This window comes from Lissotriton vulgaris, chromosome 7, assembly GCF_964263255.1.
Source record: "Lissotriton vulgaris chromosome 7, aLisVul1.2, whole genome shotgun sequence".
NCBI classification, from domain to species: domain Eukaryota; kingdom Metazoa; phylum Chordata; class Amphibia; order Caudata; family Salamandridae; genus Lissotriton; species Lissotriton vulgaris.
The window spans coordinates 159,472,571-159,616,749 of record NC_141695.1 but is presented as its reverse complement, the minus strand read 5'-3'; the positions used below and the strand labels follow the sequence as shown (position 1 = coordinate 159,616,749).

Genomic DNA, 144,179 nt, shown 5'->3' with positions numbered 1-144,179 from the left:
TTCTTTTCTCCATATCTTTTGGGTCCCCACGTTAAGATAAGATTTTCTCTTTATTATTTACTATTTTCTTCTTGTATTGCACTTCACTTTTCTGAGTTCTTGTATTTAAGTTTTCTCTTTATGTATTCTCTGGTCTAAAGGAAGTCACATAGTATGAACTATGACAATCTGCTACAGTAATTAGGTTTTTGTGTCACCACTATGGTGAAAGAATACTTGAGACAACAATATTGGCATTAATGAATATTATGTATTTATACATATGATGTATGTCAGCTGAGATGTAAACTGTAAGGCTATTACTTTGCCTCTTTGGGATTATTGTCTTATAACAATTAGGCACTATGCCACGAATAGAAATGACAAAATATCTCACTATGAGGAATCCACTCGATATTTTTACACTAGGACACAAGATTGTCTGTCCACCTCGGCTGATTAAAGTTTGTTGAGGAAAAAAACTTACTCTAAAAAACTTACTCTAAATAACGATTGAACACAAATACAGCTATACAATCATATGATGCATAATATGTAATGCGGTAACTTAGTGTATCGTATTGGGGAAATGCAGTATTGGCTGAATGTATTAGCAAACGCATGTGCGCAAGTACCTATCGCGAGCAAAGATGACTAAACACATACCGTCATATACCGAAAATACAGAGACTCTGTATACAAGCTATGATAAATGCATTTATGTTTGGTGCCAATGAATTTGTTAATACAATGTATTTGTATACACTAGTTAAGCCTATGAAAGCTACATTCCAATATGGCTGCCATTGTAACTAATACTAAACAGACTGTAGCAGGACGTCATCTATTGCAATGAACCTATGTAAAGACTTCCTTTCATGCCGGTATACTTTGTGTGATCAAGTCAGTTTCACTGACAAAACGCGTCACAGCGAATTAAAACTTTGATATTACTCTGAGTGCTTCTTTGAGAAGAATTGGTGGAAACAAAATTCACCAGGGGACCTGCCCGGTTTTACTTGCCACTCGTCTATGGTACACGGGCCCCGGCAACAGGATCGAGTGTGGTGTATATATATAATTGCCACACACTCGTGATCTCCAAGTGAAATTAGATGGCACGCCAAGTCAATGTTCACAACAAAAGATTTTTTGGCAGACCCCCCTGTCCCCTCGACAGACGCGTTTTACCGTTTAGGCTTCGTCAATGTCAACCACAATTACGTGTAAGCCACCATTATATCTCCACCCCTCCCTAAACATAGAGAGAGGACTAACCTCGCCGAAAGTCTCTCGGCAGCCATCTTATAATGTGCAATATTATACTCCATATAAAGACATTAAAACACTCAGTAAGCAGGGGAAATGGTGACAATAAAGTGCTCGTGCAAATTTAAAAACAACATGGTATTACCCAACATTATCTCATTCACATTTCATTGTAGCGCATGTGTGCAATTCATTCATGGGTATAAAAGAGGCAGGAGGAAAGCAATGAAATAAAGTTATTCACATTTTTCCTCTTGCTATTTCCATGTGCATATTGCAAAACCCTGTTTTATGTCACCCGGTGGCACGCCAGTTTGAGACCCACAATAAGAGCAATAGGGATCTATTGTCCTTCTACCATATTGATCAACTGGGTAGGAAAGAACGGGTGGAAATAAGATAAGGGGGGGGGGTCTGCCAATAAATGTTGTGAACATTGACTTGGAGTGCCGTCTAATTTCACTTGGAGATCACAAGTGTGTGGCAATCATTGAACGCGGCTCACCACTGCGAGATAGAGCACCCGGGAAGAAGGAGGAGCGACGGCGGTGGCGGTGCTGTTCGAAAAAAAAAAAATATAGGTGTTGTCAAATTTTATGCACAAAGCCAGAGCGCATGTACGTGTACCCCCGCCGTTCAAGAGGTATGGACTCCTTGGCAAAGCTCCTGTGAGCATTCTCTTCTGTTGCGGTAGCAACACAGTCCATTACCCACCAGGACGCTTGGATTACAACGTGGCAAGTGGATATTGCATCCTCTGTTTGGGTGACCGGTTTCCCGCGCCTACCCCCGCGAAAGAAACCAGGCTGAGCGGTTGCGGCGGAAAAGCAAGGGGGACCCGAGGGGGCACCGGAGTGAACAGTTGTCCCACCTACCATCAGACTTCTAAGGCTGCGCCTGCCACCTGAAGCCAACTTGAATTTCATCATGCCACAGCAGTTTGTTTTCTCCGAGGTACAATCATGGTGCCTTGTGGGAAGTGTAGTTGCACCACACGTGACTACACAGAAACGGCTGCACACTGTGGGGGCGGAGTATGGCTGCTGACATAAGCAACGTGGCAAGCGGAACATTAACAGCGTAAGGAGCAGCTGGAGAGGGGCGCTGAAGAAGGCAAAATGTGCCGAAATGCATCCGCCTGTGACAGCTGAACATTAAAGTGCTCCTTCAAAATCTCCTTTGTGGGTCACGTCTCTTTCGTTTGGAGGAGGTGGTGTTGTCAAATTTTATGCGCAAAGCCAGAGCGCATGTACGTGTACCCCCGCCGTTCAAGAGGTATGGACTCCTTGGCAAAGCTCCTGTGAGCATTCTCTTCTGTTGCGGTAGCAACACAGTCCATTACCCACCAGGACGCTTGGATTACAACGTGGCAAGTGGATATTGCATCCTCTGTTTGGGTGACCGGTTTCCCGCGCCTACCCCCGCGAAAGAAACCAGGCTGAGCGGTTGCGGCGGAAAAGCAAGGGGGACCCGAGGGGGCACCGGAGTGAACAGTTGTCCCACCTACCATCAGACTTCTAAGGCTGCGCCTGCCACCTGAAGCCAACTTGAATTTCATCATGCCACAGCAGTTTGTTTTCTCCGAGGTACAATCATGGTGCCTTGTGGGAAGTGTAGTTGCACCACACGTGACTACACAGAAACGGCTGCACACTGTGGGGGCGGAGTATGGCTGCTGACATAAGCAACGTGGCAAGCGGAACATTAACAGCGTAAGGAGCAGCTGGAGAGGGGCGCTGAAGAAGGCAAAATGTGCCGAAATGCATCCGCCTGTGACAGCTGAACATTAAAGTGCTCCTTCAAAATCTCCTTTGTGGGTCACGTCTCTTTCGTTTGGAGGAGGTGGTGTTGTTATATATATATATATATATATATATATATATATATATATATATATATATAAATATATATATATGAGAGCACAAAGTTCCTCCTCTGTCTGCTCTGCGCTCGTGGTCACAGCCTCCACGCCAACAACAAAAAGGATACGGACCACCAAGTCAGCAAATGTTGTTGTATATTTAGCTACGCAGAACCAAAATCAGCGACGCGTTTCGAGCACAAGTGCCCTTGTTCACGCTGCAACTAAATGAACAATCACAAGCCTTTTATCAATATGCTAACACTCTGTTACCACCCCCTGGTGGTAACCTCCGGTGTCACGTGAGTAACAACAGTGAGAAAAGACTTTTGCTGCAAATGTCAAATATAAACAGCACACATAAAACAACAGTCACAGGTTAAATCCACATGATGAAAGTCATGACATTGTAGCACAGGAAAATGTGTTAATATATAAAAATTGGTAAGTAAAAGTATTTCAAAATTAATATATTTATTTGCATGTGTAAGTGATTATCTGTGCATTTAAAATTTTGTATTGCAATCTTCGTTTAGATTGAGACTTTAGCTATTCTTAATCTTTGCAGATAATACTCAGTGGTACAGTTCATTTTAAAGAGGAAAATTCTTAAGTGCATGGTCTACTGATACTGTGTGGATGGTGTAGTCTAAATTGCTTTTGTTTTATGATGTAATGTTCTTTCAAGTGCTGCGTGGAGCAGCATTAAAGGAATAATGCATAATGTTAGCCTTCGTGTCTTTAATGAAATTCAGATTCTCTTGGCATTTTATTTGGAGAATTGCACTTTATACCCCATAGGAAATAATGTTACATTATTTAAGATAGTTAAAATATAAACAAATAAAATATAATGTTAAAAATACCTAAATATACAACATATTTATTAATGAATTACAAATTATTTTAATTACTAATTGGGAATTAAAAAATTAATGTAACAATAATTGTTTATTGTTAGAAATTGGGTTTCTGGTTGGCGGAAAAATTCTCCCTGTCCAAGCAGGAACCACAGTGCTAGCCAGGGTAGGCCACAAATCAACCTACATTATCCTGTGCTCACCCTGTGGTAGCTTGGCACCCAGCAGTCAGGTTTAACTTAAGAGGCAATGTGTAAAGTATTTGTGCTGGTGACTCAGTATTGTTTTGTCAGGGTGAGATGGCACCGGTTGGGTGTCTTTAGAAAGCCCTCACCCACCAACCTAGTTGGTGGCATGCTTCATCATCGGGCCCACCCAGTGACACCTAGCGTGTCCCGGGTGTGCTACGACGCCTGGCTACAGCGGAGCAGGTATGTCACTGTGTGTGCGGTGAAGGGTGTTAAGTAAGTGAGTTTAAAACGGCTTGGCGGGGGTCCAAATACCCGAAGGGTAAGAATACTTTATTAAATGGGCCTCCGCCAGCGGTTAAAAATAAGGCAGTGGGACGTTGGAGGCGGGTTACGACCTCCTACGTCCTTTAATGTGTCAACATGTTTCAGCCAGTGCCTTATCTGTAATCTGGCTTTCTTCAGGACTGATAAAAATGTGTGTGGTTAAAATAGGGGTTGTGTAGTGCAGGCTATGTGTCTACACGCCCTAAAGTGTATCTAACTGTGAGAGGGGGGATTCCCTTCTCAAGATCACCTGTACAAATAACATAAAGGAACATAGACAAAACATACATGGGAGAAAAAGAGTCACTAGGAGAATTTTGTCATAGGTGCTGACAGCCGGCTAAATAGCGATGGGGTGCAGGCTATTCACGGCTCAAGTGTAATGGTACTGGTGGTGCCATTATGGTGATAGATCGCACTAGAACTTCGGTAGTGAAGTGATTAAAACAACGGAAATGTAAAACATTGGTGAAAACAGTGAAAAAATTAGGCGTAAGGGCTATGGCTTACGCTAGTTTTAGGTAGGTCAGACTTCAAGGTTATTGAAGTGGCATGGGGTTGACCCTATATAGGAGACAAAGTTGGGACCACTGGGGTTAGGAAACCTGTAGGGAGAAAGATAGCGCTTACCCAGTGTAGAGGTGGTAGATCAGGATACTCACAGGATTACTGGTCAGAGCCGGCGTGGGACCTGTTGTGCCTCCTTCGCAGAACCGGTGAATGATGGTTAGATCTGCTGGTTTATATACTGGTGCTGATAGGTTAAGTGAGGGCACCTGGAGGTGGAGGTAATGGTAGAGAGACTCGAGTTTTCGAGTCATGTTCGCGTTGCCTGGGCGCTGATGGGTTAAGTGAGGGCACCTGGAGGTGGAGGTAATGGTAGAAAGACTCGAGTTTTCGAGTCATGGTCGCGTTGCCTGGGCGCTGATAGGCTGAATGAGGCCACCTGGAGGGGGAAAGACTCGAGTATCGAGTCATAAACGCGCTGCAGGTGCGCCGGTTGCTTAGCGCTGTAGCGCGTCGTTGTGGCTCGTTTGCGCATGCGCGCGAGTCAGTGGCTAGTCTTCGCGCATGCGCGAAACGGGAATCAGAAAGGGCGCATGCGCGGTGGAGCAGTATTGCCGCGCATGCGTCTGTGCTGTTCTGGGCGCCCTAGTATTGCTGGTGCTATGGGAGTTTATCGCGATGGGTAGTTATTCATTGGGAAATATATGAGGGGTGCCAATAATGAAGATTTTACAGAGAGTTACAGAGAATGAGCAAGTTAAGCACACAATAAATAAATTGCTAGTCATGGAAGCTGGTGGTTAAAGTGGTGACAAGCAAACAAGACCCATTAGTCAGGGGAAAATGCTACCCAGTGCTGCTGGGGGGTTCTGGGGGTAGCTAAGTGGGTGAGTATTACGTGGTAGACAGAGAGTTCCAGGGAATGGCATCGTTCAGGCCATTAGTGGATGTAGAAAGGCGGTATATCCATCTTTGTTCTTTATTGAGCAGTTTTTTGTCATTTTCGATGGGACTTTCGGGGATTTGCTCAATGACAGTCCAGGAGAAGTCATTGGGTGTGTGGCATTGGGTGATGAAATGGTTTGTCAGTTTACTGATATTCTTTTTACATCGCATCGTACTGCGATGCTCGGTGATCCTGGTTCTAACTTTACGTGTGGTCATGCCCACATATCTGAGGCCACATGTACATGTGATTAAGTAAATCACATTACGGGAATTACAGTTAGTGTGGCTCCTTTGGGTCCAGATTTTGTTAGGTTCCAGGTCTAAAGTTTTAGTGTGGGATGTGAGATGGCATACACTGCAGTCATTGCAGGGGTAATGTCCTGTGACTCTGGGCATACCCCAGGCATTGAGTATGGTGTTCTCCGCCGGTTTTGGGGGTGGTTTTGGGCGGGTGTTGACTAGTTGGTCTCGCAGGTTATGGCACCTCTTGTAGGCGAACCTTGGTAACTCCCAGTTTCTCTGTCCAGAGTTAATGATTTTCCAGTGCTTCTTAATAATCTTCGCCACCTCATTGGAGGCAGTGTTGTAAGTGGTGACACAGGTAGTGGGTTGTTCCTCATCTTCTTTGATGATGTCCTCCAGTAGTGCTTCCCGGTTTTGGTTTCTGGCCCTTTTCTGGGTCTTCTTAATGATGGTCTTAGGGTAACCGCGGTTTTCTAGTTTTGTAGCTAGATCCGTGGATTGTGACTTGTAATCATTCACATTTGTGCAGTTTCTTCTGATCCGAAGGAACTGACCGAACGGTAGGTTTTCTTTGAGCGGCCGGGGGTGGAAGCTGGTGAAATGGAGTAATGAGTTTCTCGCTGTGGGTTTGTAGTAGGTGGTGGTCACCAATGTTCCATTCATGGCAGTTATTTGTAGGTCAAGAAAAGGGAGTTGATAGTTGCTGGCTGTACTTGTGAAGTTTAGGTATGGGTCTCTGCTGTTGAGCCAGGTCAAGAAGTTGTCCAGTTCATGCTGTGAACCTTGCCAGATGACCAGTATATCGTCGATATATCTGTGCCATTTCAGGATATGGTGTTTGAACGGGTTGGTTTCCACTGCGATGTTGGTGCTTTCGAAGTGGTGTACATAGAGTCCAGCCACGCTCGGCGCGAAAACACTGCCCATTGAGGTTCCATTCGTTTGCAGGTAGAAGGTGCCGTCGTACTCAAAGTAGTTTTCCTTCAGGGCGAGGGCTGCACATGCCAGTACAAAGCTCCTCGGAGTGTGGTAAGGCCAGGGTGAGGCTTCCAGGATGTCATGTAGTACCTGCAGGGTAGCATCTTGTGGGAGACTAGTGTACAGGCTTTCCACGTCAAGCCCTACCAGTAATTGTGTGTCAGGGTTGAAGGTGATGTTATTGATTACCTGTAACAGGTGTTTGGTGTCTTTAATGTAGGAGGGGGTCTTTTGTACCAGGGGATTCAAGAAGAAGTCACAATATCTAGAGAGTGGCTCTAGTACAGAATTGATGCCCGACACAATTGGTCTGCCTGGGGGTGGGATGACCCCTTTGTGTACTTTGGGTACTGTGTAGAAGTACGGTACTCTGGTGTGTACTGGGCAAAGGTATTCAGCCTCCTGTTTGGAGATGTGTTCCTCGTCTGCTGCCCTTTTGACAAGGGTATGTACAGTTGTTCGTAGCCGATCAGTTGGATCATGTTCTAGTCTGCGGTAATTCCTGCGGTCGCTGAGTAGTCTGCGGCATTCTGTTTCATAGTCAGTTTTATCAAGGAGTACGATGCCACCTCCTTTGTCCGCTGGTTTTATTATTAGCGCGGGGTTGTTTTGGAGGCGTTGTATAGTCTGTCTGTCCTCCCATGACAGATTGTTGAAGTGTGTGGTTGGGTTGAGGTTCTCAATGTCATGATATACTGCCTGTTCGAATGTGGTAATCTCAGGCGGGATGGTGGAGGGAGGTGGGACGAAGGTGGATTTGACTCTAAGCCCTGTGATGTTAGGGTTGTCATCAGGTAGTGTGGGATCGGGGGTTGTTTTCTCAAAGAAGGATTTCAATTTCAGTTTCCTGAAGAATTGTGCTAATTCAGCATGCAGCTTGAATTTGTCAAGTCTGGTTGTTGGCACGAATGACAATCCCTTTTCCAGGACTGCCTGTTCCTTGATGGACAGTGGGGTGCTGGATAGATTAAACACCAGTGACGGTTGCACAGTGGAGTTCGCTATTTGTACCTGCGTGTTGTTGTGCTGGGTTGTTCTTCGGCGACCTCGTGTTCTGTGGCCCCGTCCTAAAAAAAGGAAAATTTGGACACGAGGTCGCCGAAGAACAACCCAGCACAACAACACGCAGGTACATTGGGCAGAAGAAAGAAACCCAGTGAGCTCCAACACACGCCAGAAGACGAAAGAGGCAACACCAGGAACGAGCAAATAGCGAACTCCACTGTGCAACCGTCACTGGTGTTTAATCTATCCAGCACCCCACTGTCCATCAAGGAACAGGCAGTCCTGGAAAAGGGATTGTCATTCGTGCCAACAACCAGACTTGACAAATTCAAGCTGCATGCTGAATTAGCACAATTCTTCAGGAAACTGAAATTGAAATCCTTCTTTGAGAAAACAACCCCCGATCCCACACTACCTGATGACAACCCTAACATCACAGGGCTTAGAGTCAAATCCACCTTCGTCCCACCTCCCTCCACCATCCCGCCTGAGATTACCACATTCGAACAGGCAGTATATCATGACATTGAGAACCTCAACCCAACCACACACTTCAACAATCTGTCAGGGGAGGACAGACAGACTATACAACGCCTCCAAAACAACCCCGCGCTAATAATAAAACCAGCGGACAAAGGAGGTGGCATCGTACTCCTTGATAAAACTGACTATGAAACAGAATGCCGCAGACTACTCAGCGACCGCAGGAATTACCGCAGACTAGAACATGATCCAACTGATCGGCTACGAACAACTGTACATACCCTTGTCAAAAGGGCAGCAGACGAGGAACACATCTCCAAACAGGAGGCTGAATACCTTTGCCCAGTACACACTAGAGTACTGTACTTCTACACAGTACCCAAAGTACACAAAGGGGTCATCCCACCCCCAGGCAGACCAATTGTGTCGGGCATCAATTCTGTACTAGAGCCACTCTCTAGATATTGTGACTTCTTCTTGAATCCCCTGGTACAAAAGACCCCCTCCTACATTAAAGACACCAAACACCTGTTACAGGTAATCAATAACATCACCTTCAACCCTGACACACAATTACTGGTAGGGCTTGACGTGGAAAGCCTGTACACTAGTCTCCCACAAGATGCTACCCTGCAGGTACTACATGACATCCTGGAAGCCTCACCCTGGCCTTACCACACTCCGAGGAGCTTTGTACTGGCATGTGCAGCCCTCGCCCTGAAGGAAAACTACTTCGAGTACGACGGCACCTTCTACCTGCAAACGAATGGAACCTCAATGGGCAGTGTTTTCGCGCCGAGCGTGGCTGGACTCTATGTACACCACTTCGAAAGCACCAACATCGCAGTGGAAACCAACCCGTTCAAACACCATATCCTGAAATGGCACAGATATATCGACGATATACTGGTCATCTGGCAAGGTTCACAGCATGAACTGGACAACTTCTTGACCTGGCTCAACAGCAGAGACCCATACCTAAACTTCACAAGTACAGCCAGCAACTATCAACTCCCTTTTCTTGACCTACAAATAACTGCCATGAATGGAACATTGGTGACCACCACCTACTACAAACCCACAGCGAGAAACTCATTACTCCATTTCACCAGCTTCCACCCCCGGCCGCTCAAAGAAAACCTACCGTTCGGTCAGTTCCTTCGGATCAGAAGAAACTGCACAAATGTGAATGATTACAAGTCACAATCCACGGATCTAGCTACAAAACTAGAAAACCGCGGTTACCCTAAGACCATCATTAAGAAGACCCAGAAAAGGGCCAGAAACCAAAACCGGGAAGCACTACTGGAGGACATCATCAAAGAAGATGAGGAACAACCCACTACCTGTGTCACCACTTACAACACTGCCTCCAATGAGGTGGCGAAGATTATTAAGAAGCACTGGAAAATCATTAACTCTGGACAGAGAAACTGGGAGTTACCAAGGTTCGCCTACAAGAGGTGCCATAACCTGCGAGACCAACTAGTCAACACCCGCCCAAAACCACCCCCAAAACCGGCGGAGAACACCATACTCAATGCCTGGGGTATGCCCAGAGTCACAGGACATTACCCCTGCAATGACTGCAGTGTATGCCATCTCACATCCCACACTAAAACTTTAGACCTGGAACCTAACAAAATCTGGACCCAAAGGAGCCACACTAACTGTAATTCCCGTAATGTGATTTACTTAATCACATGTACATGTGGCCTCAGATATGTGGGCATGACCACACGTAAAGTTAGAACCAGGATCACCGAGCATCGCAGTACGATGCGATGTAAAAAGAATATCAGTAAACTGACAAACCATTTCATCACCCAATGCCACACACCCAATGACTTCTCCTGGACTGTCATTGAGCAAATCCCCGAAAGTCCCATCGAAAATGACAAAAAACTGCTCAATAAAGAACAAAGATGGATATACCGCCTTTCTACATCCACTAATGGCCTGAACGATGCCATTCCCTGGAACTCTCTGTCTACCACGTAATACTCACCCACTTAGCTACCCCCAGAACCCCCCAGCAGCACTGGGTAGCATTTTCCCCTGACTAATGGGTCTTGTTTGCTTGTCACCACTTTAACCACCAGCTTCCATGACTAGCAATTTATTTATTGTGTGCTTAACTTGCTCATTCTCTGTAACTCTCTGTAAAATCTTCATTATTGGCACCCCTCATATATTTCCCAATGAATAACTACCCATCGCGATAAACTCCCATAGCACCGGCAATACTAGGGCGCCCAGAACAGCACAGACGCATGCGCGGCAATACTGCTCCACCGCGCATGCGCCCTTTCTGATTCCCGTTTCGCGCATGCGCGAAGACTAGCCACTGACTCGCGCGCATGCGCAAACGAGCCACAATGACGCGCTACAGCGCTAAGCAACCGGCGCACCTGCAGCGCGTTTATGACTCGATACTCGAGTCTTTCCCCCTCCAGGTGGCCTCATTCAGCCTATCAGCGCCCAGGCAACGCGACCATTACTCAAAAACTCGAGTCTTTCTACCATTACCTCCACCTCCAGGTGCCCTCACTTAACCCATCAGCGCCCAGGCAACGCGAACATGACTCGGAAACTCGAGTCTCTCTACCATTACCTCCACCTCCAGGTGCCCTCACTTAACCTATCAGCACCAGTATATAAACCAGCAGATCTAACCATCATTCACCGGTTCTGCGAAGGAGGCACAACAGGTCCCACGCCGGCTCTGACCAGTAATCCTGTGAGTATCCTGATCTACCACCTCTACACTGGGTAAGCGCTATCTTTCTCCCTACAGGTTTCCTAACCCCAGTGGTCCCAACTTTGTCTCCTATATAGGGTCAACCCCATGCCACTTCAATAACCTTGAAGTCTGACCTACCTAAAACTAGCGTAAGCCATAGCCCTTACTGTGAGAAGTTGGCCCGATATGCAACGTTCGCTATTCTAGCGACCGCTATGTATCGTTCCAACGACCCTTATGGTGTTTGGTTGTAAGTCAACCTATAGACCAGCTATCCTAGTAGCGTGGATACGAGCAGTCTAAGGCTAAAGACTCAAGAGGGCGCGTTAAGCCAGCTGTTTACCACACATGTACCCCTTGAACACCCAGTGAAAGGACACCACACAAGTGTTATGAAAATAAACAGTATATTTATTAAGAATCACAACAGCCCTGTACTCTTTATGAGGACAGGGTACTAAGCACAAACCAAATCTCTTTAGCAAATACTTCAAGTGCACAATTAAAACAAGTGTCCGAGGACACGGAAAGGTTAAGGTCTCGGGCGGACCCGATAAGGCAAGTCGGAAGCGAGGGACTCGGGACCCTAGAGTAAGGAGGCTATGCAGGCACCGAAATGCCGAGTTACCTAGCCACGAGGGCTGCGGCTGCACAAGTCTTACAGGCGTCGGGGTCTTCGCTGACGAGCCAGGAGCCGGAAGAAAGGAGTGGCTGGCCGGCGACCAGTGCTGAATAGTTCGTAGAGATCCAAGCCTGGATCGGAGATTGATGAAACCTGAAAGCAGAGGGGACCAAGTTCGTACTACTAGCCAGTAGTCAGAGGGTACCAGGAAGGCACCGGTTGGCCGTCACCTCGACCAGGTGAGTGGGCGACGCTAGGATCTGCAGTCTCACGGACCAGGAGGCGTTGTCGGCGACCACGGTGGAGGTGCGAGCTGTCCCACGAAGGATGATGCTGTCGGCGTCGCTGGGCCCAGGATGGGGCAACAAGCCTTGGCAGATCTCAGGGCCACGTGGTGGGCCTAAGATGGCGTCTTGAGTGGACCAGGAGGGTCCGGGGTGCTTCTCGCAAAGATGGAAGCAAGGGCCAGTCTGGAGCAACCAGACCAGCAGTGATGATTCTCGGATGTCGTCACAGAAGGGCACAAGCCAGCGGCGAGTGACCAGACAACGTGCTGAGCAGCGAGCAGAAGGGCCCCACGCAGATCGTGGAGATGCTGGGAGACTGCACTTCGGTGCTAGAGCGGCTCAGGGTCGGGGCTTCTCGGACCCCAGAGCACTCACCAGAGAGTTACCTCGATGGTCGTGCTGGTTTTTAAGAGCGTGCAGGTTCTGATGATGGCCGGTCCCTCGAGGTCTCGTCGCACCCACAGATCACAGCTGAGCTGATGACGTGGGTAGAGGTCAGAGGTGCCAGGGAAGCCGGTTCTCGTCGAGCTGGGCCGTCGGATCCTTGAGGAAGGACTTGCAGCAAACCGCAGAGTTCTTAGATGGTGCCTGCTGATGCAGGGTGACTACTCCTTAGTCACAAGGGAGAAATCTTGAGAAGAGTCTTGAGTGTCCTTTCGTAGAAAGTAGTTCTTGATTCAAAGATGATCTAATTTGGAAGGGTCCCCGCTCCGGCCTTTATCCTAAAGAAAGGGGTGGGTACATGACTAGGTCCTGCCCTAAGGGTGGGACCAGGAAGGGGGGTAGTTACACCCCTCTCCCCTGCCGGACTTTCCCCAGGCCAGGGCTGTCGCCCCTGGAACTGGTTCTAACCGGCAGATGCGTAGTGAGCACCGGGGTGCCACTCCGCAGTCACCTTCTCGCAAAAGCCCTACCTACCCAGAATACACAAACCCTGTCTGGGACGGTGCGAACACCGCCCTCGACAGGAAACCCTTTGTCCAAGCGCTCCTCGCTGGAAGGACTCCCAGCAGCAGGAGGTCAGACTCGTGTCTGTGGTGGCAGCATCCATTTTGTGGAGCTGAGGCTTTCGTTAACGTTAACCGGGGTTCACAGTTACGTACATGTCGTGTCCCTCTAGAAGGGCGGAATGCTAACCTCGTCGCCAGAGTTGGTGAGAGGGCAGCATCCCGATTCGTATGACACCTTACTCGACATGTCTTGATAACGCGACACCGAAGTTACCGATGTGGTACGCGTTATCATGGAACAGCCATTGGGTCTTGATTCCGCAAGCTGCAACCGGGCTCGGCTCGGGCCTGAACCTAGCTCACACGAGCCCACGCACTCTGCCTTCAGGATTGTTAAGGCCTGCCATAGGAGTGACTGATAGGAACTCGGGTGTCCATTATATGGTTAGATATAGAGCTACTATACCTAAAGCGAAGGGTGGTTACACGTCTTCGCCCCAGCTGTCGTGCAGCCAGTTGTGTCAAATTTAGGAGGCCAGCCAGGGGTGGCATAATACATGCTGCAGCCCCTGGCGGCCCTGGGTACACCTATGCCCTGCGTTACGGGGTCTGATAAGGTGGCCCAGTACCAATTGGTAAATGCACCTAGGGTACATATCGTAATTTAGAAAGAGAACAGCCAGGCTGTGGGTCTGATTAGCGGGCCCACAGCCAGAGAAAGTCGTAAACCAGTGAAACAAAAGCAAAAAATCTGGGTGATCATAGGATTGCAGACCCTACTCTCCTACATGACCCCCCCCCAAACGTCGGAACAATAAGCTAACCTTGACCAGGTGAGTCTTCTTGTTCTAAGTGGAAATATCTGGAGAGCCCATCGGCATTGCCATGATCAGTACCAGGTCTATGTTCCACTGTAAAGTCCATCCCCTGTAGGGAAATGGACCACCTAAGCAGTTTGGGGTTTTCACCCTTCATCTGATTTAGCCACAAGAGGGGCTTATGGTCGGTCTGAATCTTGAAGTGAGTGCCAAACAAGTATGGCCTCAGCTTCTTCAGGGCCCAAACCACAGCAAAGGCCTCCCTCTCAATAGCTCACCAATTCTTCTCTCTAGGGGTCAGCCTTCTGCTTATAAAAGCAATGGGCTGGTCTTGACCATCAAAATTCAGTTGAGAAAGAACAGCTCCCACACCTAACTCAGAAGCATCTGTTTGGACAATGAATGGTTTGGAGTAGTCCGGACTCTTGAGGATAGGCGCCGTGCACATGGCCTGCTTTAGGTCATCGAATGCTTTTTGACAGCTCGCTGTCCACTGAACCTTTTTTGGCATTTTCTTACTTGTCAGTTCGTTTAATGGTGTCACAATGGAACCATAGTTCCTGACAAACTTCCGGTAGTATCCAGTCAGGCCCAAGAAAGCTCGAACCTGAGTCTGGGTGGTTGGAGGAGCCCAGTCCCTGATTGACTGTATCTTGCTCTCCAGTGGCTGAACCTGGCCTCCACCTACAAGGTGGCCCAGGTATACAACCTGTGTCTGCCCTATCTGGCACTTGGTGGCCTTGATAGTGAGGCCTGCTGCTTGCAGGGCCTCTAACGCTTTCCGCAGGTGGACCAGGTGATCCTCCCAGGTGGAGCTAAAGACAGCAATATCGTCAAGATACGCCGCACAGAAGTCATCCAGCCCAGTAAGGACTTGATTCACCAACCTTTGGAAGGTGGCAGGTGCATTCTTCAGACCAAAGGGCATCACCACGAACTGATAATGCCCACCAGGGGTTGAAAATGCGGTTTTAGGCTTGGCGTCCTCAGCTAACCTGATTTGCCAATACCCAGCTGTTAGGTCAAACGTACTTAAGTAGTTGGCCGAGGCCAATCTATCGATAAGCTCGTCTGCCCTCGGTATTGGGTGGGCGTCAGTCTTAGTGACTGCATTGAGACCCCTGTAGTCTACGCAAAACCTCATCTCTCTCTTACCACCCTGGGTGTGAGGTTTCGGCACTAGAACTACGGGACTAGCCCAAGGGCTATCCGAGGGTTCAATGACTCCCAGCTCCAACATTTTCTGCACTTCACTCTTGATGCAGTCTCTAACGTGATCAGGCTGCCGGTAGATTTTACTCTTAACGGGCAAGCTGTCACCAGTGTCAACCTCATGGGTGCACCAATCGGTCTGGCTGGGTGTTAGAGAAAACATATGTCTGAACGACTGAAGAACCTGTTTACAGTCGCTCTGTTGATGTTCGGAGAGGCTGCCACAAAAGACAACACCATCTACCGATCCATCGTCAGGATTCTGAGTGAGCAGGTCGGGGAGAGGGTCACTCTCCTCCTCCTGTCCCTCATCTAGGGCCATGAGCAAACTCATGTCCTTCCTGTCGACATATGCTTTTAGCCTGTTGACATGAAGCACCCTGTGGGGGCTCCGGGGAGTTCCCAGGTCGACCAGGTAGGTGACCTCTCCCTTTTTCTCCAGGATGGTGTAGGGCCCGGACCATTTGTCCTTGAGTGCTGCTGGGGCCACTGGCTCCAACACCCACACCTTCTGTCCGGGCTGGTAAACAGTCAAGACAGCCTTTTGGTCATGCCAAGCTTTTTGGAGTTCTTGGCTGGCCTTAAGGTTTTCAGATGCCTTTTCCATGTATTCAGCCATCCGCGAGCGGAGGCCAAGCACATAGTCCACTATGTTGGTTGCAGGCTTTTTGAGAGGTCTCTCCCATCCTTCCTTCACCAAACACAGGGGTCCCCTTACAGGATGCCCGTACAAAAGTTCAAAAGGGCTGTAGCCAACCCCCTTCTGTGGGACTTCTCTGTAGGCGAACAAGAGGCAGGGGATCAGGACGTCCCATCTACGCCGAAGCTTTTCCGGTAGTCCATGAATCATCCCTTTTAGGGTCCTGTTGAATCTCTCAACAAGCCCATTGCATTGTGGGTGATAGGGTGTAGTGAACTTGTAGTTAACACCACATTCCTTCCACATAGCAGTTAAGTAGCTGGACATAAAGTTTGCACCTCTGTCGGAGACGACCTCCTTAGGGAAGCCCACTCTGGAGAATACTCCAACTAGGGCTCTTGCCACAACAGGTGCTGTAGTGGTCCTAAGGGGAATAGCTTCAGGATACCTGGTGGCATGATCCACTACCACCAGTATAAACTTGTGCCCTGATGCTGTAGGTGGTTCCATGGGACCGACGATGTCGATCCCCACCCGTTCAAAGGGTACCCCCACCACAGGCATTGGTATAAGGGGGGCCTTTGTCGTGCCACCTGACTTACCACTGGCTTGGCAAGTGACGCAGGAGCGGCAAAACTCCTTGGTATCTTCGTTCATGTGAGGCCAGTGAAAGTGTGAGACAAGCCTGTCCCACGTTTTCGTCTGGCCTAAGTGACCTGCTAAGGGAATCTCGTGGGCCAAGGTAAGTAGGAAACCACGCTGAGACAAGGGTACGACCAGCCTCCTGGTCATGCCAGGCTTGGGGTCTCTTGACTCAGTGTACAGGAGTCCATCTTCCCAGTATACCTTGTGGGTACCTGTGGCGTTCCCAGCAGCCTCAGCAGCAGCCTGCTGTCTGAGGGGTTCAAGAGAAGGGCAGCCTAACTGGTCCTTCCCCAGGTCTTCCCTTGAGGGTCCCCCCGAACCCAAGAATTCAACTTGATCAAGTTCGAATTCCCTAGGCTCAGTTTCCCTCAATTCCTGTAGGTCAGCCTCCTCTGAGACTTGATCCTCGACCTGGGGCAAGGGGGAAGGCGCAGCCTTAACCCTACTGCTCTTTTTCTTGGGAGGTGTCTGGTCCGTTGTTCCAGGATCCAGCACCTGTTCAGTGGGGCATTTCCTGACCTGTGACCTAGTCACAGCGAACACATGTGCTGGCAAACCTAACATTTCCATGTGAGTCCGGTGCTCCACTTCTGACCATTGTGACGACTCCAAATCATTGCCCAACAAACAATCCACTGGGAGGTCTGGACTAACTACAACCTTCTTTTGGCCAGTTACCCCTCCCCAGGAGAAAGCTACAATTGCCATACTGTGATTGGTAGTGACATTGCTTGCATTGGTCACCAGGAATTCTGTACCTGGCATGATCTGTCCAGGGTCCACAAAGTTAGGCGTCACCATGGTGACGTTGGCACAAGTGTCCCTATAGGCCTGAGCCATCTTTCCATTTATGAAAGGCGTCTGTCGGTATTTGCCCAAAGAATTGGGGCTTACGTCAGGGGACACGTCCACGTCCCCTGTACTGACAAGGACAGCCTGAGTGAGTGTGCCAACTAAGTAGTCACGCCCCTCAGAACCCAGGGTTAACCCTACTAAACCCTTGGGAGGCGCACTACCACTGCTGACTGTACTAGGGGGCACAGGTGCCTTAGGGGCTGCAGTGGCAGGAGTCTGCCCTCCTCCTTTCTTGGTGCACTCACTAAACCAGTGAGATTTACTTTTACAGTACTGGCACCATCTTTTGGATTGGCCTTCTTTCTTCTTTTGGGGAGCCTGACCCCCACCCTCTTTGGGTTGTTGGGGACCTGTCGAAGACTTCTGGTCACTTTGTTCCCCTTTAGAATCTTTACCCTTCTGGTCTGCTTTCTTCTGACCACCTTGATTCTGGCCCTGGTTCTGTTTAACTCTTGTACGAACCCATCTGTCTGCCTTCTTTCCCAATTCTTGGGGAGAGGTCAGATCCGAGTCGACAAGATGCTGATGCAACAACTGGTTCTGACAATTGTTTAAAATTTGTTCTCTCATCATCAAATTATACAATCCTTGATAATCAGTAACCTTACTGCCCAGCAACCAGCCCTCAAAAGCCTTAGTGGCACAATCGACAAAATCAGACCAATCTTGAGACTGCGTTTTCTGGGTATCCCTGAACAGCACCCTGTACTGCTAAGTGGTTAGGCCGAACCCTTCAACGAGTGTATTTTTCAAGATTTGGTAATTGTTAGCATCCTCCACCCTTGTGGTGAGGAGCTTGTCTCTTCCTTTTCCTTCAAAGGAGAGCCACAAGATAGCTGCCCACTGACTCTGGGGAACGCCCTGCACAGTGCAGGCCCTCTCCAAAGCAGTAATCCATTTGTGGATGTCGTCCCCTTGTTTAAAGGGGGGCACTATCTTACCAAGGTGTTTCGTATCGAAACTCTTTTCCCTATTACTAGGTACATTGCTGCCACCAGTGGGGACTACCCCACTTAACTGTTGCTCTCTTGCAAAGGCAAGCCTCTCTTTGGCCAGGGCAAGTTCTTCCCTTTCGATCCTTAGATTAGCTGCCCTTTCCTTAGCTTCGTACACTCTCCTCTGAGGGGACGTCATCCCTCTTTGAGAAGAGTTGTGAGAGCCATTGGTTTGAAGGGATCTGCCAGAGCCTCTTGACAGAGATCTGGCTCGTCCATTCCCAATGTTAAGCTGACCTGATAGTGGCCCCAGGGGTCCCCCAGTACCGCTATCATGTTTGCTTAAGTTGGACCTGCTTAGTCTGACGACTTCTACCTGTCCCTTATCTGCCTCATCCCCAGAGAGATCCTCATCCTCATCCTCCTCCACATCTTCGTTCTCAGTTGCGAGGTGGATGAGGTCAGGATCGTCCCGGGTTCCCTCGAGGGGAGGCATGTCTCCTTCTGGATTAGAAGAGCTACGAAGTTTCTCCGCTCTTCTGGCATCATAAGTCTCCAAGAGACCAATCAGAAAGGACGTTGTGGGGTTAGACCCCTGCTGAATCTTCCTGGAGTGACACAGCCGTCTCAACTCCTTGAAGCTCAGCACAGTATATCCTGAAGGGATGACCTGTGGAGGGTCAACTGACACAAGGGGAGACCCAGAGTTTCCTCCTTTGTCCGACATACTGTTTCTAGTGTGGTGTAAGTGATGCACCTACCTACACTATGTGTTTACCTACTGTTCCCTTGCTAAGAGTTGTAGCCAAGGTGTGCTAAGCCTTGAGGAGCTACAACAGCTGGTTCAGTAGAACTCAGAGTATTCTAAGCTTTTAGTTATATGTACTAACAGTACTTGTGCGATCTTTCAACAAGATATTCTTAGGATACGTGTGGCAAAACAACAGCAAGCTCAAATCCCAACCGCTGCTCACCAATGTGAGAAGTTGGCCCGATATGCAACGTTCGCTATTCTAGCGACCGCTATGTATCGTTCCAACGACCCTTATGGTGTTTGGTTGTAAGTCAACCTATAGACCAGCTATCCTAGTAGCGTGGATACGAGCAGTCTAAGGCTAAAGACTCAAGAGGGCGCGTTAAGCCAGCTGTTTACCACACATGTACCCCTTGAACACCCAGTGAAAGGACACCACACAAGTGTTATGAAAATAAACAGTATATTTATTAAGAATCACAACAGCCCTGTACTCTTTATGAGGACAGGGTACTAAGCACAAACCAAATCTCTTTAGCAAATACTTCAAGTGCACAATTAAAACAAGTGTCCGAGGACACGGAAAGGTTAAGGTCTCGGGCGGACCCGATAAGGCAAGTCGGAAGCGAGGGACTCGGGACCCTAGAGTAAGGAGGCTATGCAGGCACCGAAATGCCGAGTTACCTAGCCACGAGGGCTGCGGCTGCACAAGTCTTACAGGCGTCGGGGTCTTCGCTGACGAGCCAGGAGCCGGAAGAAAGGAGTGGCTGGCCGGCGACCAGTGCTGAATAGTTCGTAGAGATCCAAGCCTGGATCGGAGATTGATGAAACCTGAAAGCAGAGGGGACCAAGTTCGTACTACTAGCCAGTAGTCAGAGGGTACCAGGAAGGCACCGGTTGGCCGTCACCTCGACCAGGTGAGTGGGCGACGCTAGGCTCTGCAGTCTCACGGACCAGGAGGCGTTGTCGGCGACCACGGTGGAGGTGCGAGCTGTCCCACGAAGGATGATGCTGTCGGCGTCGCTGGGCCCAGGATGGGGCAACAAGCCTTGGCAGATCTCAGGGCCACGTGGTGGGCCTAAGATGGCGTCTTGAGTGGACCAGGAGGGTCCGGGGTGCTTCTCGCAAAGATGGAAGCAAGGGCCAGTCTGGAGCAACCAGACCAGCAGTGATGATTCTCGGATGTCGTCACAGAAGGGCACAAGCCAGCGGCGAGTGACCAGACAACGTGCTGAGCAGCGAGCAGAAGGGCCCCACGCAGATCGTGGAGATGCTGGGAGACTGCACTTCGGTGCTAGAGCGGCTCAGGGTCGGGGCTTCTCGGACCCCAGAGCACTCACCAGAGAGTTACCTCGATGGTCGTGCTGGTTTTTAAGAGCGTGCAGGTTCTGATGATGGCCGGTCCCTCGAGGTCTCGTCGCACCCACAGATCACAGCTGAGCTGATGACGTGGGTAGAGGTCAGAGGTGCCAGGGAAGCCGGTTCTCGTCGAGCTGGGCCGTCGGATCCTTGAGGAAGGACTTGCAGCAAACCGCAGAGTTCTTAGATGGTGCCTGCTGATGCAGGGTGACTACTCCTTAGTCACAAGGGAGAAATCTTGAGAAGAGTCTTGAGTGTCCTTTCGTAGAAAGTAGTTCTTGATTCAAAGATGATCTAATTTGGAAGGGTCCCCGCTCCGGCCTTTATCCTAAAGAAAGGGGTGGGTACATGACTAGGTCCTGCCCTAAGGGTGGGACCAGGAAGGGGGGTAGTTACACCCCTCTCCCCTGCCGGACTTTCCCCAGGCCAGGGCTGTCGCCCCTGGAACTGGTTCTAACCGGCAGATGCGTAGTGAGCACCGGGGTGCCACTCCGCAGTCACCTTCTCGCAAAAGCCCTACCTACCCAGAATACACAAACCCTGTCTGGGACGGTGCGAACACCGCCCTCGACAGGAAACCCTTTGTCCAAGCGCTCCTCGCTGGAAGGACTCCCAGCAGCAGGAGGTCAGACTCGTGTCTGTGGTGGCAGCATCCATTTTGTGGAGCTGAGGCTTTCGTTAACGTTAACCGGGGTTCACAGTTACGTACATGTCGTGTCCCTCTAGAAGGGCGGAATGCTAACCTCGTCGCCAGAGTTGGTGAGAGGGCAGCATCCCGATTCGTATGACACCTTACTCGACATGTCTTGATAACGCGACACCGAAGTTACCGATGTGGTACGCGTTATCATGGAACAGCCATTGGGTCTTGATTCCGCAAGCTGCAACCGGGCTCGGCTCGGGCCTGAACCTAGCTCACACGAGCCCACGCACTCTGCCTTCAGGATTGTTAAGGCCTGCCATAGGAGTGACTGATAGGAACTCGGGTGTCCATTATATGGTTAGATATAGAGCTACTATACCTAAAGCGAAGGGTGGTTACACGTCTTCGCCCCAGCTGTCGTGCAGCCAGTTGTGTCAAATTTAGGAGGCCAGCCAGGGGTGGCATAATACATGCTGCAGCCCCTGGCGGCCCTGGGTACACCTATGCCCTGCGTTACGGGGTCTGATAAGGTGGCCCAGTACCAATTGGTAAATGCACCTAGGGTACATATCGTAATTTAGAAAGAGAACAGCCAGGCTGTGGGTCTGATTAGCGGGCCCACAGCCAGAGAAAGTCGTAAACCAGTGAAACAAAAGCAAAAAATCTGGGTGATCATAGGATTGCAGACCCTACTCTCCTACACTTACGCCTAATTTTTTCACTGTTTTCACCAATGTTTTACATTTCCGTTGTTTTAATCACTTCACTACCGAAGTTCTAGTGCGATCTATCACCAGAATGGCACCACCAGTACCATTACACTTGAGCCGTGAATAGCCTGCACCCCATCGCTATTTAGCCGGCTGTCAGCACCTATGACAAAATTCTCCTAGTGACTCTTTTTCTCCCATGTATGTTTTGTCTATGTCCCTTTATGTTATTTGTACAGGTGATCTTGAGAAGGGAATCCCCCCTCTCACAGTTAGATACACTTTAGGGCGTGTAGACACATAGCCTGCACTACACAACCCCTATTTTAACCACACACATTTTTATCAGTCCTGAAGAAAGCCAGATTACAGATAAGGCACTGGCTGAAACATGTTGTCACATTAAAGGACGTAGGAGGTCGTAACCCGCCTCCAACGTCCCACTGCCTTATTTTTAACCGCTGGCGGAGGCCCATTTAATAAAGTATTCTTACCCTTCGGGTATTGGGACCCCCGCCAAGCCGTTTTAAACTCACTTACTTAACACCCTTCACCGCACACACAGTGACATACCTGCTCCGCTGTAGCCAGGCGTCGTAGCACACCCGGGACACGCTAGGTGTCACTGGGTGGGCCCGATGATGAAGCATGCCACCAACTAGGTTGGTGGGTGAGGGCTTTCTAAAGACACCCAACCGGTGCCATCTCCCCCTGACAAAACAATACTGAGTCACCAGTATGATTACAATATAATATCATACCAACCCCATCCCAGCTAGTCCTTTTTTGATTAACTATACATATAAACCGGGGATCTGGACTAGCTATCTGGTCCTCTCTCTCCCTCTTGATACACGCACCTAAAGTATTTGTGCAACACTTCATACAACAACACAGTGAAACATCACAAAAAGACTCCACACCAGGTTAGAAAAATAATTATGATTTTATAAATAAACCAAGACCAAAACAACAAAAATCCAATATGTAGAAGACGCGATATGACTTCTTAAAGATTAAATGCAAAAGTAGCACTTATAAGCAAGTAGCGCCTAAAGAGTTAATTGGCCATGCTGCAATGGAGCGTAAGCAGGCTACAGGACCCTCGCAGCACAAGATGTGATGATGATCCCCACGTGGTTTGGGTGTTGCACCGGAGTTCTCCACGCAACTGTGGCAAGGCATCGTTGAGCGAGGCCCCAGTTTCGAGTGTGGCGGTTTTTCAGGTGCTGCGCCGGGTTAATCCACACTGAAGGAGCGACGCCTTGATCTTCTCTACGTCACAGCAGCGATCCGTTGGTTCCGATGCAGTGGTTCTGGATGCGATGCGTTGGTTTCCATTGCAGTGCACCAGTCTGGTTTCCGCAACAGCAGCGATGCGTCGATTCTGCACTTGCAGCAGAGGATACATCAGTTCTTCTGGAGCCAACTCCTAGGTCCACTTCTATGGGTTCAGGACCGGGGTGACTGAGTTCAAGTGATGTCAGTCTAGTCCAGTCCATCTCACCCAGGCAGGGAATAGCAGGCAGCAGGGCAGCTCAGCCAGGCAGGAGCACAGCAAGGCAGAATGCAGTAAAGCAGCGGTCCAGCAGAGTGGCAGTCCTTTCAGCAGCACAGCAGTTCTTCTTGCTGGCAGAGTAGTCACATGTCCAAAAGTGTACTGATTTGGTAGTGCCAGAGGTCCAATACTTCTACGCTGGTGCCTTTTAAGTGGGGGAGACTTCAAAGAAAGCTTTGAAAGGCACAGAGGCCCTCCCTTCTTACCATAGCTCTAGACACAATACAAGAGGGTAATCAATCCTATATGAGGACAGGACACAGACCTTTCAGGTGTGCCAGTTCCTCACTCACATCCTGCTCAAGATGACATCTGCATGCAGCTGACCACTCCGGCACACATACCCTCCCTTTGTTTGTGTCTGTCTAGAGGGAACGCTGGAAGCCACCTGTCACTCACCACATATGGGTATTCCAGAAACCGGCAAAAGCCTCCAAATGGCTAAAGTATGTAAATGTCTACTCAGTTATCACACTCACACAGCATCTCACTCTTCACATCGGCAACCAAACCTGAAGATCTCTGGCAAAGAGCCCCCCTGAGGATATTGCAGCATCGGCCCAACGATGATGAAGCATGCCACCCTCTGCGGTGTGTGAGTGCTTTTGCTCCTGATGGATCAGATCCCTTGATCCGACTTCTCAAGAGCTACTGATGAGTCTGTCCTTCTTTTCTTTGCCCCTCCCTTCCCATAGGGACTGCACACCATTGTATGCACACATCCCTGTGTGCCATGCCCATAATCCCTGCCAGTGGCATAGGTAAGTTACCCCTTTAGCAGGCCTCACAGCCCTAAAGTAGGGTGCACTATACCACAGGTAAGGGCATAGCTGCATGAGCAATATGTCCCAATAGTGTCCACGTCCATTCTTAGACATTGTAAGTGCAGTGAAGCCATATTCAGTACATAGGCTGAGAGATTGTCATTATGAACTCTGCAGCTCCATGATGACTTTACTGAATGCTGAGAAGTTTGGAAGCAAACTTCTCAGCACAATAAACCCACACTCATGCCAGTGGTGGGTTTACTGCAAGATGCCATCGGAGAGTATCTTAGGTATTTCCCATGAAAAACGACCAAACCCTTGTGTTCAGCTGACTGGTCTGCACTAGCCTGACACACAAAGGACATGTTTCTGAACCCCTGTGGTGGGATCCCTTGTGCTCGGGGTCAGGAGCAAAGCCTGCTGGGGGTTGAGGTGCTCTCACCTACTCCCAACAAGCAACAGCATTCCCGGTGTTGAGCCGCAAAGGCTTCCTGCCTTTTATTATGCTGACCAGGGCCTCTCCAGCTAGTGGACATGTCCACCCCCCCATCCCCAACCCCACTTTTAGCAGCAAGGCCGACTGGAAAATTAGTAATCAGGAGAGGTGTGTTCCCCCCCCCCCTTCTGCCAGGACCAACCCTAAGGTGCCCTGGACCAAGGTGACCCACTCCTTTGAAAATACTCCATCTTGAATGGACGGATTTTAGCCATTCAGGTTAGGGGATCCCCCTCCCCAAAGGGAAGAGACATACTTAGGAGGTAGTCACCCTAAAAAGCAAGTAGCCCATTGACCGCCATCTGCCACTACCTGTAACACCACAAAATGTAATATTTAGGGACATCCTTGAACCTTGATCCTCGGATTCCTGCGACCTAAGAAGAAAAGGACGAAGAAGACGTCATGCACCCGAGACCGAAGACTGCCATTTATTTGGCCCCAGCCCTACTGGCCTGTCTCTGGCTCAGAGACCTTGCGAAAAAGACGTCTGTTGTGTGACCAGTGAGACTCAGAACCCGAGGAATACTGCCCATGCTTCAACAAAGACCAGATCTCCCGAGGACAGCGACCCTGTCCAGAAGAATCCTACTAAAAAGGACTGTAGATCTAGCTGGAACCGCCATCCTTGCCCACTCTACAGCAGACCCCCATGGCCCGAGTCTGAGTGGCTCACCTGTCCAGTGAAGTCTCCCCAGTGATCCTGACCTCGCCTCCAGCATTGACTGACCTATCCTGGACTCCACAAAGACGCCTGCAGCCTCATCTTGAGGAGTCCCCCTGACCGCGACCAGCTCCGGTAGAGAAAATCTGACCCAAAAGTCACCTCAGCCCCCAACCTTCGGGAGCCCAGCCGACAGTGCCCAGCTCTCCTCCGAAATAAAAAAACTTACCTGCCCTGCTGATGGTCACCTTCATCCAGCCTCTTGGTCCGAGCCTGTAGCCTCGTAGTGCGACCAAGTTTCCCCATTGAAAATCATTGGATGCCCGCTGCTGAATTGCACTCTGCACCTGACTGCCCCAATGCTGCTGGTGGTGTAAGGTTAGTGCTTTCTTGTGCCCCCCTGTACTAGCTTTGACCCCAAGGGCCGGTGCCCTGAAACCGCAGGTACGTACCTGCAAACCGCACCTCTTGTGGGTGCCCTAGTCTCAATTGACTAACGTTTGGCCCAGTGACCTCTGCCCCGGGCGAGCCCAGTGCTGTTGGTGGTGTAGTACCTACCTAAATCTGATCCTTGCCCAGTGAAGGTTCACTCTCTCCCCTCCCCCCGAAGAATGGACGTGTAAGTGCTACTGTTTGATTTACATTGCTGAAGTATTTTCATATTATTGTATTTGACTGCCTTTGCAAAACAAAACATATTGCATTTGAAAAGTCCTACCATTCTTAAAATTGTTATTTACCTGCAACCGAGTTCCTCTTAGTTCTAAAATAAAAATAACATAAACAAAACAATTGGTCTTGGATTCAGTTTTTGAGTGTGTGTAATCCTTTCTTGCCTGAGTGTGTACAACAAATGCTTAACACAGCCCTCCGATAAGCTTAACTGCTCGACCACACTATCACAAAAGAGAGTTTTTAGTATTATCTACTTAAGCCTCTCTAAGCCTCTGGGGATCCACTGGACTCTGTGCACACTATACTTTATGTTGGTATAGTATATACAGAGCCAGCTTCCTTCAGACTTCCACCATGTGGGGAAACTGCATTCCTTTCTCCACCTTGTGGTATGTTGAACCAGGAGCTATCCAAAATTGGTCCCCCGGGTCTCCTGCTCTCATCACATTCCTCACATGCACACAATCAGCACAGAAGCGGGATGACAGTTTCACAGGAAGATGGGTCACTCAGGATAGAGATAGATGCCCCTTTACCACTATGTACAATGCACTGGGCATTTCCAACACAGCAGAAGGTAATTAGAATCAGGTGCTGCCAAACAAGCGCACATAATTACTTGATCAACGGAAAGTGCTGGCCCTGCACTTAACATCAGAACCTGTGTCAATGTGGTCAGTAGCATTCATGATTCTGGTAAAATGTCATGCTTGTGTCAAAGAAAATCTCCGAGTGTCTCGGAGAAACAAAATGCTGCTGTTCATCGGTCTGTGAAGGGTTACAAAGCTATTTCCCATCAATAGGAAGTCATTATCCCACCGTGAAAAGGATTGACCCCAAAGGATGTAGCTGTAATACACACCTTTGGTGAAAACCAAAGCCTGCTTTTACCACAAGAACCTGGTACTCATTGACTTGCACGGTGGTTGAAGGGTTATGATTTGGGTCAGTTTTGTAACTTCTGGTCCCACATTCCTCATAAACATTGAGTTGACCATGAATTCCTCTCTATCGGACTGCATTCTAGAGAAACCTTGTGGGGCCATCTTCTCAACAACTAAAGCTCAGCCCAGGGTGGTGGTGCACCTTAACAATGATTCAAAGCACTCCAGTAAATCTACAGCCTAGGTTTCTAAGGAGCAGAAAGTCTTTGCCTATTTCTCGTTGACCGTGCACTCAGAGTGAGTAAGAACACCCCTGAAGGTGGCGCTATTACAGGAAAAGAGTGAGAGAAAGGAAAACAACTGATGGAAATGCTACCCAGAACTTCACACAAACTTGTCAGACCTTTGCAAAGAATACATTGGAAATAAAAATCTAACAAGAGTGCATCACTCCAAAACTCAGAATCAAATAGTGCCCAAAGGAATAAAATAAGGGTAGCTTTGAAACTAGCCACATGGCTACAGCCAGAGAACTGGAAGGTAAGGGAGCTTGGGCAGAGGTTCGGTCATAGAGAGCGCCAAGAATGGAGGAACGCCAAATGGTAAGTCACAAGGAACATAGGGAAGATGCAAAACTGAGACCTGCTTAGCAGAGGAACAACTCCAGAGAGAAGAGAAAACACAAAAAAGTGAGGGGGCGCCGAATGGTTGAAAACTGAGTCGAAAGCGGATAAAGCTGAGCAGTTGCTGCCAAGCACAGTGCTCCTTGCTTGCTGTCCTATTAACTGACACTGCCTCTCATAGGGCCTGATTCACAAAGGAAAACTTACACTTTTCTTTAAGTTTACACTTTCAGTAGTAACTTGACTACTTTTTGCTATCCACAAACTAAGTGTCATTTTAATAGTAGGAAATGTACTAATGGTAAAGTTTCACTCATAGTTAGTGAATACCAATGACGGTTGTAAAGGTCCCTGTGGGACTGATTCACAAAGGTAAGCTTACACTTTTGTGTAAGTTTACACTTGCTGTAGTAACTTTGCTACTGTTTAAGAATTCACAAATTTGTAGTAAAGTTACCACAGCACCTGTAAAATTAAACAAAAGTTTAAGTTTACCATATACCGGAAGTGAAACCAATAGCTGACCCTTCAGGCCTGAGCTTTGCAGCCCTTGCCTTAACGGGCCATCCAGTTTCCATCTACCTGGTCTCCAGAGCTTCAAGGCCTGTGTGTGTTTCTGCCAGTGAAGTAACTTTTTGGGGTTTTTTGAAAACTGTGTCCTTACTGACTGGAAATGTATTTTTGAGTCTTGCACCCTGGAGAAGCTAGAGTCTGAGACGGATTCCTGCCACGGTCTGCCACCGCACCCTACGCACACACTTCCATGACGCTGGGGTCCAAGAGAAGGCCTTCGACTAGTCCACCTCCTTTCTCTCCGGCAGAACTCAGAGCGTCCGCCTCCCCCCTTTCCGCTCTGAAGCCACCAAGATCATCTGCGGCATACCCCAGGGCTCATCCGAAATCTGTTCAACATCTACATGGCACCTCTTGCCCACGTCGCCCGACTGCATGACCTCAACATCATCTCTTAAGCCGACGACACCCAGCTGATCCTCTCCCTCACCAAGGACCGCCAAACCCAACCTCCACGAAGGTATGAAAGCTGTCGCTGAGGGATGAAGAACAGCCTTATGAAGCTAAACTCGGACAAGACAGAAGTCCTTATCCTCGGATCCAACCCCTCGGCCTGGGACGACTCCTGGTGGACGACCGCACTAGGAACAGCTCCAACACCCACCGACCACGCACCCAACCTAGGGTTCATCCTCGACTCTACCCTTTCCATGACAAAACAGGTCAACGCCGTCTCGTCCTCCTGCTTCAAAACCCCCCGTATGCTCCGCAAGATCTACAGGTGGATCCCCACCGAAACAAGAACGGTCTCCCAGGCCCTCGTCAGCAGCAGATTGGACTATGGAAATGCCCTCTATGCAGGAGCCTCGGCCAAACTCCTGAAATGACTTCAACGCATTCATAACGCATCTGCTCAACATCCCTTGCCACAGCCAGATCACACCCCACAAAAGAGACCTGCACTGACTCCCCGTCAACAAGAGAATCACCTTCAAGCTCCTCACCCACGCACACAAGGCACTCCACAACACCAGACCAGAATACCTCAACAGAAGACTCGGCTTCTACACCCCCAACCGACAGCTCCGCTCCACCGACCTCACCCTCGCCAGAGTCCCCCGCATCCGAACAGCGACTTCCGGCGGCAGATCGTTCTCCCACCTCGCTGTCGAGACCTGGAACACCCTCCCCATCCCCCTACGGCAGACCCAGGACCTGCTAACCTTCAGCAGACTCCTGGAGACCTGGCTATTCGAGCAGTAGCAGCTTCCCCCCCACCCCCTTGAGACCATCATGGGTATGGAGTGCGCTTTACAAATGTTCTGATTGATTGATAAGTCAAAGTGCAGCCCTCCGCCCAGTTAAGATGCTTGGGCAGACCATAAAGAGAGCTGTGCATTAACAAATGACGTCAAATACCACCACGTTCAAAAAGATTTGTTACAATAGGGGTAGAGATCCTCCCAAGTGATGTGAAGGACTGATAAAGTCTCACAAGAAACTTTGACTTCCAAGTTTTGCTGCTATAGCGTATACTCGCATTATGGAATGCTCTGCCTCTTACCTTTTCACACAAGGCAGCCGCTGAGTGGGTGGTTTTGTTTGTGTTGTAAATGGCAACATAGTGAAATGTGTTATTTGTCATGTGAGGTTGTTAATATTGAATTTTGAGACTTGGTGAGAAGTAAAACCAGAGATGTTGTAATATGTAAAAACACAGAATCTTAAGAGGATAGGATTTATTTTTCACATCACCTTATATTTTGCTACTGACTCAGAGAAAGGCCATAGCTCATGGGTAGCGATGGAGAGATGGATTCTTACATTAAGAGGCACATTTTCGTTTAATTAACTGACCCAGTAGGCATTCTATAACATAATCTGCAGTTTAGAAGAGGATGAAACATACAGACAAGACACCCGGCTATTAATCAATAAAACGTTTGTGTGGTCCTTCCATGAATGAACCGAACGTATTAGACTTTGAAGGGCAGATTCTGAGCATAGCTAAAAAAAAGGTTTGCTCTGGGCAATCGCAACCCATGAGATAACTCCCTGGGTTCTTCACCTGCTGTTGTTACTGTTGTACACCAACAAGATCACAGACTCAAACCCAGCAAGGAATACTTCGCTTTTCATATTTCCAAGGTCAGTATGATGAATATCTCCAAACTGTGTAAAAAATAATACCAAGGGAGTAATTACGCTGTTGGGTGCACGTGCGTCCGCCCACCCCCTCACGGATAAAGGTCAGTAGTCCCGACCACTTAACTTTTTTTCGACTGCACATGGTGCGATCGCAAGCTCCCGCCTCGGTATGGGAGGTTGTGCTGAGGTCGGAAACCGGCCACAGCACAAGCTCCCATGCAGAAGAGGGAGTTTGTGTTCATCCCTGGCCTGCACCGCCTGGCAGACACCTCAAGGTGCCTGACACACGGTGCAGGGGACACCACAGGTGCCCCTCAACCCCTATCCAGAAGCCACAGGAAGAAGGGGGCCCTGCTGGGGGCCCCCAAACTCGCTTTCTATGCCGGAAACTAAGCATCATAATCTGGATGGCGTAAAACTCCGCCCATATGGATTACGTGCTGGTTCTGACTGGCAGATCGGCTCCGTGAGCCCATCGGAAACCAGACGGAATGTCCGGCCGGTTTCAAAACCGACAGCCTCCATTGTAATGAGGCTGTTGGGATTGAAACCGACGATCTGGGTTGGAAAGCCTCCGACCGAGATCGTAATCGGCCCCTAGTGTTCAAAGGCCTGGGTACTTTCTATATTAATTGATCAGCTCAGATGTTTGACCCTCACTGGTTCAGTACATTTGTTATATTAGTAAAAAGAAATTGATTTGAAACCTCAAAACCAATGTTATGTTATGTATTTATTTGCCAACACGCATCTATAAGAAGCTTGTTCCCAAGCTGGCCCATAAATAACACACAATGAAAACATAACTTGTCCGTAGTGCACATCTTGGTGTATAAATAAATAGTTATTAAATAACTGTGTTGAGTGGAGGAAGGATTATTAAATTAAATTTCTTTGTTGAGGAGCAGGCTGCACATTATGCTACAAACACAGATACTCTATTTTTAACTTGAAACCTTGTGTGTTTTTTTTTTAGTTTGGAAATCCAATACGTTCGCCTGAAAGTGGTATATAACAAAATCCAGGCTCTGTGTAAAGTGCATAGTGGTGCTGCTGCTGCAAAGCCAGATGGGTTGGTGTGTGGAGAGTCACATGTCCAGAATGACTCTCCCACAGCTCCACTAACCTGTCCTGCCTTTTCTGTGTTTCCTTTCCGACAAGTCTACCTTGTGTCTAAAGCTGCCTTCATAACTCTGTGTGCATCCTCGGCTATCTCATCAAGGTTGTTCCTCAGCATATTGTATGTGGTTCCAAATGAAATGGCAGCAGCGGCCAAAGATCCGAAGACGGGGAGGTGTCTGAGGACAGACTCCGCGATCGTTCTTCCTCCACCTGTAGCGTTGGCCAACAGTTTCACCACCAGGTTGGCGGATAGTTCCTGGATCAGCGGGGACTTGATGAGAGCTCTCAGATCCACAACAGATATCCTGGTTTTAGCTGCCAGTTGCTCCAGAGAGGTCCCATCCAGACCGAATGTTTTGCAGTAACCTTCCAGAGACCTTACCAAGATAGCAACGTCACAAACCACTGATAGTCCTGGAATGGGTATGGCAGAGACGGCACAAGAGACAGTGGCAAATTTCCAGATCTGCCTCCTCAGCACTGTTCTTTTCTTCTCCAGAATGGCCATGGAAACATTGGGAAGGGAGAGCAGGAACACATGCCTCTTGTGAGTCGGGAGCTCTTCTTCCAGATCTTCCGCCAGCATCTCAAAGTCATATTTACCCAGGTCAGAGCACGACAGCAGGTAGACATGAGGCTTTTCCAAACCTTCACCCTCTATGTCTGAAACGCTGCTCTCCTGCAGGATGCTGTCCTTGTCGTAAGTTGTCCCTCTAAGACTTTTTTCTTCAAGGTCAACATCTGTTGTGCACACAAGGAATACCTTTTTTCCTGCTGTTTGAAGGTCCTGTACTAGCTGGCTGTGTTGCTCCTCAAAGGCCTGTGGCTTGATGATGATGTAGACATCATACCTGCTGGAGTCGACCTTCTGGTGGTACACTGCAGTGGTTAAGTCTGTGCGGAAGATACTCGGTATCACCCAGAATGTCAGCTTTGGATACTTGGGATGTGGGTACGGCCTTGGTCCATTTGTCGTATCCTCCACTGCAGGCACTTCTTGTTTGTCCTCTTCCTCCCCAAAGCCGAAGAAGGACCTGATGAACACTGACTTCTCACTTTCTGACCCCCCAGCTATAGCAATATCCAAGGAGGAGTTTTCCAGATTTTTCAAGTGCTCAAGAACCTTGGTGGCCACATCTGGGAGCCTCCCCTTCTTCAAGTCAGATGGGAAGCCCTCCAACTCTTCGTCCTCGTTGAACTGTCCATCCGTCTGCGTCTCCGCTGGCCATTTCTCCAAGTCTACGAAGGTCTCTATCTCCATTGCGGATCTGTTAAAACAAAACCCACAATGTTGAGAGCTTCTGGTGAACTGTTTAAGACACACCTAAATAAAACTAAAAGATGGTGAAGAAACACAATACATTTCCTGTGAGTGGTACTGACCTCTGGCCCGTGCCACAGCATTAGCAAGCACTTAACACCCTCGCTGCCAGAATTCTGCGAAACCCCGGGACTGGACTATCTAGTCACGACTGGGCCTGGGAGGCGTGGCAGCCGTTGAACTCTCGCTGTCTAACCACGCGGGAGGTGTTTAGGTCTCATCATAACTTTCTGCACTCACAGAGCCGATAACTTTCTGATAACATCTTTTCCTGGTTCGCCCATGGGCACGATTCTTTCCATTTTTGTCAGTTAGAAAAGTCAATGTTACTAAATCCCAAGGGAATGAAGCGCAAATTAAAATTTAAAGAAAACCCCAGTGTTCTTCAGTGTTTCTTCACTTTTGTGCTGAACGTGCTGCTTTGGAATAATAAGAGGTCTAGAGGCAGGGGCGGCTTTAAGCATGTGCAAGATGTGCACCTGCACAGGGCCGCCAAACCCCAGGGGCCGCCACGCCAATATATATCCTTAATATAATAATCCTCTGAGGATGGATACATATTTGCATGGCGGCCCCTGGCAGGGATTTGGTGGCCTCGGGCTCTGTTCCACTTCCAAACACCCTGACCGCGCCTGCGTTCCTCCGGGGGCGCCCTACCTACGCTCCCTGCCCAGGGCCGCCGTGAGCCTAGAGCCGCCCCTGCTAGAGGGCACCAATGAGTGTAGGTGGGCAAAGGATGCTTAAAGGAAAATATAAACCCAAATGAGGTATTAAAGGACGACGAGGGTGGGGGAGAATGTAATACGTTATCTTCCATTTTTCGAAGTAAGCATTCAGTAGGCCCCACACAGAGTGTTTACTACATTTAGAGCAGCAGGGTATCAACCTGCCTCCACCCCACACACCCCCCCACCCCCACATCCTGCTGGAGCCCCTTTACTCCAGACTGTGTAGCTGCGTGCACCCACCTGCTCTCTCTCGTGTTACCCCAAGATGTCCTTCCTTCCCCTCTATCCGCACCCACCGGGTCCCTCCTTCCATGCAAGCGGATGTACTCATTCCTGCAATCAGTGCTGCTACTTGGTCCAGGACTAGACAAGCTGCTTACAAATTCCTACAAGTCCAGCTAGGGGAGGCCTTCTCTGCTCCTGCCTGTGCCTACCAATGCAGCTCATATGTTGACAACACTTCTAAAGCCGTACAAAAGGAGGTGCTGATGGAGGGAGCATCTGAATCAATCAAACACTCACACCCAGTCTAAAGATCTGGGTTTAATCCATCACCGTTCTTTAGCCCACTCTGCCACCCCAGTTCAGACATAGCTATATGCAAATCAGTCTGACCCTGTGCCTCATGGGAACAGTCCAGCCCGAACTGCCAAGCCATGTCTATCCTGGACCGGAAACAAGCTTCCGAGGACCGGTTTCTGGCATTCCAGCCGTCTTCAGCCCGGCTTGCTTGAATCCAGTGGCAAAGTGAGCAAGGGACTCACGTCTGAGCATACCCTGCCACACTAATGGCGGCCAAAAGCGGTACAAAAGGGGGTGCTGATGGACGGAGCATCTGAATCAATCAAACACTCACACCCAGTCAAAAGATCTGGGTTTAATCTATCACCGTTCTTATGCCCACTCTGCCAACCCAGTTCAGACATGGCTATATGCAAATCAGTCTGACCCTGTGCCTCATGGGAACAATCCAGCCCGAACTGCCAAGCCATGCTTCCCTGGACCGGAAACAAGCTTCCGAGGACCGGTTTCTGGCATTCCAGCCGTCTTCAGCCCGGCTTGCTTGAATCCAGTGGCAAAGTGAGCAAAGGACTCACGTCTGAGCATACCCTGCCACACTAATGGCGGCCAAAAGCGGTACAAAAGGGGGTGTTGATGGACGGAGCATCTGAATCAATAAAAAACTCACACCAAGTCAAAAGACCTAGAAATAAAGTTAAAGGAGGAATCACTCCTGATACCAAAAGCCATATTTCCAGAGAACATTAAAACTAATAAAAGAGGGAAACTAATCTTGAAGAGTCTATCCGGAGTAGATTGTATTATAATTAATGGAAGGCTTTCTTCGGATAGTCCCGCTCACTGTACTCATAAATCAAGGAATGGTGGCTCGATCCTTGATTATATGATAGTAGATAGCTCTTTCTTTAGTTCTCTGATGGATCTGTCTGTACTTATCACTGATCTCAGTGATCATAATGTATTGTCCGTCAAATTAAATGTAACACCATTTCAAAGGGATACATGGAAAATTGGGGATGACTTATTGAACTTCAATAAAAAAGGGAAATGTTATTGGAACCCAAGGACTATTAAAAACTTGGTTAGCATATTGGAACACCCAGTAGAGAACTTACACCTATGGGAAGGGAGTGAACTACTGTGTTTTGCTTCCTTTTTACATACCTTACAATCTAAAGTAAAACAATCTCCCCCTGGGAAGATATCTCCAAAAATCCCCTCTGACCTCCACTACCTAAACATTGAAATCAATAAACAGGTTAGGGATCAGTACCTCCTCTTTATTCCCGAACGTAATTGAAGAATAGCTCTCTTGAGAAGAAGGAGAAATAGGATAAAGGCCAGATTAAAACGGGAGAAAGAAGATGCCCTATGGGTTAAACTCCGTGAGGCATCCAGAAGTGGGCAGGCTAAGACCTTTTGGTCATTAATTGGAGAAGGATGCGGGCTAAGATCTAGACCCTTACCGATATCTATTAATGAGCAGTCTTGGGTCGATTTTATTCTGCATTTATATAGTGACAATGAGGTGATGTTTGACTCCGATAAGTTACAGGAAGATTTATTACCCTATGGTCCCCCATCTGAACTGGAAATTGTTTCCGCCATTAAGGGTTTACGCTCATCTGGTGCAATGGGCCCAGATGAAATCCCTATTTCGGTGCTAAAAACCCATAGTACTTTATGGGGAAAAAATCTATATCCAGTCTTTAAATTTTGGTTTACCAAAGGCAGTGTCCCGCATTCATGGAAAGGGAGTATATTGGTTCCTCTCTTTAAAAAGGGGGCAAGAGATTTACCTCAAAATTACCGACAAATTGCCCTCCTAGATGTCATTGGAAAGGTCTTTGCTAAATGCTTACTTAATCATCTAAATGACTGGGTATCTTCGCTAGAAATATTACTGCTTGAGCAGACCGGCTTTAGGAAACAACATGGTACCCTAGACAATCTTACCGCTCTCCAGGTTTTGACAGAAAAATATGTCATAGTCCGTGGAGGAGGTGTATATGGTGCTTTTATTGACTTCTCTACGGCTTTTGATAAGGTAGATAGATCTTTGTTGTGGAGTAAGTTATTCAATCTAGGGATGCCCACTAGTTTATTAAGGTTAATTATTGCCCTGCATACAGATACTTGGTGTAGAGTATTAATGGGAGGTGAGAGAGGACTATCTAGGGTTATTCCCAGGATTAATGGACTTAAGCAGGGTTGCTTATTGGCTCCTCTGCTGTTCTCTTTATACATAGCTGACCTCCCCCAGGCTTTATTATTATCCAATAATGGTATTGCTCCAGTTTTAGGGGGAACTCCAATAGTGTGCCTAATGTACACGGATGATATTTTAATTTTGGACCTTACTCCAAAAGGTTTGAATGGTCGCCTACATGCCCTGAACACCTATGCTGAGGCCCATTTTCTAAAAATAAATACTTCCAAAAGCAAAATAATGTGTTTCCGGGGAAGGAAAAATCCAAATATGACAATTACTACTGGTCTGTTGGGGGCGAAAGACTAGAAGTGGTCAAGTCTTATCCTTTTCTTGGAAAGATTGTCACGAGTAGTCTAAGTGACACAGCCCATATCGAGAACAATAGTAGGAAAGCTCTTGCGCAAGGGAAGAGCCTCGTTTCTCTTTATAAGGCGACAGGTAGAAGGCACTTCTCTATATTGCTCGAGGTATTCCGAGCAAAAATTCCCGCATCCCTTATGTATGGATTAGAAACAGTAGATATGATAGGTTGGAATTTTTGGGATTCAACTGAAGGAAAAATACTACGTAACCTCATCTCTGTAAGCACTGCAAATTCCACGTCCTCTCTGAGACAGGAATTCGGTTTGCGTAGTTCCTGGGCTCAGGCAGTTGCGAGTGTGGTGCGTTGGGTTTTTAACATAGCTTAAGGAATGCCGGGTACGCTGAGGTATCTCATAAAAAATGAGCTGTTGGGTACTTTTAATGCTTATTCTTTAATTGTAAGGAATTTTCGACAGGCAGTTACACTATTAAAGTTGGATGAATTGGGTCTTTTTTCACTATCTGCGGCCCAACTAAAGTCGGTTTTAAAGTCGGCTTCTTGGGAGTTGGGTTATAGAGTAGATAGAGGGGCATGTAAATTGAAGAGAGGAATGTTCCCTATCAGTAGTTTTTGTCCAATGAAAAAACCTCAGCCATACATATTCTGGAATCTCCCTCATGGAGTTCGGCGATTTACCCTTTTGCTAAGGCATAATTTACTCCCTTTGAACTGTCTTTTCTCTAAATGGGATGGTTGTTCCGATATTTGTGATTTTTGTAATTCCACTCCCCAGGACGTGTATCATGTCATTTTTGTCTGTCCGGCACTTACGGTATTTAGAATTAAATGGTTAAGACCTATGTGTTTCCAAATGGGAATCCTTACAGCCTCCGATTTTATTGAAGCAATGTTTAACCCTCCAAATGAAATGTTTTGTTTTAAATTGTTTCATTATTTTAAATGTTTTCTGCCGTTATATTGATAGACTGATATCATGTATTCTTTTATGGTATTGTCTTTTATTGTTTGTTTGAATTATTATGTGGACCTCAATTGAGTTCCGTTATCATAAATAAATAAACTTGAAACTTGACTGGGTGTGAGTGTTTGATTGATTCAGATGCTCCGTCCATCACCACCCCCTTTTGTACAGCTTTTGGCCGCCATAAGTGTGGCAGGATAGGCTCAGACGTGAGTCCCTTGCTCAGTTTGCCACTGGATTCAAGCAAGCTGGGCTGAAGACGGCTGGAATGCCAGAAACCGGTCCTCAGCAGCTTGTTTCCGGTCCAGGGACGACATTGCTTTATCAGTTCGGGCTGGACTGTTCCCATGAGGCACAGGGTCAGACTGATTTGCATATAGCCATGTCTGAACTGGGGTGGCAGAGTGGGCTAAAGAACGGTGATGGATTAAACCCAGATCTTTTGACTGGGTGTGAGTGTTTGATTGATTCAGATGCTCCGTCCATCACCACCCCCTTTTGTAACACTTCTAAAGTCGGCAAGAAACCCAGGTAAGTGTCTTTTCCCGTGATATAAAATAAAAATAAAATTATCCCGAGTGGATAGCAGATTTGATCTTGAATTGTGAATCTGTTTTCTTTTTAAATGTCAGACATTGTATTGACTTTTTTTTTTTACCTCAAACTTGTTTACCCAATATTTCTTCTCATTATTTTCTTTTTTAGTGGAGTACAAGCTAAAGCTGTGTATAAGAATTGCAGCTCACAAGCCCGCGACCTTTAATAAGTTAAGAGGGCCTTTAACGACCGGAACAGCCTGTGGAAGAAGGGCGTTAATGTTATTAGAACATTTACCCATTGAAAGCAGCAGGTTCAACAGAACCAGAGACCACAAAGACACGCTTTGGGAGGTTGAAGCAGAAGGCCTCTGCAAGCCATTAATGGCCCTTTGCCACTCCCAGGGGGCGCCCAGCACCCCAGTGTTTTTAGCGAGGTCTGAAGCGGTCAAACAGAGGCTGCTTCAAGTTGGTGTGGACGCCATAAACCCAACGACTCCTCAACACACAATATCGTATCTCACAACGGTGTCACCAGGGCTAGTGTGTAGTCGGAACACTAAACTCAATCTAGAAAAGAAGATAATATTAGGGATCGGGGTTCCCACCATTGGAGTCTACCTGAGGTCTACAAAAGGGCACGTGTCTGACTCTGCCCCAGCCCTCCCGGGTTTTGAGGTCTACAAAAGGGCACGTGTCTGACTCTGCCCCAGCCCTCCCGGGTTTTGAGGTCTACAAAAGGGCACGTGTCTGACTCTGCCCCAGCCCTCCAGGTTTCTAGAGACCGCCCCTCCTGACCAGCTGTCTTCCACTGAGGTACAGTGAAGGCTCACGTCCTTACCTGGCAGTCTGTCTGTCCCGGCAGGGTCGGGCTGGGTACCGCAGCAGCAGGAGAGCCGTACCAGCCTGACAGACGTGGCTTGGCGTGGAGTCTGGCCAACAGGTGCCAGGGCAGGAGTACACATCCCAGCCTCATCCCAGCGGCACACCTACCTGTCGTAAGACGCATTCCTTCCCACATTCCGGGAGTCCCGTCCAGCCACCCCTCCCAGGTGGGTGTGGGCTGGCCCCGGCTGTTATTAATAGCAGCCATCCTTGTGCGTGGCTCTCTCACTCTCTTGACGTGGGTTGGTGAAACCGTGTCCTCTGCTGCTTTTAATAGCAGTGGCCCTTGGCTCAGGGCGCGGACCGGGCCCTCATCATGGCCCCGTGCGGTGCCGGCCTGTGCTGCCCGCCCTGGGGCGGTTTCGCCTCTGGATTCCTCCCTTGACTCGGGTGCTCTTTCCTGCTCGACATGTCGGAGACTCAGGGCTCTGGCAGCCGCGGTTACATCACCCGCAGGAGGGAGTGACAGCACCGGCCTCTGCATCATCATCCTCATCAGAAACAGGTTCTCTCATGACGTCATCGCATAGCATACCTAGCCGGGGGCACGGTGGCCCTGAAAATACCAACTACCAGAGGTAGTGAGAGGTGGGACAGAGACAGGGCACTACGGGGCCCAGGGCCCGGACAGTACAGGGCCCCGCTCCAGGGCCAGTGTAGTACGGGGCCCTGCTCCAGGGCCTGTGTAGTACGGGGCCCTGCTCCAGGGCCCGGGCAGTACGGGGCCCCGCGCCAGGGTAGTATCGGGCCCCGCTCCCCCTTCCACCCACAGACACACAGGTTGTCAAGGGAGCAGCACTCGTGATTACACCTGTTATTTTTTCCGCTCCCTCAAGGGTTTGCATTGTGTTGTTTCCAGTGGTTCGCCGCGTACCCCAGCTGCGTCAGGAGCGTAACAAAGCCCCCTGCGGCGCACGGGTTGGTGCAAGCCTCCAGGGCCCACAAACCCTTCGGAATGCCCCCCCTCCCCCCCCCACCCGTCCCCCTCCATTTTGCACACGGCCAATGCATATTTGTGAGATTTGGGAGACTCCGGGCCCCTCTTCACCTTCTGCGGGGGGCCCATCATCTTACCCTATGCACCTCACTGTGCCCTTTACTCTCCAGCGGTAGACGTGGGTGAGCACTCGAGGCTTATCCTAGGAAGGGAGTAGGGCGCAGTTCATCCTACAAACCATAAAAATCATTTTCCACTCAGTGGAATGGTAGATGCTTCTCTATTGACAGAGTTGGAAACGCGAAACAGGTTAAAATAGACTCGTCCGGGCAATCCAGTGACCACTCTCAAACGTGCAGCAAGGTGTCCGCGCCAATGACCAGAGGAGAGTTAAAGTTTCATACAAAGGTTGATCTTCGGCCGCCATGACATCCCATCGATGCCCTGAGCGCGGGGTAAGCCCCCCCCCCCCTCCCCGCCCGCCTCGTATCTCTCCTCGCCCTCCCCTCGGACCCCCCCCCCCCCCAGGTGCCCTTCAGCCGGACTCGAGCACAGACTCTGTGGGCCACAGAGGTATCGCCTCGATGGGGCTGTTCCAGGCTCCTTTAAGGCTGCTGACAAGCCACGGATGTGGAGGGCAGCCCTTCGGCCTGGGGATGGAAGAAGGGGCGGCTGTAATGTCCACTGTGGAGAGGGGCAGACCTAGGGTGACCAGCTGGCATGGGTGCAAATTCAGGACGCCTAGTGTAAAAACTCAGGACAAAGGGTCAAAATTCAGGACAAAAATTCAGGACAAAGGGTCAAAATTCAGGACAAAACTTTGGGACAAAAGGTAAGTTTTACAGACACGCCAGAGGAGGCCTCGCAATAGTATATAAGTAAGTAAATAGACAACCACTTAAGTACAAGTCATATTAGGTTGAAACAATTGTGCACTTCACGGTTTTTCAGTATGGCCGCAGCAGCGTTTCAAAACTCGCATCTCACTCCAGCAGGTATTAGTCACAAGACGATGGTGAGCCACACCTGAATATAAGTAAGCCGCTTTAATTGTTGATTAAAAACTACTGGATATACAAGGATCTTTGCAGTGCCAGCCCCCAGTAACAAAACTGCTCACCCCCCTTTCCAGCCTCCCAGGGAAACACCGGATGCCCGGTCCGGCCAGTCCTGCCTTGCTACCACCCTCCAATGGTGCCCCTCATCTTCACATAGACCATCTCTCATGTGTACTTAATTTCTTTTATAGTGTTACTCATCCCAAGTATGTGGGCAGGGTGTCGGAGTTCGTTACATCATACACACATTATGTAGAGACAATGACTCATAACGTGAAAGTCAATGTATATGAAATGTTATTTAAGATAATGGGTGCTACAAGGTGTAATCATTCTTTTATCTATTATTTAGTCTTTCACCATTCCTTCAGACCTTCCATCTATGTGCCCATCTATATCCAAACATATTCAACCATTTGCAAACCTATCCACCATGTATCCTTCCATCCATCATTTCACCCATCCATCCCTCTATCCACTCTTTCACTCATCCATCCATTATTCATCTACCCACCCTTTTACCCCATCAATCCGTACAGTCGTCCATCCACTCTTCCACCCGTCTATCTATTCACTCATCTATCCAGCCATTTACCCTTTCACTCATGCAGCCGTCCTTTCACTTACTCATCCATCCACCCAGTCACTTACCCTTCCACCCATTAACCCTTTTAGTCATTCAGCCTCCCTTTCTCTCTCCATCCCCCTTTCACTTATCCATCCACCCACCCACCCACCCATCAACTCATCCATTCACGAATCCATCCATTGACCCTATTACTCATCTATCCGTTCTCTTACCTGTCCACCCTTTCACTTCGTCACTCATCTATCCATCCTTTTGTCCATCTACCCCCTTTTACTTACTCATCAATCCTTACATCCAACCTTTCACTTATCCATCCATTCATTCACCCTTTCACTTATCATTTCTTCAATCCATCCATCCTTTCACTCATTCATTCATCCATCCACCCATTCACTCGCCCACCATCTACCCTTTCACTCATCCAACCATCCATCCATCCATCCTTTCACACACCCATCCACCCTTTTACCCATCCATCTACCCTTTCACCCATACATCCATCAATTTACCTTTTCTCTCATCCATACTTCTACTCATTCATTCAATCATCCTTCCTTTCATTATCTTATCCATTCATCCATTCACTAATCCATCAAGCCATTCACACATTTCTTCACATATTTACTCACCCACCATTTCACATTATGAGCTAAGCCTTTGTCTGCAGAGTTGCAGCCAGAAGAGGCCCATCAAGAACTTCACTTTGCTGTTGTTCCTAAAGCATGGGGTGGAGTGGGGGTGGGGAGGGTTCACTATGACCCTGCACATAGGCAATCTGAAAACGTAGAAGGCATGAGTCATGCATGATGCAGAGTGCCATGATGTGAGGTGACTTTGACATGGTGTTGTTTCCAGGGCTGTAAGTGATGTTAAAAAACTGGGGGGTCTCTTAAAAGGGGGTGTTCAAAGTCATTAAGGGTGTGGTTTAAAACACCTAGGCTAAAAATCTGTGCTTAGCATAGTGTTCCGCGCGACTGGTATTATGTTGTTTCTGTGATTGCATCCAGATATATAAAGCAGCAAGTATCATTACACCAAAAACAAGCCAGGACTGTTGGCTTTGTCATTGGTTGGTATTTGCTTAAAATAAAGAAGCAACCATGGCTTTGTTGAATATAATATTGAAAATACTTCAGTTCTAAGATAATGAGAGTGAAATAACGATAACCTGTTCTTTTTAACATGTTTCTCAGGCTTCTTTATATTAACTGTAGTCTCACGTTGCAGCATGGGCGTTTTACCTTTTATCTAACAGAATGTCCTGCTGTGCACTGAGGCAGGAGGAGGCACTGCCACATTCTTTGACACCCCCAGACTGCCACATTGACATTCTGTATGTGGCAATCATCAGCCCCATACAGAATGACAGTGGGCGGGCGGGGGCTGCGCTTGTGCTCCAGGAGGAGTGTGAGGCGGCCCCATCAAGGGACTAAGGCTTCTCACAGGGGAGCAGCTGCTTCCTGTGATGGCCAAAATTACGGACAAAAGGCGTCCGTAAAAGGGATCCTCACGGACAACGGACATGAGGTCCCAATTACGGACGGTCCGTGAAATTTACGGACGGTTGGTCACCCTAGGCAGACCCCGACCAGCAAGACCCCCCAACAAGGCCCAGTGGACCTGCGGTCTGCACGGAGGCCGTCACAGCAAGCCATAAGGACCTTGCATCGCAGATGAACTGAAGCAACCCGACTCTTCATACAACACTGGAGCTGACACAATACAGCCCTGCATGATTCCTGACCTCCATACACCAGCCCTGATGTCCTGGGAGCTTCACCCACCTGTGTCTAGCATGAAGCAGACCTGAGCATGTTCTTGCATACCCTGGGCTCTGGCACACTCTTCTTTCTAGCCATCACAGTGCCAGAATCATCACATGTGATGCTGTCCTTGAAACCAAGCCAGAAGCTGGTAAACCAGAGGGTTCTGTGGTGATCCACCCAACAGAGGCCAAGGTGGGAGGGCGACAACAGTTGCACATTAAGTTAATCATGGAAGCATCTCCCGGCTGCCAGTGAACACTGCATCATGAGTTAGGATGTGAGGGCCCAGAAGGTTCCTGCCGCCACTTTGGATTTTGGTGGCTTATATCTTGAAAATCACATCAGTTTTGGCTCAGAAGGCATTGCTGCAGTCCTAGGTAAAGGGTTATACGTATGAAAAAACTCATGCAGCGCAGGAAGGCATCGTGCAGTGCTGCGTGATAAGGAAAGGACAGGAATGTGCCATAATTAACACAATACAGCAAATTCCTGCCACTTCTCAGTGCTGGTGCACAAAGTGCAGCCGAGCGCCAACGCAGACACGCTTGCACCACAGTGCAAGGCTGCATGCGGTGGAAACAGGATTGTTTTTGTGCAGGAACGGACACCGTTCTTGCACAAAAACAGTTTCCTGAGGCAATCAATCAATCAATCAAGCATTTATAGAGCATGGCAGATCACCCGTGAGGGTCTCAAGGTGCTATATTTTCTTCTTTCTGGGTGTACCGCAGGACTCGGCACACACAGAAAGAGAAAAAACGAGGAGAAATAAACATATTTATCCTCGTGGCACCTCATCAGGGAAGTGTAGCATGTATCGCCTTCCCAGGTTTACCATTGCTGGTGAGTCTGGTAATGCTCCAAAATCCATGGATGGATGCATGAGAACACCCACGCCACCCGTGGAACGCCGCCGCGGGGAGGATATTGCAACGTTGTGTAACTCTGGATTTATCAAGCCATTACGCAGGGCATCATGAAGTAGTCTTGCGTGGCTTGATAATTCCGAGTTAGGTTTTGCGTCACTTTTGCACCCCCTAGGCATGGACGGCTCGCACCTTCATAAATATGACCCTCAGTTTAATGCTTAGACCGACATGCGAAGGAGCACAAGTAAAATATTAAACCACCAGCCATGCGGTTTCAGCACATTATGTTACTGCAGCTGGTTGAGCAAGAAAGCCCTCCTTTGTGCAGATTGCAGAAGAACAACAATAAATAGTCTCCCACTTATTTCCAAGCATTAACAGCGCCAATAGATCTCACCTAAAGGGACCACAGAAAATAACAGATTCCAGAGGATCCGACACAAAGGGAGAGCAACACAGAATGATAGGGGCAATGAAGGGGAACTTAAGAGGGGGAGCAATGGAGAGTGGGCAGGGGCATGAAAAAAGCAGTATGAGGGCGAGCAACATAAGCGGCAGGGGACAGAAGCACACAAAGAACACAATAACCCAAAGCAGGGGTGCATGCCAGGGAGAGAAATACAAAGCAAGTGCACTTTCATGGAGTGTTGAAACAAAAATAAAAAAGTAGCTTCCTAAAAGTGAGCAGTGGCAGGATAGACATCAGCCAATCAGGGAAATGGTAAGGAGGCTGTGTTCCAGGGGAGAAACAATCACAAGATGAACAAGCTGGGATAAAGAAAGCCATCATATTAGAAGCAAGGAAATGAGGGTGACAATAAAGCCAACCAATGGTAAGCAATGAGAGGGCTCTAAGCACCTGTAAATTCTTATAAGCTCACAATTGGACTGATTAGAGGCATACCAAAAACTTACAATGGGCTTAGACCCACCCATTACTCACCACTGGTTGGCTTTATTGACACTCTCTTGTGTTTGCCTCTTATTCAATGGGTTGCCTTTCTCTTATTGTGTGTGTACCTCCCCTGTGTTTGTCCCTCCCATGAAGCATGTCCTCTGGCCCATCCCTTTGATAGGCTGATTTGTATCCTTGCACTGCTCACTTTTAGAGAAATACTTTTTTCCTTATGGTTAAGGACTCCATGAGAGTGCATTTGTTTTCCAGTTCTCTCCCTCGTGTGCCCCTTCCTACTGCCAAATACCCTGCCCCCATGCTCTGTGTTGGTCTCTCCCTTGTGTGCTGCTCTCTCTCTGTCTCTCTTGTGCTTCTCCTCCTATGCTATGTTTCTCCCTTGGATTCTGTTTACCCCACTCCCAGGCACCTACCCCCTCCCACACTCTGTGTTGATTCCCCCTTCTGCCAACTCCCCTTGGCTACCCATTCCTGCCAACTCCCTGTTGCCACCACTTCTCCCACCCACCCCGTTGATATCCTTCTGCCACCCAATTCCTGTCTCGCCCACTACCTCTTTGTAGCTCCCTCCAGCCCACTCCCATTGATAACCCTTCTCCCCTCACTCCCTCTTGCTACCTTTTCCGACCCACTCCCGGTTACTTCCTCACCTTCCACCCACTTCCTGTTGCTTGCTCACCTCCCACCTACTTCCCTCCTCTGGCCCGCTCATTATTGTTTCCCCTCTGTCATCTACTCCCCTTTCGTCCCCTGTTGGAAATGGCCCTATTTGCAGGGTTATCCCCAAACTTTTTACTTTTTCCTCCTATTTTTCCCTGACCTGTTTGTGTTGGTTTTAGGACTCTGGGCACTTTACCACTGTTTTTTTTTTGTTGAAGTCCTTTATTTCATGCATAAGAATATACAAGGTAAGGCCGGCAATCCCCAGGGCCAACCACAGCATTGAAACAGTCAGCATCGGATATAAAGAGGAAACACACGGCCTTTGAGCCGACAACCCAGAGGGCCCGGCGGCGGATGGGAGTATCGTAGTGCATGATAACAAAAATATTAAAACACGATATGACTTAGGTCTAGGAATTTTCTGTTTTTTAAAACAATTAACAAACCCCACAAGTAAAATAAACCCACGGCAATCATGTTCAGTTCCACAAAGGTGACCATTAAGTCCCGGGACTGCAGCTGAGTCAATACTAACATTGTGACCAGAAAACAACCAATTCCGTTGAAGGGAGCCCGACAAGTAGTCAGGCGGGGTCCAACACAGCCAGAGGAGCCATGCACCTTCTTACGTAGGCCCTAGATCAAATCTGAGAATCAGAAAGACATTCATCTGGTTCAATTCGTGGCGGCTCACATATGTCTCCCCTGAACTTGTTCCAGGCGCCCCAGATTTGTTCCCATTTTTCCGGGCACCCCCGGTGGACAAACACCGCCCTCTCGGCCACCATTGCTACATCCATGTCGCTGCACCAGTCTCGCAGTGTAGGCAGCACGCCAGAACCCCACAGCCTAGCAATGTTACGTTTGGCCACCGACATCCCCAGTATGGCCCAATCCTGCTGACGGTGGGTCAAGTCTTCCGCATCCCATATGTTTAACAGGCAGCGACGCGGGTTGGGCAGTAACGAAATTGTTATTGATTGAGAGATGGTCTGCATCACCCCTGCCCAGAACGTGGCCACCCGGCTGCAGTCCCAAATGGTATGAAAGAATGTACCTCTATCTCGGACATCATTCAGGTCTCCCCCTACGATTAGTGTCGCTGTTGGCAAAGACAGGAGAAAGGAAGCAAGGGCTGAGTGTGCTGAGGCGTGCAGGCCGGGAGGTACGTACACAGACACAAAGTTATACAGTCGGCCCTCCACTGAACCGTCGCAGAGGCAAAGCGCCCCTGATCGTCAATTTTGGTCTGTTGACACACCATTGGAACATTTTTCCGTATCAATATCCCTGTCCCTCTGGAACCGGAGGAAAAATCAGAATGTGCAAGTAACTTGTATCCCCATCTATTCATTGCCCTCGAGGTTGAGCCAGTTAAGTGAGTCTCCTGTAACAAAACAATTGCCGGCTTTCGGCGCTTCAAATATTGGAGCACTAGACCTCTCTTCACCCTGTCGCCCAATCCCCTGACGTTCCACGTGAGGGCTGTGAAAGTTGATGTGTGAGAAGGAAGTGGTGTCAGGACCCCAGGTGTATCACTTTCCTGTGCTGCCATCTACAGGTGTATCTGTGATCATGGATGCCGATAAGGGATGGGCCCCGCTGTGTACCTGCCTCCAGAGAAACTTCACCTTCGTGCGATGTGGAACGTGCCGTGTTTCGGTGTGGGTAAAGAAACTTGAACAGTGAAAACAAAACCCCTCCTCCCCCCTCCCTGCCTCCCTGCTGCGCGGGCCTAAAACCGCCCACCACCCCAACTTAGCAGAGCGCGTAGTCCCATCCCAACCCAGTGTACTTGCTTGAAAGGGGTAAGTAGCTCTGCAACCTCACGAGCAGCCCCAAGTGTCCTCCTCCGCCGAGCACGGAGCTACCGCACATGTTACAGTTTCAGTGCGGCAAGGGGTAGACGACCAAGGACCATGATCGGAGGAATCTACTCATCGGTGCGTTCTCCGTCTTCCAGGCCTGACTCAGCAAATAGATCCTGGCTGTGACCCTGAGTTGTCTGATGTTCCGATTGAGTGACCGGCCTTGGGCCACGTTGATGCCGGTCATTTCGCCGTGGGGCCTCCACCTTCCTCCAACCATCCAGCCAGTCTCTTGCCGCCTCTGGGGTGTCAAAGAACCACGCCTTATGATTGTCCACGATTCGCAGTTTTACTGGGAAAAGCATGGAGTAGGGTATCTCCTGTGCCCGCAGGGCTTTTTTGATGTCGGTGAAGGTCTTACGCCGCCGGGCCACTTCTGCCATGTAATCCGGAAAGAACGCAAGAGTGGAGTTCAGAACTTTGATAGGTGCCGAGACCCTGGCTGTTTGGAGTATGGCATCTCTATCTCGGAAGTTAAAGAGTCTAGCCAGCACTGGTCGCGGGTTCGCTCCTTGCTTAGGCTTCCCGCCGGGAACCCTGTGCGCTCTCTCGACAGAGAAGAAATGGGAGAGACCCTTTGGCTGGAGCTTCGTCTTGATTAGGTCCTCCACGTAAAGGTCTTTGGATTGCTTGCCCTCCGACTCTGGAATGCCTAAAATTCGGACGTTGTTTCTTCGGGAGCGTCCTTCCTGATCGTCCAGTCGCTCCTGTAATTTTCTAGTGACCGCCTCCATGCGTTCCGCCGCAAGCTGCAGTTCCGAAGTGTCCTCCACCAACGATTTGGTGACTACCTCCACCTGCGCCACACGCTCCGTCATTTTGTGGAGATCCGCCCTCAGGAGGCCCACGTCCGTCGAGATAGACCCCACCGTCGTCTGGACGCTGGAAAGCATCTTCATCAGATCCTCCAGAGTTACTTTTTTGGCGCCATCTCCCTCTGCGCTCTTGTCCGTGGACGGGCGCCCCTCCGGGTGTTTCATGGCGTTCTTTTCAAAGGCATATTTCTCCAGCTTGGATTGCGCCGAATTTTGCCTGGACCCCCGCCACCCCATAGGGCCGTCGCTGTGGCCCGAGATGATGCTCGAGCTCCAGTCACTGAGAATAGCTGTGGGTAGCCCAGGCTAGATTGCAGGTAACGAAGGGTGTAACGTTAGCAAAATGGCGACGTTGTTCAGGGCCACCGCACCGCCAGGGGGGTCATCAGCACCGGGGATGTGAGAAGTCCGCCTGTTTATGCTCCGTTGGCCTCACCGGTCCGTCCACAGGCTGCAATGCCTTCCAGCAACACCGCCCACCTCGAGACCCTGCGTGGACCCGGGGTCCGATGCCAGTGCGGGGTCCCCTCAGCGCGTGCAGCGCAGTGCCAGGCAGGATAGAGCGGTCTCCAGCGGGGGGTGCCGCGCAGGGAAATCTGTAGAGCCGGGAGTCGGCAGGGCAGGTATTGCCGTCACGGTCCGCTTGTGACGTAGCTTGAGAGACCCCCCAGCCGTCAGGGTCCGGACACTCCTGAAAAGCGGCCCTCCTCACCTCCGGGCAGCCGCTACAGTAGGCGAAGGGTGTCCCCGAACCAAAGCACACTCGGTCCAGCCCCAACAGCCAGCACAGAGGACCGGCACCGGTCAGCGGCCACTTCCGGTGGGGCCTCCCGACCCCGGGGCACTTCCGGTCGGCCTGGGGAAGTGCGGCAGCATGGCGTCCGTCTGGTACCACAGGGCCCGGCAGAGCACTTCAATGTAGCTCCGGTCGGGATGCCCTGACGGCACCCGGAGCAGGATCGGACCAATCCCCTCAATATGGGCACTCCGGCCCGGCGTCCGAAGACAGAATGGGAAGGCTGGATATACGGATTAATGAAATCGGAGCCGCCTCGCCTGCAGAGCTACAGCGCTACGCCGCCATCTCGGTCGGCTCGTAGCCACGCCCCCCCCACTTTACCACTGTTAATCAGTGCTAAAGGGCATATGCTCTCTGTGTAAATGGTGTTATTGATTGGTGTTTCCATGATTGGATATTTGATTTACCTGTTAGCCCCTCGTAAAGTGCACTGCATTTGCCAGGGCCGGTGAATCAAATGCTACCGGGGGCCTGCAGCACTGGTTGTGCCACTCCCGTCAGTAGCCCTGAAAAAGATAACTCAGACCTGCCATTGCAGAGTCTGTGCGCAGTTTGTAACTGCCATGTCGACAAGGCAAGTGCACACACTGGCCAGTCCCTAACCTTCCATTTTCTTACATGTCAGACATCCCTCAGGTAAGCCCAAGGTACCCCTGTGGGCAGGGTGCCATGTATGTGAAAGGTATGACATGCCCTGGTGTGTGTGGCATGTCCTAATAGTGAATTACAGCCAATTTCGTTTTTCACTATTGCAAGGCTACCAGTTCCCCATAGGATAGAATGGGAAGTTTGTTAATTACATCATATAAACAGAACTGGCCCAGGGAATTCTGTAAGAAAATAACTCAGAATCTAAAGATGCATCTTTTAGGGAAGGTGATTTTTACATTCTGCGTTTGAAAATACCACTTTCAGAAAGTGGGTATTTTCTTGCTCAGTTATCCCATGTGTCTCTTCTGGAATGTAGATTGCCTGTCTGGGTTTTGGATGACAGAAGGCTAGGGGGCCGGAGGGGCTCCAGATAGTCTAGGTAGGTCAGGAAATGGCTGAATAGACCTGGGCTACGATAGGGGCAGGAGGAGGAAATTTCCTTGCACCTCATAGGGCCTGGTCTGCCTCTGACAAATGCTGTCTCCACCTCCTACCAGGAATTCACACCAGAGAAGGGCCAACTCGGTCTGGCCGAGCACAGACACCCTCTGCTGGAAGATCAAAGGATTTTTGGACATAAATACTGGGTCCCAAACCCATGAACTTTAGAACTCTTCTGGAACAAGAAGACTGCCAAGTAGGAGAGCTGGAGAAGCTGCGAAAAGGAATGACTGCTTTGCTGGGTGCTTTGCTGGGCTGACCTGCAGTGGCTGCTTCTGTCTTGGGCAGTGAAAGGCCTGGACTGGACTTTCTTCTAACCAATTTGTGAGTCTCTCCAAGGGCTTGAGGTAGAGCTTGCCCCCTGTTCACAAAGTCTCAGGAAAAACAAAGACTTCAAGCTCTTCTGCCCGCAGCACTGGGGACTGTGTGTTTTGTGCTGCAAACAGAGGAAAATCAACTTGATGACGTCTACGATGCCGCTGCTGACTCTGTGTCCTGAAGGCACCGCAGAGGGCAAAACCGCAACACCGCACCGCGACCTTGGTCTCATCGACGATGCCTGTTGACGCCGCCAACGAGCCACTGCTCACATCGTGACCTGTGGGCACCACACTCCGCACCACCTCGATTCACGAGGACGCCTTGGCCTGCCTGACGCCGCCACTTCTTGCCAAAATAGACGCCGCTGCTTGCTCCGTGGTTCGAGGGCACTGCTCGTAAGTCACGCGACGCACCGCCCTCATCCCGCACTGCAGCCTTGACCTACCGACTCCGGCGCCATCGATTCCAGTTCATCAGCCGACTACAGCGCTTCAGCAGCGACCACGCCGCTGCTTGCACCGTGGCCTGCTAGCACTGTGGCGAGCACCGACGTAATCTTGCACTGCAACCCTGGTTTCACCGATGACGCCAACTGACGCCGCCACCGAGCCGCTGCTCGCACAGCGACCTGGGGGCACCACACCGCTGCACTACACACCGCAGCACCTGATGCCTACCGGCGCAAGCGCTACTGATTCCACCAGAGAGGAACTCGACCTGCAACGCAAGTGACTTCAAGGGTCTCAGCGCCATGCATTTCTCACAGGTACTGTTTGCGGGTCTTCCCGACACTGTAGCTGGCCCGCGACCAGCCTGAACTGTTGGATTTGTTGTTCACAACGCAGTGGTAGCCCAGATGGAGCTATCCACACAAGGACCTCTTTTTAATCAGCGGATTTTTGGAACTGTGAACTTTTAAGTATAGTATTGTGAATTTTTATTGTATTTGGTCTTGTCTTAAGTATATAAAAATTGGATATTTTTCTAAACGGGTGTGGTGTCCTTTTTTAGTGCATACCCTGTTGTTCTGTTGGTTAGGTGCAAATGCTTTACACACTGCCTTTAAGATAAGCCTGGCTGCTCGTACCAAGCTACCAAGGGGGTGAGCAGGAGTTATTTTAGAAGTGTAACTCCCTTATTCTGACTAGAGTGGTGGTTTCTGCCTCGCTTTGACGCAAGTCTCAGCTAGCCAGAAATCTCATTTCTAACATCCTCCCTTCCTGCACACTCCCGCACAATCACCTTCCGTCTCCTCACCCACGCACACAAAGCCTTACACGATCAAGGCCCGAGCTACCTCAACAACCGAATCAACTTCTACACTCCGAAACGCCACCTCCGATCAGCCAGCCACGCCCTCGCCGCCGTCCCCCGCATCCGAAGAGCGACAACAGGAGGAAGGTCCTTCTCCTACCTCGCCGCCAAGACCTGGAACTCCCTCCCGACCGACCTGCGCCTGACCCAAGACCACCTCTCCTTCAGGAAGAAGCTGAAGACCTGGCTATTCGAGCAGTAACGGCACCCCCCCCCCCCCCCAAGCGCCTTGAGACCCTACGGGTAAGTAGTGCGCTCTATAAATGTCTTTGATTGATTGATTGATTGATCCCCTTGCTTCCCCCCCCTCCAACACGCCCCCAGTTGCTTCCCTCTCTGGCCCACTCCCCATTGTTTCCCTCATTCCCACCCACTCCCCATTACTCCCCCCTCCCACCTACTCCCTGTTGTTTCCTCCAGTTCCACCCACTCCTCGTTGCTCTCTCCACTCCTGCCCAATCCCTGTTGCCTAACTCCCTGTTGCTCGCCCCGCACACCCATTGTGGCAAGCTTTAAAAAAAAATGGTTAGGTTTGTAGGGAATGGATGCTGCCATTTGCTGGCTAATTGCTTCACAATTAAAGCATTTTTGCATTAATAATTTTTTTTTAACTTATTGATCCATGTGATGCCATCTTGGATCAGTAAAAAAAGGGGAAAATGTCACCTGTTTTACTAAGTTTACTAAGTTTACATGTGCGGTTAGACATAGGCATTCTGCAGCACACAAAGAAAGAGGAAAATTCCTCAGGGGATTGTTTTTGTGCAGGAAGGTGTTTCTTCTTGCACAAAACAATCCTGCTTACAACAAGGGCACCCTTGCACCATGGTGCCTGCACTGGCGCTAGGCAGCCAAATGGGCATCAGCGCAAGGAAAGGACCGGAATGTTTCATATTATGTTAAATACGGCACACTCCTGCCCTTTCCACACAGCGCAGCAAGGAACATTAATATGCCCCCTAGTCACTCTAAAAATTTAATTTACTACAAAAGGGCAGTTTGTGAATACTGAAAGGAGTAAAATTACTCAAAATGTAACCTTACTCAAAAGCGTAATTTACCTTGATGAATCAGGACCACAGTGATTAAAGATGTATTTCTTTTACTTATAAGATTGTTGCTGGGTTGGAAAATACAATATTATGTCTGTATGTTGACTGTTGAGATCTGAACACTTGGCCTCCTACACACTAACTGTCAGGATCCACTTTCATCGCGGTAAAAGACAGCTTAGGTGAAGAAGTCCATGCTGGAGATCCTCTTGCGGCGGGTGCTGTTGGAGTTGCAGCGCTCCACCATGTCGAGGAACCATCAAAATATTCCCACTTCTAGTGGTGGGCAGCAGTATAGTTGTTTTCACCGATATGGAGAGCCGAGCGTTTGTAATGCACGAGCGCGACCTACGTGCTTCCGTCAACCGACGGAATTGACAGGAGCTTCCTGTGAATGCTCGCTGTCGTATTCTTGAGTTTTTGGAAATAAATAAGAGTTTCTGCCTTCATTCTTCTTCCAGAAGGAAAGTATAAGAATAACGTTTGTTAGTAGCGCGAAGAGTAAGTTTTAATGAGGTTTTTTCTCCTCAGCTCTTCCTTCAAGAAGTTCCCGTGGCTGTTCGAGAATGTCATTTGTGTATTGAGGGAACAGGTATTCCAGGAGCGTCTTCAGTCAAGAGAAGATCTCAAAAAATTCAACAAGTAAGCGTGTTTAATTTGTTTAATTGAGTCTCTGGCAATGACTAAGAGACTTCCGGGTTCTCAAACATAATAAGCATTGGAACCATTCTGTAGCCTCGAGCCTTTAAGAGACTTCCTTTCCTTCTTCGTGGAATTTGAGAATTTGTAAAGACTTGTTCACAGTTGCCAACACTTCGAGTTCTCTAGAGACAATTTTCAGAGTCAAGTTCAGAGCACTATAACTGTTATTTCAAAGAAGTGATAAATGCAAAAGACTTGAGAAAAAGTGAATGTTATGTTAAGAACTGCAACTACTAAGGGAAATAGAAAAACTGTATTACGAGGAAAATATTTACTGGCGCATAAAAACCTAAAGGAGAATAACAAGGCACCAGTTGGTTCTTCCTTTTAATCAGATTTACAACACACTACAGACAAAACTAGTTGGAGAGTAGCTAGCTTTTTACAACAACAAAAGAGTGCCTAATGCTGTGGATTCATGAGTGACATTGTACCTAATTAAAGAAACACACAGTGTAAGGACTAAATTATATGTGTGGTCAAAGAACTGGGAGAAAGAGAGAAAAGAAAAAACTATTTTCTAAAAGAACCCTCACTCACCCTAGTGGTGACATGCTTCATCATGGGGTTCACCACAGGAGGGACCGAGTATCCCCCCTGTGTGCTTCGACGCCTGCGATTGCAGCAGAGCAGGTATTTCAAAAGTGTGAAGTGATATATGTGATCAGTGATGAAATGATGGTGTGGTAAAATATCACAGCAGGACCCAATCAACTTTATTAAAGGGCCAGTTGTTCACATTAAAAACAGTGAGATCACTTGGTGGTTTATATTAGAACCCCAGTGACCCGGTGTGTGTGGTCAATATGTTTCTACTGTTTATTGCTTATTTAGCTCCGGGGGTCCACGCTTAATTATTGTTTTGCCTTTCAGAGGAACATCCAGTCCATATCCAGAGGCGGAGCCAGTGTTTGAAGCCAGTCTCTCTTGTTTTGTCTTCCACTTCCCCTTTCCCCCAAAGTTAATTCCAGGGACAGCATATTCTAGGTTGTTCCTGGTTTTGGCTAGTGGGATTTGGGGTAAGGGCTTCTGTTCCTGAGGGGGCCGCACCAGTGTATCCTTTTCTGACACTACCTCCCCGGAGAAACCTGTGACTGCTGGCCCTCGCTACTCAGAGAATGAACTTGGTCCAGTTTGCTGAGCCATGATAGATGTAGACACCAGTGGCAGCCCGTACAGGTAAGCACGGTGGGACAGGATGGGGCGGGAAAAGATGTGTGGGGGTGGAAGTGACAAACTACAGAATAGTAAAAATAAATACATAAAACCACTTACATTGCACTCGCTGCCTCGCTGAGTTGGTGATGCAGCGAGCACAAGGTAAGTTGTGTTATTTATTTATTTTATTTTCACTATTCCGTCGTTTGTCACTTCCACACCCGCCCACAGCACTTACCTGCGCAGTCCGCCACTTGTAGACGCCCAGTGGCAAATGACCTCAACCGCCACGGTTGGGGTCTAGTACCTCCTATAACCTGAACTGGGTCTGAAATACAGTGAGCTGTATTATTTGCAGTGTTTGCAGCCCTTGGTGGAGGGCCCTTGTGAAGTCGCATTAGGAAATAATTCACATGGTGCTTATTTCTGTGAGTGCAATGCTAACAATGAGACATATAATCATACGAGTAGTCGTCAAGATGAATGTATTGGTGAATAGATGCCTCACTCCACATGCTGCCTGCTCGCAGGTCACTTTGAGGAGCTGTGAGGGAAACAAACTTTCAGGTCTCACGCTCCAATATCTACATTTAACAGGGTGCAGTTTCAGCCACTTGTTTTCACATGCTGGAGCTCCTTCGGAGAGTGTTCTTCCATTTCACTTTGTCTGTCCGTAGGACTCTACTCCAAGCTTTAGTGGTCAGGCGACTGGACTACTGCAATGCACTCCTGGCAGCAGCAAATGAGGTGGTGTTAAACAGGTTGCAAGTAGTTCAGAATACGGCAGCACAATTGTCTCTCATTATGCCTCCCAGAACTGCCTCGCTGGCATTATTGTTTTTTTTAAACAAATATTTTTTATTGAAAGATAGATCAGCAATACAGTACAGTGCGGAGGGTTATGCAGGCTACACATGACAGTACTCTTGGGTGGAAGGATACATTAATTTCACCATAGAGAGGAACATCATGGGGTTATAGGGTCATCATGTTCAACACTCCGAGGCGGCAGATGTCCCCTTTATATACATTCTACGGAGTCCAGATACAGGACCATTTCCTAGGGCACCCCCTTGCCAAATATACAGTTTTTTCTATGAACATACACCAATCAAGGCTGTTTCGTTTGGCCAACATGAACCCCAGTGTAACCCATTGTGTCTCAGAAGTGTTTAAATCTGTGGGCTCCCAAATGTTTAAAAGACATCGTCTCGCCTCCGGGCGAAGAGAGATGCGCAGCATCTCACTGATTGTGTCATGGATCTAGAGCCAGTAAGGGCTAATATGTGTGCATTCCCAGATGGTGTACATAAATGTTCCGGTGAGGCCGCAACCCCTCTTGGACTTCCCTGTGTCGGACCATCCCATGTGTACTAGCCGGGGCCCAGTTATGTAGATCCTGTGGAGGATTTTAAGCTGAACCGGTCTCAGACGTGCCAGAATAGCCACCTCTTTAGGGGAGGATACTGCAGTTTTCCAATCCTCATCATCTAGTTCTATCCCATTCTGCGTCCACTTATCCCGCAGTATCTGTAGAGGGTCTGCCATGTGGTTGATTAACTTCTTGTATATCAATGTGATTGTTTTGTCGGGAAGGTGACCATCTAGAAGGGAGGCCTCCGGGGGATCTGAACCCCTAGGAAGCAGTGATTGGAGAGAGTGTGAGACCTGGGCATAACGAAAGCTCATATTTACTCTGAAGCGTACTGAAGGACTTGACTCCCCCTCCTCCCCAGATATCCTTGATAGCAGAGATACCGATTAGGTCCCACCTATCGAAGCCCTTCGTTTTCCACAGATCACCCAATTGTGCTGAGTCCCAGAGAGGAGTGGCCAAAGTCAATGTGTGTCTCCAGCCCAGCGAGTTGGTGGTGTTGTGCCAAATTTGAACAGAATGTTTCATGGGGCCCGTTAAGGAAAATCTTTTAGTTCCGGAGTATAAAGCTCTGCAGTAGGTGCCTCCCGGGAGGAGCCACTTATCCATAGCATAGCCCGGGTCGTCCACACGACCATACATATAGTGATTAATGGCCGCCAGTTGAGAGGCCCAAAAATATTTCTTAACATCTGGGAAGCTAATGCCTCCGTCGTACCAGTTTAGCGTTAGTTTGTGGAGGGCAATTCGGGGTCTACATCCCACAATAAGTCCCTCGGTAGTCCTTTGATTTGCTTAATATAATGAGACGGAATAGGATCGAGGATGTTTTGAAGGGCACAAAGGAATCGCGGCAAGGCCATCATTTCGAATAGGGTGACCCTGCCCAGGAGCGAAATGGGGTGCGTCTTCCAGTTAGCAATATCATTTTTTGGTCTCGGAAGAGGGGGAAGAAGATTCTGGGCATAGCGGGCTGAGGGGTCAAGTGAAATAAAAATTCCCAGTTACTTAAATCCGGCCGTGTTGATTTGTATTGGACAGTTCCGGGGCAGAACAGGTTGGTCCCCGCTCAGTACAAATAGTAGGGACTTTCCCCAATTGATGGAGAGGCCAGATAATCTGCCAAAGATTGCAAGGATATCTAGTACTACTGTCAGAGATTTCTTAGGAGAGGCCAAATAAAGTAATATGTCGTCTGCGTATAAAGATATGCGGTCCTCCCATCCGGGGACCGTCGAAGCCCCCTTATCATCGGATACTAACGGATCCAAGCAGCAAAGGGTTCTAAGGCCAAGGAGAAAAGAAGGGGGGATAAAGGGCAACCCTTACAAGCTCCCGGACTAAGCCAAAAAGTGGCCGAAACTTTGTTGTTTACTACCACTTGAGCTAGCGGGTCGGAGTACAAAAGACGCACCCAGTGAATATAGTTCGGGCCGAACCCAAACTTCGCCAAGACTGCCCATAAATAGGGGCACTCAATTGTATCAAAAGCCATGGTCGCGTCTAGTGACACTACCACAGCTGGTTCCTTCAGAGTGTGGGCTCTAGCCACCACCCTGTGAACTCTGCGCAAGTTGAGGGCAGTATTTCTATGCGGCGTGAAACCAGGCTGATCCGGATGCACTAGGCCACTGATCACCTTCACCAGGCGGTTAGCTAATAGTTTGGTTAATATCTTGGGTTCTGCATTGAGGAGAGGAATGGGCATACACGAGGCACAGTCTGTTTTAGCCTTCCCTTCCTTATGGATTGTGACAATGGTAGATATTCTCTACTCTCGGGGGAGCATTCCAGCTTCTCTAGCTTCTTCAAACATGATTTTCAGATAGGGAGCAAGTTTATCTGGCTTAAGTTTGTAAAGTTCAATAGGGAGTCCGTTCGGGCCCAGAGCCTTCCCGGAATTTAAAAGAGCGGATCGCTTGTGCAATCTCGTCGGTCGTGAGAGGGCTGTCCATGAAGTCCCGATCCTCTGGGGAGAGACCGGGGAGCTTAATATCCCATAACAAGTCTTGAGAGTCTGCTTCTGTGTGGGGGTTAACTTACATGTAGACCGTTTGAAAATGGTCAGCAAACTTATCAACTATTTCCTGGGGCTCCGTGATCGAGATGCCACCCTCTACTATGAGCTCCGGGACCAGCTGGCTCGCCCATTCCCGTTTGTCTAGCCATGCTATGAGCTTTCTGGCCTTATCCCCTAAATCATATAGTCTATCCAGCTGTTCCCTGCTGAGGGCCTTGGCCCTATCCGAGACTAAAGAGCTGTAATCATGCTGCTTCAAGGTCAGCAGGTGAAGCTTTTGCGGTGTCATGCAAGATTCCAAATCGCCCTCTAGTCTGTGAATTTCGGCTTTGAGCTCAAGCACTTCCTTCTGCTTGTCTTTTTTGGAGCCAGATACCAGCGATAGAGCCTGTCCCCGAATCACTGTCTTAAATGCGTCCCATAAGGTCTGGGAAGACGCCACCGACCCCACTCCCTGCCATTATTGAAATCACTTCACTGGCTCCCCATCCATGACAGAATTAAGTTTAAAATATGCTGCTTGGTCCATCAATCTATCATTGATAGGGGGCCCAGATATCTGGCAGAAAAACTCATCTATTCCCATCCCAGCAGATCTCTGCGCTCTGGAGACAAGGCTCTGCTAGTAGTCTCTCAATTTAATAAACTTCGAACTGGGGTCAAATCTTTTGCCTATCAAGCCTCACGTTTGTTGAACTCGCTCCCACTGCCTTACGCGTGTCCCTAAATCTGCTTAAATTCAGGAAACTATTGAACACTGAACTCTTTAATAACTGAGGGGCATATTACCAAGCCATAGCGATAATTATCGCTATTGCTTGGTTAGAGACAAAAATGTACCGCTGAGCGGCGGCGATTTTTATCGCAGATAAACCTTGGTATTACCAAGGTTTATCGCAAATGCGATAAAAATTGGCCGCAATGCATGAATATCGCTTAAAAGTCAGCGATATTCATGAATTACCGAGCTAATGCTCTTAGCCATGTTATCCACCTCCCATTGGATAACATGGCTAAGAACTGCTCAGGGCAGGTTTTAGCTTTTGGAGATATTCGCGCAGGGGTGATTCCAGCACTCTACAAAATCATTCATTCATTTATTCATAGGAGTGTAACCTCTAGCTGCAGATGCTCAAAAAAGGCTTAGATGGCCATCAGAGGTTTAAGGACAGGCTGCTGGGCCTGGAAATGTTTGGATGGCTTGCTGACTGGCAGTGGATTGGCATGACTTCCGCCCATGGGAGGACATTACTGCAGCTATACATATATTGTGCACAAGCATGCTGGAAAACGTCTGCTATATTATGATGTTACCTTAGTGTAATATCACACTCTACCACTGCAAGACTGTGGGGGTTGCCCAGAGTGCCTGGCTCAGGCAGTGGCAGTGTTTAAGGTAAGGCTCTGTGACAGGCAATGGCGCACCCCCGAGAGCAGCAGGGAGAGGCCTTGCTGGTATCCGAGTAACGCAGGAGCTGATAGCAGCAGTTCTCCTATCGGGCTCCCTTCACTCATAGAACTGCCAGGCAGCAGGCATGGCAGCAGCTACGGCAGCACAAAGACAAAGGCTCATATGTACAAAGCTATTTAGCAATTCTTAATGGACCGAATCACTGTTTTGGGTGCTAAGAAATGCTAAATAGCCTTTCCATATGTACAAAGTAAAAAACGAGACCACAAAGTACGATTTCTACTCGGTAGCATTTTACGATTACCAAAATCGGAAACTGCAAATAGAAATTTCTTATTTGCGTTTTCCTTGGTACATAGAATTTCCTAACTGCAAATGGGCTATTAGGAAATGCTTTTACCATTGAATCCAATCCAATGATAACCGTGTGCAAATAAAAAAAAGACACACAAATGCTCTAGGTATGAAAGTTTTGCATTTCCAATTTTGCGATTTCCTATTAGGAAATTGCGAATTTGCGATTTCCTATTAGTGACTGCAGCTCCATAGGAATCTCTGTTAGGAAATTGCAAATTTACTGCATTCCATTTTGCATTTCCTAAATAGCGATTTTTCAGGATTCGCTATTTAGGAAATGCGAAATGGAAGTTTCGTACATATGTGCCTTAGGTATTTATGAAGCCTCTGCTTTGTGTTATTGCATCAAACAAGGTGACACAAAGATAACGCAAATGCTTTGGTAATATTTACTGAGCCACGCAAGGATTGATTTGCATGGCCTTGCTTGTTTTCGTAAAGAAATGTAATGCAAGGCAGCGGCTTGAATTGCATTATGTTATATTTCAATCTGATTGGCGTTCCATGTGTGGAGCATAGGTGTTCCCACTCATCCAGCCATGGATTTTAGCGCATTTCCTGATTTACTAAAGCTAGAAAATCCGGTAATGCCTCAAAATGCTTTGCTTTCCCTAGGGAGGAATAACATCTTTATTTCTCCTTGTTATTTCTTGTTTACACATGTGCTGCATTCTGCAGCGCACATAGAAATACAAAAAAATGCCTCTATTGTTTTGCAGGAAGGTGTTCCTCCCTTCACAAAAACAATCCTGCCTGTAATGTAGGTTCCTTTTGCGCTATGGTGCAATGAAGCGTCTGTTGGTGCTGCGCTGCACACAGTGTTCCAGTGCAACAAGAGAGAAGAAATGTTCAATATCTTTATAAATATGGAGTACTTCTGCCGCATCACGTAATGCAGCGCAGCAACTTTGCTTGTTGCCCTGCGCTGTGTGAACTTTTAGGTATTGTACCCTACTGCAGTTGCTTTGTGAAACACAGGATACAACTCACCAAATGAGCAGGGGAAAAGGGAAAATAGTTCCAGTAAATAGTACCATTTACAGTGGTGTCCGTCACAAGCAGTAGAATCAGGAAGGTGTGACCCTGATGCAGTCCCATGGTACCATCTTGAGAAGCATGGCGAGACTGAGAGGCCTCAGTGCACAGTAGTGGCCAACAAGGCTCTGTACTGCAAGTGCCAGACAGGATCTGTATTGGAGCCGCATAGAGCTCTGAATTCCACAACAGTGCCTGGTGAGAGAAGCAGTACTTTGTTATGTCAGACAGGTTCCACGAATCCGTAAGACCTGAGCATTTGTTGGACAACATAAACTTTGGATAACGTACCTAGACTGATTCAGAGCACTGCCGCAAGATATGTTGGCCTAAAGAGCCACCATGAGCCCCACTAAACTTACCCGGGAGCGAATGGTTTCTGGCAACCACTGAACATGACAACCCTGACCCCTCAGTGATCGTGGTAATGGATCAGGACCTTTCGTTCAGTCACTCGTGCTTACTTGTGCTCAGAAAAATATACAAAGCATACACAGTGGAATGTTTTCAATATATTTATTGAACCAACGTTATTCTTGTATAGAATACATGTACTATGATAATCAATACACAGTAGCAGATGAAAGTGATCACAAGCACCAAAAGAGTAAATAGTAAATAAAGTTCTACCATGGTGCTAAAACAGTGTAAATATGCAGGCATATAAACAAGGTAGTAATCAGGAGTACTCCTACTCTGCCTAATGATACTCTGAGTGAACTTAGAGTGTGTGTGGGTGTGATGCCCATTACCTGGCGTGAGAGAATGTAGATCCTCGTCTTGGTCACAAACTGGACACCCCTCATGGAGATGTCAGACGCTGTGTGGTGAAGTCTTAGCATGCAGGAACCCTCTGTGTCAGCTGAAGTGCCTCCTCTGCAAATCTTTTGGGATGCTCATTATTTATAATAGAAAGCATGCTTGTGATGTACGTATAGATTAGCAATGTTATGGATATGTAGATAACCCTGTCACCTGTTGATGAAGAAAGAACAACATTTGTACATTGTGCGTCAACAGGCCTTGTACATGGTGTTCGAGGCATTATGATAAGGTAATGCAAAGCTAGATGTGTAAACAAAAGTACTTTCAGATAAACTAATTAAACATTGTCACACACACAAATATGTGCAAAAGGTCACAACAGAAATGTTATTGTGCAAATAAGGACACTGTAAGAAAATGTGCAGCTTCATTACTTGGGCCTAAGCCGGGCACATAACAGTTAGACCTGTCATCCTTAGGGTGGTCTTCCCCAAAACGTTTTGCTTTTTGCCTCCACGTTTGGCTGAATCTTTTTGTTGGCCTTAGGACTCTGAGCACTTTACCCCTGCTGACCAGTGCTAAATTGCATGTGCTTTTTCCCTAACCATATGTGCAATTGGGGTGTACCTGATCTACATATTTGATTTACCTGTAAGTCTCTTGTAAAGTCGTATACCATATACCCAGGGCCTGTAAATTAAATTCTACTAGTGGGCTTGCAGCACTGATTGTGCCATCCAGAAAAGTAGCCTTTCAAACCTGTTTCAGGTCTGCCACTTCAGTGCGTGTGTGTGCAGGTTATTGCCACTTCGACTTGGCATTTAAAACTACTTCCAAACCACAAACTCCCCTTTTCTTTCACATAAACTGCCACAAAGGTAGGCACTAGGTAGCCCCCTGGGCAGGGCAGTGTGTACGTAAACGGTTGGACATGTACTTTTATGTTTTGCATGTCCTGGTAGTAACAAGCAGCTAAATTAGGGTTTCCCCACTGTGAGACTCTCTCGTAGGTTAACATTTGGAATTCCATGATACACTTTAAAGCTGAAATTCCTGATCAGAGAGGAGTAGCCAGTTACTGATTTATATATTTGGAATGAAAAATCCTCCTTATTGGTGAAGTTAGATTTAACATTACTGTTTTAGAAATACTACTTTTAGAAAGTGGACATTTCTCTGCACTTACTGCTCTATGTGCCTTGCAGCCTGTCTCCAATACATTTCTGGGGTGGATGACAGCTACACTTTGTGTATTCCCTCTAGACAGCCATACACATAGTAAGGCTAGGTGTGTCTGAGTCCCCATCTACACATATGCACTCTAATGGCCCTGCCTGGGCGGAATGGAAGGGAGGGGCTGACACTTCACTGAATACATTGAGTCCTGTCCCACACAAAGGGTTGATGTCCTCTCCATAGAAAGCCTGGCAGGCAGGGTTGGATTGAAAGGATACTTGTCTACGTAAAAGAACACTCTTTGAAGTCACCCCCACTTCAAAGGCACTTTTGGATATAAGTACTGGGTCTCCGACCCCATGCCTGCTGCCTGCTGCTCTCTGACTTTGCTGAAGGAGAGCTGGACTCTGCCTTTCCTCCAAGTGTACTCCAAGGTCTTGTTGGCTTGCTTCCTGGTGCTCGAAACCCAGGGATCCGGGGATATCAAAGTCTCTACCACTGCTCCTGCGCCTTTGTTCACTGGTTGACCCAAATACTTGCAACACGGACATTGACGCATTTCTTGTCTGTGTGTATCAGAACGGATGCATCGACCCTGTTGCTGGAGCAAAATTGACGCTTCACTCTCTGAACCAATCAGCGCTGCGAGAGCCTGACACATCCGTACCGTACATCACTGTTGCAGCATCTCGGAGAGACCGACGCATCCCTTGACTCCATCGAGAAACCAGGTGCATCACTCTACTGAATCAATGCATCTTGGCCTGTTGTCTCGCCTATGGAATCAACACATCGCTACCCTGCATGGAGAAGAATTGACACACCCCAACCTGCGACATCGATGCCTTTCGCAGTAGCGACACGAAAGGTACTTTGTTCACTGGGGCCTGCGTGGGTCCTGAAGTCAGCTGGCGCTCCATCACTGTCAGACCAAACTTTGACTTTGCCCCCATCCAGTACGACCTCAAGTAACCTCTAACGCACTATTTACTTGAAATTCAATATCTCAACTTCTATACATTGGATTTTTGTCATTGTGGTCTTTTTTTGTTCAGAAAATAATAATCTATTTTTTATTATTTTTTTGTGGTGTATTCATCGTGTTACTGTGTGTGTGTGTGTGTGTTGCACAAATACTTTAGACATTGCCTCTTTAGGTAAACTGTCTGTCCTATTTTGTATTTAAACCTGCATGATTGGCAAGCTAATCTTTTATTGATTAATTATCAACACAGTAAAATAGTAACATAGTAAAAAGAAGGAAAATGCTACTTACCAGTATGTATCTGTTCTTGGCATGTAGAGCTGCAGAGTCGTACACTTAGCAATAGATCGCCACCTGGTGTTGGGCTCTGATGATTGTAGGTTGTTGTCCTCCTGGAAGAAGTCTTTGTAGTCACGAGATAGGTGACTCCTCCCTTGGACAATACTGCGCATGGTCATCGACTCCATCCCCAGATTGTTTTTCGCCATGATGGGAAATGATGGAGTTAGTAGAAGTAAAGAGAAAGGATGTCCATGCGTGTGCATCTAAGTAAGATGAGTACTGGAACGGATACAAGTCCCGGGGAGGCGGGAGGGGGTGTACGACTCTGCAGCTCTACATGCCAAGAACAGATGCATACTGGTAAGTAGCATTTTCCGATCGAGGCATATGAGCTGCAGATCGTACACTTAGCATTGATGGTGCAGCAGTGTCTCCCCTAGCGGTGGTCGCTTGTATCCGTTGCAGCATACTGAAATAGTGTTCTAAGGACAGCTTGGCCTACTGCAGCTTGCTGCTTGGCTTGCACATCAACACAATAGTGTTTAGTGAAGGTGTGTATTGTAGACCATGTTGCTGCCTTGCATATGTCCTCTAGTGGTATATTTCCTAAGAAAGCCATAGAGGCTCCTAGTTTGCGAGTGGAGTGAGCTCTAGGAGGAACCGTTAGTGTACGTTTAACTTTTTGATAGCATATTTGTATACACTTTACAATCCATCTGGCAATTCCTTCTTTAGAGATGGGATTGCCCTTGTGAGGGGGAGAGAAAGATACAAATAGTTGTTTTGTCTTTCTGAAGGACCTATTCCTGTCTGTAGTATAACAGAGCTCTTCTAACATCTAAGGTGTGTAAAGCCCTTTCTGCGACAGAGTCCGGTTTTTGAAAAAACACTGGTAGCTCTACTGATTGGTTAAGGTGAAAAGGAGTAATAACTTTTGGCAGGAATTTCGGATTGGACCTAAGAACCACTTTGTTAGGATGTATCTGAAAAAATGGTTCTTGTATTGTGAATGCTTGTAACTCTTCTGAGAGTGGTGATGGCAAATAGGGAAAGCAGTTTTCCATGTTAGGAATTGCAATTCACACTTGTGTAAAGGCTCGAAAGGGGGTCCCACAAGTCTTGTAAGGACCACATTTAGGTTCCATACTGGAGCAGGCGGTAACCTAGCTGGGATTATTCGTTTTAATACTTCAATAAATGCTTTTATTGCAGGTACTCTAAAGAGAGATAGATGTTGCCTATTCTGTAAATAGGCAGCAATTGCTGCCAGATGCAGGCATATGTAAGAATAAGCCAAATTGGACCTTCGTAGGTGTAGAAGGTAGCAAATAATATTTTGGATGGAAACATCCAGTCGATCAATGTGATTATTGTTACAATATATTGCAAATCTTTTCCACTTAGCGGCATAATATGCTCTGGTAGTGGGTCTCCTAGCTTCTTAAATTATGTTCATACAGTCTGGTGGTAGATTTAAGTAACCAAACTCTAAGACTTCAGGAGCCAGATCGCCAAATTCAGTTGGCTTGGTTCTGGGTGTCTTATTTCTCCATGGTTCTGTGTTAACAGGGATGGCTTGAGCCGTAATTTCTGATGTGGAACCAGTGAGAGATCTAGTAGTGTGGTGAACCACGGCTGACGTGCCCATGTGGGAGCCACTAGTATTAGTTTGAGAGACTGTTGTCTGAGCTTGCATACTACTAGTGGAATGAGTGGGAGAGGCGGAAAAGTGTACGCAAATCTGCCTGACCAGTTCATCCATATCGCATTCCCCTCCGACAGTGGGTGTGGAAACCTAGCGGCGAAGGTTGGGCATTTTGCATTTTCGTGGGTGGCAAACAGATCTATCTGTGGATGCCCCTACATTTGGAAGAATGGTTGAAGAACTTGTGGGTGTATCTCCCATTCGTGAATCTGTTGTGACTGACGACTCAACAGTTCTGCTATCTGATTGTGAATTCCTGGAAGGTGTTCTACTGTCAGGTGTATGTTTTGAGGAATGGCCCATCTCCAAATGTTCTGTGCAAGCTGGAACAGTAGCAGAGAGTGTGTCCCCCCCTGTTTTTGTATATAATACATGGCTGTCATATTGTCCGTCCGGATTAGTACAGCTTTGTTTCGTACTTGTACCTGAAACGTTTTGAGTGCTAGGCACATTGCTAGCAGCTCTAGATGGTTGATATGGAACTGTCTTTGTTGGTTGTTCCATTGGCCTTGTGTGGTATAATGCAAGAGATGGGCTCCCCATCCTGTGAGGGATGCATCTGTCGTGAGCACAATCTGTGGAACAGGGTCTAGGAACGACCGTCCCTTTGTCAAGTTTTTGGTGTTCCACCATTGCAGAGAGCGATATGTACGGCTGTCTACCAACACCAGGTCTGTGAGCTGACCTTGAGCCTGATTCCACTGTTGTGCTAGACATTCTTGTAATGGGCGCTTTTGCAGTCTTGCATGAGTAACTATGAAGATGCAAGACACCTATTAGTCTCATGAACACTCTGGCTTGGAGAGACTGCTGGTGTTGAAAAAGGGAGACTAAGGTCTGAATGCTCTGTATCCTGGCTTGACTGGGATACGCTAGAGCTGTAGATGTGTCTATGGTAGCTCCTAGATATTGATGAACGTGTGAAGGCTCTAGGTGCGACTTGGTGTAGTTTATTGTAAACCCTAAGTCGTGCAATGTCTGAATTGTTTGTTTTGTGTGTTGGACACACTGGTTGAACGATTTTGCTTTTATGAGCCAATCGTCGAGGTAAGGGAAGACATGTATCTGTTGTCTTCTGAGATGTGCTGCTACTACTGCTAAGCACTTTGTAAACACTCGTGGTGCTGTTGTGACCCCAAATGGAAGGACTTTGAACTGATAGTGCTGTCCTTGTATGACAAACCTTAGATGCTTCCTGTACGCAGGTTGTATAGGAACATGAAAATAGGCGTCCTTTAGGTCTAGTGTTGAAAGAAAGTCTCCCTGTTGTAGTAGTGGGAGTACTTGTTGTAAAGTGATCATGTGAAAATGATCTGATTGTATGTAATGGTTGAGGGGCCGAGGTCGAGAATTGGTCTTAATGTCCAGTCCTTCTTGGGAATTAGGAAGTACAGGGAATAAACTCCTGTTCCCCGTTCCTCTAAAGGAACTACTTGAATAGCATCCTTTTGTAGAAGTGTTAGAACTTCCTGTTGAAGCAGAGTCATGTGTTCTGTGGACATTGGACACTGCCTGGTTGGTATGTTTGGGGGGGTTCCTGTGAGTTCTAGGCAGTAGCCATGTTGGATAATCTGGCTTACCCACCTGTCTGTTGTAATGGAATTCCAGACAGGTAGGAACTGTGATAATCTGCCCCCTACAGGAGTGGAATGCTGTAGGGGAGGCAGAGGGAAGCCACTGTTTGGGAGTGGAAGAGGTGTGGTTGTTGTTATTACCTCTACCTCTTCCCTTATTATTGTTGCCTCTGTATCCTCCTCTAAAGTAGCCTTTGTTAGAGGAAGTCTGTGTGTGCGTCTTAAAAGATGATGTTGTATCTGTGCCGGTCTGCTTGGAGCCTCCTCTATAAAAGGAGCGGCGAAAAGAACTTCTAGTCTGTGTGGATAGTAATGCACCCATAGACTAAGCTGTGTCCTTGTCTTTCTTCATCTTTTCTAGTGTGTTGTCTTCTTCCGGTCTGAACAACTGGTTCTAATTGAAGGGCTGGTTCAAGATGGTAGTCTGTACCTCTGGTTTGAAACCTGAAATGCGTAACCACGCATGATTTCTGAGTATAACACTAGTATTGACTGCTCTGGATGCTGTGTCAGCTTCATCTAGTGCACATTTAATTGAGGCATTGGATATTAATTTGCCTTCTTGTAAGAGCTCTGCTGCCTGATCTTTGTATTGATCTGGGAGGTGCTCCATTAATTTTTCTAATTGGTCGTAGTGAGCCATGTCATAGCGTGAGAGTAAGGCTTGTGTGTTTGCTATACGCCATATGTTTGTTGCCTGCGCAGCAATCCGTTTCCTTGACGCATCAATAACTTTAGATTCTTTGTCAGGCGGGGGCGTATCACCAGAGGTCTGGGAATTGGCTCTTTTACGTGCATTAGACACTACCAAAGAGTCTAGTGGCAGATGTCCCTTAATATAAACTGGATCAGATGGTGCTGGCCTATACTTCTTTTCTATTCTCGGATTTAACACCCTACATCGTACTGTGTCTTTAAATATGTCTGGAGCATGTTTAACTCCTTCCATGCTAATGACAAGGTCAACTCGTCATGGGTTTTACCTGCCCTGTGCTTATGACGAGTTGACCTTGTCATGAATAATGGGATTTTGTAAACAGCAGCACCCAGAGGGAAAACCCTTAGCAGCCAAGGTGTTAATGACTCCTTTGATCATGGGTAGTATTTGTGTAGACCTTTGTGACTGCTCAAATGTGTCCAGTAAAAAATCCTCATCAATGGCATCAGAGTGCATTGGAACCCCATGGTAAAGGGCAGCTCTATTTAATAGATGATTAAACCCAATACTATCTTCTGGAGGGGAAGGTTTTGTTGGGTAGTATTGAGGATCAGGAATGTCTGGCACATTGTGTGGTGGAAAACCATATATGTCGTCATCTTTAGGATACTCTGGATTGACATCCTCATCTAAAGGGTATGCATGTGGCTCTGGTACGTCATTCCCCCCACCTAAATCATACTCCTCGTCAGTGTGGTGTGATGATGCAGGAGATTGAACAGGAGAAGTTATAGGTTCAATATAAGGAGAGATAGGAGAGGAAGAAGGTGAAGGTGAAGGAGAGGAAGGGTGCATTGGAGAAGTTGCACAATCCTTCTTTTTGGCAGGAACCACCTGTGGAAGTTGTGTGTCTGCTGGTCTTTTCTTGTAAGGAATTGCTTCCACGTGTCCAGTTTTTGGATTGATATAGACCTTTTTCTATTTAGGATCTGGTCTAAACAGTTCTTCCTCCTCTACAATCTTCTTCGTCGTTGATTTTTTCTGTGCCGATAGGGGCTGTTTAGTGTTCTTTGCTTTAGGAGGAATTATTGAGTCCTGTGGCAAATTTTTCTGTGCCGAAGATGGTTTCGGCTGGGTAGGCTTGTTAGAGGGTTTAGGCGTCTCTGTATCAGGCCTTGAAGTCTTTGATACCGATGTTGGAGATTTCGGTGTGGAGACAGGTTTCGTTGGGCCTGCGGCGCCGGACTCTGGCTTTAAATCTTTATTTTTGGAACCGGAAGGTTTCGGAGTCGAAGCTTTCGGATCCGGTACAGTTTTTGTCTTCGCCACCGATGTGTCTTTTGGTTGGGGTGCCGAAGGGTCTTTGTCTTTGGGCACCGAAGGGCGTTTTGGCTTCGGTGTCGAAGGGTCCTTCGGTGTCGAAGGATGTTTCGGTGCCAATGGAGCAGGTGGAATTGGCACATGTGGTTTTTTCGGTGCCGAGCCCGAAGGCTGGGCGTCTGAGGGTAGATTTTGGTCTCGACTGGGCCCCATGGGCGGAGTGTCGACCGCTGCCTTTGTCTTGGGTAGTGTATGTTGTGCAGGGGCAGAAGTACTCAAGGGCTGCTGAGATGGAATCGAGTCATCTCAGTCCTCTGCCCCCGATATGATCTGGAGATCAGGCGAGTCTTCCTCGGCGACGAGTGGAGCCTCGTCCTCGGAGATTTCTTCGAGTGGATCCTCGTCCCCGGAGACGTCCTCTCTGACGATCTCCTCCTCAAAGATGACCTCCGGTGCTGGCGCTGATCTCCTCATCTCGTGTCGACGGGCCCTCCGATCCCGAATGGTCTTCTTCGATCGGAAGGTGGCACAGGCTGTGCAGGTCGACTCGTTGTGTTCCGGCGATAGACAGAGGTTGCAGACCTCGTGATGGTCGCTATGAGGGAATTTTGCTCGACATACCGGGCATCTCTTGAATGGAGTTCTGTCCATGAAGCGTCGGCCGTACGGCGCCGATAGGCCCAACGGCCCGCGTCGACGCAGCGGAATGTAGCTGGTGATGTTGAAAAGTCTATTCGATGTCGAAAACGTTTATATAAAGTTTCACACTTCGAAGTTGCTGAAAAAGTCTTTTCTAGCCGGAGTGGAAAACTTTCATCCGAACCCAGTGGCAGAAAAAAACAATCTGAGGATGGAGTCGATGACCATGCGCAGGATTGTCCAAGGGAGGATTCATCTATCTCGTGACTACAAAGACTTCTTCCAAGAAGACAACAACCTGCAATCATCCGAGCCCAACACCAGGTGGCGATCTATTGCTAAGTGTACGATCTGCAGCTCATATGCCTCGAACATAATGTACCAAACCTTCTTTTAACTTTACCCTACACTTTAATGGGCTTGATTGTCTAAATAAAGTGTGTTTTGATTTGATTTGATAATCCTGACTTCTCTGTGCCAAGCTACCAAAAGGTTAGCACAGGCTATCTTTTAGTATGTACTTAACTTACCCTGACTCGAGCAGTGTTTCCTGCCTGGCCTGGGTGCATACCTCAGCCAACCGAGAATCCCAGTTATAATATGCTGGTTATAACAATAGGCCAGCTACTGTATTATGTGTTGGTATGGGATAATGTAGAGTACCGGTCCTACCTACTACATTGCAAGAATTGTGGGGAAATATAAACGTACACAAAGTTATGTGGGCTGGTCTGAAAATGTAAAAGGCAACCAGCTAGTGAATGCCTGAAAGAGGGCTGCTAAAACAAGCCAATAACTGAAAGCAAAGGTTCTTTCTGTATATTATGTATTGTGCGTGTTTGGTGGGCGTTGAGTGACAACATTAGGTCTTGCCAAACATGTAAACTGACTGTAGCCAGACCAGAAAATGGTATGTTGCTACCACTGCTAAATGTATATGTCGCAAACATGGATATTCATGCCATGTAGGCTGGAGAGACCTTCCAGACCACAGAGCCAGGCCCTGGATCTCAGGCTCAGTTAAATCCTAGCTTTCAGCACGCATGCAAGATTTTCATATTTGTTGGGTCTAAAATGTTAGGATGCTAAATAACCTACAGAGCAGGGGTGCATTCAGTAGACATTCCCATCCGAAAATCTCTTTTGCTCCTTCATTTTTTACGTCGAGCATTCAAGACCTGTTGTAACTTCTCTCGTTGGCTTAAAGCCATCCCCTTGCTTTCTATTTGTTTGGTTTAGTGTCCTTTAAAAATCCTTGCTTGCTAGTGGTCAGTCCTGCCTCTTGGTCCCACCTTATCCTCTTTCTTCCTCCCCGGCAGTATGGGCTAGGTACTGAATCATTAAGCTTTGATTGTATATATGCTCTTTGGGGGAATCATTTATTCTTGGGTTCCTGCTCAGCACCAGAGCTGCTTGCATTTTATTATCTTGTCAGCGCTCGGAGCTCTGCCTTTCTATAAACAGGCATGGGCAAGCTCCCTGTTCGCACAGCTTTTCCCCCTGTATTTTGATTTTGAGCACGCAGACATTTTATTTACTCAGCAGAGATATGTGAAGGAATTTAACATCACAATTTGACATATCACCAGCAGGAAATTTGACCATTTTTCCTCTACAAGAACAGCCAATCGACGTTTGGAGCTGCCCTGGAATTTGTGGCTGTAACTAGACCGTACCAAACCTATATGTGGAGAAAGATAATAAGCAGCATGCTTTTAGCCACATTCAGCAGCACAGTATGTCTCTCTTTGCTTGTGATGGAGCATCAAATGTTAACAATATAGCAATTAAAAAACAAAGAACTTGTGCCTTTAGTCAAAGGAAAGCAGCATTTTTGAGGAACAATTCCCCCTCCTCCTCCCTGCCTTTGTAGATCCCGGGGCCAGCCCTCTTCAGCTCTGCTCTGGCTCAGAAAGTGGCAGGCAGGGTAGGGCGACTATTTGTGGCTTTCTTTGCCCGGCTCTCGCCTCTCGCTGCCAGATGATTGTTTAACGTCCTACAAGTGGGGCTGAAAGTCCTTCACTGCAGGTTATCTTCATAGGAGGGAAACATGCTGCAACCTTAAAATTTGTTTACATTTTTTTGGGCAAAAAAGTGCTGCTCGCATTATTCATTTGGCAGCTAGTGGATTCAAATATGTCCTGTATGCTTCTTGATTTAACCCAGATAACCTCCCCTCCTTCAGCGCCCCACCCCCCCCAGGATCTGGAATTACTTGTGTGTGAACAGCCGAGCAGGAATGTTACTGTCATTACCTGCCTTGTTGCTCAGAGTGCACACAATTGCATGCCATATTTATTTACTTCTTTCTTTTTGTGTGCCTGTTAGGCATGGAAGCTGAAGTTTGGGAGATCAGGGAAAGGGGTAAATGAGGGGGCGCCGAGAGAGAAGGCCCGATTTCTTTGAAAACACGTTACCTTCAGAAGCACTGCTAGTTTCTAAAGCAGCTTTGTGTTGAAATGTTTTTTTAAAGTGAAAGCATTGGCTCCCTTGTAGTGTTTAGTGTTACCACTCCTGTCGTTTTGTGGATACTTCAATATCCCAGGTAGGTTAAAGGATGCTAAGTGTCTGTGCAATAATGCTTGCCGCGCGTAGTCTTATATCTCCAAAATGAAGCCAGGATATTTCAGATTATTGTTCATGCTGTATAGTACTGAAACAGGCATTCAATTTTGACCAGTAATTTACTTTACGTGCAGCATATAGGTTACTGTCCTGTCATGTTTTTAGACATGTATGTGCTAAGGGCTGGATCCATTACAGTTTTTTTTTTAAACTGACATTTGCATTTAAATTTATTTTATTGAAAGCTCTGATTTTGAAAACGAGAAAGTGGCTTAAATTAGACATGTTTTTTCACTAAAATGTGAAAATACTGTTCCTCAAACATGATACTTTGTTGTATTTCACCTTATTTTAATAATTTGTTTTCACAAACCTCAATGCTAGCCAGAAAATGTATATTTATTTAACTGGGAACTCAGTAATTGATTGCTGCATATCAGAAGATCATTTATGTCTGGATCGAATAGGTTCAAAGGCCATCTGTGCATTAGAAAAGCACAGGATTGGCTCAGAACATGCAGTCTACAATAAAAGTAGGATGCACTTACTTTGCTGCATGTGCTTTGTGAGATGAATTGTGTGTGCTTGCTACATCAGTCTGGACAGGTCATCCCTATTTTCAGCAAGAATTGCAGCCCGGCCCATTTGGAAGCTCCTCCTGCAGGAGCATCATTGATAAAGGGCCTGACTTCACATTGGATTGCTTACTTTCTTGACAACTGTGGGAAAGCAGCAAGCTACAATGGATTTGTAATTAATTAATTAATTAATTGTGGGTTTCTAATGCGCTAGAATCGACTCCCGAAGGAGTATCTCTGCGCTGTATACCGCTGGGGAACCCGTCCTGGCTTTACCTGTGAGATGGTCTCTACTGGGTATCTCCAAGGTGAAACCAGGCATCCCGGCGAATGTGGGGGGCGGTTGTGGAGATGAGGCAAGCTAATGCCCAGAGTTGCCGAGTGTGATCCCTGGTTAGAGTAGGCACCGAGATGAGAATTATCAAGTCCACTGACCCTGGTCCACGACCCTGCCACGTCGGGAATTGAACCCTGGTCTCGGGCCGTCCTCTGGTCTCGGGTCTGCTGCCTCTAACCAGTGAGCCACACCACTCCACTAATAAGGTTGTCCAGGGCCTGTGCTGCAGCTGCATCTCTGGACCCAGTGGTAATTCCTCATTCTCAGTCCTCTAGACCGTGCTGCAGCTGAGTCTCTGTTCATACATCCACTACACTCCAAACCAAAACACATGGGTAAAACACAGAGCCATTTACAACACCATTAGCTCTAATTCTCAAAAATGCTAAATCTATTGCATTGAAAATGCTTGTTTTTTCAAGGCGCAGCGACCGAGTCCCAGTGTCCTGTAATGCCATCCACAACACTTTTCTCCAAATTGAAGGAGCCAATAAGAGAGCTTTGGGTCCATGACCAGGCTTTTGGGGTCATGGACCCAGAATACATTACTGGAAAAAAACTCGCTCATCCTACCAGATTTGTTTATTTTTTTAATTTCGGCCCATGGACTAAAAATCCAAATGTAAATCTGTTTTTACTCCTATCAAGCCCATCCCAAAACGCTCTTCAAACTCTCTTTTCTCGAATAGATTTACACTAAACCAAGCAGCAAAGGAACCTTCTTGAGGAGAGTTTTACTGCCATGCCAAGTTGGATGCAATTCTGTTCATCTGTTCTTTTCTGTATTGAAAAGGAAGATTCCTTAAATGGGCTATTTCACTTATATTTGACCCTGCCCTCCCTCGCCCCTTTTTTTTATCCTTACACTTGATGAATCTGCACTTTCCATTGAAAAGTAATATTTTGATTTGCCTATAATTCTGTCAATGGATTTGCATGAAATTCGGCAAAACACCACCATAGTCAGCTAAGGTTCAGAATGCCAAATTTCATGCACATCCGTACAGTTGAGAAAAAGATATAACAATACTTAACTCATAAAACGTGTTTTTGTTGATTTGGTGTGAATCCACCCATTCGTTTTACATAAATCAGCATTTTAAAAACTTGCTGGGCAGCTGGAAAAGTGTAACACCTCTGTACAGACTCCTGTCAATCACATTTGAGTTTTTTCTCACTGTCACTGGTTTAGTGTCAAGCTAATAAAGACAATGGCATGGTGGTAAGCAGGACATGTTTACCCACTGCTGGTCACCCACACACACTCATGGGCAGAGGTAGGCACCTGACATGCTGACTGTAATTGACTCACCGACACACCATTGGAATTAAGGTCACAGCTACTAAAAATGTAGTTCTGAAGATTAAAGAAATATATATTCTCAAAGAATTATTGTAAATAAAAAAGAGGTTATAAGTGATAGTAGTTTAAATGTATGAAAGGCAGAGTCATAATATATTTAAAAGGTTCATTTAACCTTCAATTCTTTTTAAATAAAAAAAATAGTAAATTCACTTAAAAAACATAGAAACAGAGCCACGGTTCTGGCTCATCGGTTATTTTGCTGCACGAGCGACAACTCAGGTCACCCCTTGCACTGTGTATGACATCACACATGACATAATTCATGACAGCACAAGTGACATTATTTATGATATCATTGATTACATCACTGTGCCTATAAAAAACAAAACATATCAATGCATAGAAAGGAAAATAATAAGAACCTGCACTCAATCTTAGACCAAAATAGCGTTTGCTGCATGCTTGTCTCCCACACAGACTCATGTAAGCATAGAAAGACTTTCAGAACCATATACAAAGACATACATTAGTCATACACCACACACTCACACACATTCACAAAGACAGATGTATATTGACATATTCAGAGCCACACTTAGGAACACCATTTGCAGAGCACTTTAGTCTCAAACCCAGAATCACAAAGACATAGGGTACCCCTTCCTGCACAAAAACAATCTTGCCTGTAACGCAGGCACCCTTGCACCAAGGCGCAAGGGTACCTGCATTGGCACTAGGCTGCCTAAACTGCACCTGTGCTTTGTGAGTGCAAAAGTGCAGCATATATTAGTAGATATGACACATTTCTGCTCTCTCCCTTTCAAGCAACGCAGCGTAGCAAGTTGCCTTGCTGCAATGTGTTGCGTGAAAGGTTAGTACATCTGGGCCTGGACTTCAAGAGCCTACCAGCATGGTTACTAAGGAGCGATGGTCTCCCTATTTTTATCACTTTGTACAGGCCCGGAATTCTGATCAGGTTCAGAATACGTATGGGAAGAGAGGGTGTGGTGCTTTTATTTATGTAGATTCAGCTCCACTGTTTGAAGTCAGTGCTGATTATTCTCCCTGTGTTATTACCCAACATACAATTCACTGACTATAGTGTTTCATGCACCAGACACAGAAATAGTGCCCAGTAGCCAATCATGTACCTCCTAACATCTTACTGGACACCATTCACTCGCCGTTCTCTTGCATAACAAGCCATCGATGCCGAAACACTTTGTCAGGTACAATTAATCGTTTCTCTTTCTCTTGAGAGAGAAACCATTCCTCCACACAGATCACAACTCCACTGCCAGTGTACTCCGCTGAGAAATTAGAGGCTCATCCCTGCTTCCTCCAATTTGTGTCCACACGTTATGCCCAAGTACCAATAACTGAAACCTCACCAGGGATCCAGCCCCATCACGAAACACTTGGGGGCCAATTCACCAAAACGTTGCGTAGGGCAGCAAGCCACCTTGCTGAGTTGCGTAACAGGAAACCGTCAGTAATTTGCCGTATTTAACATAATATGGCACTTTTCTGTCTTTCCCAGCACTGACGCCCAATGTGCTGCCTAGCGCCAACACAGGCTCCCTCGCACCAAGGTACAAGGGTAACTATGTTGTAGGCAGGATTATCTTTGTGCAGGAAGGGCCACTTTCCTGCACAAAAACTATACCCTGAGGCGTTTTCCTCTTAATAAAGATATTTCTCCTCCTTACGCCTCACCTGGGGAGGTGTGGCCTTATGACGCATTCCCGAAGTATACCAGTAATGGAGAATCGGAGCATGCACTAAAATCCATGGGTGTTGCATGGGGACACCCATGCACCACCCATGAAACACCTCCCTGGGGAACAGAAATGCAACGCAGCGGTTTGCACTGCGTTGCGCTGCTCCAAAATTATCCAGCCACTCAGGGCCACGCCAGGGGGCCTTGCGTGGCCTGATAAATCTAATTTATGAGTTGCGTCACTCTTGTACCACTTTGTGTAGCGCAAGGACGACACAGCTTATTGGTAAATATGGCCCCAAAATTGTACTCGGGTCATGGGGGCACTGCCTTAATGCTAATGAGAAAGACAATCCTCCTCTGATCCATCAGGGAACTCTAAAGAAATGAAGTGTGCTGAAGACGCTGACTGCAAGCCTTACTGACACAGTGTGTTCTCATCGCTCTCTCCTGTTAAGAATACTAGAACTGACGGTACACACTGGTCATCTTCGGTCACTCTTGCTCAAACACCAGTTTAACCCTTTCGATGCTCATGACGGAACTGTTCCGTCATGACCACACCCATTAACATTGGGGTCCAGCACCGGCGGTAAATCGGGGCAGCACGGATGAGGTTAAACATGGATCGATCTTCTTATCAGCCCCAACAGACCATTTGCACGCGGAAATCACTTTACAACTTGCATCCAATGAGCATCCAGTCATACATAGTCTTTCATTCTTCAGCCAATCAGAGGTTCAGTCTTCTCAGTGCCAGTAACCAGTCTTTACTAGATCTTATTCTAAAAACAGGACTTCCTTTAGTTACATCTAATAATAATGATCATATTAACCAAGCAATGTTACGCTATTCAAATAATGCATCCTGAATCATTTTGTGAGCAAATATGTTGATCAACAAACATTAACCTTCCAAGGACCTTAGAAGCACTCTTTTGGCATCTTCTGCAAGATCATCTAAGATGCTGCGTAGTAAGTAATAAGTAGTAGCAAAAGAAATCCCTCCAGAGAGCAGTGGTATGTTGCTCATGAAATATTCAAAAGTCATTAAGGCGCCATTCCCATTCTTCATCAACAGTTGTGTTACCAGTTGAGTGGTTATTTCTGTAGAAGCCACCTGTGATTGTATCACTGATCTTATTGTTTCCACTGGCTTATTAATTTTTTGAGCAACTCTTTGAAGCGATTCTTCATCCAGGCCAAAGTCCCTGAGATACCCTCTTATCGCTTTTATCAAAATGGCGATATCACAGGCGATCGATAGACCTGGGACAGGCAAGACAGCAATGGTGCATGATAATGTGGCCAGCTTCCATATCTCCGTCTTCAGGGCCTCTTTCTTTTTGTCCACAACATGTTGGGAAATGTTGGGCAAAGAGAGCAGGAAGGCCTTTCTCTTATGTTCGGGAAGTTCCTCTTCTAAAACCTTTTGCATCTGCAAAAAATCAAACTTGCCAATGTCAAAGGAAGATAGAAGAAAGATGTGTGGGCATTTCAACCCCCATATAGTTAGGTTATTTGTGCAATCATCTCTCATCTTTTGGAGTATTTCCTCCATGTTAAATTGTTTCTTTCGACGTTTTGATGCATTAATATCATTATCAATTTTTGATCGCACAAAGTAAAACTGTTTTCCCATATTTTGAACTGCATCCGCGAGCAGGATTAGGTTTTCCCTAATTCTCTCTGTAAAGACTAGGATAAAGAAGTCATAACGATGAAAGTTTACTCGCTGAAGATACGTCTCGGCCATAAAGTTTGTTGTTCCAATTCCAGGCAAGTCCCATAGTTTGACGTTTTCCCGATGTTGGTAGGGATACGCCGTAGGCACGGTTGTTTTCTCCACCGCACTTGTGGGGGCAGCCCCTTTGTCGTCACTGGTCATGCCTCTCATGGCATTGATGAATGTAGATTTACCACAGCCAGATTCCCCTGTGACAGCAATATCAAGCTGTGTTTTCTCTAAGAGTTCCTTAGATAAACGTAGTCCACAATCTGGCAGTCGAAAGGCAGCTACAATGTTTTTGAATTCCTCCTTGGATATTTCAAATGGTTTAGCATTAGTGCCAAAATGAGCCATGTTAAGTTGGATCTTCCGAGTGTGAGCTTCTTTCTCTTTCGCTGTAAGTTTTCAAGGTGGCCTACAGTCAAACGAAAGGGAGAAAAGAAGGTAGTACAAGAAACTATTAGTGATTGAAAGGAAGACCAAAAGGTGATCAAAATAATGTAGCTATGCATAAATAAAATCTTCTAAACTTTACTTGAACTTTAAGACATCATAGAAAAATAATTTACCTATCAAACTTTGCAAACATATACTCAAGGGCTTATTTATGAGCACGTCGCTCTGCCGGTGTGTCACTTTTTGTGACGCACTGGCGGTGTAAAATATGCACCACACTGCGACATATTTACAAAGTGACTCAATTAAGCAAATGCGTCACTTTGTAAACTCCTGTGCTACATTATACCTGCATCAGGTATAATATATGCAGGGTAGGCGTTCCCCCGCAAAAAAGGCTAGTAGAAGTGTTTCAGTTAAATCTATTAGATTTCACTGCACGACTTCTAGGACGCAACTGCGTCAAATCCTTACGCCTGCCTCATCGCAGGCGCAAGACTGATGCAGGCCCTTTCACATGGGGCCTGCCCCATGTGAAAGGACACATTGCTGGAGTTGAGTCTGTTTTCAGAACAATGTGCCAGTTTTGCACCTACAGATACGTCAGGAATCTGTAAATCCTTGTGACATAGAATGCCTTATTTACTGTAAATACGGCGCATCCATGGTGTCGCAAGAAGAGCGCACTGAAAAGTGTTGCATCGCTGTTTTCACGCAGCATTGTCAAAAATGTCGATGATATGATGGGGGATGAACAACTCTAAGTTGCAGAGGGGGTACAAAGTTGTGGGAGAAGAGCATCTATCTACAAGTGATACAATCTGAACAGTTAGGGGGCAGCTACTCGCGTAAAGGTAGAGTCAAGCCATTTGAGGATACATTTGTATCTGAATATGGGAGAATGTAATGAGCATTACAGGAAGTAACTGGGTTTCATGAAGGTCGAGTTAGGAAATGTGTTGACGAATGATGCAGAGAACCATAGAAAGTGGGTATAAATGAACCATAGATTTACTACTCTTAATTCGACTTCTATGTTCCTAGATAATATATAACCCGACTCCTGTAGAGGATACAGATGGCCAACACAGAACAAAGTATCAGAAGGAAGAAGTGTCTGGAATTCTGGGCCCTGCGAGTAGACCGCTATGGGACGCATAAATAAAGCTCAGGCTACTTTTCTTTGTGAGAGACGCCAAAGGGGATTACATTTCTTGAAGGTCGACTAAATAAGCTTTACGATTGTTACATATTACACATTGCTTAGATTACTGTGATTGGTTAGATGTGCAATGCTAATTAATTAGCACATTTATGCTTCCTTCAACATGACCATGTAATGTGGCACACTGCCCTTGGCGTGTGGTAAAAAAAAGTGTCCCCTTCCCATAATGACAGCCTGGGTATTGAGCAACGTCTTTAAACTCCTTTTTTTCAACTGAGGGCTATGTATGCCATACCTGGAAGACGTCCATGGGTTTCACACTCCTGTGTGGGATGCATGAGTAAACAGGGACCCTCTGATTTCAGGGACCAGGTATGGCTGGGAGTCAAATTGATGGATGGCAGTACATCGCCTGCAAAGCACCGCGAAGCTGGTACATCTGAACATCTCTAACTCTCATCAGCGATCACCAACTGATAGAAATAAATCAGTGGTCCTTGTTCTAGGACTTGTTAAGGGAGTGGAGTCATCACCAGGGGCTCAGGTTTTGAGGGTCTGTTTTGACTCTGGCAGACGACAGGAGCCAAGCGTCCCCTACACCAGCAGATAGAGACCAGGACACCACACCTTCCGTTTGAGAACACGCTCTGTATCAATGCTGGGAGGTAGATCGGGCAGTCCGGTAACCTGCACCTATGGTTAACATCTCAGACAAGGAGGGACTCCCAAGACACATCTCTTGGCGCCGCTGGAAGCCCACTGCTAAACTATGTATTGTAAGGAAAATCAGAACCTTGATCCCACTCTTCCTGTCCTATCATTGCAGGATGAGGAGCATGTTCAGGATCAGCAAACACAGAAGAAAAGTGAGGACCAGTGGAGAAGAGCCAATGTCATGCCTTTGGAAGGGGACATGATGTTGGTAAGATTAAAGGTCCACAGAAGGACGATTCACCTTTTGACCTTCAGCTAAATCTGATCGCTGACATCAAGGGAGTCTTCTTAAATGATTGAGAAATTGACGCAAAAATAAAAGAAACGCCTGATATTTCCGCATACTGAGTGGAGAGCTCAATGGACTCTAATTGGCTGAAAAGGGCACTGCCAACAAAGATCTCCCACCCACATCCCACCATGAGACTTTCTGAAAGACTTAATGGGCTAAATGTTGCAGTTCTTAGCTGAGCAAAGAGGAGCTTAAGGGCAGATTTATCAATACTCTGCACCAGTGCAAAGTCACCCAAAAGATGCAAATCAGCATAGTGTTGAATTGTTCTTTACTTTCCAACGTAAAACTTTATTTACGCTGGAAACATGTTTGAATAACATAAAGACGTCATTTGAAATACTTTGCGTCGAGAGGCATCCCACAAGGGGGTTCATAGTTCTATGCCAGGACCAGAGGCTTCGTATTATGCTGACTCTTTCTTCGCTGTTTATTAAAATAAATTCACAGTAGCCAACAAAAATTCAAACATTCTCAAAACAAAATTTCCCGACATTTCTCTACTGACGTCAAGAGTGATACACCAATCAGGCCAAGCCTCTGCCGATATAATGGAAGGATGCCATTATAAAGCCTCTTTCTTTGCTGATCCATATCTGAGATAAGTACCCAACTTTATTCTCTCGTTATTGTGTCAAGTGTGCTGTTGCTAACAATTGCAGTACACCCTTTAAATGTTAAATGTTGTATACTTGTAAAGCGCACAGCTGCCCCAGCAAAGGGGCGTCCCGGCGCTGTATACCGCTGGGGAACCCATCCTGGCTTTCCCTGTGAGATGGTCCCTCCTGGGCATCTCCAAGGTGAAGACAAGCATCCTCGGCGCTGATGGGGCCGTTAGTAGAGATTAAGCAAGCTATTGCCCAGAGTTGCTGAGTGGGACCCATGGTTAGAGTAGGCACCGAGGCGAGAATTATCGAGTCCACTGACCATGGCCCAAGACCCTGCCGCGTCGGGAATCGAACCCTGGTCCCGGGCCGACCTCTGCTTCCGGGTCTGCCGCCTCTAACCAGTGAGCCACACCACTCTGGGCTCTGGACGATTATCGCACATCCAACCTGGGTGCTCAGGAGGCAGGTAGTAGAGCATTAATCACTTGGACAGTGTTGTCCCATATCTAGCATGCCGCCCGCACGGTCGCAAGGCGGGCTTGGGGGGAGTGACTGACCACAGGGAGGTTCCCCCCCCCCTCCCTGGGCAGGCACAGGCTGGACATTTTGTTTGTCTAAAAATATATAGCCCAAATGTAGCCCAAAGGAGCCCAACCCTAAAGGGGTTGAGCTCCTGCTCCCAGCCACCATTTTAGGTTTGTTGACCTGGTAGCTGGAAGCTTAGGCGTAATTTGTGTTTTTTGTGGTGGTATTGATTATATTAGTTAGCTTAGCTATATTATATGTCTTAGGGAGGCAGCAGCGGTCTATTTTGCAGATGAAGCGGTGTTGGCTCATGAGGATTTCCGAGTCCTGGAAGCCCTGCGGCACTCAATGAGGTAGGCCGGATGGACCTCGTGGTTGGCGATGTGGCAGGCCCGTCGAGCCCGGCGCGACAGGCCTCCGCGGGCGTGGCGGTGGCCACCTGCAAATCTCCTAAACGTGGCCTGACTTCGCCAGTAAGTGAGCGGGGCCGCCCACAATCCAAAAAGGCTTTAACTGTGCAGGCGGGGAACGGTGTGAGCTCGGGGGAGGCTTGCGGGCTAAGGCGCAGGGCGGGGGGGCCGCTTTGGGTGCGGGCGGCATGGCAGTACTTTTGAGGGACCTCTCCCGCTTGCAGGTTTGTGGGAGAGGCCGGTTTCCACCCCCGCGGTGAGGGGACGGCACGGGGCAGTAAGCGGCACTTCTCCGCTCTGTCGTTCGTGGGAGATGACTCTGTGTTGGGGGAAAGGGGGCAAGGCGACGGACCGGGAGCTCCTGACATTATGGAGGAACCTGGAGCAGGCGGGACAGTGGTGGGAGAAGTGGGAAGTGGGCGCCCCACCTGTACGCACTCAATTTCTGCCCGAGGCAGACACCGGTGGGGAGGAACTGGGGGGCCTGGCTGGGGGTCAGCAGCTGGAATGCACGAAGGACTTTTCTTTTCTGGTTCCCTCTGGGTGCGCATGGATGTTGGGCCCTCCGTCAGCAGGGGGGAGTTCTCTGGGGGAGGGGGAATGGGTGCAGGTGGGAGGGTGGGAGAGTGGGCAGATGTTGGTACCCGGCAGGGCACATGGACCGGACAGGACCGCCACGCGTGCCAGAAGTGTGGTGGGGGGATGGGCCACGAGTCTGGCAGGAGGGGCAATTTAGGGGAGGCAGTAGAAGGGGGCGCTTTCTGGGGGTGGGGAGACAGACGTGTTTGGGGGTTTGGAGCCAGCTAGGGGAGCCAGGGCGTGGGAGGGGCTGGATATCTTCCCCTAGTGGGCAGAAGGGGTTATGGACAGCGGGGAGAGGGGGCATCTGGATGGCAAGCCACACGCTTTGGGTGGGGCGGGAGCGCACGTTTCTTCAGAATTGCTGGACGGTCAGGGGGCTGGGGGATGGGTGAAGGGCCCATTTGGGGGTTTGGGCCAGAGTTGGGGCCAGGGCTCAGGGTTGGTGCAGGCCATGTTAGATTGGAGCAAGGATGAGGAAGTGGGGGACTCCCCTTAGGGCAGGTGCACGGTGAGTTCTGGGTTAGTTAGGAGCAGGAGTGGGGGTTGAGGGTGCATTGGGTTATCAGGAGTATGGTGCGACAGAGCGAAGTGAGGGGCCCAGCACGCCAGCCCAAACTTTTTCTTTACAGGTTGGGGGGCGTCGTAGTGTGGCGGACTCGGTAGGGCGGGATGCGGCCCACTTACGCTGAGGTGAAGGCAGGGTAGAGCCCTGCGTGACGTATCCCGTACTGGCGGGGGATCCCGTCACGGCCAGCACACGAAGGCCCCACACGGCCTCGCTGGCTCCAACGTCCCATGGAACACGATGGTTAACTTTACCAGCGGATGGAGAGTCACACGGAGGTCAACCTATGAGGGAGCACCGGCTGGTACAGTCAGCTCCCCCGCACGGAGGTCAAGCAGGGGCTGTTAGGGCCGGCATGGGTCAGGTGGGGCACAGTAAGGCCCGGTGTGTAGGTTTTGCCGCAGAGGCGCTACATGAAGAGGAGGCTTTTGTACTTGATTATGACGAGGATACCCCCGAGGAGGGGGAGCTGAGGGAGGTGGATGAGGGGGGGCCCTCTCTTGTCTCTCATAGTGTGTGGCAGGCACCGGTGATCAAAAGTGCAGCGATGGCTAGGTCCACGAGAGAACACGGCCCCGTGGTGAGGGCTCCTCAGCCAGCGGCTTATGTAGAAGAGGCGGCGAGGCGGTCGGCGCCTGTCCGGGCACCCACTTTGGAACCAGGTGAGGTTGCTAGACCACGGGCCAAACCAAAAATGATGTCTGTGGGGACGGGGTGTGATTGGGGGTAGGGGGTGCCTGAGGGGAGACTACACAGGGGTAAGTACGTTAAAGATGCAGGGGTGGGCCCTGAGGCTGGGTGGGGGGGCGATCCAGGCGCTAACGTGGAGAGCGGGACAAACACGGAGGCGTCTGGGGGGGCAAGGACCCCTTACATTGCGAGGAGTTGAAGATTAAGAAACTGCCATATTTGGGGGTGACCAAACCTTTGGGGCACATGTAATGTTGGCCACCAAGGAACGTATTTGGAAGGGGGAATACGTAGACCTATTGTAGCTATTGCACAGGGAGGTGAGGGCTAAAGAGGGCTCTAAGGAAGAGGAATATGAGCTGGCTAAAAGGCCTAAGGTGCCGGTGACGATTGAGAACTGGTAGAAAAGATTATTTTCCTGGACCGTGAATTTGAGAAATCACAATGTACCGAGACAGAGAAACTGAATTCTATATACAAACTGAATATTTATTAAAAATACATGTTAAAAAAGAAGCATTAAAACTTATATTCAATTCTCAGTGCCCCACAATACAAAAATATCCATAAAATCACACTAAACACAATAGGACAATTATGACCAGCATAATTACACAAGACAGAACAAGTTGTATGATTAAATTTGTCAATACTATTTGTACATCTAATATATTATTTCGCAACACGATGTCATACGTTTTCAAATAATTAATGATTGACAAAAGTGTGCTTTATGTAATTGCACAGGTGGATGCGTCGACACGTTTCGATGGCTCAAATGATTCACACCATCTTTTTCAAGTCAACTTCAGTTTCTCTGTCTCTGTAAGAGTTTTTTCCTCTTTTCCCTATAAAGATATACAATATTAGAATGATCTATATCATAGTACATAGCACATAGCATTTTACATTTTTAGTACAGGTGTTAAACTTAAGTGCTGTACTGAGACTTCAATGGATACTATCTCTTGTCTTGATGAATAGAAACAAAATCCTCACACAGTTGGAACATTGTAATCATTTGTTCATCATGATATGTTTTCATTAATATACATTGCTCGTTGACCCAAAAGCTGTTGGTTTACTTTAATCGTCATACGGGTGTAAGTAAGGTTGGGCACTATACTATCCTTCTTATGGTAATAAGTTATTTTTTTTTTAAAACACAAGGTTTAATATTTCTATTAACTGTTTAAACTAGTGGGTTACAGACTGGCGCATAAAGGGTACAAATATACCTTTGTTGGATTGCCGCCCTCTATGTTGTAAATAAGATCGTGTTTGAAGAATCCCCTCTGGGTGTTCTGTTCCTTTCTCTCGTGGGATCTAAATGACAAGTATAAGTAGTAGTATTAAACTTGTTGTTGTCTGTGATGTCAAAAACTTCCTGGCGGGAGCCTCCCCAAAATAATAGGATCAAATGTAAGAGAAGGCGGCTCACCTTGTATAGATTTAAATTGGGGCTTCTATGTATTAGTTATTCGATCTTATTCTTGGGCTTATTGTTCGCTCAAAGGGCGTTTTCTCCTGCTGAGAACAATCTATGAAAAAAAACAGAGCTTGTTGATGTGACTATAAATATAGGGGTTTTGCTAAGGATTATTGATACCCTCACCATGACTTTTACCTTATCATGAGTCTTTTGGGATGAAAAAAATCGCTGGCTCCTTCTATTTAGTACCGGTTTTTAACGAATACCTTTCGCCCTCTAATCAATTCAGGAGGATACGGGGTTGCTGGTTTTCGTACTGCAAGAATAATAATAATAATAAAGGTGGGGTTGCGGTTTAATCGAAGTTCTAACTATTTTCCATGTAGTCTATCTAACGCGTATACCGTAGACGATTGAGAACTGGACAGCAGCATTTTCAATATACGCCAGTGTATACTGTGAGAAGTTTCCTGAGGGCTGCGTAGCATTATTCAAATACATGGATGTCATCAAGAAGGCACAGATCAAGGGGGTGGATAGGCATGGGTGCAGTATGATGAGGAATTTAGGGCACATATGGCATGGGACCCAGAGGCCAAATGTGGGGAACTGGACACAGACTTGTGGCAACATACCCTGGGGCCGACCACAGGTGGTAAGACTGTGTTTACGGCGAGCGGGCTGCCGTTGGTGTACCGGTCCTTTCAGGGGAAGCCCACCCAGGGAGGGGTGGGAGGTGCAGGGACATCACAATCGGGGACAGGAGCGTGTTGGGACTTTAATAAAGGCCTATGCATGAGGTAATACTGCAAGTTTTGGCATGAGTGTTCGAAGTGTGGGAAGCGCCACCCCTTTGCTAAGTATTGGGGCGTCAAACCACAGGGAAACTAGCAGTGGCAGCAGGCGGGTACCAGCACCTCTGGCCCCTCTCAGCAATTCCAGAGCAGTAGGGGGGCAAGGGACCGCAAGGCGCTGGGCTCAAGAGCTCCTACATCTGTTAGGCTGGAGCCGAACCACAGCACAGAATCAGCCGAACCACAGCACAGAATCAGCACTTCAAACAGTGACCAACAACATCAAAATGGCACTGGATGATGGTTGCTCTATGATTCTGGTGCTGTTGGATCTCTCCGCCGCTTTTGATACGGTGTCTCACAAGGTGCTTCTCCATCGCCTAAGGGAGGTAGGAATAGGAGGAGAGGCTTTCGCGTGGTTGGAGAGTTTTCTGTCCGGGCGTTCCCAAGAGGTTAGGCTGGGCTCCCATCAATCCACCCACAGAGAGCTCAATAAGGGGGTGCCACAAGGCTCTTGTTTGAGCCCCACACTCTTCAATATATATGTGGCCCCCCTAGCCAACCTAGCAAGATCTTTCGGGTTCACCCCCGTGTCGTACGCTGACGACACCCAACTCCTTTTTCCTTTTAAAAATCTCACACCTGCAATAAAAAAATCTTTTGCAGATGGCATGAGTGCCATTGCAGACTGGATGTCATCAAATTGTCTGAAATGTAATGTCGGGAAAACCGAAGTTATGTTGTTCGGTCAAGCGACGACACTTTGGTCATCAGATTGGTGGCCCCAAGAACTAGGTCCTGTCCCTACCCCTAATAGCAAGGCCAAAAACCTAGGAGTACTATTTGACCAACAACTTACTTTTAAGGATCACATCAATCAGGTAGCTGGTACCTGCTTCCGGGCTATCGGGATGCTAAGGCGTGTTTTCCCCTATTTACCAGACCATTACAGGAAAACACTGGTCCAGGCTCTTGTTATCAGTAGGGTAGACTACTGCAATGGTTTGCTCCTTGGAGCTAACGAGGAGCAAATCAAGAAACTACAGGTTATACAAAATACTGCAGCAAGGATTGTCATGAATGCTCCACCTAGGACACCTTCCGGCCCCCTACTGACTCATCTACACTGGCTTCCTGTGAAGAAGCGAGTTCAGTTCAAGACCTTATGTACTATACATAAGAGCTTAATAGGGATGGGCCCCAAATATTTCATTGACATCTTTCAGCCCTACATCCCAGGGCGCTCTCTGCGATCCAGCAATCAGCAACTGCTGAAGGTGCCCAGAGTTAAGAAAGCCAGGCAGGGTGGCCGTGCATTGGCTCATACCGGACCCACACTCTGGAACACATTACCGCTGGACCTAAGGTCCATTACCAACCATATGAACTTCAGAAGAAATCTAAAAACCTACCTGTTCCCTACCAACTAATGATCATATTACATCTGGCTACACCTCTTGTTCTCACTCTCATTTGCAGTTATAGCGCGGAGATACCCCTTCGGGAGTCTAGTCCGGCGCTTTATAAGCATATAAAATAAAATAAAATAAAATGAAGCTGGTGGAGGGGCTGAAGGGGTATGGGGACCAGGCGGCAGGTAAGGTTCTGATTGAAGGATTTCAGTGGGGGTTCCATTTGGGGTATCGGGGTCCACGACAGAGAAAGTGGACAGACAACTTGAAATCAGTGACGGAACACAGGGTGGTCATGCAAGAGAAATTGGACAAAGAGGTGCACAAGGGGAGGATGGCAGGCTCTTTTGAGGATTGGCCGACAGAAAACTTTATTATATCACCAATAGGGGTTGTGCCCAAAAAGGAGGCAGGACAATACAGGCTGATTCCGCATCTATCCTGGCCTGAGGGGTCATCAGTTAATGACTTCATTGATGAGGAGGCGGCATCAGTTTCTTATTCCTCAGTTGACGTGGCCATGTCACTGGTTGTGACCGGCGGCGCGACTGCAGAGAAGGCAGAGTGCGACATAAAGTCTGCTTTCCGGTTGCTTCGGGTCCACCCAGATGACTGGGATCTTCTGGGGAAATGGTACGTGGACAAAGCGCTTCCGATGGGTTGTTCCATGCCATGCCATGTGCTTTATTCAAATGCTTTAGCACCTTTTTGCAGTGATACTTCACGCAACACACGGGCCATACATTGGTGACGCACTGCCTTGACGAATTCTTCTATGATGGTTCACCGGGCTCCACGGAGTGCCAGGCAGCCCTGGACACCTTCCATGGGCTCATGGGCAACATGGGGGTGCCGTTGGCACCCGAGAAGACATTGGGTCCTTGCACGGCCATGTCCTTCTTAGGAATTGAGATTAACTCTGTGGCAATGCGGGCAAATTGTTGAACGGTATGCTGTCCAAATGGAAGGTGACTGTGAAGGACGTACAGGTACTCCTCTGGCATCTTAACTTTGCATGCAGGGTGGTCAGAGCAGGGAGGACATTTTGCAGGCGGTTGGGAAGGGCGCTAGCCGGTCAGCATTTACCGCACCACAATATTCGCCTATCAGCAGGGGTGAAGGAGGATTTGCGTATGTGGTCAGTTTTTCTGCAGTCTTTCAATGGTGTGCCATTGGCCAGGGAGGAGGACTTCCGGTGGGACATGCAGATCTTTTCAGATGCGTCAGGAGGTGAAGGATTTGGTGTTTACTGGCAGGGCAGGTGGTGCGCCGAGCAGTGGCAACAGCAGTGGAAGGATGGTGGGAGGAGCATTGCTTTCCTGGAGCTTTTTCCATTACTGGTGACATTGTCACTGGGGGTGAAGAGTTGGCGCATAAGAAAGTCTTGTTTTGGGTGAATAACATGGCGGTGGTGGAGATCATTAACAGACAGTCTGCAAGAGATGAACAAGTTCTGAAATTGCTGCAGGTTTTTGTGCTTGGCAGCATGCAACATGACATTGCTTTCAGGGTGTTGCATATACCAGGTGTGGACAATGACATAGCTGATGCTTTGTCTCGTTCGCAGTGGGGGACATTCCGTGGGCTTGCCAAGGAGGCGGACAGGACACCGAACCCAATGCCAGAGCATCTTTGGTATGTAGGTAACGTAGGGTGATACAACTGGTGGTAGGCTCCCTATCGGCCTCAACATGGGCAGCGTACAATCTGGCGTGGAGGGATTTCCTAGCATTTATGGCACGTAAGCGGACAGAGGTTTGGCGCCGGTCGGAGGATGTGATCCAGTTCATTTTGGTACTAATTGAAAGGCGCCTTACGAAGGTTACCACCTCTGGGAAGTTGTCTGGTATCGCTTTCATGGGGAAACTCCTATGGGGGTACACTCTGTCGGCAGGGGAAGTGGGAAGGAGGATGTTGGAAGGGTGGTATAGGGAGAGGTGGGAGAGTGCAGCGCGTACCCCTATCACCTGGCAGAAGCTATAACGGATTCTGGCAGAATTGCCAAAAGTCTGCAGGGACGACTTTGAGGCCGGTTTATTCTCCACCCTTATGGTGTGGATGTTATTCGGGTCGTTTCGGGTGTCTGAGCTCCTGGGCAACAAGTGGAAGACGGGGGTGTGGTGGGCAGATGTGGCCATAGGGAAGGAGGGGATACATATTTGGTTGGCTAGTTCAAAAACGGACCAGAGAGGATCGGGAAAAGGAGTGAGGTTGGAGGCGGCGGTGCCTGCCGCTACTTGCCCCCTCAAATGAGCACGCCGTTGGCTTTCTATGTCCAGGGCGTGGGGCCGGAGGCGGTTTTCTGGCTTGCTAACGGGAAGAGGGTGACAGACTACCAGCTGCGTATGGTGTTGTGCAGTGTGGGTTTGGACGGGGCGGAGTATGGGACACATTATTTTCGGATTGGTGCGGCCACAGAGGCACATAACAGGGGTTGGTCACGGGGAGATATCATGAGGTTGGGGCGCTGGTCGTCAGATTGTTATCACCACTACATAAGGCGCATGCATCATCCTCTTTTGTTTGAGTCTCAATTTGTCTTTCTCGTTACAGGTTCTGTGGCTGGGCCCTATTCAGTGAAGCTGACCATATGGATTGTGGGCCATTCTTTTGTAAAGTGGGCACAGTTTCATGCATGCCAACGTTACTTTGGTGAAATGTTGGGGTTTATTTACCAAATGTATCTAATTGTTTGGAAGGGTAAGGAGAGTTGTTGTGGAAAGAATTGATCCCATGCCTTAATCGATGGTTGGTCGGGGGCCAGTGCCCCGATGTGTTGCTGATTCATCTAGGGGAGACCGACCTGATAGATGTGAAGGGTGTGGTGTTGATGAGGGCCATGAAAAAAGACTTGTCATGTTTGAAGGAGCAATGGGCTGAGTGCCACATTTTATGGACAGAGTTGGTGCCGCGCAGAGTGTGGAGGGGAGCTTTGAACCCGAGGGCCATTGACAAGGCATGGAGGAAGGTCAACTCGGGAATTTCTCGGTTTTGTCGTCATCTTGGTTTTGGTAGGGTAGCACATAGGGAGCTTCGGTTTGAGACATTTGTCCAGACCTCTATTTGCTGGAGATTAGGAAGGTGTTGGCACAGTGTTTGCAGGTACAGGTGCACTCCGGGCAAAGGGGAGGCAGCAGTCCTAGTTGAGGGGGCAGGAAGGGGTGGAGTTTTTCTCCCTCCCTTCTTTCTGGGTGGGGGGGGTGATGGAATTTTTGACAGGGTTAAATGAAGTTTTGGTTATTGTTGGAGTTAGGTTAGCGACAAGGATGGGGTAGGCAAGTTATGTTATATCTAAATTGCGCAGGTTTAGGGGTTTGACAGCGATAAAGAAAGAGGCAGGGGAAGTTGTTTAACGGAAGGTTAGAATGTGGGGGTTATAAATTTTGTTGCATTGATGTGTAATGTTGTAATGTTGTAATGTACGGTTGAGGGCAGGTTCAAGAAGATTTTAGGGGAGGGGGCTAGGGCCGGGGGTCCGGTATTTGGTTGGTTAGAAAGGTATAGTTTTGTAAGGTGTTTGCCAAGGATTTTATTATGAGATGTGCACCTGTTTCAATAAAGCGGCCTTTTGCACACATCACCGGGTTTGTGGTCTGCTCCCCCCCCCACCCCTTCCTCCCAACTCACGCTGTGGGAAACCCTGTACATATTAGGTGGAGCGTGCCACAATGCCTCTCAAGTAGAGTGCCTGCACCTCTGTGAACTGTCGATTGCCGGAGGGCCCAGTTAAATGACTGACTGACTGAATTATTTTTAAAGCGCTCTTATGTCGAGGTGTCTTCTTGGTGCTGTAGACGGAAGGGGGTACAGATGATGGTTAGGGCATGGCGAAAAGCCAAGTTTTTAGTGCCCTCCTGAAGCTTATTCTGTTCTTTTCTGATCGCAGTGCGATGGGCATGCTGTTCCACAGCTTAGTTGCTTGGTAGGAAAAGCATTTGCCACCCCATCGGGCTCTCTTTATTCTGGGCAGATGGATTAGATCTTGACTGCTTGATCTTAATGTGCGCGCAGGAACATAGCAAAGGAAGAGGTTAGTGAGATCCTCTGGTGCTTTCTCGTAGAGAGATTTATGGACCAGACAGAGGGCTTTGAATTGAATTCTGCGCTTGACTGGAAGCCAGTGAAGTTCCCATATGGCTTTGGATGTGGGGTGTCATTTCGGGAGGTTGAGTAGAACTCTAGCCGCTGTATTTTGGATTGACTGGAGCCTAGCAAGCTGTTTTCCCCCCGCTCCTATATACAGTGCATTGCAGTAGTCTACCCTTGACATTTTTAGATCTTCTACCACTGTTTTCCTAAGAGTGAAAGGAATGTAAGTTAGGATTTTCCGAAGCACCTAAATTGTGTAAAAGCAGGCCGAGGTTACCTGACTTTTTTGTGCTGTGCAAGTGAGGTCCTTATCGATCATAAAGCCAAGATTTCTGACCTTTTTCGCTGGGACGGGGCAGGTGCCAGCCTCTGGAGGCCACCATAGGTGACCCCAGATTGATGGTTTTTGGCCGAACTCGATCACATCTGTCTTTTCGGTGTTAAGTTTTAAGAAGTGATCGTTCATCCAGTTTTTGACATCCAAGAGACAGTTCCTAAAGCCCGGGGCTGTGGCTTCCATCGTCTGGGAGAGCGACACTACTAATTGTGTGTCGTCGGCATAGGACACAAGATGCAGGCTGTGAGATTTTATTAATGCCGCGAGAGGGGTAACATACAGATTTAATAGTGTGGGTGATAAGGCCGACCCCTGGGGCACACCACATGGAAGAGAGAACTCTTCCGACTGGAGGCCTCCCCAGTGAATTTGCTGTATGCGGGCATTCAGAAAAGATTCAAGAAGAGCTAGGGCAGTGCCAGTGATGCCCAGCGTCCTCAGTCTATTCAGTAGAACCCCATGGTTAACGGTGTCGAAAGCCGCCGTTAGATCCAGTAGGATCAAAGCCGCTCTTCCCCCGTCGTCCATGGTCCTACGGATGTCTTCTGTGGCTATGATTAAGGCGGATTCGGTGGAATGGCATGCTCTAAATCTGTATTGTGTGGGGTCTAGGAGGTTATTATGGTCAATGTATCTCATAAGCTCCTGATTCATGGCTCTATCCAGAATCTTGGCTGGGAAGGGGAGGCAGGATATTGGCCGATAGTGCTTGGGTTCCATAGGATCCAGAGCCTCTTTTGTGATGATAGGCCTTATACATGCTTTCTTCCAACTGCAAGGGAAAAGGCCAGAGCTTATGACCCTGTTGAACAGCTAGGTCAGGACAGGGCTAATTGTTTTAGGGATCTGGTGAAGTATATAGGGAAGGCATGGATCCAAAGGTGATCCCGATTTGGTCTGAGTGAACAGAATGGCCACCTGAGTGTCATCTAGAGGTGAAAATTGCGAGAGATTGATTGTATCAGGTACCGGGTCTGCTCTGTATGTAGTTGACGTTCTGGTGAGTGAGGTATGAAGGTCATCATAGACCGCCTGGACCTTTTGTTGGAAAAATAGTGCTATATTTTCCACAAAGTTCTGGTCAGGGACGAAGATAGTGTCCCGGGAGCTCTTAGCTAGATGCGCCACCGTTTTGAATAGTTCCTTGGAGGAATTTGAAGACTCTTGAATATTTTGTGTATAAAAGGCCGACTTGGCTTGTTCTATCTTTGCCTTGTATTCTTGTAGAACTGCGGTGTATTCTTTCCTGTTGTGAAGGCTATAGTCGGATCGCCATATCCTTTCATAGCGCCGACATTTGAGTTTGATTAATTTAACATCAGGGGTGTACACTGTGCTGTGGCTGAACGTCTTCTAGGCTTTTTAGTTTCCTCTGGGGCCAGCTCATCCACTGCTCGGCTGAGCCATGTATTAAAGTGGCTTGCTCCGTTATTAGTGTCACAACTTTCAAGTGAGGGGGGGTTCCCTGGATAGAACGCTGGTGAGTTGGGCAGTTTGAAGCTTCTTCCACAGGCGAGTTTTTACTGGGAGAGAGAGGTCTCTCCGACTGGTGATGGAGAGATTAGCTTGGAGGTTGAAGTGGATGGCTGCATGATCAGACCATGGGACAGGCATGATTGATGTAATCTTTATGTGCTCATTGTTTGTAAAAACAGCGTCAAGCGTGTGGCCCGCTGTATGGGTAGGTTTGGAGACTAATTGGTCCATCCCAAAACTTCGAAAATTCTCTATTAGAGTAGCCGTTTCGGTGGAGTTATTGTCTTTTAGGTGAAAATTGAAGTCACCTAGAACTGTGAATGTGGCTTCATCTAGGGTGGATTCCAGAAATGTTAAGAAGGCTTTGATAAAGGGACCTCCGGGCCCTGGGGGTCTGTAGACCAGAAGGCCAGTGAAAATTATTTGATTTCTGTGTTTCACATGGAAGGATATGGTTTCTGCCTCCAATCCTACTTGCGGTAAAAAGCTTACTTTGAGATATGAGCGGTGAACTATTGCTATTCCCCCACCCATCGAGCCCGGACTGTCAGCGTGTACCACGGAGTAACCCAGCGGTACTGCTGTGTTCCAGTCGGGCCCGAGGCTTCGGACGCCCAAGTTTCCGTAAGGAAAGCCAGGTCAGCTGAGTTGTCTGTTATTAAGACATCTATTTCATGTTTGTGTTTCGACATCAATCCGACATTTATAAGAACGTTCTTTAGGATTCTAGAATTGTTATCATGCTGGCTGCCCGTGCCATGGGTTAGTGTGTTCGTAGACAGTAGGGGGTGGTTCAAGTGGTTAGGCTTGCTTTCACCTTTGCTCAAGTGATGCTGATCTAGGGAGGAAGACATTGGCATGCTCTGTAACAGGAACCCACAAAAAGGACAATTGGGATTTTTTAGGATGCCGTTGTCATGCAGAATAGTTGGATGTGCACATAATTTAGACTCCAGCTTAGTCAGTTCGTCTTTGGAGTAGCTTTGGGCAGGAGTCTGGGCGCTGGGCGCAGGTCCGGCGCGGAAGGGCGCAGACAAGCTTGCCTTTGGCGCGCCCGCTGCGCGCGTCCGGCCGAGCACAGGGCTATGTAGGCTCTTTGCCCTAGTAGAGTCTGCTAGAGCGCGTCCCCACCAGTCCCCACCAGTCCTAAGATGGCGGCTTTGTGGACTGAAAGGCTTGGAATTACCCGGTTTCCCTCCGCTTCAAACGGGACTTCCCGGGGCGAAACAGGGATAGGGTATCAGGTAGGTGCAAAGTACAATTTTTTAATAAATTGTGCAAAGAAGTACGATATTGTTAAAAAACACGCAGTACATAAAAAACGTTGTAATCACGATTTTTAAAAAGAGTAAATTCTGGAAGCAAAATTAATAAGGCTGGACCTGGTAGATAGTAACAGGCGCTAACCGCCCTGTAGGCTTCGGTCTAGTCTAAAATGCTTTCCCTAAGTCCATGTAGACAAGTGAAAACATTACATAGTTGCTTTGGCTCAGGGTCGCATTAAAACTGCCTCCTTGCGACCATTTTCTTTTATAAATATCTGGAAGTGCCCCTCAGCTGCTTGAGGTCAGAGTTACGAGAATTACTTGTTTGTTCTTCATCAAGGCAGGGCACCAGTATTTCACTGTCCATGCCTATGACCCTGACATGGAAGACAATCCAGCCCTCTTTCAGGAGAACCTTGTAGAGGGACTAGATACCTCTGTGACACACTCTATCGACAGAGCTCTGGCAGCCGCTCTCCAGCCCTTTACACACCGCCTGTAGCATTATGTCCTCAACTCTGCCCCACCTTCAGGCCATCCCACGCAGGTAATGACACGCTTTCCAATGGCTTGTGCCACTTTGCGATTATGACCCGCATCTTACAATCCTTCACCATCTGTATTCTGTACGCACCCTGTCACCAGAGGCGGTGCCCCCCACTCCCTCCAACTCGCAAGACTCAGATTCCTATCCACCGTCTTCGCCTCCCTCAGACACTGACGACTCTGCATTCCCACCCTAGAGACCCACGAAGATGACCCAATGTGATTATTCACTCCCCCTCTGCCTCCTCCCAACCCCATCCTCCCCCAAACCCCCCAGGACTTTGATTCAAACTCTATCATTCATCTCCGTTCCTCGGCCTGGGTCCCCCTTCCCCCGGTGGCAGTCTACGTTCATGACTGCATCCGAAAAGGATATGACAAAGAAGTGCGCAACCAACTGCGTTCTGAGTGACATCATAGACAGTGAAAGACACCCCGGAACTGGATCCAAGTTTAGAAGCCTTTCTAAAACTATCATCTAAGCATCCTAAGGAAGGGATTGAGGGGTCTTGGAAAGCCTTTCAAGATAAGGCCCTCAACTTAACACACCCTCTTTGCAAAATTCTAGGTATGGTGGTTGCCGCTAAGGATACAGGCACCTGACAAAGAGGCAGGAAGTGCCCAGAGATGGCTATGCCTGCTGGGAAATGTTAATTGCACTCCATCTGCAGAACGCTGTAGATCTGTACTTATCCGTATATATACCAAGTTGGGGGAACTAGCCAATACAGGATCAGGCTCGAAGGCTCCTGCCTCCTCTTCGAAGACAAATTTGTTAAAAATATTGGAAAATTTGTACAGACATTCATGGCTCTTGACAAAGCGCAATCATCTCTGCACAAAGTGTTCCACAATCAGCACCTTTTTGGGGGAGAAGGAGGCAGTCGATACGAGGCCGTTCAACCGGCCGTCAATCCACTTCAGGCCTTTCCAGAGCTTGTCAGTGCAGAAACTGCTCCTACGGCACTAAGGCTTGCTCCCCTTCTACCTGTCCAGAGGCCGTGGAGGGCCTAGCTATATAACAGTGGTCCACTCTGAGGCCAAGGAAACATCAACACCTCCTCAGGTGCTTCAGGTAAGGCTTATTCCTCTTTTGTATGTACAACTGGGGGGCAGGACACAAAACTTCCTCTCCAAGTGGAAATCCATCACGCAAGACCCATGGGTTCTGTAAACGGTCTGTGGGTTCAAACTAGGGTTTTTTGAGACACCCCACTAACCCTTCCTCCCACGACCCCTCCTTTTTGCCTTCAAGATCAGTCTTTTATTTGAGACAAAATATGTCAACTCCTTCAGAAAGAGGCAGTTTGTCACTGCCAACATGACCCCTCAGGGTTTTGCAGCAACATCTTCGTGGTTCCCAAAAAAGGGAAAGGTACTTGTTTGGTCATCAATTTGAAGGAATTTAATTCTTGAACTCTTTATCGCCATTTCTAAAGGGAGGGGATTCATCTCCTCAGAGATCTCCTTCAGGATGGGGACAGGATGGTCCTTCTCGACCTGAAGTGCACTTACATCTTCATTCCCATTTTCTCCACTCATTGCAAGTTCCTCCAATTCACCTGAGGAGGTCAGTGGTTTCATTTAAAGTACTTCTTTTCGGTCTGTCCTTCGGACCATAGTGCTTCACTAAGAGGATGCACCATGTGCTGGAACATCTTTGCGCCAGGGGAGTTTTATATAGCGCTAGCTAGACCAGGAGGTATCAGAGAGCTTTACATGAGGTTACACATTGTTACGAACTTACATCAGTTACACGTTACATATGTTGTTAGAAACATTTAAAGAGCATAGAAGACAAGATAAACGGAGCGGAGAGGTAAAGAGGGTAAGGTAAAAGGGTAGGAGGGACATACGGTGGAGAGACGAATGAAAGTCTTCCCAAAGTTCGGCTGGCTAGGTGACGGCCAAGGGGGAAGTCCACAACCAATCTCGTCTATAGCTATCAGGTAGCTCCACCGGGCATCGGCCAAAATGCTAGGTCTCAACGGTCAGTGGCAAGTTCACAGATTCTTTGTCCTGATGGGTGAGCCGGATGGCGGATACGCTCGAGGTCTGGATGATGTTACAATTTTTGTGCAAGAGTAGTAGCTCATCGTTGTAAAGGATAACTGTGGAGGCCAACTTGGGGTCAGGCAGGAGATTCTGCCCTGGTGTTCTATTTGGCCGGTCCCCAGCCACAGGTGGGCATCTGCATCTTCCTGTGGCTCTCATAGCTGCAATGTTTTCAGTGTTTTACGTGTCCGGCATTAAGCCTCAGGCATCCATCTTGGGGTCAGGCACCCTGGACAGCAACCTCGCCCTCAAGGAAAAATGCTTCTTTTAGAAGGTGACTTCAAAACTGCAGTTGAAGCCTATGTATTCTCAGATCTGAATGTTGTTAATGGTCTGCCCCATGACCTCCTAGACTTCACACTGGCACCACTTAAGGACATGCTACTCACCGCAGCACGTCTCATCCAAGGCCTGAACAAATATGATCACACCATTCTCCTCCTGATAAAACTCCATTGGTTCCCTTTGCCATTATGTACCAACTTCAAAACCAACGGTTCCCCCCCTTGAGCTTATTGAAATGAATCCGCTCTTTGAGAAACTAGTGTTACATAGGACCCATGTAACATCCTTGTGTAAAGGTGCCCCTCCGATCATTTGTGCAACCCTTCATGGGTAAAGGGTTTCCCTTGGGTCTCCATTTTGAGGTCAGGGGTGCTGTGTCGAAGTTACATTTAATCAAAAGAGTCCCCCAATGATAAGGCAATCGTGGCGCCCCCAATGTCCCCCGGTTCCCGCTCACCGAGATGAGCTGCTTCCGCTCTTCACTCACTGGTTCAGGGCACGTTCAGGAGCTTTCAAAGCCTCGGGTGCAGGCCTCCCGACTACGGCGTTGAGTGTGCCCGCCACCTCCATCAATCACCCACTGTGGCTACACCAAGTTCTCCAGATCAGCTGAAATGCTGATGCTCCTGGGTGGCGCGGGGAGTTCCGTTTAGGAGCCTTTTCAAAGGTACACCCCTGTTGTAGCTCGTTTCTGTTACCACCCTTCTCCACCTGCAGGCGCCATTTTGTTATGGTCAGTATGGTCTGCACACCTTTTTATTTTTTACCAGACACCAACTTCTCCACCACTGGGCTAGTTCTTTATGACCTGTTCTCTTCCCAATGCCGTCAGAGACATGTCTGTGTCTTGCAGCGCTAAGTCTGATGGCTTCAACTGCAGGAAACAGCATCGTGGTGGAAGAGCCGGCATGGGTTCCATCCACCCGGCCATTTTGGAGGACTGTCTTCTCTCACGGAGCCTCAGAGAGTCACAAAAAGGGGTCTTTTCCTAATGTGGATGGAGCTCACTCAGCCTCCACTGCATTGGTCGCAGTTTCTCAGCCTCTGTAGTCGGTTTTGTTAGATTTTTGGGCGCATATGCGCTCAGGACGCTGATGGAGCCCGGGAGCTGAGGTGAATCACGTCCACCCGGCTCCTCCTCTTCATCCTCCTTCCTCTTATCATATATCTTGTCGATATCGTCTTGATGGCGCAGGACAAGCAACTGTTTCTAACTCACCTATCCTGGATCATTCAGTTGCTCCAAGAGTTGGACTTTCTGGTGAATCAGAAGTCTATTCTCTCAGACTCCCAATGCATAGAATTCCTCGGTTTCCACATTGATTCCGTGTTGACCCTCCACCTGCTTCGCCATGCAAAGTTAAAGCTAGTCCAAAAAAAAATTTGTTCCGCCCTTTCCAAAGACTAAGGGGCTTATTTATGAGCCTCTTGGGCCACTGGTATGTCGCTTGTTCCCATATTAAAAGTGATGCACCGTCGGCGCAAGAGGCTTGTAAATAAGCTCCTTAGAAGCTTATTTGCAAGGCCCCTGTGCTGCTGGTGCGTCACTTTTAATACTTTTCCCATATTAAAAGGGATGCACCGGCAGTGCAAGGGGCTTGTAAATAAGTCTCTCTGAGGGCTCTAGCCAGGATTGTGTGCCTGTTGGCGTTCTCCATACAAGCAATATTCCCAGCTCCTTGCACTGTCGTGCTCTTCAGAGTCTAAAGATCCGTCATCTCCAACAGGGCTTCTCTTACTTGGAAATGGTCAGCCTCACGCCAGACACCAGGGCAGAATTGTAATGGCGGCTCGACCATATAGCAGCCTGGAATACCAGGGCTATTTTCGGCTCCCGTCCGGATGTGGTGATCGAATTGGATGCCAGCCAGTGGGGTTGGGGAGCAAGATGTGTCAGTATTTCCACTTCCACTTTTTTTCTTTTTTAGAGCACGATAAGGCACATATTCGGCTTGTGGTGAACTTGAAGGAGGTCACGCTAATTAATTAAAGCGACTGACGAACGGCACAAATCTCAGTGCATCCAGCGATGTTCTGTATCTTTTAGCCCGTTTTCCATAATAGTGGGTAAGTGAAGATACATTCTTTTTTATAACACCTTGAATACACAACATATGCAAAACAATAAGAGCATACCTGTTTTCGATTTTCTATTTTCACCAGGTTAACTTTTAACTATTCATACAAAATCTGTGGCTCCCTTGACTCTAAAAGTACATTCTGAATCAAGAAGGTAAATATGGTCTTTGGTCTAGTGGCACAGACAGATGTAGCTAACCTAAAGAAAAGTACTATTATTCAAGATTATCTTTATCCTTTTTGTTTAGACCTGCACACTATCCATGAAATTAATAGTGTCCTAATCCAAAAGAAGAAGTTGGGTTTATGATCTATCCATGTGGTGGTGACTTGGAACCATCCACACAATACAGATAGTACAAGGTAATCATGGTCTGTCATAGTTATAAATTGTTGAAACCAAGTGTGACGGTACCACCATTCCTAGACTTAACCTTAACATCTCCATCCAAGTAGAACAGTTCACCTATCCTGTTAAAGAAAGTATAAAGATAGAATATTGTGAACTATAAGAGTTTATTGAATGGATATTACATACTGCGAATTACTGCTTTAGCAAAAAGGCACACTCAATTTAACAAATACGGGGTGTGCTTAAAGAATCCCAGATTACATGCTCTATCCCCAATCAGAGTGTCTCTCATTGCCAATTCCTTCTTTAGTCCCAGTACCACATGTTTAATGAATTAAGAGAGGATTTTGTTGTGCCAAAAATCATTCAATTGTTTTACTGTATGCTTTAACAATGCCAATGATGTATTTTGTATAAAAAGATGAAAATAGCGATTGTATCTAATTGTATGTTTCTTTCTGAACCAGAACTTTGTCCTGATGAAGGTCCTATCGTAAAACCGAAACGCTGCGTCGACAACTTTTGTAACAAATTTTTTTTAAATGTCCTTCATATGGATTGACACATTTTTAACTGTTCTCAAATGGCACCACAAAATATTTTAGGGAAATGTTTTTTTGAAAAAAATGTTTTATGAATGTATTATTCTATAAATAAATTGTACAATTTTTCTATATATGATTTGTAATTGTTTTTTATCTTGTTACATCCCGTTCTGTGATTTATTATACATGTGGTTATGGTCTGTACTTTAGGGCTGTGAGTACCTTCTCTACTATTCAGTAGACGCCCTTTTCCACCAATCCTATGGCAAGCTAGGGACTTATCTATATTTCTACTGAATCTGAATTAGTGCCAGGGAAGTTCCTCTTGCACAATACCCTACTGGCAATGCTAACCCACGCATGGGGAGACTTGACGACTGAACCGAAGACTCACTTACTAGTGCAATATTTGCAGGTTAGTGTAATATGGCCTAAGGCCTGCTTTGCGCGCATGTTATGTTAGCATGGCTTATTCGAAGCTTAAACGCCATTTTACCTTTTGCCGCTTTTGTACACAATACCGCATAGCTGTTTTTGTAAGTTAGCCTTCGTGAAGGTCTACATATTATATAGGGTTTTGTTTTCGACATTTCTAGACTTACATCGTGCCTCTAGTCTGCACAGTGAGTGCTGAAGCCTTCAAGGTTATGAAAACATGGTAGCTTTTTTTCGACATGAAGGAGTAACTCTTTCGAGATGCAACAATTTGGCAGCTGTGAGCCAACTAAGATTCTGACGCTCTTACTATTACACACTTGCCATGATTTCACACACTTGGAAGATTTTCCGTTTCCAGGGATGCAGAGAGCTTTAGCTGATCCGGATGTGATTTACTCTTACTGAGTCGAAAGGTAATGGGGTCCCCCAAACAAGCCTAAGAGATCTTCTTTAGTTTTTATTACATAGTTCCTATATAGGGAGGGTGTTAAAACTAGGCACTATAAGACCTGTTTTCACCATCATTGTAATATGATTTCTCCTTTTGTATTTTATCGAATTGTAACAATGCTGACCATATTATTTTTAATCATATGTCTGCTTATCTTGGCTAAGATACTGCACCTGAGATCACGTCGTTAAAATAAATATTTTAACCTTACTGTATCTCTTCTTTACTCCTGTTCTGGACTGGTATGAGAGTATAACGAAAGAGTGTTCTCACTTCCCACCATTCCTGAGATTGTACTAAGTTGCATGTTCTAGGTTGTCTAATCATTGATTTTTTTTGCTTTGGGGCGAAGAGCTAATGGGACACTGATGCTAGCTGGTTGGGGGTTTTCTAGGTACTGAGGTGAGTTTCTGGTACACCACAATTCACTGATGTCCTGGGTCTCTGTGCACAGTTCTGTGTATGAACAGAATCCTTGCAACATTAGGAGACTGGGTAGCCACATAGTGCACTGGTTGGCGGCTTCTTTGTTGACCCACGTGCAGCACTGCGGGCGTGTTAGGAAGGAGACCTCACTCATCTATGTACAGATAGGGAGTGGGCTACAATCCTAGAAGACCCCACTAATGTCCAATGCAATACAAGATTCTGTTTCATACAGTTTTACATTGGGTACAGGGCCTATCTCACACCCACCAAAATCAATCGCTATTTTCCCTGCACAAATGCTGCTTGTCCCTGTTGTGCCCTGGTGAATGCTGATTTACTCCACATGCTCTATGGACTTGCTCCAATTTACACACTTATTAGCACAGTGTTTCGACCTGGCTATCATCTTGTACGGAGCGCCTTGCCCTACATTGGTGGGAAGTGTGTGTGCTGGGGCTATTGCCTAGGGCCAAGAAACATAAGATAACTTCCAGATTTTTCGACCTGGGATTCCTAAGTGCTAAATTACTTATCACCAGCAGATATAAGTCCCCAGAACCCCCTCGAATTGAAGCTTGGTTGCAGTCATGACTTTTGTAGGTGTAAGTGGAGAGTTCAGCATTACACAGAGAAGACGCTCTGGGACTATGCAAATTCATGGCTGCCTCTAGCTGGGTTGCAATACTAACAATCTTCTGGGCATCCATGCAAGGAAATTACAGGAGTGAATCCAACTGGTAAATGGGCTGGGGTCGGCGAAATAGATGATTGTCATTTCCATAGTCTGATGCTTTCTCATATAGCTCCGTCTCTCCATTAGCTGAGATCCCACTAGGCTTTATCTGTTTTCACATTCACAGCTGTAGATGATCACTTAATTGAAAGCTGTGGCTAGGGGTACATGGGGGTTGACCCAAAACATTGTAATCACAGGCTCCAGCTCTTAACTTTGTTTTGATTTTTCATATTCTAGAATCTTGCTCTTTATAATGTGATGATGTGATGCAATGGTCAATGTTCTGCAGATTTATATATGACAGCATGACTCATTTGTTGAACACAGGAAGATTGCTTACTCAATTCTAGTTATTTGTTGAAAGCAATAATAGTTGACTTTACGTCATTTGCATGCTCTGTATTGACTATATGTGAGACTGAATTTCCTGCCAGGTCTCTGTATATGATGTCAACGGAATGCATAAATAATAAAATTTACTAAAAAGATTCAAACAAAAAATGAAGATCACCCTAGGAAATTTTGAAGCTCCATTGGTGGCCAATTACTAATTTCCCTTCCAAAGCCTTTCAATGCAGTTTCCTCCGCTACTTTAGCTATATAGGTGAAGTGGCTCTTGGGAGAAGCGAGTGTTGACACCAGTAAAGTTGGTGCCCATTCGGTCAGGGAACCAATGGCTTCCAAATAATTTTTACCGGGTTCACAATTGCAAGACAATATGGGGGCTGCGGATTAGTCCCGAATCTACTTTTAAAACTTTTTACTGCAAACCTACTGTACATGGGGTCAGAGTGGTATTAGACCAGCTTTTAACAAGTATAATCCGAAGCCTCCAGTCCTGATATAGAATAAAAAAAATTCTAGCTGACGCATCTAGAATTTTAGATTCTATTAAGGACTCGGAGGCGAGGATTATCCCACCAAGTTCATCGTAAGATTTATGATTGATGGATTTTGCACAATATATTATTACCCACTCTTATGTTGGATTTGATATTGTTGAAACCTTTTGCATGAGCCAATAAGAGATACTTTTTTAATGATTTGCGATGGACTTTCCTTGGTGGATTAGAATTGCACGTTTTTTTTCTTTTCCAGGATCTGAGGAGAAACTGGCGCAGTGGTGCTCCATCATGTTTATCTGGGTTCCAGTCATGCTTCCAGATGCACCAACAGGAAGTTCCGCTCCAGCCCGTCAGTCGAGTGGACAGTTGGATTTTTTCCAGTTTTCAAATGGTTCAAGCTATCCGAGTTAATGGGACTGTTCGCTGTCATTTGGCAAAGCAAAAGGAATTATAATGGTGTCCTGTCATTATATAGGAAGAAGCTCGGCCTGATTGGTGTATTGCTGATGACATCAATAGAGGTGTTGGGAAATGTAGTTTTGAGAATGTTTGAATTTTGATTGGCTGCTGTGAATACATGTCAATAAACAGAGAAGAAAGAGTCCACATAATCCTCGCCTCAGTGTCCCTAATAGATTTGAAAATTGTAGATAAGTTAGCTAGAAAATGTTTTAGTGTTCCCTCACTATTACCCTCAGCTTTTGATGCAAAGTCCTATCTACAAATATTTGTACACAGATCTTTGTGCCAAAAAATAACAGGACAGGTCCTTTGAGTGTAAGAACTGGCCAAAACGTGACTCTAAACGGCACACATTTTGGATAAACTATTTACTTTACAGTGCAAAACTTGTCGGCACTTAGTTGCTCATAGTCGCGCAAAATACTGCTTTCCACCAAAAGGTAATGCCTCTTTGAGGCAGGCATTAACATGGAGAAATGTTTTAATTTCTTCAAAATGTTCAAACTTTGCATGTGTGCTGCACTGCGCAGCACATATATTATTTTCAAAATATTTAAAGTTGGTCTAGTAGGCATAGTCTTTTTGTCCTTGAAGGATACCATTGCAGTACAAAAAGCTAATCTTCACCATGCACTAGGCACTCTCAAAGAGCGTCAGCGCTGAGGAAGAGAGCAGTAGCACAATCCTTAGTAGCCATGATGCTGTTCTGCTCTCTTCTAGCTGTGGTTGAAGTGCTGTGTTTCGCTAGATTTTAGTAAATATCCCCTCACACTGACATCACTCATGAGTGCATGGGATGACAAGCCAATGTTGACACTTTCTGGTGCATGTTTTCTTAGATTGAGCATTCCAGAAGCCATGAATTGTGGATGGCCATGTCTCAGTAGCAAGTTGTAGAGTGTGTCCGCGGTAGGCTATTGCAGGGGGCACACTTAGATCAGGTAAGGTACATTGGCACCAGATTCTCTGCATCATTCTGTTCTTAAGTTGATTAACAATAAAGATGTGTTTGTTACAACTGATCTGTATCAGTGTTGACAGAAGGATACAAACAGTACAAAGACTTTCAAGCCTTTGTGAGGACTCTGAAGCACTCCTCATGCACAAATGGTACTTTTAATGGCCTTTTGTTATTACTTGGCTGGAATGACCAGGCATTCCTAATTTGCCGGGAGTCTGCAGTTCTGGTTATTCACCAGCTGTCCCTGCAGATTCTGACAATTTTAACTCATGTGCCGGTTTTAAAGAGTACTGACTGAAAACAGAGGGATGCAGGCTTGTATGTGCTCAAAGAAAAGGCAGGAAGAGTTAGCAGCTCGTATCAGAATGCAATTTAATTACCTCCCATGAGCCTGGGTTGAAAAGTCGCTTTTAATTTAGTTCCTTAGCGAGTCGCTGTCTGTGTTTCTATGTCGATGCACGCTGCCATGTAAGTCTTTCTGTGCCCCTTGGCTGATGTAAAAGTGTAGTCCTCCCTCCATGTTTGCTTAATGTCCCGGTTTTTAATTTTCAAAATGTGGTCACCCTGTACTTGGCACAGCATACCTAGGCTTATGGAAGCAACGACTCTCCATGAGCTTTGCTGTACCAGGAGCAGAGGTAGTATCCTCGTGGAAAGCTCTGTAATTCAATCAATCAATCAATCAGTGAACTTGTGAAGTGCGCTACTTACCCGCGAGGGTCTCAAGGCGCTGAGGGAGGGGGGGGTGCTGCTACTGCTCGAAAAGCCAGGTCTTGAGGAGCCTTCTGAAGGTGAACAGGTCTTGGGTCTGCCGTAGATGGGTGGGGAGGGTGTTCCAGGTTTTGGCGGCGAGGAAGAAGGATCTGCCGCCAGAGGTCGTTCTCTGTATGCGCGGGACGGCAGCTAGGGCGAGGCTGGCAGAGCAGAGCTGGCGGGCGGGGGGGTGGAAGTGGAGTCTGTCGTTCAGGTAGGCTGGTCCGGCATTGTGAAGTGCTTTGTGTGCATGGGTGAGGAGTCTGAAGGGGATCCTCTTGTTGACGGGGAGCCAGTGCAGGTCTCTTAGGTGGGAGGTTATGTGGCTGCAGCGGGGGACGTTGAGGATCAGTCGGGCTGAGGCGTTTTGGATACGTTGTAGTTGTCGCAGGTGTTTAGCCGGGATTCCAGCGTAGAGTGCGTTGCCATAGTCCAGCCTGCTGCTGACGAGGACTTGGGTCACTGTTCTTCTTGTTTTGGTTGGGATCCACTTGTAGATCCTGCGAAGCATGCGGAGGGTGTTGTAGCAGGATGAGGAGATGGCGTTGACCTGCTTTGACATGGAGAGGGAGGGGTCGAGGATGAATCTTAGGTTGCGTGCGTGGTCCGTGGGTGTCGGTGGCTTCGGATTGGAAGGGCGGGAGGCGGACTCTCTTGGTTCTGCCGAAGAGGAAGGATGTGGTCCAGATCAGGGCCTTCTTCTGGATTCCTGCTTCTTGGAGGTGTGTTCTTAGTGTGTGGTGGCAGACCGTGTCGAAGGCGGCCGACAGGTCCAGGAGGATAAGGGCTGAAGTTTCGCTGTTGTCTAGCTGGCGTCTGATGTCGTCTGTGGCGGCGATAGGGGCAGTCTCGGTGCTGTGGTTGCGTCTGAATCCGGACTGGGATTGGTCTAGGATGTTGTTGTCCTTGAGGTGTCGGGTCAGCTGCATGTTGGCAATTTTCTCGATGACCTTCGCCGGGAAGGGGAGCAGGGAGATGGGCCGGAAGTTCTTGAGGTCTTTGGGGTCCGCCTTGGGCTTCTTGAGGAGTGCATTGATTTTGGCGTGCTTCCAGATTTCCAGGAATTTCGCTGTGTCGAAGGAGATGTTGATGATCTTCCGCATTTGGGGTGCAATGGTTGCATCAGCTTTGTTGAAAACGTGGTGTGGGCAGGGGTGTGACTGAGCTCCTGAGTGGATGGAGTTCATGACCTTGTGTGTCTCTTCATCGTTGATGTGGGACCAGAAGGCCAGCTGGTCGGTGCAGGTGGCATTCGGGGTGTGGACTGTTGCAGTCGGGCGGATGATGAGTCGTGGATGTCGGTGATCGTGGATGTCGGTCGTGGATGTCGGTGATCTTGCGGTGGAAGAAGGTGGCCAGTGAGTTGCACAGATCGTGCGAGGGTGGGATGTCATTGGTGTTGGCGCTGGGGTTGGAGAGTTCCTTCACTATGTTGAAAAGTTCTTTGCTGTCATGTGCGTTGTTGTCCAGTTGGGTTTTGAAGGACGATCTCTTGGCTGTTCTGATGAGTTGGTGATGTCTGCGGATGGCGTACTTGTGGGCTAGGTGGCTGTCTGGTGTGCGGTCATGGAGCCATTTCTTCTCCAGTTTCCGGCATGTTCGTTTGGAGATCTGGAGTTCTTCGGTGAACCAGGCGGATTTCTTGCTGGGGTGGTTGATGGAGGATTTCTTGATTGGGGCGAGGGTGTTGGCGCAGTCGTCGATCCGCTGTCTGAAGTTTCGGGCGGCGGCGTCTGTGTCGGTGGGTGGGTTCTGGGCGAGGGTGGAGGTCAGCTGGTCTTCGGTAATTTTGATCCAACAGCGGCGAGGCAGCTGTTTGGTGCGGTGGTGCGTGGTTGGTTTCTTGAAGGTGAAGTGGATGCAACAGTGGTCAGTCCAGTGGAGTTCGGTGGTGTGGTTGAAGGCGACGTGGGTGCTTGTGGAGAAGACTGGGTCGAGCATGTGTCCGGCGGCGTGGGTGAGTTCGGTAATGAGTTGTCAGAGGCCGAGGTTGGCGAGGTTGGCGATCAGGGCGGTGGAGTTGGCCTCATTGTTGTTCTCGAGGTGGCATTTCAGGTCCCCGAGGAGGATGTAGTCCGTGGGGCGAGTGCGTGGGTGCTGGCGAGGTCGGCGACAGAGTCGCTGAAGAGGGCCCAGGGTCCTCGAGGTGTGTAGATGAGTGTTCCTCTGAGGGTGGTGTTGGGGTCGGTGTGGATCCAGAAGTGAAGGTGTTTGGCGGATTTGAGAGGGTCGTCTGCGAGGGTGTGGATCTGGAGGGTGGACTTGTGGACGATGGCTATTCCTCCTCCCATTCCATTGGTGTGGTCTCTGCGGGAGATCTTGTAGCCGTCCGGGATGGCTGTGGTGATCAATCAATCAATCAATCACGACATTTGTTTAGCGCGCTACTCACCCGGAAGGGTCTCAAAGCGCTGGTGGAGAGGGGTACGTTACTGCTCAAACAGCTAGGTCTTGAGCTGCATCCTGAAGGAGAGATGGTCTTGGGTTAGCCGAAGGTGGATGGGGAGGGAGTTCCAAGTCTTGGCTGCCAGGTAGGAGAAGGATCTTCCTCTGGCAGTGGCTCTGGGGATGCGTGGTACGGTGGCGAGGGCGTGGCCGGTTGATTGTAGCTGGTGGGTGGGCGTGTAGAAGGTCATGCGGTCGTTGAGGTACTTGGGGCCCAGGTCGTGGAGAGACTTGTGTGCGTGGGTGAGGAGTCTGAACGTGATTCTTTTGCTGACGGGGAGTCAGTGCAGGTCTCTCAGGTGTCCGGTGATGTAGCTTTGTCGGGGGATGTCCAGGATGAGTCGTGCAGAGGCGTTCTGGATGCGTTGGAGTCTTTTTTGAAGTTTGGCTGTGGTTCCGGCGTAGAGGGTGTTCCCGTAGTCCAGTCGGCTGGTGACGAGTGCCTGGGTAACGGTCTTCCTGGTTTCTGTGGGGATCCATCTGAAGATCTTGCGGAGCATGCGCAGGGTGTTGAAGCATGATGAGGAGACGGCGTTGACTTGTCTGGTCATCGAGAGGGAGGAGTCCAGGATGAAGCCCAGGTTGCGTGCGTGGTCCGTTGGTTTGGGAGTGGTGCCCAGGGCAGGGGGCCACCAGGAATCGTACCAGGCAGAGGGGGATGATCCCAGGATGAGGACTTCCATCTTGTCTGAGTTCAGTTTCAGGCGGCTGTTCTTCATCCACTCGGCGACGTCTTTCATCATTTCGTGTAGGCTGGCTCTGGCGGTGGCAGGGTCGTTGGTGAGGGAGAGGATCAGTTGGGTGTCGTCGGCGTCGGAGATGATGTTGAGGTTGTGTTGGCGTGCGATGGCTGCGAGGGGGCTCATGTAGACGTTGAAGAGGGTTGGGCTGAGTGATGATCCTTGTGGTACCCCGCAGATGACTTTGGTGACCTCGGATCTGAACGGGGGAGGCGGACTCTCTGGGTTCTTCCGGTGAGGAATGAGATGATCCACTCCAGTGCCTTCTCTTGGATTCCGATGTTGCTGAGGCTCTGCACTAGGGTGCGGAGTCAGACAGTGTTGAACGCAGCGGAGAGGTCCAGGAGGATGAGGGCCGCTGTTTCCCCATTATCGATCAGGGATCTGATGTCGTCGGTGGCTGCGATCAGGGCAGTCTCGGTGCTGTGGTTGGCCCGAAACCCAGACTGCGAGGGGTCGAGGGATCCGTTCGTCTCGAGGAAGGCGGCGAGCTGTCTGTTGACGGTCTTCTCGATGACTTTGACAGGAAAAGGAAGGAGCGAGATGGGAGGGTAGTTCTTGAGGTCGGTGGGGTCCGCCTTTGGTTTCTTCAGGAGGGCGCTAAGCTCGGCGTGCTTCCAGCTCTCCGGGAAGGAGGCGGTTTGGAAGGAGGTGTTGATGATGTCCCGGAGATGGGGTGCGATGATGGCGTCGGCCTTGTTGAAGACGTGGTGGGGGCAGGGGTCGGTGGGGGATCCGGAGTGGATGGTTTTCATCGTGCGGGTGGTGTCTTCGGTGCTGATCAGGATCCAGTTGCAGAGGGTGGTGGTGGCGGGCGTTGGTTTGGTGGTAGGGTGCGTGGTCTGTGCGTCAAAGCTGTTGTGTATGTCGGCGATCTTGTGTTGGAAGAACGAGGCGAGTGAGTTTCCGAGGTCTTCCGAGGGAGTGATGTCATTGTTTACGGCGCTGGGGTTGGAGAACTCTTTGACGATGCTGAAGAGTTCCTTGCTGTCTTGGGCGTTGTTGTCCAGTCATTCTTTGAGTGCTGTCTTCTTGGTGGCGCTGATCAGCTGATGGTGTTTGCGGGTGGCGTGCTTGAGGGCCGTCCTGTTTTCTTTGGTCTGGTCGAGCCGCCAGGCTTTCTTGAGGGTGCGGCAGTCCTTCTTGGAGTCCTTGAGTTTGTTGGTGAACCAGGGGGTTTTCTTGCTGCCGGGTCTGCTGGGAGGGTTCTTTAGTGGTGCGAGGTCATCGGCGCAGGCGGTCAGCCACTTGGTGAGGTTGATGGCTGCTTCGTTGGGGTCCGTTGTGCTGGTGGGAGGGTTCTGGCTGAGGGAGGCGGTGAGCTGCTCGGCGGTGATCTTGCTCCAGCTCCGGCGAGGAACCTGTTGCGGGTGGTGGTGGGTCGTGGTTCTTCTGAAGCTGAAGTGGACGCAGCTGTGGTCAGTCCAGTGGAGTCCGGTGGAGTGGCTGTAGGAGATGTGCTTGCTGGATGAGAAGACGGGGTCAAGCGTGTGGCTGGCGTAGTGGGTGGGGGTGTTCACCAGTTGCTTGAGTCCGAGGTTGGCGAGGTTGTCCAGCAGGGTGGTGGTGTTTCTGTCATTGTTGTTCTCCAGGTGGAAGTTGAGGTCCCCTAGGAGGATGTAGTCAACGGAGGGAAGGGCATGCGGGTTGATGAAGTCTGCAATGTCTTCGCTGAATTGTGTGCGTGGTCCCGGGGGTCTGTAGATGAGGGTGCCTCTCAGGGTGGTCTTGGGGTCGACGTATATCTGGAAGTGGAGGTGTTCGGCGGCGGTGAAGGTTTCGTCGGAGTTGGTCGAGATGCGGATGGTGTTCTTGTGTACGATGGCGATGCCTCCTCCTGTCTGGTTGATGCGGTCCCTCCGGGTGATCTTGTATCCATCCGGGATGGCTATGGCGATGTCGGGTGCTGAGGAGGCATTCATCCAGGTTTCAGTGAGGAAGGCGACGTCTGGTGCTGTTGCGTCGAGCAGGTTCCAAAGTTCGACGGCGTGCCTGTGGATGGAGCGGGTTGAGCAGGATGCACTTGAGGTGGTTGTTGCTGGTGTCTGGCTTGGCGGGAGCGGTGCAGGTCCGGAGGCAGGTGAATTTTCAGTCTTGGCAGGTGAAGGGTCCGTGGGTGCGTCTCAGGGTGGCTCGGTATCAGGCGGGGTTCCGGCTGGCTTTGAGTGCGTTGAGGATGGTGGGGTCGAAAGTCCGTCGTGTTGGCTGGTGTTCTCGGGGGCCAGGGGTTCTGGCGCTGGGCGCGGTCCAGGCGTGGACGGGCGCAGACGGGCTTGCCTTCTGCGCACAATCGGCGTGCCCGCTGCGCGTCAACGCTGCGCGTGGGCGTCATAATTAAGGAGCCGGGAGGGTGAGTCAGCTGGGTGGCGGGAGCGGCGAATGGGCTGGCGGGGGGCGGGGCCGCAAGGAGGCAGTGGCGGGAAAGTCTGGGGCAGGCGGGCGGCTCAGCGGCGGCTGGGTCGCTCGGGAAGCGGCAGACAGGCAGGCAGGAGAAGGCTGCAAGCCGGAGCAGGAGGGGGCGACCAGGCCTTGTTACAGGCACAGTGGTCGCTCCCAAGTGGTGTCTGCGGTCCCCTTAAGTAAGGAGCGATGTCCGGTGCCAAGGAGTCGTTCCACCAGGTCTCGCTCAGGAAGGCAACGTCTGGGGCGGTGGTGTCGAGCAGGTCCCAGAGCTCGACGGCGTGTTTGCGTGCGGAGCGGGTGTTGAGGAGTGCCAGCGGAGGAGGTTGGGGCCATTCCTTGGGGTTTTGGTGATTCTGTCGCAAGTGAAGTTGCAGGTGTGGCAGGAGAAGGGTCGGTGGGTGCGTTTCGGGTCAGCCTGGAAGCAGTGGTGGTCTCGGCCAGAGTTGAGAGCGTGGAGAGAGTTGGTGTCGTATCGGATTCTGGCGTTGTGGCATGTGCAGGGTCCAGGGGTTTTGGCGCTGGGCGCGGTCCGGGCACGGTCCAGGCGTAGACGGGCGCAGACGGGCTTTCCTTTGGCACGGCCGCTGCGTGTTAAGGCGGGTAGGGAGGAGCAGCTGGGAGGCGGGAGCGGGGTGGCGAGGGGGTGTGGCCGCGGGGTCAGCTGCAGGAAAAGAGCGGTCACAGACGGTAAGAAGGGGGGGTGGTGGGGAGCGGAACTGGGCTACAGAGAAAGAGGATTACAGTGAAGGATACAGGGATATAGGATACGCAAGAGTGCAAACAGAAACAGAAGGCAAACCAAAATTCAGCACGAAGGTCCGGGGCACAGAAGAATTGAGCCCACGCAGAGCCCGCGCAGAGAGCGTCAGCAGCAGGGCGAGCACAAACCGGTGGAGCTGCCCGGCAGTAGGGGGTGCGACTTGGCCTGCAAGCATTAATTAAAACAGTCTTTTCTTTGGCGTGGCCATGAGGGACAGAAGACGTTACCGCATCTGCTGAAGAGGTACGTAGTGATGCGCATGCCGTGCTCTAATCGGAGAATCCACCTAGTGCCCCTTTTGTTATTCAGTTCCAAGTGGTAGTGATTAGAGGTGAGCGAGCCGCTGAAAGTTCTAGTCATGCACAAGCCTGAAGCCTGGCTCTGGCTCAGCTCAAGGTCCTGTTGGAACTTTGAGCCTATAACAAGCAGAGCTTTTGTGTGGCTCCTGCCAATCACCCTCCCTCTACCTAGGATGATCCGTGAAGGATTGAACTGTGGAAGCAGGTTTGAGTCTCAGCTCAGCATGCTGTGAATCTGGGAAAATTACTTAGGGCCTCATTACAATGGCGGTCGGATAAGCATCTGTCTGCCATTGTTTTGAGCGCAAGACCGTCCGACAATGAGTTGGCGGTCCTGATAGCCCTATTTGAATATGATCACCATGCAGGTGGTCATAAACATGCCTTTTACTATTACCATTCGTGCTGTGGCCCACTATAGTAAAAGGCATGTTTTCAAACATCAATGCACCGTGTGCCAGGCACCACAAAGAATTCACAAACAATCCTTTTTCTTTATTTTCACGTATGAAAGAACAAATAAGTTAGTTTATAATACAATTTGTACAAAAACGTATTGTGTTTCACTTGTTAATGTTGCTCTACAATAATCTGGGCCACATACAGGGTTTAAATGACAACTGTCTTGCCTCTTAGTTCACTAATGGTTCATGTTTGAAAATTATCACTTTGGATAAGTACTTCTCAATGCAGTGCTATAATGCAACATAATAAAGTCAAAGCATCCAGATGTTAAAGAAAGACACCTTTTTTTTAATTTTTGAAGAGACTTGATAATATTTTACATGATTTTTGTTGTATGATTTACCTAGCAAACATTTTCAGGGCTCGGCTTGTGTACGGTCTCTGAGAGCTCACCCAGACCCATGGCTCTGATCTGCCTCATCTCTCCCTGCTAATTTCTTGGCTCGCCTACCTCTACTAGCGATGCATGTTTGTAAAATAAAAGGGCTGGCCCGTGACCTCTTTGGGGTAAACCACCAGCTGTTCTACACTGTGTACAGTGCCTCTTGCTTGCAACCGCGTGCGTGCCTGGAGCCTAAGTCACAGGGTACTCAAGATGGCGACCAGGCGAGCGGAAGTGAGGTAGGGTTCACATGACCTCAGGGCTCGTCCCTCACTTTTTCGTTTATACATACTTCTTTATTGATTTTAACAACGTGGTTACAATCATGAACACCACCATCGAGTTACAGCCGCTACCCAACTAAAACAGTAGATGGTAAAATTGTACATGACGCGTGAATTGCACCAGCAGCTGATTTCCAGAAGGACTTTTCCACTTTTATGGAATTATTTTGCAATTGTGTAATGCATTCACTCAATTTCTATTTGTCATCTCCAAGCCCCCCGCCTTAAAATTTTTGGGATCCCAGTGACAGAACCATCTGAGTGCCCAGGAATGGACTCCAGCACAGCCTACAGCTACAAGGCGAGAGTCGACTGCCTCATTCATGTAACAGGCTTACTACTGTCCATCCTCCAGAAAAATCTTTCTCTTTGCATTGAGCTTCACAAAACAGCAGGGCTGTAACTGGGATGCGAAAGGGGATGGGATCTCTAAAACAGGCGCAGAATATGTAATTAAGGTCTTGGCTTAAATATATGAACTAAGGGGCTGATTTAGCATAAAATGTCACGCGACGGAGCAAGACATCTTGCTGCACTGAATGGCATGACAGGCTGAACGCAGCATTGCGCCATATTTAACATGTTATGGCATAATGGCACATTTATGTCCTCTCCTTGTGCTGGAGTACTATGTGCTGCCGGGGGCCAACATAGGCGCCCTTCCACCACGTGTGCAAGGGTTCCTGCATTGCAGGCAGGATTATTTCTGTGCAGGAACTTATACCTTCCTGCACAAAAAACATCCTCTGAAGCATTTCCCTCTTTCTATGTATGCTTCAGAATGCAGCACACATAGAAAGAGGAAAAGAGGAAGAGAAATAAACATGTTTCTCCTTGGTACATACACCTCCCCGGGTAAAGTGTAGCTTCTCAGGTCTACCACTCATGGTAAATCTGGGAATGCGCCAAAATCGAAGGGTGAATGCATGGGAAAATCCACGCTCCACCCGTGGGTCATGCAAGGGCGGGGAAAACCTTTGATAAAGGTGCCACTTTGGTTTTTGTGCAAGATTATGTCACACTTGTGAAATATAAACAGGAACTAAATGGCAGATATCGATTACCTTTCAGCATTTGCATTCAATGTTCAGAAATCGATCAGTGCTATTAGCCAATAAACTGGCCCTGTTGTGTGTCCGTTTCAATGCCCGTTTGTAATTTTTATCGGGTCTGGGACCCAGCCCAGTTATACCACTGCAAAACCAAGAAAAACCTTTCAAAATAAAGTTTAAAGCGGCTGGTTCGAGGCCCTAGCCCGTGCCTCGGGCTAGGGCCGCAGAAATCCCCTGCTGAACATAGCCACGGTGATCGGAAAGTCTTGGGAAGAAGAAGCGAGTCTTTGCTGATGGAAATATTGCCGGCTTCTACACTCGGCGAGTGAAGTTGCTGTGAGCGCGGCTCACTCAAAATGGCGGATGATCCTTTGTTTTCAACTCGGCAAGAGCGAATTGGATGAACCTCTCGTATCCAAGCAGTCACAAGCTGCACTGAGGACATCTATGCCGAGTGACGTCCGACACACATCTGAAGCTCCAGTGAGGTATTATTTGAATTAGGAGTTGATTCCGGCAATATCGGTATAAGCACGCTTGCCTGACTCCAAAATGGCGGACATAAGGACATCCTGAGCGCGTAACCCAGCAGTGCATTGCCTTAAAGCAAGAGTGGTCACATCAAGGGTAGAGGCCCAGAGGCTACCACAGCAGGCAGGTTCTGCATCTCCGGGAAGCCTAAAGTGCGGTAGCTACTTAGCAGCCTCAGCGCGGATGAACCCGCACAACAACCAGGGCAGATGAACCCACACATAACTCACCAGCTGCACCGGGAGCCGCGCCAGCAACAAGTGGCCAATGGCGGGAATGCGACCGTACCAACAGCGTCAACACGGCCTTCACCACCCTGCGCACCCTCATCCCCACCGAGCCCACCAACCGCAAGCTCTCCAAGATCGAGACACGCCTGCGGCTGGCCTCCAACTACATCTCCCACCTGGACAACGTGTTGCTGGTGGGCGACGGGCAGCCATGCCACACCACCACCTTATACCACCACCACCAGCAAGGCAGCAGCCCGACCCGGGAGGGTGATAATAGCAGCCCAAGCAGATCTGCACCTTCTGCCTCAGCAACCAGCGCAATCAGGGCCCCACGTCTGCGGAAGCCCCGCAATTCTGGGCCAGCAGAGAGGGCTGGTGCGGAGCGGTACTCGGGGCACACACACCCCTCCTCAAAACAAAGCAGCGGGCCGTGAAAACACCGGATTCAGGCATCAGCCCTGCAGCCACATTCGAATGAAAGAAACTATGCCACAGACTCTCCTGAACTTCTTTACTTTTTCTTTTGTCCTGGCCGCCATTCAATCAATCAATCAATACATTTGTAGAGCGCGCTACTCACCGGTGAGGGTCTGAAGGCGCTGTAGGGACGGGGGTGCCGCTATTGCTTGAATAACCAGGTCTTGAGGTGTTTCCTGAAGGTGATATGGTCCTGGGTCAGTCGTAGGTATGCTGGGAGGGAGTTCCATGTCTTGGCTGCCAGGTAGGAGAACGATTTTCCTCCGGTGGTGGTTCTGCGAAGGAGGATGTACTCTGGTGAGGCTAGGGCATACGGGCTAATGAAGTCGGCGATGGTTTCGCTGAATTGTGTCCGTGGGACCGGGGGTCTGTAGATGAGCGTTCCTTTGAGGGTGGTCTGGGGGTCGGTGTGGATCTGGAAGTGTAGGTGTTCGGCGGCGGTGAGTGTGTCTTCGGCGTTGGTCGTGACGCTGATGGTGTTCCTGTAGATGATGGTGATTCCTCCTCTAGTTTTGTTGACGCGGTCCTTCCGTGTGATTTTGTAGCCATCCGGTATGGCTATGGCGATGTCGGGGGCCGAGGAGGCGTTCTTCCAGGTTTCCGTGAGGAAGGCGACGTCTGGTGCTGTAGTATCAAGGAGTTCCCAGAGTTCGACGGCGTGTTTGTGGACGGAGCTGGTGTTGAGGAGGATGCACTAGCGGTGGTTGTTGTTATCGTTGCTGTGTTCGGTGGGCGGGGTGCAGGTTCGGAGGCAGGTGAATTTGCAGGCTTAGCAGGTGAAGGGTCCGTGGGTGCGCCTTGGGGTGGCTTGGTGGCAGGCGGCAGGTCATCCGGCATTGAGTGCGATGAGGGTGGCGGTGTCGTATCTCAGTCGGGTGCCCTGGCATCGCCTGGGGCCAGGGGTTCTGGTGCTGGGCGCGGTCCAGGTGTGGACGGTCGCAGAGGGGCTTGCCTTTGGTGCGCCTTCGGCGCGCCAGCGGCGCGGCCACTGTGCAACCTCAAAAAGAGGTGAAGTGGGAGGGAGGGGCAGCTGGGAGCGGGGCGGCCAATGGGCGGGCAGGGGTATAGAAGGAAAAAGGGAGCGAGGCCGCTGGGGAGCAGTGGCGGGGAGCGGGGGGGCACAAAGGGGCAGGGTCGCACAGGGAGCACCAAGAAACCAAAAAGAATTATTAAGAACAGTAAAAGATAGACAAAAACAGGATCAACAACAATTTACCAAAAGGAATGCAAAAACCCGGGGCACACCAGCGGCGAACCACGCCAACCCTTGGGTCCCAGGGGCGTGGGGAGTGACGTGGGTCAGGTCACGCTCACCTGCGCCGCGCGACCTTCATAAGAGGCCAAGTGGGAGGGAGGGGCAGCTGGGAGGCGGGAGCGGGCGGCCAATGGGCAAGTAGGCGTACAGAAGGAAAAAGGGGGCGGGCCGCGGGGAGCAGCGGCAGGAAGCGGGGAGCGGGGGGAGCACAGAGGGGCAGGGGCGCACAAGGAGCGCCAAGAAACCAAAAAGAAATAATAAGAACAGTAAAAGATAGACAAAAACAGGAGCAACAACAATTTACCAAAAGGAATGCAAAAACCCGGGGCACACCAGCGGCGAACCTCGTCAGTAGACCTTTGTAGTCTCTACCATTTCTATGTGACTCTTAGAGTATATCCATTCGTATCCCTTCCCTATATCCATTCGTATCCCTTCCCTATGTATATAGAGATAACTCTAATCACTAGTATATTAAGTAGACCTTTGTACTCTCTACCATTCCTATGTGACTCTTAGAGTATATCCATTTGTATCCCTTCCCTATATATAGAGAGAGATAAATCTAATCACTAGTATATGAAGTAGACCTTTGTACTCTCTACCATTCCTATGTGACTCTTAGAGTATATCCATTTGTATCCCTTCCCTGTATATATAGAGATAACTCTAATCACTAGTATATGAAGTAGACCTTTGTAGTCTCTACCATTCCTATGTGACTCTTAGAGTATATCCATTTGTATCCCTTCCCTAAATATATAGAGAGATAACTCTAATCACTGGTATATGAAGTAAACCTTTGTACTCTCTACCATTCCTATGTGACTCTTAGAGTATATCCATTCGTATCCCTTCCCTATATCCATTCGTATCCCTTCCCTATGTATATAGAGATAACTCTAATCACTAGTATATTAAGTAGACCTTTGTACTCTCTACCATTCCTATGTGACTCTTAGAGTATATCCACTCGTATCCCTTACCTAAGTATATAGAGATAACTCTAATCACTAGTATATGAAGTAGACCTTTGTACTCTCTACCATTCCTATGTGACTCTTAGAGTATATCCATTTGTATCCCTTCCCTATATATAGAGAGTGATAAATCTAATCACTAGTATATGAAGTAGACCTTTGTACTCTCTACCATTCCTATGTGACTCTTAGAGTATATCCATTTGTATCCCTTCCCTGTATATATAGAGATAACTCTAATCACTAGTATATGAAGTATATGAAGTAGACCTTTGTAGTCTCTACCATTCCTATGTGACTCTTAGAGTATATCCATTTGTATCCCTTCCCTATATCCATTCGTATCCCTTCCCTATGTATATAGAGATAACTCTAATCACTAGTATATGAAGTAGACCTTTGTACTCTCTACCATTCCTATGTGACTCTTAGAGTATATCCATTCGTATCCCTTACCTAAGTATATAGAGATAACTCTAATCACTAGTATATGAAGTAGACCTTTGTACTCTCTACCATTCCTATGTGACTCTTAGAGTATATCCATTCGTATCCCTTACCTAAGTATATAGAGATAACTCTAATCACTGGTATATGAAGTAGACCTTTTGTACTTGCCGCCGCCCGCAACATCTATAGGGCAGCGAGACGGAAGTACCACGCAGGAATAAAATCTGCAAAGAAAACCCATTATCTACAGGCCTTATCCATGGAAGGCCAGAAACAAAAAGCAATCTTCAAGATTGTAAAGGATTTTATGAATCCATCAGCTCTATCGCAAGAGATTCCCCCATCTCAAGATCTCTGTAATGCGATATCTGACTACTTTGATAATAAGATCCTTACCATTGTGAAGACTTTTCCATCAGGAGCAACTGCGACTGTGGCTGCTGATCAGATAGTGGAGATGAAGACCTCTCCCCGCCTCGAGGAATTTGCCCCAGTATCGCTTGAAGAAACCTCCAAGGCTATTTTGGCTAGCAAATCGGGATCCCCTTTTGACCCCTGCCCCCCCCCCAGTGTTACATACCTTAGTAAAGATGGTTAATCCTATAATCAACAGGATTATTAACTCCTCTCTAACTACGGCAGACATTCCCCATGATTGGAAGCTTGCAGCTCTCAAGCCCCTCCAAAAAAAGGCACTTGCTGATCCCACCACCCTCTCCAACCTGTGCCCTATTTCCTTGCTACCTGTCCTGTTCAAACTGACTGAAAAGTTCGTCAACAGTCAACTGACTAACGGGGGGTGTGGCTTAGCACGCGATGTAGACGGACGTGCCCGGGCTGAGCTCCGAGTGAAGCTCCCCTACCACGGGCCAATTCTCCGTCATTTCCCGCAGTGGCAGTCCCAGATTTGGACCGAGTGCACTCCGGAGCCTGATCAATCGCCGGTGCGACTTTGGGACGGATCGGAGCCACAGACCCTCCGACCGGCGGCGGCCTCGGCAGCTACCCGACCTGGGCCCACTTCAGGCCGGCAATCCCGATCACCAGAGGCCGGGGATCCGGCCCTACGAGGTAGGCCGCGCCGCGCGCACCCACCCCCGAGCTGCAAGGAGTGGGGAACGGGATCGCGCCACTGCGCCTGGTGCCTCCAGCGGCCCCACTGCTCAGGAGCCCCTGCATCTGGGAGCGGAGGCGACACCCTCGGCCACTGAAGACTGTGGCACCGGCCCTCCTGCCTGACGGCGCCAGGAACACCCCGCTGAGCCACGTGGTCCCCGGGGAGGGATCGCGTTCCACCGATTGGGGGCCTCCACTGACCCTGTTGCCCCTGGGCCCCTGCAACTGCCAGCAGAGACTGTGAAGTCGCATGAACTGGGCCCCTGTTCCCCCTTTCTACCCTGCGGCGATCGCTGGCCGACGTCGGGCCTGGCCCGCCTGCGGGGACCCGGCCTGCACCCTGTGACGACCACAGCCACACCTGTGCAGCCCCACTGGCAGATGACTCAACATCAGGGGTGCTAGACTCTAACCGCGCGGGTGCGGAACCCGAGCAATCCCGCACACAACACCCCGTGACTCGCCCCACGCCGAGAAGCACGACGCCCTGCACTACACTGGGTGGTGTCCAGTGCCGCCCGGACAGACAGAGCCTCCCGGACCCAGGGGGACGTGGACGGCCAGAGAGGCCACGCGGTCCGGCCTGGCCGGCCTACACGTGGCACTACCAAGAGACGGATCGCCGTTGAGACATTCGTAGAGGCATCCAGTGGCACACAGGAGCTCCCACACCAACTACGACACCGCCTTCTCACCCTCCCTAGGCGGTGACACTGAGCGAGATCCCGGGGGCCCTGGCGGTATAGCGGTCCCCTCGCCAGCTACGCACCGCCCGGAACAAGCGGCGCAGAGTGCCTGACCTTGTAGCCGTCGCACACGGGGCTCAGCGGTGTTGATTGCGGAGGCCTGCCCACCCGGCTGCTTTGCAGCGTCGACCATTATTCCCTGGCCGGCTGGTCAAGGAATCTTAAACTGTATAGAATTCCATTGTGATCTATATCTATTAATTTTTGTTATCTTAGTATGCTCAGGACCACTTGTTGTTTTGATAAATACTTGCAGCGTCGACCAGTCCCATGTCAGGGGGGACTAGAGCGAAGACCGGCACCGGTGGGACACTGAACAAGGGAAAGATGGTGAAGAACTCCGAGGCTGACCAGACTGCCTCCAAACTAGACACCATGCTGGCGGCCATGGAGCGCCTGGAAGAATCCATGCAGTTGACCCGTACATCGCTGGAGACCAAGATCGATAAGGTAGCGGTGGACCTGACACATCTCGGGGCGGACCACAAGAAACTCTCCGAACGCACCACGGTCCTGGAACAAACAATGGCGGAGGCCTCGTCCGAACTGGTACAGACGGATAAGCACATACGTGACCTCTTCAACCGGGTGGAGTTCCTTGAGGACAGAGCGGAGGATGCGGAAGGGCGGGCCAGGAGGAACAATGTGCGCATAGTAGGCCTGCCGGAACGATAGGAGCGGAGGGAGACGGCGGAACATATGGAGGCCTGGCTCCGAGAACTGTTACCGGAGGGCACACTGTCACCGCACGTTGTGGTGGAAAGGGCACACCGAGTGCCATCCCGTCCACCCCCGGAGGACTCCAATCCCAGACCAATGCTTATGCGGGTGCTGAACTACCGTGATCGGGACGCCATCCTACGCGAAACCCGGAAACTATCGGACATAAAAGTGGACAATGCAAAGGTGATGTTCTTCCCCGACTACACAGTGCAAGTCCAACGACAACGCCAATCGTTCTTGGCGGTGAAACAGCGACTCAGGCGCCTGGCTCTCAAGTACTCGTTACTGTTCCCGGCACGCCTCCGGGTGGTGGCACAGGACAAGACTCATTTCTTTGACACTCCTGAGGCGGCTGCGCCCTGGCTGGATTCTGGGATCGATACGGGCCACGGGTCCGCACCGACGGAGCAGCGTAGAAACCGCGGCACCCGCAGACGAAGGCACCGCCGCCCCTCGCCGACCAGATCGCCCGCCACGGACACGGAAATAGGCCCCTCACCAGAGCAAATACAAAGTGAACAACAAGAAGCCCTCCGGATAGCGGCCGAGCTCAGTGGATCACAGTCACCCATCCTGATCTCCAACGCCAGCCCAAGATCACGCGGGAGCGAGGACGACGAATACTTGTACGGACTGCCGGATGAACAGGTTACAGAGGGCCTACCGGATGTCACACCCCAAACGGCGGACCTAATAGCATAGCAACCCTCCTCACCCTAGTCCTTGACGGACTGCAACAGCTGGCGCCGTGTAGCAGGCTATGCACTACATTGGATGGCCCGCTTGGAGATCCCCACCGGCACTTCTGAAGACTTCGGATGCCACAATCGGCTCCGTCCCCGGGGCCTGTACCCTGCTTCCGCCCCCCCTCCTACCCTAATGAACTCTGAGCTGCCCCTACCGCCGGGAGGGGGGTCGGAGCTGTTCTACTTGAGAAACACTGGAAACATTGTGTTGAAGGGGTGGACGGACCCCTAGAGGTGAGTGCTCCCTGGGGGGGGGGGAAGAGGAGATCCCCCAGGAACAGAGCATCCTGGTTCTGTGACGTTAGACACTCTGGCCCTGAATGTGGGCACTGACATTGACTTCTGATGCCCTTTGGCCCACAGCCCGTGGAGGGGAGTCACCACGGCTCTCTTGGCCTAGTGAACTATCCTATATTGCTTAAGTAACGTACTTTGTCATCCCCCCATTGAACTCACGGATTGATTGAGCTCATTAGAGCGTTTGGGCGGCGACATGTTTTGTTGTTGCCCTTTTGGTATTATGGTTCTGTTAATATTCTTTTTGAGACTAGTGTTGGCACTAAAGTGTTACAGCTTACATTCCTGGGTCTGTGCGGGACGGCGGGTTGGAAGACTGGTAATTGATGTCTGCTGCTGTGCATGTGTGACCGGGGCGAGCTGGGGGTTGGGGAGGGGGGTGCGGGTACTTGGGCAAGATGGAAACTGTGATGACTACGGTTAAATTTTGTACCTGGAATGTCAGGGGCATGCACCCACCCTCACGTAGATATCAGGTGTACTCCTATCTTAAAAGACATCAGATACAGATCGCACTGCTGCAGGAGACCCACCTGGTAGCCACAGAGGTAGCCACACTTCGCCGTAGATGGAGGGGGCAAATATTCGCCACGACCTTCTCAGCGTTTGCACGAGGGACTCTCATCTGGGTACGGCCGGGGGTTCCATTTGCACTGACACACAGCAACATTGACACTGAGGGGCGCTATGTCTTCATACAGGGCAGACAGGACGGGCAGCAGATAGTTATAGCCTCCGTCTACGCGCCTAATGTCGAGCAGGGGAAGTTCCTAACACGATTATCAGCGGTGATTGCACCTTGGCCTGACGTGCCCGTATTGTTAGGTGGTGATTATAACTGTGCTAGATGTCTCCCTCGATCGATCGTCTCCCCCGGCGGCTATCGCCCCAGCCCAGGCAGCCTCCAGCGCCCTACTTGCTTGGGCGACACAGTGGAACCTACAGGATGCCTGGCGAGTCAGAAACTCCAACGCCCGGGTATATTCCTACTACTCTGGGGCCACTATTGTTAGGTGGTGATTATAACTGTGCTAGATGTCTCCCTCGATCGCTCGTCTCCCCCGGCGGCTATCGCCCCAGCCCAGGCAGCCTCCAGGGCCCTACTTGCTTGGGCGACACAGTGGAACCTACAGGATGCCTGGCGAGTCAGAAACTCCAACGCCCGGGTATATTCCTACTACTCTGGGGCCCACTCATGCACGTCAGGCTAGATAGATATATGATGTCCCGCGACCTGATTCCTTCCGTAACAGACACTGACTACCTGGGGCGAACGCACTCAGACCACAACCCACACACTCTAGTTTATGGATGGAGGCGCCCGCGCCCACCTGTACTCACATGGCGCCTACAGCTGGATCTCTTTCTCGATACCCCATTCCGAGAGGAGATATCTGGGAGGATAATACAATATTTCGAGGACAATAGCGACTCGGCCTCGTCCCCGAAAATTGAGTGGGACGCCTTTAAGACAGTGGCCCGGGGGAGCTGCCTCGGCGTGCAGGCGGGCCTACGGGGGCAGGTGGAGAGAGATCTGCTACAAGCGGAAGTGGCACTACTAGACAAGGAGCGGGAAGCGGCGGAGGGCGATGACTCCCAACTGGTCTCGGCCAGGGCAGATCATGCTCTTTTGATGGAGAGGCTGAAGAACATTAATTTCGCAGCACACTCCGCACGCACCCACAACACAGGTGACAAACCAGGCAGGCTCCTGTCGTGGCTGATACGACAAGACACTCAGTCCGCGTCGGTACTATCGATCCGTACGACTCAGGGCACTGAAGTCTTCACCCAGAAGCAGATACATGAGGCGTTCACGACACATTACAGGTCCTTATACAGCTCACGACTGAGAGCCACTGAGGTGGAGATCGCGGACTACCTGGCGACACCGCAACTACCGGCGGCCACTCACGCCCAACCAGTGAGGAACTGCGAGAGGTGATATTTTCCCTCTCTAATGGCAAGGCGCCGGGCCCAGACGGGCTCCCGGACGAATTCTACAAGGCCTATTCCTTGTTACTAATACCCGAGCTGTTAAGGGTGTACAAGGCGGCATCTGAGGATGCTGAACTTCCGGCGTCCTTGAACGAGGCCAATGTGATCTCCCTGCTAAAACCGGGCAGAGAGGCGTGCGAGCTCGGATCGTACAGACCATTGGCGCTCCTCAACACAGATTACAAAATCTTGGCAGCGACGTTAGCTCGGAGGCTTGCACCCCTAGTTCCCACACTGGTGCACTCTGACCAAAACGGCTTTGTGCCCACCCGCAGCACGTCTTACAACATACGCCGCTTCTTCAGAGTCCAACGATATGCGACTTCCACCTGGCCGCGTTCAGGGTGCATAGTACTTGATCTCGAAAAGGCGTTTGACTCAGTGGAGTGGCCCTATCTCCTCCGAGTCCTCGAGAAGTATGAACTGGGCGATGCCTATGTCCAGATGGTGGGGCTCCTTTACCAGGCGCCCGAGGTACGAGTCCGGACTGGGCGATTGTTCTCTGACAGGATAAGGATTGGGAGGGGCACCAGGCAGGGATGTCCCCTCTCTCCCCTGTTATTCGCCCTCGTGATGGAGCCATTGGCAGAACTGCTCCGGGCCTCCGGCGTCGCCTGAGGTATCCCACTGGCGGACGGCACCCACTTGTTGTCTCTGTATGCCGACGACTTACTGTTATATATTAGGGACCTCACCTATATATCCGCGACAATCACGGACATCTTTCAGGTGTTCGGGGACATGTCAGGGCTCCGCGTCAACTGGTCTAAATCAGGACTTTATGCGTTCAGTGACGCTATGCCACAATGTGATGTGCGCATGATGGGAGAGACGCTCCGATGGTACCCGACGGTATTCAGGTACCTGGGGATCCTCATATATCGAGACCCCATTGATCTCCTGGAGGGCAACCTCGTGAGAGCCATATCCTCGCTGTCAGCCCAGGTCACGTTCTGGAACTCCCTCCCACTGAATGTGCCGGCCCGAGTGGCACTGACGAAGATGATAATGCTCCCCTGGCTCCTCTATTTTTATGCTAACCTACCAGTGTATGTACCAACACGCATATTCAAGGGGTTGGAAGCCCTCACCAGGCGCCTTATCTGGAATAAAGGAGGCCACTGGGTGGCATTGAGGACCCTCTACGCGGCCTCGGAATCTGGAGGCTTGGCGGTTCCCAATCAGGAACTATATTACCTGGCGGCCCAGCTACAATGGGTTGCCTATTGCCTTAGTGGTAAGAACCTGATGGATACGGCCACGGAAGACACTACCCTGTCCCCCACACAGGTGCTGACGCTCTTCCACCCCCTGACACGGGGCCGGCCCCCCAACCAGGTCCATGTGGCCGTCGCAAGGCAGTGCTTTATGCGGAGCCTCAGACTCGCCAAGGGCACGGTGCCCTATGCCCCGAACCTGCCTCTGCAGGGGACCCCCTTGGGAACTGGCGTGCTGTCTTCATCGGAGCTATGCAGTTGGACTGCGGCAGACCTGGACGGCCTGGGTGACCTGTATAGCGATGGGGAGCTACTGTCCTTCGAGACTCTGGCCGCCGACACCGGTCTACCGGCAGGCCAATTTCTGACGCATGCTAGGCTTCTTCATGTGCTGGCGGAGACATGGGAGACCTGACCCACGAGCCGACCACGCATATGCTCATTCAGTACCTACATGTGATGGGCGCGATGGTTCCCATATAGTGCACTGGCTGGCACAGGCACTAAACTGTCATACTCAATTCTCCTCCCAACGACTGAGGGAGAAGTGGACGGCCGACCGGGGTAGTGAATGGACGGACAAACAGTGGGCCGCGGTATTGGCAGGCGCCAGAAACATTCCTCGCAACGCGAGATTTAAGATCATCCAATATTACATAATACACCGTGCATATTTATCCCCAGACAAAGTGAACCGCTACTTTGGACTCACCTCGTCGGCGTGCCCCAGGTGCGGCCTCCTGAACTCGGACCTCCTACACGCACTCTGGAGTTGCACTCACCTCACCTTGTACTGGTCGGCGGTCGCTGACACATTGACGGCGGCCACGGGCGATACCCTCCCCAAGACGTGGGAATCATGCCTGCTGGGACTCTACAAAAGAACCAAGCAGACCAAACTACAGGCACGTTTCTGGGACTTAGGGCTCATTACGGCTAAGCGACTCATCACGAAACGATGGAAGAATGACGCCCCCCCGCGCCCTGCAGACTGGCGCCGCTCATTTGACAACTGGGCTCGCGCGAAGAGCGTGTCTCTACACAGGGAGGAGACGGCGGGCCTCCGTATGTACCCGATTGCCCAAGACTGGGACACTACCCTGACCGCATACCATCGGGCATGCACCCAGGCCGGTATAACGTGACCGCCTCGACACGGAGCAGTGAGGGACCAGTCATCTGCCGCCCCGACATGACGCTCCCCCCTACCCCCCTCCCCCAGCCGCTGAGGTAATGCCCGACAAGGTCTACTTGCTATCGTTCCCTCCCCCCGCCCTGCGGCCACAGCAGCCCTACATCCACAGCCGTCCCCACCCCCACACAGTCCATGTATGGCGTAACATACGCCGCTAGGGTCACTGATACACTACTGTACACGCTAATACTAGTCCAACTGTTGTTGAAGTGTTTCTCCCTCCTTTCTTTTTTTTTTTTCTCTCGTTATTTCCCTGTTGTATCTCTTGGTTGGCAGTGAGTTTGTTTCTGCTGTACTCACGATGATGTTCATTTTCCCCTCCCCGCTTACCCTTTACACAATGCTTATTGAACACTGCCACGATCACAAGAATGTAGCCCGGTGACTCATATGGCACTATGGGATGTGACTCCTGCCTTTGACTTCATCCGTGCCAACCAGGGAACACGGCCTAGAACAATCGTTGTTGGCTTTTATGACCACCTTGGTCCTTTTGCAGTGACACATGCTGCAGGCACTGCAACCCAAGACTTTTCCTGGCACTGATAATTGCGGACTAATGCATCTCCCCTGGCTACTGTTTATTTTCACTTATGTATGACCGACATGTCGAAACATGTTACTGGCTGGGTAATGTTTGTAGTTTTTTTTTTTACATTGTATGATCTATTGGCTTATTACTTGTGAAACTAAATAAAATCTGGGACCATTGGTCTTAAAAAAAAAAAACAGTCAACTGACTAACTTTTTGGAGAAGAACAACATTCTCCATCCTAATCAGTCAGGATTCCGGTCAGAACACTCTACCGAGACGGCCCTGCTCTTTACAGCAGAGACCTTACGGGCGGCTATGGATCAGGGAAAGAAGGCTGTCCTTATCCTACTTGACCTGTTGGCAGCCTTCGATACGGTCTCACATAACATCTTATTGGACCGGTTGGCTGCCGCAGGGGTAGGAGGTCAGGTCTTGGCATGGTTTAGGAATTTCCTTAGCAACAGACGCCAAGTTACAGTGCTGGGCCAGTATCAGTCTGAGGCTAAAGGCGTCAGCTCACGGGTCCCTCAAGGCTCAAGTTTGAGTCCTGTACTTTTTAACTTGTACATGGTACCCCTAGTGAAACTGATCGCGTCTTTCCAGATCAGTTCTATTTCATACGCTGACGACACCTAACTCATTCTGGTGCTGGACAGGGAACGGCCAGGTGCCGAGGAAGAGCTCAAGGAATGTCTAGCAGCAACTTTTAAATGGATGACCAACAATCATTTAAAATGCAACGCCGGAAAAACAGAAATTCTACCACTCGGGAGTCATAATTTGTTTTCCCCAAAAATGTGCTGGCCAGCGGAGGCAGAAGCTCCTCCCAACACTATTACATCTGCCCGCAATTTGGGCATCAAATTTGATGACCAACTATCTTTCAAACCCCAAGCTGTAGCAGTAGCTGGGACGTGCTTTCAGATCATAAAAGCACTAAGGAAGTTTTTTGATCTACTTCCGCTATCGGCGAGGAAAACAGTTGCAGTGGCCTTAATAAACTCTAGGCTGGATTATTGTAACGGATTATATGCTGGAGCCAATAAAATCGTTCTCCACAGGTTACAAATGGTCCAAAATGCGGCGGCCCGCCTCGTACTGCATTGGCCTCGTAGGTCTTCAGCCTCAGCAGCACTTAACATTCTTCATTGGCTGCCAATAGGTAAAAGAATTTTGTTTAAAATTCTTTTAATCACCTTTAGGGCATTTCACCAGCGAGGCCCAAAATACATAGGCAAGGGGTTCAAAAGATATCACCTGATGCGCTGTCTGAGGTCTGCCAGTCAGAATCTACTTACACCCCCCTGATTCAAGCTGGCTACAAAAGGTGGTAAATCCCTCTTTGTATTGGGCACCAAGGCCTGGAATAAACTTCCCCCCTTATTACGTTAATTTTCCCAAGAAACTTCTTTCAGGAAGGCATTAAAAACTTGGATCTTTTCTTTGCCCGATGCCACATGTAGGACTCTGGTGTAATTTGTGGTGTAGAATGTAGGTCATCCTTTTTCCCTCCAACTCCTCCATCTGGGTTGGGTTGAGCGCCAAGATACTCCTTGGAGTGAAAGTTGCGCGATAGAAATGTCTCTTACATTACATTACATTACTCTCTACCATTCCTATGTGACTCTTAGAGTATATCCATTTGTATCCCTTCCCTATGTATATAGAGATAACTCTAATCACTGGTATATGCAGTAGACCTTTGTACTCGCTACCATTCCTATGTGACTTTTAGAGTATATCCATTCGTATCCCTTCCCTATGTATATAGAGATAACTCTAATCACTAGTATATGCAGTAGACCTTTGTACTCGCTACCATTCCTATGTGACTCTTAGAGTATATCCATTCGTATCCCTTACCTAAGTATATAGAGATAACTCTAATCACTAGTATATGCAATAGACTTTGTACTTTCTACCATTCCTATGTGATTCTTAGAGTATATCCATTCGTATCTCTTCCTTCTGTTTATATCTCTTCCTTGTGTGACTCTACATCTTGTACATTTGCAATTTTTTCTGTTTGTATCTTTTATGTAACACATGTAATCCTTAGTTCTTATGTTTTGCAACTGGTTCTTATGTAAAGCGCTCTGACACCTTCAGGTAAAGTTCGCGCTATATAAAATCGCATTAAATAAATAAAATAAAAAAACTCACGGGGCTGCTCTGCTTTGTGTCTCCCCGGCTCCTCCACGAAGGCTCTGCTTCTCCCGCTCCTGACAGGGCGTGAAATGGTGCGCTGGGTCCGGCGGAACCCTGTCTACAGGAACCCGCTGAGGATCACGTGACCCGGGTCCCTGATGGCTGCTGCACGAGAATCGAAACCGAACACAACTTAGACAAAGGCTACAGAACAACCTGTCCAACCAGAAGCAACGCACGAGTCAAACTGGAATACATACCCCAGGGGCTACACAGCGCTGCGTTAGAACTGCCAATGTCGAGGCGCTTCGTCTATGAGGGAGAAAGAGTGAAAACAACCCAGTGTTGATGGGGGCGAGAGAGGGCGGAATGCGAGAGTGATAGATGGAGGCAGTGGGAGAAGAAGGGACAGAGTCTGCGATAGATGGAGGGGCAGTGGGAGAAGAAGGGACAGAGTGTGACAGACAACCTGCGATGACTGAGGGACAATGGAAGGAGGGACAGTATGTGACAGGGCAGAAAACAACGATGAACACATCAAGGGAGCGAGGAGGAGGGCCACAAAGACGGTGATTAATGGAGGCGGGAGAGGGGACAGAGTCTGCATTAGAGGGAGGCAGTGGCAATAGTAGGGACAGAGAGTGTACGATTAATAGAGGGGCACTGGGAGAAGAAGGGACAGAGTCTGCAATAAATGGAGGCACTGTGAGTAGTAGTGACAGGGAATCTGTGATTAATAGAGGGGCACTGGGAGAAAAAGGGACAGAGTCTGCGATAAATGGAGGCAGTGGGAGTTGTAGGGACAGAGAGTCTACGATTAATAGAGGGACAGTGTGAGAAGAATGGACAGTGGAAGGAGGGACAGTAAGTGACAGGGCATAGAACAGGGATGAACATATCAAGAGTGTGAGGAGGAGGGCTACAGAGAGGGTGTTTAATGAAGGCCGTGGGGGGGGGGAGAAGGAATCAGAGTCTTGGATGACTTGAGGGGCGGGGAGAAGAAGGGGCAGAGTCTGCGATAGATGGAGGCAGTAAGAGAAGGGACAGCGTCTGAGATAGATGGAGGCAGTAAGAGAAGGGACAGCGTCTGAGATAGATGGAGGCAGTAAGAGAAGGGACAGTGTGTGTGATAGATGGAGGCAGTAAGAGAAGGGACAGTGTGTGCGATAGATGGAGGCAGTAAGAGAAGGGACAGTGTCTGAGATAGATGGAGGCAGTAAGAGAAGGGACAGTGTGTGTGATAGATGGAGGCAGTAAGAGAAGGGACAGTGTGTGCGATAGATGGAGGCAGTAAGAGAAGGGACAGTGTGTGTGATAGATGGAGGCAGTAAGAGAAGGGACAGTGTGTGCGATAGATGGAGGCAGTAAGAGAAGGGACAGCATCTGCGATAGAGGGAGGCAGTAAGAGAAGGGACAGTGTGTGTGATAGATGGAGGCAGTAAGAGAAGGGACAGTGTCTGAGATAGATGGAGGCAGTAAGAGAAGGGACAGTGTCTGAGATAGATGGAGGCAGTAAGAGAAGGGACAGTGTGTGTGATAGATGGAGGCAGTAAGAGAAGGGACAGCATCTGCGATAGATGGAGGCAGTAAGAGAAGGGACAGTGTCTGAGATAGATGGAGGCAGTAAGAGAAGGGACAGTGTGTGTGATAGATGGAGGCAGTAAGAGAAGGGACAGCATCTGCCATAGATGGAGGCAGTAAGAGAAGGGACAGTGTCTGAGATAGATGGAGGCAGTAAGAGAAGGAACAGCGTCTGCGATAGAGGGAGGCAGTAAGAGAAGGGACAGATCTGCGATAGAGGGAGGCAGTAAGAGAAGGGACAGTGTGTGTGATAGATGGAGGCAGTAAAAGAAGGGACAGTGTCTGAGATAGATGGAGGCAGTAAGAGAAGGGACAGCATCTGCGATAGATGGAGGCAGTAAGAGAAGGGACAGTGTGTGTGATAGATGGAGGCAGTAAGAGAAGGGACAGTGTCTGAGATAGATGGAGGCAGTAAGAGAAGGGACAGTGTCTGAGATAGATGGAGGCAGTAAGAGAAGGGACAGTGTCTGAGATAGATGGAGGCAGTAAGAGAAGGGACAGTGTGTGCGATAGATGGAGGCAGTAAGAGAAGGGACAGCATCTGCGATACAGGGAGGCAGTAAGAGAAGGAACAGCGTCTGCGATAGAGGGAGGCAGTAAGAGAAGGGACAGCATCTGCGATAGATGGAGGCAGTAAGAGAAGGGACAGTGTCTGAGATAGATGGAGGCAGTAAGAGAAGGGACAGCATCTGCGATAGATGGAGGCAGTAAGAGAAGGGACAGTGTGTGTGATAGATGGAGGCAGTAAGAGAAGGGACAGTGTCTGAGATAGATGGAGGCAGTAAGAGAAGGGACAGTGTCTGAGATAGATGGAGGCAGTAAGAGAAGGGACAGTGTGTGTGATAGATGGAGGCAGTAAGAGAAGGGACAGCATCTGCGATAGATGGAGGCAGTAAGAGAAGGGACAGTGTGTGTGATAGATGGAGGCAGTAAGAGAAGGGACAGTGTCTGAGATAGATGGAGGCAGTAAGAGAAGGAACAGCGTCTGCGATAGAGGGAGGCAGTAAGAGAAGGGACAGCATCTGCGATAGAGGGAGGCAGTAAGAGAAGGGACAGTGTGTGTGATAGATGGAGGCAGTAAGAGAAGGGACAGCATCTGCGATAGATGGAGGCAGTAAGAGAAGGGACAGTGCGTGTGATAGATGGAGGCAGTAAGAGAAGGGACAGTGTCTGAGATAGATGGAGGCAGTAAGAGAAGGGACAGCATCTGCGATAGATGGAGGCAGTAAGAGAAGGGACAGTGTGTGTGATAGATGGAGGCAGTAAGAGAAGGGACAGTGTCTGAGATAGATGGAGGCAGTAAGAGAAGGGACAGTGTCTGAGATAGATGGAGGCAGTAAGAGAAGGGACAGCATCTGCGATAGATGGAGGCAGTAAGAGAAGGGACAGTGTGTGTGATAGATGGAGGCAGTAAGAGAAGGGACAGCATCTGCGATAGAGGGAGGCAGTAAGAGAAGGGACAGCATCTGCGATAGATGGAGGCAGCAAGAGAAGGGACAGCATCTGCGATAGAGGGAGGCAGTAAGAGAAGGGACAGCATCTGCGATAGAGGGAGGAAGTAAGAGAAGGGACAGCATCTGCGATAGAGGGAGGCAGTAAGAGAAGGGACAGTGTGTGCGATAGATGGAGGCAGTAAGAGAAGGGACAGCATCTGCGATAGAGGGAGGCAGTAAGAGAAGGGACAGTGTGTGCGATAGAGGGAGGCAGTAAGAGAAGGGACAGTGTGTGCGATAGATGGAGGCAGTAAGAGAAGGGACAGCATCTGCGATAGAGGGAGGAAGTAAGAGAAGGGACTGTGTCTGCGATAGAGGGAGGCAGTAAGAGAAGGGACAGCATCTGCGATAGATGGAGGCAGTAAGAGAAGGGACAGCATCTGCGATAGGGAGGCAGTAAGAGAAGGGACTGTGTCTGCGATAGATGGAGGCAGTAAGAGAAGGGACTGTGTCTGCGATAGATGGAGGCAGTAAGAGAAGGGACAGCATCTGCGATAGAGGGAGGAAGTAAGAGAAGGGACTGTGTCTGCGATAGATGGAGGCAGTAAGAGAAGGGACAGTGTGTGCGATAGATGGAGGCAGTAAGAGAAGGGACAGCATCTGCGATAGAGGGAGGCAGTAAGAGAAGGGACTGTGTCTGCGATAGATGAGGCAGTAAGAGAAGGGACAGCATCTGCGATAGAGGGAGGAAGTAAGAGAAGGGACTGTGTCTGCGATAGATGGAGGCAGTAAGAGAAGGGACAGCATCTGCGATAGAGGGAGGCAGTAAGAGAAGGGACAGTGTGTGCGATAGATGGAGGCAGTAAGAGAAGGGACAGCATCTGCGATAGAGGGAGGCAGTAAGAGAAGGGACTGTGTCTGCGATAGATGGAGGCAGTAAGAGAAGGGACAGCATCTGTGATAGGGAGGCAGTAAGAGAAGGGACTGTGTCTGCGATAGATGGAGGCAGTAAGAGAAGGGACAGCATCTGCGATAGGGAGGCAGTAAGAGAAGGGACTGTGTCTGCGATAGATGGAGGCAGTAAGAGAAGGGACAGCATCTGCGATAGAGGGAGGAAGTAAGAGAAGGGACTGTGTCTGCGATAGATGGAGGCAGTAAGAGAAGGGACAGAATCTGCGATAGAGGGAGGCAGTAAGAGAAGGGACAGTGTGTGCGATAGATGGAGGCAGTAAGAGAAGGGACAGCATCTGCGATAGAGGGAGGCAGTAAGAGAAGGGACAGTGTGTGCGATAGATGGGGGCAGTAAGAGAAGGGACAGCATCTGCGATAGAGGGAGGCAGTAAGAGAAGGGACTGTGTCTGCGATAGATGGATGCAGTAAGAGAAGGGACAGCATCTGCGATAGAGGGAGGCAGTAAGAGAAGGGACTGTGTCTGCGATAGATGGAGGCAGTAAGAGAAGGGACAGCATCTGCGATAGAGGGAGGCAGTAAGAGAAGGGACAGTGTGTGCGATAGATGGAGGCAGTAAGAGAAGGGACAGTGTGTGCGATAGAGGGAGGTAGTAAGAGAAGGGACATTGTGTGCGATAGATGGAGGCAGTAAGAGAAGGGACAGCATCTGCGATAGAGGGAGGCAGTAAGAGAAGGGACTGTGTCTGCGATAGAGGCAGTGAGAGAAGAAGGGGCAGAGAGACTGCGATAGATGGAGGGGCAGTGGGAGAAGAAAGGACAGAGTCTGCGATAGATGGAAGCCGTGGGAGTAGAAGGGACAGAGTCTGCGATAGATGGAGGCAGTGGGAGAAGAAGGGACAGCATCTGCGATAGAGGGAGGCAGTAAGAGAAGGGACAGTGTGTGCGATAGATGGAGGCAGTAAGAGAAGGGACAGCGTCTGCAATAGAGGCAGTGCGAGAAGAAGGGGCAGAGAGACTGCGATAGACGGAGGGGCAGTGGGAGAAGAAAGGACAGAGTCTGCGATAGATGGAGGCAGTGGGAGAAGAAGGGACAGAGTCTGCGATAGAGGCAGTGGGAGAAGAAGGGTCAGAGTCAGTGATAGATGGAAGCAGTGGGAGAAGAAGGGACAGAGTCAGCGATTGATGGATGCAGTGGGAGAAGAAGGGAAAGAGTCTGCGATAGATGGAAGCAGTGGGAGAAGAAGGGACAGAGTCAGCGATCGATGTAAGCAGTGGGTGAAGAAGGGACAGAGTCTGCGATAGATGGAAGCAGTAGGAGAAGAAGGGGCAGAGAGACTGCAATAGATGGAGGGACAGTGGTAGAATAAGGGACAGAGTCTGCAATAGATGGAGGCAATAAGAGAAGGGAAAGTGTGTGCGATAGATGGAGGCAGTAAGAAAGAGTCTTAGATAGATGGAGACAGTAAGAGAAGGAACAGAGTCTGAGATAGATGGAAGCAGTGGGAGAAGAAAGGACAGAGTCTGCGATAGATGGAGGCAGTAAGAGAATGGACAGAGTCTGAGATAGATGGAGGCAGTAAGAGAAGGAACAGAGTCTGCGATAGATGGAAGCAGTGGGAGAAGAAGTCACAGAGTCTGCGATAGAAGGAAGCAGTGGGAGAAGAAGGGACAGAGTCTGCGATAAATGGAGGCGGTGGGAGAAGAAGGGACACAGTCTGCGATAGAAGGAGGCAGTGGGAGAAGAAGGTACAGAGTCTGCGATAAATGGAGGCAGTGGGAGAAGAAGGGACTGAGTCTGCGATAGAGGCAGTGGGAGAAGAAGGGACAGAGTCTGCGATAGAAGGAGGCAGTGGGAGAAGAAGGGACAGAGTCAGCGATTGATGGATGCAGTGGGGGAGAAGGGACAGAGTCTGCGATAAATGGAGGCGTTGGGAGAAGAAGGGACAGAGTCTGCGATAGAAGGAGGCAGTGGGAGAAGAAGGTACAGAGTCTGCGATAAATGGAGGCAGTGGGAGAAGAAGGGACTGAGTCTGCGATAGAAGGAAGCAGTGGGAGAAGAAGGGACAGAGTCAGCGATCGATGGAAACAGTGGGAGAAGAAGGGTCAGAGTCAGCGATCAATGGAAGCAGTGGGGGAGAAGGGACAGAGTTTTGGATAAATGGAAGTGCGGTAGGAGTAGACTGGATAGGATCTGCAATAAATGAAGGGAGTAGGAGTAGTAGGGACAAAGAGCCTTGGATGAATGGAGGGGGGATGTATGATAGATCCACACATGCCATTACCACACATGACTTTACAAAGCAGTCAAAACCACGAATATGTCTGAACCACGCACGTCTTTATCACGTGTACCACTACTGCATATGTCCATAGAGGTACATGGAAACTAAATTTTCCTTGCATAACATTACCAGGCATGCCTTTACCACCCATAGTACTACAAGGAAAACGTCTTAAGCATATTAAAATAACGTTTCTGCACTCAGAATTATTATTTAGAGAGCCAAAAAAAGTTACGGGTTTTCTACAGTGTAGTAAAATGGAAAGTAACGCAGTTATTATTCTCTCAAAATATTTCACCAAAAATATTTTCTAGTAAAAAGGGGCAGAGAGACTGCAATAGATGGAGGGACAGTGGTAGAATAAGGGACAGAGTCTGCAATAGATGGAGGCAATAAGAGAAGGGAAAGTGTGTGCGATAGATGGAGGCAGTAAGAAAGAGTCTTAGATAGATGGAGACAGTAAGAGAAGGAACAGAGTCTGAGATAGATGGAAGCAGTGGGAGAAGAAAGGACAGAGTCTGCGATAGATGGAGGCAGTAAGAGAATGGACAGAGTCTGAGATAGATGGAGGCAGTAAGAGAAGGAACAGAGTCTGCGATAGATGGACACAGTGGGAGAAGAAGTCACAGAGTCTGCGATAGAAGGAAGCAGTGGGAGAAGAAGGGACAGAGTCTGCGATAAATGGAGGCGGTGGGAGAAGAAGGGACACAGTCTGCGATAGAAGGAGGCAGTGGGAGAAGAAGGTACAGAGTCTGCGATAAATGGAGGCAGTGGGAGAAGAAGGGACTGAGTCTGCGATAGAGGCAGTGGGAGAAGAAGGGACAGAGTCTGCGATAGAAGGAGGCAGTGGGAGAAGAAGGGACAGAGTCAGCGATTGATGGAAGCAGTGGGGGAGAAGGGACAGAGTCTGCGATAAATGGAGGCGTTGGGAGAAGAAGGGACAGAGTCTGCGATAGAAGGAGGCAGTGGGAGAAGAAGGTACAAAGTCTGCGATAAATGGAGGCAGTGGGAGAAGAAGGGACTGAGTCTGCGATAGAAGGAGGCAGTGGGAGAAGAAGGGACAGAGTCAGCGATTGATGGAAGCAGTGGGAGAAGAAGGGTCAGAGTCAGCGATCAATGGAAGCAGTGGGGGAGAAGGGACAGAGGTTTGGATAAATGGAAGTGCGGTAGGAGTAGACTGGATAGGATCTGCAATAAATGAAGGGAGTAGGAGTAGTAGGGACAAAGAGCCTAGGATGAATGGAGGGGGGATGTATGATAGATCCACACATGCCATTACCACACATGACTTTACAAAGCAGTCAAAACCACGAATATGTCTGAACCACGCACGTCTTTATCACGTGTACCACTACCGTATATGTCCATAGAGTTACATGGGAACTAAATTTTCCTTGCATAACATTACCAGGCATGCCTTTACCACCCATAGTACTACAAGGAAAACGTCTTAAGCATATTAAAATAACGTTTCTGCACTCAGAATTATTATTTAGAGAGCCAAAAAAAAGTTACGGGTTTTCTACAGTGTAGTAAAATGGAAAGTAACGCAGTTATTATTCTCTCTAAAAATATTTCACCGAAAATATTTTCTAGTAAAAAAATAAACAAGATACATTCAACTTAGACTAATATATTAGAAACAATCCAGTTTAGAACTGTAGTCCTTTCTTTATGTCTCAGCTTCTAAAGTTAGCTATACAAAACTAAAATGGCTGTGGCAGAAAGTGGTGACTTTACCCAGCGTTTTCTTCAGACATTTTAAATAAATACACTTTTAATATAAAACATGTTAAATTGCACATTCCAGTGCATATTCTGTTTGAAATGTGGTTGTCTCTTTAAAACAACTTTAAAATGAACTGTCCACCATTTCGTGACCAGTGGTAAGTCCAGTGACAGTTTGCTGTGGAGACACTGCCATCTGCCAGGTAAAGTAAGTATAGCGTTTAACCAAACAACATACCTGCAATGCATCTTGATTTTTTTTAGGTTTCGGCCTGGCCGTAGGACTGCGAAGCAGTGCTCCGCCCAGGCGAAATCTTATGATCCTACATTATGGGGCTTTGTCCCGCCTCTGTCTCCCATTGGCTAGCTCCATAAATGGAGGCTAGCCATTGGAAGAGATTGGCTGTCAATCACTATTTCCCCGTCGGAACGCGATTCGGGGGCGTTTCTGGGTCTTTTTTTAAGTCCCGCCCCTTTTTTCGTCATGCATACCCTCCCTCTCGTTTTTATTCTATGCACTGCAGTGCATAAGTTGTAAAAACTACACACAGCCCCAAATCCTCCTCTTAATGTTTATATGTGTTTATTTTTCTTGAGGGATTAATAAAACATAGACTGAGCCAAATAACGTTATACGTTTTTCTTGCCTCTGCCAAACTACAAGGCTCCTTCATGGCCAATTGAAATCTGTCTCTACCCCTCGGCGTCCCCCATTGGTTACATCGGCGGCAGGAGGTGGGCCCAGTGACGTGTGCCCCGCTGCTAGGGCTGGGCTTCCCGGCGGCTGTAGTAGCGAGGGAGGTGGCGGCTGGCTGGGAGCGAGCCCGGCACCAGGTACACATCCCTGACATGTCCTTGATGGTGGGTGGAGTGAGGCTGCATCCATGACACGCGCAATGTTGGACTGGCAACATTTATGTGCCCTTGTAGAGGGCGCCATGTTGTGGGGGCTAGAGGTGGGCTGATATATAAAACAGGAGCGGGACCCAGGGAGGGGGCGCGGTGCATCGCTGGCTCATCTTCTCTGCCGTGATTTCACAGGGTCACAGGGAAGGGTCGCTGTGTGCACGTCTCTTCTGTTTGGGAGCTTATGTTCAGCTTAAATATTCCATTAGACAACCCGAGGTCCGCAGCAGTAAGGTTGCATTCGTTTGTGTATATATATATTAGTATTTTATGTGCTATCCCGCCCGCCCCCCCTCCCGCCCCCCCTCCCGCTGTCCGTGTGCCCGTTCCCGCCTCCCTCCCGCTGTCCGTGTGCCCATTCCCGCCCCCCCCTCCCGCTGTTGATTTGAGTGTTGCTCACGCCGTGTTTGGTTGCGGCCTGCTATTATTTCATCCAGGGTGCTTGTTTTTAAAGTGTGACCAATACAGATAAACCCTGTCACCTGTAATGCAGGCGGAGCCGTTTAATGAGTCAGAGATTTTTATTTATGTGCAATATTTGGTAACAAGCAAGAGCATCTGTTGAATAACAAGATGCAATGTTTTATTTGGAAGAAATGTGATACCGATGTTGTCAATCAAATGTTTCGTTAGGCTGTACTAAACTGGGGTTGTAGATCTCTATTGTTTGGTTATTGTCACCTTACTACTCTAAAAATAATTTACAATATGGTGCTACTGTGTTGAGCGTGTCTGTGGCTTGAATGGGCAGCAAAGCACACCAGTAAAGACACACTGTAGATCGGGCAATGGTTTAAGTATGAAATCGCTTTAAATTCTTGCTTTTGTAAGGGAGCCCGTCATGAAAGCTCCCGTACAACCTTTTCTTTCACCCATATGCAAACTAGTTTATTTTTTTAACCTCTATTTGCAGCTTGTCGGTCAGGTGTTTTCAACTGTTTGCTTCTATCTCTACCAGAAGTATTTCCAACAATAACTGAAGGGTCACCAAGCTGTGGCGGTACCTGCAGAGACTGGATGCACACAAGATCGATTTGAGGGGGGTCAAGTTGCACAAGACCCTGAGGGAGACAGTAACGTTGCGACTTCACTCAGTGGAAGAGACTGGTGTGACATGGTCCTTAAGGACATTGTCATCTTTCCTATGTTAGCACGCTGCACACTGTCTACTGCGTTACTATATCCGTTTACTTTGCATGTGCCTCTCTGACACTTTCACACAAGAACCTACAGTTGTTTTTGCGCTTTGCTGGCTCCTGGGATTTAGTCTGAACATTGTGAACAAGGTTGAATAACAATTCCCCTTGTTATTCTGTTCTGGTCAGGCCCTAGCACCTAGACAAAACATTCAGATGCAGTTGTTTGTTTGGAAACACGTACTTTGCTCTTATTGGAATACACGGATAGGTAGCACACACTTGGAGAGCGACTTTTCCAGGGAGAAGAGCGGTTCACTAATAGAATAACAATAGTAAAAATATTGATAGTAAAAATATCGAAGTAAAAATATAGATAGTGAAAATATCGACTCCCAATACTTAAACAGGTAATTACCAAAATATCAAGTCACAAATATCCAAGTTAAAAATAGATGTAAAAAATATCGATTTGAAAATATAAATAAAATAATATATAGTAAGAATATAAAATATTACTTTTATCATTAAAATTAATTAAATGTAATATACATTTTAACTAATATATAAAAAATAAACTTAATTAAAAAAATATAAACACACAAACATAATAATTTATACATGTACATATATTTACTTTAAAATGATTCATTAACATTGAGTAGTGATGAACTGCAATGAATATTCTAAAATGTAAACAATTTCTATGCTTTGACTTTTCCTAAGGTGCAACTGTAAGTACTGTATTTTCTGATTGTGACGATCTCCACTGTTTTCTGATCTGTTAATAAAAAGAATAAAAATTATTCATTAACTATCATCTTTATTTAATTTTTAAACTTTTAAATTATATAAAAATAAAATATATCCATATATCAATAATTTAATATTAAAAAACCATTCTGTAACTAATTAACAGATTAAACTATTAAAACAAAAATAAAAAGTACATTTTGCATCACAATAAATACACAGTAGGGAAAATGTTGTATAGGGGGGGTAAAAATTACTATTCCCACTCCAATTAGTGTAACAGTGGGGAAAGTATTGGATAGCGGAGCGGTAAACATTACTATTCCCACTCCAATGAGTGCAACAGTAGGGAAAGTGCTGGATAGCGGAAGGGTAAGAATTACTTTTACCACTCCAGTGAGCGCAACAGTAGGAATAGTTTTCAATAGCGGAGGGGAAAAAATTACTATTCCTACTCCAGTGAGTGCAACAAGTAGGGAAAATATTGGATAGCGGAGGAGTAAAAATTACTATTCCCATTCCAGTGAGTGCAACAGTAGGGAAAGTATTGGATAGCGGAGGGGTAAAGATTACTATTCCCACTCCAGTGAGTGCAACAGTAGGGACAGTATTGGATAGGGAAGGGGTAAAAATTACTACTCCCACTCCAGTGAGTGAAACAGTAGGGAAAGTGCTGGTTGGGGGGGGGGGGGGGTAAAAATGTATATACCCACTCCAGTGAGTGCAACAGTAGGGAAAGTGCTGGATAGCGGAGGGGTAAATATTACTAATCCCACTCCAGTGAGTGCAACAGTAGAGAAAGTATTGGATAGCAGAAAAACTAAAATTCTTAATTTCAACAATTACAAAAATATATATATTCTTAAAAATAAATAAACAATATTTTAAAAATATACCATTACACATATTAAACATAAATATAACACTCATTATAATGTTAAATACATATGATAAAAACCTACAAATATGATATAAAGAAAATACATTTATAAACAATATTTATTTTGCTTTTATCTTTCACGCCATCATACTTTTAGAGGCACCCTCATTTACAGGCCTCCTGGCACTAGAACCCGGTTTTTAATACAAGCTGGTAGCTGGTTGGAAAAGACTCCAACAACTTTAGACCTATCTCTAGACTCTCCCTCCCTGCGAAATAAACAAAAAAAAATCATGAATACTCAACTTACTCTGTTTTTGGAACAAGGGCAGGTGCTGGACCCCACCCAGTATGGTTTCAGGCGGGGGCACTTCTTAAATCCACTAAAGAAATCAGGACTACATGGGACCAGGGAGGAAAAGCTGCCATGATTATGCTAGACCTTTCTGCGGCCTTTGATATGGCCCATCATGTTTTACTGATGGCCCGGCTGCAAGAGATTGGAGTAAAGGGCACCACCTGGATATTACTCAAATCTTTTCTATCCAATAGAGTACAGTCAGTGGCCCTCGGCGATTTCGCTGCCAATCCTTTCTCATTGCCCTGTGGAGTGCCTCAGGGGTCATCTATGTGTCCAACTCTCTTTAATGTTTATGTATCACAGCTGGCTCCACTGATTGAATCCTTCGGTTTCAATTTGACCTCATATGCAGACAACACCCACATTGTAGTGTCACTGCTACCAGATGGAGTACAGGGGACGGCATCCTGCTTCCATGATTGCTGGACAGCTGTGGGTCACCGGATGGCTCAAAACTGCCTGAAACCTAACTGCAGAAAAACAGAGGTGGTACTGTTTGTTAATGATCCAAATTTCTGGACCCCGGCATGGTGGCCAGATTCACTGGGCCCTCTTCCGACTCCTACTAGGAGTCTACATAGACAACAAACTCGGAGATACAATATTGCCGCTTTTATCGGCAGGAAACTGTCGGTAAAGCAGCGATAGTGGGCTTGATAATATGCCCTTGTGAATTCCCATAGCAGCCCAGGTTAACACCAGAACCTGGGCTGCCATGGGAATTCACAAGGGCATATTATCAAGCCCATTATCGCCCCTGTAGCGGCAGTTTCCTGCTGATAAAAGCGGCGGTAATGTATCACCCTTTCTTGATAATATGGCCCTCAATTTTAAGGATCAAGTGAATGCAGTGGTCTCAGCTACATCGTACATTCTGAGATCCTGCAAGAAAATTATGCAATTTCTGTCCAAAGAAAGTTTCACGAGCGATCCTGACCTGGGATCTCGTGATTCCCGACCTCCATCAAGCTTTAAGACGATGCCTGCAGCCTCAAACTGAAGTCCCCCGCCCAACCAACACCGAGCTGATAGGGAAGTCAGACACCAAAAGAAACCCATGCACCCGATGTTCCATGGCCTTGGATGGCCCAACTGACGGTGTACAGTCCTCCCTCATGAACCCAATTTGCCTCTCTCGCCGTTGGTCGCCTTCAAGATGTCTCGTTGCCCGAGCCTGCTGCAACTTTGTCGAACCGAAGGTCTCCATTGGAAACCACCGTGCCCAATGTCATTTTGGCATTCTGCACCTGGCCGCCCATGTGCCGCTGCTGGTGCAGCTCATGTGCTAATCGTTGGCCCCTGCAGATAACCTTAATCCCAGGAGCTTTGCTCCCACACCAGAGTGGCCTGCTTGCAAGCAGCCTCTAACCGAAGGCCCCCTTAGCCTTATTGACTAACATTGGGCCCGCGCACTCTGCACCCGGCAGCTCCACTGCCACTGGTGGTGCAACTTGAGTGCCTACCTAGACCTTGGGGAACCTTGGTCCTAACTTCCAAAACTCCCACTCGTAAGTCGAGTACTTACCTGTGAAACTGATAACAATTTTTCTCCCATAGATGTTATGTGCTTTTGCCCCTAAAAATGTTCTGTGTTGAACATATGTTTGTATGGAGAAAGAGTAACTAAACTGCAAAGTCTTACTTAGCTTGTATAGTGGGATCACTCGGTGTTGTATTTAGGCATGTCACCCCTAGTAGTCATTGCAATCTTAAAATAAACAAAAAGTGTTCCTAATAGTAACTACGGTGTAATTTAAACTGCTTTTGGAAAACATATCCACCCTGTAATAATTGCAAATCCGTTCCCAATTGCATTTCTGTGTAAAGGTTTACAAATGAAAGTACATTTAACCTACCTGTACCAAGTCCTGCTTGGTTCTAGAACTAAAATATAAGAATACCTTTTTTTTATACTCATCCAATAGGTCTGGATTCAATCTGAGTGTGTGTTATCAGTCTTGATTGAGTGAATAAAAAAAAAGTTAACGCACCCTTTGGATAACTGCTAGCCCACACTACCACAAAGTGAACTTACCTAATTTAGCCTCTGTTATACCTCTGGGGCCTCCCTGGACTCTGTGTACACTATACCTTACTTTGATATAGTATATACAGAGCCAGCATCCTACATTGGTGGATCAACCATGGGATGTACAGCCTTGCATTTATTGGACTAACTTAGTCAACCTCTGACCACATGACAAAAATCAAAAAATGTACTGTAGTGCTAATCATTTTTTGAGTTTACTATTTTATAAAATTATTAAACAATTCCTGTTAGGACCTTGCATTAAGTCCATTTACCGTTTTTTTGGGGAGAAAGTAATTAGTGCGAAATGAGGGGGAGAGTACTAAGAACATTTTGATTAGGACTTCTAAAAAGAACCCCACTTTAGGAAAATAATGAGCAACACAGGGAATATGGTGGAGTAGCTCAACCTCACCCCTTGCTCCAACCTAGAAGTTAGAGAGTTAAGGCTTCTCTGTAAGGCTCAGTGTAGGAAAGCCGGATCTGCTTTCATGGTTACCGCTACTTTTTGCTGGTGTCATTCTGTTTTTCTGACTACTCTGACTGGGATCCTGCTAATTAGGACCCCAGACTCTGTGCTTCATCCGTAAATTTGACCATGGTGAGTAATTAGTCCCCCCCAGATTGGCTATGGGTGTACCCTTGTAAGTCCCTAATATATGGTACTAAGGAACCCAGGGAATAGGTATACTAGGGGTTACCCAGGTGCTGAAGCATGTATTTTACTACCCATGGGAGACCACTCAAATTGTGGCTACAGGCCTGCCATTGCAGCCTGTGTAAGCTGGTACTAGCACCA

General features: G+C 48.4%; 2 protein-coding genes and 1 long non-coding RNA gene across 3 annotated transcripts; 1 reads left to right on the top strand and 2 right to left on the bottom strand.

The window, feature by feature from the left end:
- Positions 1 to 30,870: 30,870 nt before the first annotated feature.
- On the bottom strand, positions 30,871 to 38,839 carry LOC147701059 (interferon-inducible GTPase 5-like). Its single transcript, XM_086928564.1, has 2 exons — positions 38,718 to 38,839; positions 30,871 to 32,539 (listed from the first exon to the last, which is right to left on the bottom strand). Exon 2 carries the CDS (start codon positions 32,530 to 32,532, stop codon positions 31,312 to 31,314), a length of 1,221 nt encoding a protein of 406 aa, XP_086784690.1. The 5' UTR covers positions 32,533 to 32,539; positions 38,718 to 38,839; the 3' UTR covers positions 30,871 to 31,311.
- Positions 38,840 to 74,036: 35,197 nt separating this feature from the next.
- LOC147701058 (interferon-inducible GTPase 5-like) lies at positions 74,037 to 129,489 on the bottom strand. The gene is made up of 2 exons (XM_086929853.1): positions 129,396 to 129,489; positions 74,037 to 78,629 (listed from the first exon to the last, which is right to left on the bottom strand). Exon 2 carries the CDS (start codon positions 78,566 to 78,568, stop codon positions 77,393 to 77,395), a length of 1,176 nt encoding a protein of 391 aa, XP_086785979.1. The 5' UTR covers positions 78,569 to 78,629; positions 129,396 to 129,489; the 3' UTR covers positions 74,037 to 77,392.
- Positions 128,677 to 130,223, top strand: LOC147701057 (uncharacterized). The gene is made up of 4 exons (XR_015297428.1): positions 128,677 to 128,891; positions 128,968 to 129,773; positions 129,817 to 130,063; positions 130,147 to 130,223. It is a non-coding gene; the product is annotated as an uncharacterized LOC147701057 (long non-coding RNA).
- Positions 130,224 to 144,179: the final 13,956 nt, after the last annotated feature.

Bases quoted from the DNA above. Each gene is read 5' to 3' on its own strand.
- LOC147701058 (XM_086929853.1), bottom strand. From the start codon at position 78,568: ATGGCTCATTTTGGCACTAATGCTAAACCATTTGAAATATCCAAGGAG.
- LOC147701059 (XM_086928564.1), bottom strand. From the start codon at position 32,532: ATGGAGATAGAGACCTTCGTAGACTTGGAGAAATGGCCAGCGGAGACG.